The sequence below is a fragment of the Cupressus sempervirens genome, chromosome 3, assembly GCF_028749045.1.
Source record: "Cupressus sempervirens isolate cs-2001-9-10 chromosome 3, ASM2874904v1, whole genome shotgun sequence".
Taxonomy (NCBI): domain Eukaryota; kingdom Viridiplantae; phylum Streptophyta; class Pinopsida; order Cupressales; family Cupressaceae; genus Cupressus; species Cupressus sempervirens.
In genome coordinates, this window is record NC_143120.1 from 682533014 (window position 1) to 682677192 (window position 144179).

Consider the following 144179-nt stretch of genomic DNA (forward strand, 5'->3'; position numbering starts at 1 on the left):
CTCCTAGGGCGTGGTATTCTAGTATTGGTAGTTACTTCAGTGCAAGCTTCATCAAAAGTGAGGCAAATTTGAACTTGTATTATGTTCAAGTGAAGGGCGAACTTCTCATATTGTTGTTGTATAGTGACCTTCTCATACTTCTCTCACAAGGGCAGAGGAACTCATAACACACTGTAAACAAGATCTTGCATGAGAGTTTGAAATGAAGGATTTGGGGTTGATGCACTACTTTTTGGGATCAAAGTTGTGGCAGAAAGAGGGAGAGATCTTCCTTGGATAGGGGAAATACTTAATTGATATCTTGAAGTGATTTAGGATGGAGAACTGTAAGTGATCTAGGGCCTACTGCCTTTGATTTAGGGTCTAGTGTTTGACCAATTAGAAGAAGATTGATACTTCCAAATCAAAGGCAGTAGACCCTACTTTAAACAAATAGTTGATAGGCTCTCTTACGTATCTGGTCAAACACTAGGCTAGATATTTGTTTTGCAATAAACTATCTCAAAGAGTTTATGATGGAACCTAAACGTGTGCACTAGATAGTTGCAAAGCATGTTTTCACATGTCTTTAAGGCACAGTTGATTATGGATTGAAATATGTTCAACGAGATGGAGTGAAGCTTGAGGGGTTTGCTTATGCAGATTGTGCAAGCAGTATAGTTGATAGGAAGAGCGCTTTAGGGTGTAGTTTCACTTTCGGATTGAGAGTTGTCTCTTGGTACAACAGAAAGAAGAAGTTTGTTGCACAAAGTTTTGCAGAGGCTAAGCATATGGCAGCTAACATGGCTACATGTAAAGCTATCTATCTTCGTAAACGTCTCGTTGGGTTCTTTGATCAAAAGCTAGATCCTACAATCATTTACATGTTAATCAGAGTGGTATCAAACTTTCTAAGAATTCAGTGTTTCATGAAATGTCCAAGCACATTGAGATCAAGTACCACTTCATCAGAGATTGTGTAGAGAAGGGGATAGTGAAATTCTAGTGCAATCCTACAGACGAATAGATAGTAGACATCCTAACAAAGGATTTGGTGAAGATTAATTTTGTATTCTCTAGGGATAAGTTGTGTTTTATACAAAACAACTTCCTTGCTAAGAGAGAGTGTTGATTTTTGTTTATCTAACTTAGAAGGTGGAGTTGTTTTAAAGCAACTCAAGTTGGATGTTTAGCAACAACTCTTAAAAAAATTCTTTACTAGGATTAATTTGTGAGGTTACATAAAGTAAGAGTGGTTTTATGTGATTTTAGAGCCAAAGAAGCAAGGAAAGTTTATTTTCTTGCAAGCTAAGTAAAGCAGCTAGACTTTATATGTGTAAAATTGTTGTGGCGAACACCATTGTATTCTTGAAGAGAGTTTATTGTAATGTTGAATAGAAGATCCAACATAGGAAAAGTTTTCATCCAAACTAAGTTTCGTGGGTATATATGTGTTATTGTCTATGTATTTGACTATTATTATTTTGTTTCCCTAGAGTAATAATTGTTATATATCATATAGGATTCTTTCTCTGAAGTTTTTGTGCAATTACTCTTTAATTAGGTTAAGAGAAATTAACAAGTGTTATTTGTTTATATTGATGCACTGACAACGCAACATTTAGAATAAGGTGACATTAATGATGGAAAAAAAATATGGGAATGTTAACCCTCCACCCCCTAGGAGGTCCAAGGGTAGAAATATGTGATGATTATTAACATCATCAGTCTCCTACATATGTCTAGTGTCTCTACGAGTTTGTAGAGTATATTATGATAGTGAACTTCTATCATCCAATGTTCATACCTATTTGTTGGCATTGTCATTTTGTATCTTTGTACTCACTAATTTTCTTAAGCGATTGCTGGTGTTTATCTCCTTGGCACAGTGAGGTTGACCTCAAGATTCCATGCTGTCAAGTGGTAGTAATTTTTTTAACCATTGAAATGTGACATTCACGTTCATATGCTTGGATGATACTAGATTTTGCCTATCTTTGTTTGTTGGAGACGTTCTCATTATTATCATGAAATTTATAGTTATATCCTATCATTACATTAGTTGACATCCATTTAGGAGATGTTATGTATTATGACTGATTATTGTGATCGTTGTGACTTGTGCAATGGAAGATGTTTTATTGTGTACCATATTATATGGTAGTATTCTTGTTTATGTTCATATGGTGTACCTTGTGGTTGTTCTTAGTAGATTAATTAACAAATACGTAACTTGTTATGGAACACTTGGAAGTTGAAAACTATAGTTGTGTTTAATTAAGTGCATTTTTTAACTTATATCTGCATGTTTGTTGTTTGAACATTTCAGAAAAAAATTATTCCATCGCCTTAGTATTATGTTGAGTTGAGTTATTTTTCTCATGGATTCTCTAACTGAGTGTTACAAGAAACTTGATGGTTCTGCTAATAATTTTTGAAAATAAATAAATAAATTCACTACTACAATCACTTTGTTGGAAAAATCATTTGAATTGTTACCAAACCCCATAGGCGAATATATCCAACCATTTGTGAAAATTCATTAAAATTATTGCACGCATATTCAGAAATGCTAGATAGGTCCTCATATCAATACAATGATATGCTCGTTAAAGGCTCACTTGTTGCCCAGTATGAGAATATGCTTCAGAGATGAACTTTTTCTTTAGTAACCTGACGCAAACAACTAGTTTGATTTGAATCAAATTTAGAAAATGAAACCTCAGTAGGTGATTCTTGTGCAGGCTACAAACATTTCTATTGGAACTTGCTAATTAGAATCTGCTCATGTATCTTATCTACATAGTTTCACATTCTCATAGACACAATAACGTGATTATACATTTTGTGTTCCAATTCGAAGAACAGTCATTATATACAAGGGACCTTTGCCAACTAGGATCAATTTAATGATTTACACATCTCCAAAACTAGTTATATCCTTTGTAATCTCAAAGCCGAAGAATTATCACTTTGCCAACAATTTACTTCTGGCCAAAAACAATTGTCACAATTTTATCTTTCCAAATAATAAGCAACCTTGTCACAAAAAGTCCTCCGACAGGGACTTCTCTATCACAGACAATCATCCGTACATGCAGACTTACAATCATAATTTGTAATATTTTACAGGCAAAAATCAGTCTCTATCATTGAAACGGAACAAATCTAGAATTCTTTAATACTGGTGTAGAAAGAATATCTGCCAATCAAAATGACATTCAACATCACTCATCGCATGTAAATCCTCAACCTTCTTCCCAATCGATGTCATCTTCTTCTTCTTCCACAGGTACATTATCCTCTGTAAATGCACCACCTTGGGAACTGGTGTCATCCAAACTGTCCTTAGCATTTCCAATTTTACTTCCTTCATGAATGGTACCTACAATTCCAAGAGACACATTAATCAAGTCTTGAACTATTAAACTAAATATTACAAAAACTGCACTTTTTTATCTGACTTTAGGTCTATTTTCCAGTGAATGATTTTCCCTATGTTTGTCCTAGTTTTGGTGATGGAGAATTAACATAAGTATATTGATAGCTTTCCAATTGTATTATTCAACTGCTAAACACCATTAACGATCAGACTGTCTTAAGAGCGGGCAAGGTTTTAGAATATTTTGACATAACTTCCCTTCTCAAGATTTGAGGAAACAGATTCTTCCGAGATGTCCCTAAATGATTGAAGAGGGAGATGAATGTGAAAGAAAGGCCAGCTGCCACAGGCAATACAGTGAACCCCAGCAGAGCTCATTCCAACCCATCACTAGAGTCTTGTATTTGTGCTACAAATTACATATTCATATTTTTATGTTTCACTCAATTTCTGATTTCAATTTTCAATGGCAAAATTTATTGTTCATTATCAGTGCTCAGTGTACAAAATTCAAAACTCCAATGTCAGAGATCAAACAGTCTAAAGCAGGGGTTCCTAAAGAACAACTGAGAAACCAAATTATTAACATCACCCGCACCAAGGCACTCATTTAATCTTGCTCTTCTTTTCTATCCGACTCAGATTTTCAGCTGATAATGGTTTTTTAAACGCTATCAGATTTCCACAATACATGTCAAAGTATAATCTTTTTTTCTGGGTTTGACTGTGTAATAAATTTTTAAGCATCAACATTTCGGATCACACTACATGATCCATCATCAGGATGCAAGAGAACAAGGAAAATAAAAATGACAGATTGCAGATTGCCTCCTCTCTCCCTCCCTCTGTCCCCTCTCTTTTTATTCCCTTCTAAGCCTGCAATCTCCCTTTTTTTTTCCTCCTTCTCTTGCATCCTGATGATGGATCATGTGGTGATGTACGAAATGTTGATGCTTAAAATTTTATTACACAATCAAACCCAGAAAAAAGATTATACAATGCTTTTTTTTTAAAGAAGAAAAACTTTCCAGTCAACACATTAGGCATTGCATCTTCTTCGAGACTCTGGAAAGTTCAATGCATTCTGCCCTCTTGTAGCTCTGTTCTGTTTAGCTACAGTTTAATTTTTCTTCAATGCAAATTATTAAAAATGGAGTATCTGCTTAAAGATTGAGATTTCAAATCACATCCTAACAGTGTGTACCCTTACATTTTTTAGTGACTGCCACCGGACAAGAAAGTATATCAACTAATGAAAATAGTCCCTCTACATTTACTCAAATTGGTAAATCAATTGGATTGATTCATTATGATCCAGATGCATACCTGGATTTGTGTTCCCGTGTGTGTATCAAGAAAGAAAGACTACTAATTAGCACAGATACTGAAAGTAGATTAAGGATAGTCATGAGTGCAAATAGCTCTTTTATCTAATCAGGACAGCTAAAAGGACTATGACTAATACTATCAACCAAATCTAAATAAATAACACACAATTCTTAAGCTAAGTCTAAGAAGCAAAAGAACCAAGACAACGGGTGGAGTTACCCTCAAAGTGCTAAAGTCTATATCACTGTACAAAATTACCATAATAAAACAAATAAATCCTGCAAAAAAACTCACAATAGAAAAAAAAACATACACGTCCCTGTTAATCATCAGAAAAGGGATAAAAAGTCTGCAGATTCATCAAGAGAAGTATACCCATATTTTCAAAAGATATACCACATCTTGCAGCAAACACCATCTTTTTGCTTGGCAGATGGGGACCCCTTCTCTTTTTTTTCTGGAACTTTTGTTCCTTGTTTTCTCTTGTTTTTGGGTTGTGATCCTCTTGGGATCTTTAGTTTGTTTGTTTTCGGTTTTGTGTCATTTCCCTGAATTTTTTTCTACCTTTTCAAAGTTTCGAAGATATCACTTTTTAAAGAAATTGGAACTAGTTCTTTTGAATTCCCATCCCCCACGACAATCTTTCTGAAAGTTCAGATTTCTGGGCCTCTAACTCGGAAAATTGGTTCCGCTAATGGGCCCTTCCACTTAGCACTTTTCTGCATGTGTTTTATGATTCCTTTTTCTCCTTTGCTTTTCAGACTTCCAAAATTTTGAGTACCTTGGAACTCGGTTCTACATTCCAAGGTTCTCTTGACACTTGGAGTGCAACCAAACCTGTTTCACTAATGGCTTATGTATGGAGTAGCTGTGCCTCTATATTAGGATTTTTGGCATTATTTCCTCACTTTACATTTGAAGTTGCGATCTTGATCTTGGCGAGAGAAAAAGAATGTTTTTTATATCCTTCAGTAAATTCGAGCTAGTTTTATTACGATATTAGATAGTTTCTATTTTCTCTCTTCCGTATTTTTTTAACGGTCACTCTTTTTGTAATGTTTCCATAAGCTCCTTATGTTTGTTGTGGAAACTTTCTTTTCACTTTACAAGAATGTTTCTATTTCCTCTCCCTTGTTCGTTATAGAAACATTCTCTTGTATTTTGTATATATAGATCATTCATGATCTTTATTTAATAACACATTCATTATTTTACCATAATATGGTATCAAACTCAAAGTCTAACTTGACTTTACCTTCACATTAAAATCGAGCAAATACACATGTAGCTTTCTTCTATTTATTCTATTAATTCCATAGCACATATGAAATATTTCTATCATGTCTTTGACAACTTTTCTTACATTTGCAGGCTAACTAGGCTGTAGGCTCTGATACCATGTTGTTTTTCTTGACGATTGTTGCAAATGTAATAGCACTGCCATTATTCAATATGTGTGTTCCAAATGCAACATCCTCTTGGTTTATATAAATTTAATCGTGTGTGTGTGTGTGTGTGTGTGTGTGTGTGTATTACGTCTTTGACAACTTTTCTTACATTTGCAGGCTAACTAGGCTCTAGGCTTTGATACCATGTTGTTTTTCTTGATGATTGTTGCAAATGTAATAGCACTGCCATTGTTCAATATGTGTGTTCCAAATGCAACATCCTCTTGGTTTATATAAATTTAATCGTTCGTGTGTGTGTGTGCGCGCGTGCATGTGGGTGTGCGCGTGTGTGTGAGCGTGCATGTTTGCGCGCGCGCGCGCGTGTTTCAAATTTCTCATATAACAATAACCTTATATCTCAAATATAAAGACCACACACACACACACACACACACACATAAATTATATCTTATATATAATAGGTTTATCCAATTGAAGCTATCAAGCATCAACAAGTACATTAGTCCTCTTAGTCCTTGTGAGAGGACTAGACCTGGTTGGACATCTCAACCCTATTAGGTGTTGTATTACAATGGGAGCTCACAGCTCTATAATGATATATAATCTATACAATAAGTGATAGATACAACACCAAAACTGACTACCGATATCTGCAATATCTGATTAGTCCTTGTATATCTCACATCTGATTTTGGCCATACAACAAAATCTTGCATCTGATTATCAAAACAGCATCACAGCATCATCCAAAAAGCTTGCATATCATTAGCATATTCATTCCTTACTTCGCATAGGAAAATTGATCCCTAAATATACCTTTCCAAATACTTTATCCAGTCAACCTTAATAACAAAATGTGTAGCACATTTCCAAAACTAACCATTAAGACTTGCTAACTACGGGTTAACATTGAGGATGTCATCCCTACATTGCCAAGTAATTGAGTAGACAAGGCAAATTCAATTCCTTAGGCTAAAATGCTCGATCTTTGTCACATGTCCTATATACTGCGATATAAACCTATCTACATATTCTTTAGCCAAAACATGTGCCAACTACCATATTGACTTAATCGAGCATACTACGATTTCATATTGATACATCATAATCACTATATCCAAAATTGTGGCCCATAAAATTTACTGAGTTAAGCTCGCTAATCAAAACAATATAACTGCCAATAGTTTTCATGCTCTATACTAGTCATTTGTCATGCTCAACCAAAACCAAAACTGATCATTCTATAAGCGACTTTACCAAATGAATATGTTATCATCAATGACAACATTCATGCCCTTATATATGATCACTTGCCAACAATCTCCCCCTTTGGCATTGATGGCAACACTTAGTGAAGAATTAACTGTGTCAATGCCAAAACATCCTAATCCAAAACTGGTCCAAAACATATTAAAGTTTAATTTGTACATGCTATGATTGCTTATACTATATTTCCCTTATAACTCATACTTTTATACTTCTATTGTTTCAGTGCTATACTCCCCCTTTGACATCAATGGCAAAGGTGTAAACAAAAGTTACTACGTACAAGTCAAAATCTTGGTTCTCTCCCAAAAACTTCTACACAAATCTTTAAACATCTACAAAATTTCTCTTCAATGCTGCAAAATTAACATCTCATACCTTCTTCGTATATTATGCTACTTGAATCTCACCACAGATAGCATATGTTGCTATCTTTGTTGCATGAAGCTCTGTTGGCTTGAAGATTTTATAGATCTTCTTTGAAGTCTCCAGCAAATCCAATTGTTTCTGCATAAGCTCTAATTTGGGTGTTAACAAACTTCGCAACAAGGAGAATCTCTGTAAAACTCTTTCTTTTTCTTTTTGAAGTACATTGATCACATCAAATAACTTACTGATTCATCAGTCTCTGTAACATCTGATTCATTTGAAGTACATTGACCACATCAAATAACTTACTGATTCATCAAATAACTTACTGATTCATCAGTCTCTGTAACATCTGATTCTTTTGAAGTACATTGATCACATCAAATAACTTACTGATTTATCAGTCTCTGTAACACCCTGGCTCTGGCAGATTCTTCAAGCGAAGTGAAATGAGTATCAAAATCATCGAGTACAACACACAAGTTCTCTACAACATCATTTACTTAAACTGACCTCTTAGTAAGCAATGCTTTATACAATCCTTTTTTCTCCACGATCATTCTTTGCATCTTCTGTGACTTCTTTCTTTGCTGCCTTTGTTTTGTCCTTATTCTTCTTTGTGTTCTTGCTTGTATTTGTAATGTTTTGTTTGGCGATGTTTGGCGATCTTGGCCTTCTTAGGACTAGGCCCTTGTGCCATTTCTTTTTTCCTAGTAGATCTTGCTACTGCTGGTTGCACTGGTTTTTCAACTTTAACAATAGGAGGGGTACTTGCGGATCTCCTAGAGGCCCTGCGAGGTTGAGGTGTGACGTCTACCTCTGAAATCTCAACAGTAGGTGTATCATGCACATCTATATTCTCTGATATAACTTCCTTCGCTGGTACTACACTACCACTGCCAATCTATGACTTAGTATCATCATCGCTACCTTTCTGAAGTGTTGTCCACTGTTCTTTAGGTATTCCTTGCTTTTCCACAATCTTCTCAACAAATTTCTCAACCTTTCTCTTCCTAGATCCCCTGTATAACTCTTCCCTCACCTGACTGAACTCATCGTTGTAAGTGCCCCTTCTTTGTGCACTTTTGTCTCTTGGTGAAGCCAACATACCTTCTGCACATTGCTCAATCATCTCTAGAATGACCTCATATCCAAGTGGTTGTATGAAGATTTTTCTAGGCTCAATTGCCTCAAGACATGTGTTATAAGTTTCTACCATAAAAACATTCAGTTTTAGCATACTTTTCTACTATTGATCTTGGAATTCGAACTCTTTGTTTCATCTCCTCCTGAAATCCCTTAAACAATCGAAATAAGCCGCTTGTGATATTACCTCTATAATGCATGTGATATTGCTCTATGATTAACTCCATTGTAGGTTTGGCATATGTCCAAGCATGAGAATGCATGTTTGGAAACTTGTGGATAATGTCAAAGAACATATGCAATATTAGTGATCCAAATCTAAAAGGTTGTGATATGTCATATTTGATTCTCTTTAAGTTTTTCATCAATTGTTATTTCAAAATCTCAAATATGTCAAAATGTTCATTTTCTACTACCATCTTGTCATGTCCCTTTTTAAGCTTTGTCTAGCAGTGACATGAGAGTTAGCCTATTATGGAGTCTCGTAGGCTGGTACTGGTGATCAGGGACTCAGTCATGGTTTTCAGCATCCGGATTTGGTATTACAAGCAATAGTAGATCAGTTGAGAACAGTTCCTTGATTTTAAGAGGCAATTCCTTGATTGTAGGAGGAGATTCCTACCTTTTTACGAGGTGGTGACGTTTCCAGAGTTGAGGTTCTATGAGATCAACCCTTGGTCTCAATTTCAGGAGATTTGGATTTGTTCCCTATATTTTAGCAGTATCCCTAGATATGAAGGTGTGACTGCCAATTGGCCTAGGTTGTCCGGCATCAGTCACAAGCAGGTGACAAACTCAGTTTCATGTTTTAGAGGTGTTTGGGTTGTTCCTTGGATACTTGGGAAATATTTTAATATATTTAAATATTCTCCTAAGTTAGCATTTTAATAATTTAAATAAGGTTAACTGTTTAACCATTTTGGAGTAATAAGGAGTTTTCTAGCTCCATTTGGATCAATTTGCCTATGTGTGATAGCTCGTTGGAAAGAGCTCAGTATCTAGTATTTGATTATCACTTGTCAGGACTTATTTGATGCTTGGAGCTATTTGTCATTAACAAAGTAACGATTTCCTTCTATTTGAACACTTTTATTAGGAAAATAATGTTATATTATAAAGTTCAAATGCAATCCACTTTAGGGTTCAAATTGCCTTGGAGAGGGGATATAAGGAGAAGGCAACCTAAAGAGGAGTATCTTTTATCATTTTATCATCCTATTTTGGATGCCATTGCTTTGGAAGAGCATTCCTCACCTGGGACGCAAACACCAGTGCTAAGAGCAGATTTGTTGGGACGTAGCCATCAACAAGATCAGATTCGAAGGTTCCTATGCATACAGTTTGATCAAGGTAGTGGATCAATTTCTAGTATTGCAGTTACACTTTGCAGGCAGTGGATTTTTAGGTAAGGCGGCCACTTTGGTTCAGCCTGGCGTTTATTACAGCAGCTCATCTAGATCCCATTTTCAGCTGGCATCCATCTTGTTTGAAGCACATCTGTATTGGTAGTATTCTAGAATAAATCAGACTTTGCTGATACGGTTTTAAAATCATTTCCGGATTAATATGTATTGCTGCATATTACTTCTATCACTTTTATTGATCAGTTGTTATTTATTCATTGTAATACCTATAGTCTCAAAAATACAAAAAAAGACAACATTCTTCTGCAACTTCTATCTAGCTCTATAAGATCAAAGAAAATCTATAAGAAAATATAATTTATATAATTAAATATTATAGCAGCAGCAGAGTAAATATCCATTTGGGATATTTCACATCTAGTAGGTTGTCTAAATAACCCCTACTAATACTAATTCTACCTGTTGCTATATTGCATTTTATATCTCAATATCTTCGCAGTAATTCTAACATTTTTCTATCTAATGTCAAATAGATCATAGCACATTTGTTCCATTTAGTTCCAATGTTTGTTTCTACTTCCTACTCGACCATTTTGGTCGCAATTGGCACTAACCCTACATTAGACAAACCTATGACTAGAGGAATCAACTCTTTAGTGATCATAACTAGTTTGCCTCCAATTCAAAAAACCTTGTCATGAATCCTACTTAACACTATCTTAATCCATTATGATTTGTCAAATTCTTCATAATCATTGTATTGTAATGTGTTCAAGTTCTTCAAATGTTGAAATTCACTCTTGACGGTTTTATCATCGTTGTATTGTTAAAAACAATTATTCAATTGTATATTGTCATTGGTGCTACACAAATGTCAAGCTTTAACCGAGCACAATGTAAGCCAAGCTCAGTGGGGCACGAAAGGAGATTCCAGTATCAGCCAAGTTGAAGTCAAGCTTAACCGAGCTTGGTCGATCAGTAAAGAAGTCAATGTTAACCGAGCTTGGTTAACATCGAAGCTTTGGTCAGTCATCAAAGGAAGTTATGTATTTATCGAGTGTTTAGTCCAGTGTTAGCCGACTAACAATAGATTACTTTTGTTAATTATTTGGTTAATACAAGCCGACTAAATAGATGTTAACTGTTTATATAGAAGGTTATTCAAGCCGACTTGACATTGAGTATCATATATATGCAAGGTCAAGTTGTGGATTGAATGTAGTAATTATTAAAAGATGAAAGAAGCGAAATGAAAAGGATATATGATTAAGGACCGAACATCCGAGTTTGAAGATTGAGCTGCAAAGAATATTCTAATCAAGAAGGATCCAGAGGTCAAGCCAGAACAGTGATCTGAATCTACAAAGTTTGTTGCTTTAACTATCAAGTCAGTCATTATCACTCTCTAACAATTGTAGCAGTGAAGAAATCTCTTAATAGAGTTGGCTTAATAGTCATTTTGTAAATCTTCTAACAAGGTGGCATTTCTAGATTGAAGTGTCTAAAGACCTTTAACAAGGCCACTCCTAATAGGGTGATTCAAATCCTCTAACAGGATTACACTTAACTGTGTTTTGTAACCTTTAGTAGGGTTGGCTCCTAACAGGGCTCACTTCAGAAGAGTGAAAAATTGTAACTAGTTGCATTGGTGGTTTTCTCAAATTGGGTTTCCACATTAAATCTTGGTGTCTTATGTGTTCATGTTATTTGCTTTATGGTTTATGTTTCTGCAACTAAGTTACTAAAAGTTAATACGCATTAATATATCAAAATTGTTTTGTTAACTGAGTTACAATGAATATCTAGTTCTAACCGAGCAGAGCAAGAATTTGGTTTGTTAAGTAAAAGTTTGTGTTGACATCTAAGGGACTTGAATTTGTTTTGTGGTAATTGATTCACCCCTTCCCTCTAAGTTACTCCTCTTACATTTCCAACAATTGGTATCAGAGCAATTGGTGCTTGCAGGAAAAGGTTTTAAGGACCTAAGGCAAAGATCAGGATGTCTTACAGAAGGGAGATTCCTAAACTTAATAGAGAAAACTTTTCAACATGGCAGGAGCTGACGCCGCTTTACATATCAAGCATCATCAATTGGTGTATTCTACATCGAGAACAAATATGTGCCACCACCCAAGCCTATGATAGTAGAGCAAATAAAAGAAGCAAAAGATCACAATATCAAGATGATTGATATTGCATCTGCTTTGAACTACTCAGAATTTAATGAAGTCAAGGATTGTCCTACTGCATTCAACATGTGGCCAAAGCTAAAGAAAGTCTTTGAAGGTGATAAAAATGTGCAGAGAGCTAAGGCAGAAAGTTTGAGAGGAAAGTTTGACCAATTAAAAATGAAAGAAGGTGAGAACATCATCCATACAATGAAAGGGTCGAGGAAAGTGTAAGAGCAGTCAAAGTTGCACAAGGTTAGATTGATGATGAGACAGTAATCAGCAAGGTACTAAGAACTCTTCTTCCTATCTATGCAATTAGAGTTTCAGCTATTCAAGAGATGAGATGGAATCCAGCACATGATTTAACCCTAGATACTCTTATGGGAAGATTGACTGGGTTTGAGTTGGATAACTTTGATAATTATGCTCCTAAAAATCTTGAATCTACATTCAAAGCAGAGTAACGAGAATCGCGCTGAAATCGCGTGAATCGCCGATTCAGCGATCAGATTCATACACCACGATTTTTTTGGAGTCAGAAATCGTGATCGGCGATTTCATCGGGTGAATCGCATGTATCGGCGATTCACTCAAAAAATCGCCTAAATCGCCATTAGAAATCGGCTGGCAACAGCATGCATGTTTAGTTGGAAATAATAAAAAAATCACTTATGTTTTTTGCTTTCTTTTTTACCTTTCCTCTTTGTTATAACCCTAAAGGGCCTTCTAATTGTTAAGCATGACTAGAAGAGAAAAGAACCATAGGTTATAAAAAAAAAAAAAAAAAAAAGACGACGACAAATAAAAAATGTTTAGAATGCATAACGGATGATGCCCAAGGCAAGGGAAAGACATAATCAGGTAGTAAAACATCAGCGGTTCCCAGAAAGAGTGTGGGATCAAAAGAAAATCACAAAAACATTGTGGTCCATATAGTTTTGTGTGGGTTTCACCCCGGGACCCCGCGAGGGCGCTGCCCCTCGACCTCGCTGGGGGCGTTGCCCCCTAGACCCCCAGTCGCTGCGGTTATTAGTCGTGGGAAGTCTCACCAGTTGATGAGACCTGAAGCTGTTGCAGGCATGGAGTGTCTGTGGTGAAGAGAACAATAGAGCAAGCCTTTCAAGAGGTGTGATATGCTTTGAAGCACTTGGAGTAGGTGTTGGATGTGAAGCTGTCTTATAAAAACTCTTTACCCCATGTGGTAAACACAAACTTCCATGTTTATATATGTTAAGTTTCAACTTCTATTTGATGATGTTATAGTGTGTTTAAGTTATATTCAATAAAGGGTGCATGAAATAAGTCTTAAATTGTTAAAATCTCTACATTTAAAGGGTTTTTTCAAATTTGCCGATTCATCGCCGATTCACCGGCGATTCACCCCCGATTCACGATTCGATTCGGCCGTGCCGATTCCGATACGATTTCGATTCTCGTTACTTTGATTCAAAATAAAACTAACCCTTGGTAGAAAAGGAGGAAATCAAAAGATAAACAAGTTGACAGTGAAGATGAAGATGATTCAGAGGAAAGACTCCATTGATTTTTTTCTCATGTGAGGAAGTTGGCCACATTGCAGCAAGGTGTCCAAACAAGGAAGATAAAGAAGAAAAGATGTTCAACAAGTTCAAAGGCAAGAAAGACTTCAAAAGCTACAAGAACTTCAAAGGCAAAGGTAAGAAATCATGTTACATTGCAAAAGATTCTTAGTGATGATGATGAAGATGAATCTAATGATGAAGAAAATGAACAGATGGCAATTATCTCTGATGTTAGCAAAAATGATACATGGATCATAGATAGTGGCTATTCTCATCACATGACTGGTGATAAAACTAAATTTGAACTTAGAACACTATGATGGTGGAAATGTTAGATTCGAAAACAATGAACCATGTTATGTTAAAGGAAAAGGAATCATAGCATTAACTGATGAAATCAAATGTGAGAATGCCTATTGGGTTGAAAGATTAAGACATAATCTCCTCAGTGTACCATAGTTGAACAATATAGGATACAAGGTTTGCAAAACGAAGTGAAGAACAAAGCAGCAAAGAGCCTAAAGATGACCGAAGATTTATCTATTATGAAGAACCTAAAACCTTACCTCAGAAGGTTGAAGCCAATCAGCAACCAAGTGCACCTAGCAATTCACTAACAGTTCAGCCCAAGTCATAGACAAAGGCACCTGAGTGTCAACTAGTTCAACCCAAGTTGAAGTCCCAGACGATGCAACCTGAGTCCCAGGCAATACAACCCGAGTTACAGCCAAATCAGCTAGAGGAACCCAAGCAAGAGGATGAAGATCTTGAAGAACCAAGTGAACCAAGTTCATAATCAAGTAAGAAAGATCCAAGGCTTGCAAAATTTGTCAAAAGGCATCAAACAACTGACCAAATAATTGGAGGAGAAACAAATGGCATATTGACAAGGAACAAATTAAAAGATACATGTTTACTTAGTGAAGTTGAGCCTAGATCTATAAAAGATGCTTTAGAAGATGAAAGTTGGATAGAAGCTATGAATGAAAAAATTGAGTAAATAGAAAAGAATAAAACCTGGTCTCTTGTTCCTACACCCAAGGATAAAAATGTGATTGGTACAAAATGGATTTTCAGAAATAAGATGAATGAGAAAGGAAAAGTAACAAGAAACAAGGCAAGACTTGTATGCAAAGGTTATGCTCAAGAAGAAGTTATTGATTATGAGGAAACATTTGCCCCTGTTGCAAGACTTGAAGGAGTCAAAACACTTCTAGCATATGCAGCACAAAAGGAATTCAAAGTATATCAAATGGATGTTAAATCAGCTTTCTTAAATGGAATCTTGGAGGAAGAAGTCTACATTTAATAACCTGGAGGTTTCATTGATCCAAGCCAAACAAATATGGTATGTAAACTTCATAAAGCCTTATATGGGTTAAAGCAAGCTCCTAGAGCATGGTATGAAAGACTCCATGGATATTTAGTAAAATTTGGTTTTGAAAAGACAAATGATAATAGCAATTTGTATATCAAGGAAAGACCAAAAGATAAGATATTGCTTGCAAATATATTTGTAGATTATTAACTTATTTTTAGCATATAATAACTTGTGTAAATCATTCTCTCAATGAAATGAGGAAAGAACTTGAAATGTCTATGTTTGGAGAAATCAATTTTTTTGTAGGTCTACAAGTTAATCAGATGAAGGATGGGATATTAATTACTCGATCAAAATACATCAAGGTAACATGAAAAGTATTTGGAATGGAAGATCTCAAACCAGTTGGGACACCTATGTCTACTGGACACAAGCTCTCAAAGAATGATGATTCAAAGGAGGTAAACCAGACTACTTATAAATCAATGATTGGGAAACTTCAGTATGTGGTTCACACAAGACCTGATATTGCATTGGCAGTGGGCACAGTTGCAAGGTTTTCTACTAATCCTAAAGAAAATCACATGACAGCAGTCAAAATAATTATGAGATATCTGAAAGGAAATGAAGACTATGGACTATGATACAAGAAAGGATTAAACCTTGAGTTAAGCACATTTACTGATGCAGATTGGAAGCACATTTACTGATGCAGATTGGGTAGGAAGCATTGATGACAGAAAAAGTACTAGTGGAGCATGCTTTCTTAGAAAGAGGCTAATATCTTGGACAAGCAAAAAGCAGAATTATATTTCTAAATCCACAACAGAAGCAGAGTATGTTGTTGCAGTAGTTAATTGTTCTAACATAATATGAATCAAGCATTTGATGTCAAGAATGAAGGAAGAAATCAAGGAACCAGTGGTTATCTATTGTGATAACACAAGTGCAATCAATATATCCAAAGATCTAGTGATGCACTCAAAGACAACACATTGCAATCAAATATCATTTCCTAAGGGAATTGGTTCAGGACAAAGAGGTGAGATTGGAATATGTGAACACCAAGGAACAAATAGCAAATATATTTACCAAGCCATTACCTAAGGATGCATTTTTGTATCCAAGAGGTAAGCTAGGGGTCATTTCCCTATCTGAGGCTCGCTAGAGTACAGATTAGTGGTGCATCAACCGAGCTTCATTGAAGAACTATCCAATTGATGCAAGATTGTCATAGCACATTGCCTATGAATCAATTTGAAATTTCATTGTATAAAGTCTTTGGCATTTGATGTCAAAGAAGGGAGAGATTGATGTCATGTCAAAGAAGAAAATACGAGAGAAAGTTGTATAAAAGCAAGAGGGAGTTCTCATGGATAAACAATTTTGAAGATAGAGAGAGAATCTTAGAGGTAACTCTCATAGATGAAGAGTCAAAATCAAACTAAGGATATTATAAAATCTTATAAATCATTTTGTTGCTCTATACTTTCTTTGCAAAATGATGTGTTGCCATCAATGCTAAAGAGGGAGATTGTTGAAAGCAATTATTCAATTGTATATTGTCATTGATGCTACACAAATGTCAAGCTTTAACCGAACACAGTGTAAGCCAAGCTCAGTCGGGCACCAAAGGAGATTCCGGTATCAACCAAGCTGAAGTCAGGCTTAACCAAGCTTGGTCGGTCATCAAAGGAAGTTTTGTATTAACCGAGTGTTCAGTCCAGTGTTAGCCGACTGACAACAGATTACTTTTGTTAATTATGTGGTTAATACAAGCCAACTAAATAGATGTTAAATGTTTATATGGAAGGGTATTCAAGCCGACTTGACATTGACTATCGTATATATATATGCAAGTTCAAGTTGTAGATTGAATGTAGTAATTATTAAAAGATGAGAGAAGAGAAATGAGAAGGGTATCTGATTAAGGACAGAGCATCCGAGTTTGAAGATAGAGTTGCAAAGAATATTTTGATCAGGAAGGATCCAGAGGTCAAGCCAGAACAATGATCTGAATCCGCAAAGTCAGTTGCTTCAACTACCAGGTCAATCATTATTACTCTAACAATTGTAGCAGAGAAGAAATCTCTTAACAGAGTTGGCTTAACAATCATTTTGTAAATCCTCTAACAAGGTGGCATTTCTAGATTGAAGTATCTAAAGCCCTCTAACAAGGCCACTCCTAACAGGGTGATTCAAATCCTCTAATAGTGTCACACTTAACCTTGTGGTTTGTAACCTTTAACAGGGTTGGCTCCTAACAAGGCTCACTTCAAAAGGGTAAAAAATTATAACTAGTTGCATTGGTGGTTTTCCCAAATTGGGTTTCCACGTTAAATCTTGGTGTCTTATGTGTTCATGTTATTTTCTTTATGGTTTATGTTTCTGCAACTAAGTTACTAAAGGTTAATACACATTAATATATCATAATTGTTCTATTAACAGAGTTACAGCAAATATCTAGTTCTAACCGAGCAGAGCAAGAATTTAGTTTGTTAAGTAAAAGTTGGTGTTGACATCTAAGGGACTTGGATTTGTTTTTAAAGTAATTGATTCACCCCTCCCCTCTCAGGTACTCCTCTTACATTTCCAACATCTATATCTCACTTAAGTTTTCCCAAATGTGCTCATTACCTATTGACTCAAATTTACAGTGTATATAGGCCCTAATATCCTCAAACATGAAGTACGCCCTCTGGGGTTTGCAAGACCACACCCTTAACATCTTCTTCTATGAATTCAAAAGGATTCTTTTTGATCTAATACCTAGGTTTATCCTTAACATCACATACTTGTGGATTATACATGACTTCACATCTTCACAACTGAAAATACTTTGAATTGAAAGCTCACAGTAGGGCTTGCATGAATTGCTTTGAAAACCTTTCCCAAACTCTTTGATCTCCTTCTCCAAGCTCTCTGAAGTCTCTGATAGCTCAAATGGTGAAGATTGAACTGATTTTGCACTTCAAATTCTTAACAATTTATTATGCCATAAATGTGTTAGGTTGCATATTACAAAAGCTGATATGATTAATAGTATGGGCCCAAATGTATTTCAATCACCCAGAACATCACATAAACATCTGCGAACATAGATACATGATCTGTAATGCTTTTAATACCTCATACTAAGATTGCATAGCTTAGTACTGCAATTTTGAAGTCTAATGATTTACTGGCGAAGTGCTCCCCCTAAGGCTACAATATCCAATTAGGTTGATGATTAGAGCTCAATGCTTGGCACTATTTCCCCTTTGTTATTGATATGTTCTTTTTCCTTCCATACCTTGTCAATTCCTACATTGTTTTCCTTTATAAATGTCTCATTTATGTTTTCATATTGAGTTGTATTGACATTGTTATTCTTTTTTTCCAACATAATTGATTATTCTAACATTAGGTGTTCTAAAATTGTTCACAAATCCATTGAATCTGCAATATCTAGTTGTGTCCCAAATTATTGCAATTATAACATGTTACAACAAAGTTTCCATACCTTGGTCCATTCCGATTTACTTGAAATCTGCAATCTCTGGCTATGTGTCCAATGTTATTACACCTGGAGTATGTGACACCATTGATTATGACATTGTTGATTCCCAAAGGTCTTCTTTCAATCATTTTTGATCTTTCATTTGTTCTTACTTTAGATCGCTGATTAGGTCTCTTGCTTTCATGTGATTTATGTTCATAAATCCAATGATTGAAACAATATCCAATAAATGGTCTAGTATTTGTATTACCTTTGCAATCTTTCTTTATATGTCCATATTTGTTGCAAGCATAGCATCTTTCTTTAAATCATCTCTTTTGTTCTTTTGGTTCATGTTGTCTAATAAGGATCTTGTATAACTATGTTTTCTGACTCCTTAAAACATTCACCTTCAACACATCCAATCCCTGTTATGTCTCCTTTAGCTTTTTGTTGTATCAGTTGCTCATCAAGTTTGTCAATACTTGAATATAACTTCTCAAGATGTAACTTAGTTTCAACAAGCTCTCCTTTGACAATATTAGTGTATTTCTCAAATTCCTTGTATTTAAGCTTTAAATCATCAAGTTCAGATTTTACTTGTCCGAGTTGAGCATTCAAATCTTTGCATTCATTGGTTTTACCTTTTAGATCTGCTTCAAGTTTCTCTTTTTGAGATTTGCCTTCTTCAGCTACATTAGCCAACTGAAGTGATGTAACTTCAAGTTCAAGTTTGAGTGTCTGATTTTCCTTCTTGAGTTTAGCGATCAAATCCGATTTAGGCTTCTTAATCTGTTTAGTTGGTTCTTTTCTTTTTATCCTTGAAATATCAATTTGATCCTTGAGCTTCTTAATGTAGTCCATTGCATCTTTGAGCTTCATTTTTAATCTCTTTTTCTTCATAAGCTTTGTCTAAATCTTCAAGTGTTTCTTCAAAGTTGCCTCGCAAATCATCTATATCCACCAGGATTCTCCTCAAGCTAAGAAACTTTTTCTGAGTATCTTGGCTCTAATACAAATTGTTAGAAATAGGCAATACTGAGAGAGTGAGTGAATCAGTATTGCAACACTTTTACTCCAATTATATATTTCAAAAGCTAACCATGCACATCCATTTACACTTTTACTCCAATTATATATTTCAAAAGCTAACCATGCACATCCATAAATAACTAAACTGAAAAGTAAAGCACATAACAATAAAAAACTCATGACACCATGATGTGTTCTCAAGAAAACCCTGGCCAAGGGAAAACCGTGGCTGGGATGGTACCCACAACAATGTACTAATCTGAAAGTTATCTGCTGGGAGTTTTGACCCTGGTAGGAGTCATTACGTACATTTAGTACATTAGTCCTTGTGAGAGGACTAGACTTTGTTAGAGGTCTCAACCCTGTTAAGAGTTGTGTTACAAATGGGAGCTCATTAATCTACAATGATATATAATCTATACAATGAGTAATAGATACAAATACCAAAAGTGACTGTACCGATATCTACAATATCTGATTAGTCCTTTGTATATCTGACATTTGATTCTGGCCATGCAACAAAATCTTGCATCTGATTATCAAAACAGCATCATAGCATCATCCAAAAAGCTTGCATATCATAAGCATATTCATTCCTTACTTCGCATGGGAGCTCAATGCTCTACAATGATATATAATCTATACAAATAAGTAATAGAAACAACATCAAAACTGACTATACTGATATCTGCAATATCTGATTAGTCCTTTGTATATCTCACATTTGATTTTGGCCATACAACAAATCTTGCATCTGATTATCAAAACAGCATCATAGCATCATCTAAAAAGCTCGCATATCATTAGAATTTTCATTCCTTACTTCGCACGGAAAAATTGATCCCTTAATATACCTTTCCTAATATTTTATCCAGTTGCCTTTAATAACAAAACGTGTAGCAAATTTCCAAAACTAACCATTAAGACTTGCTAACTGAGGATTAAAATCTAGGATGTTATCCCTACATTGCCAAGTAATTGAATTGACAAGGCAATTCAATTCCTTAGGCCAAAATGCCTGATCTTCGTCATTTGTCCTGTATACTATGATATAAACTTGTCTATATATTCTTTATAGCCAAAACATGTGCCAACTGCCATATTAACTCAGGCAAACATACTACCATCATATCCAGACATCATAATCACTATATCCAAGATTGTGGCCAATAAAACTTACTGTGTTAAGCTTGCTGATTGAGACAATGTAACTGTTGACAATTTTCCTCCTCTATATCATTTTTCATGCTCAAACAAAATCAAAACTGATCATTACTCTAAGCGACCTTACCAGATGAATATGTTGCCATCAATAACAACATTCATGTCCTTATATCCGGTCACTTGCCAACAACTTAAAATAATATAGTAAGTTCTATAGACAAAAAAAATGTGAAAAAGGTGTTTTAAGCAGCATTTTACCTGCATTTGCAAAAAAAATCAGTACGTGGTTGAAGCCTTGATGTATTTTTATTGTAAAAAATAAAAAAACAACTCTGTTTGACAAAGGCACTAGAGGGACAATGGAGTAAGATGCCTCTAGTATAGCCCTGAGATGCTTTAACCAAACTACCCTGTTTAGTATTTACAAATAATGTGAAAGGAATCTGCCAAATTTTATTGACTGAATATGCTGTCCATACAATTAAATAAAATGAGGGTGGAAGAAGCAATTGTACCAGCCTCTAAAGGATTCTTGTCAGTGTCTTCAGTTCACGAACTGATCTTATGTCTTTCTTATATAATTTACCTTTGCAGAAATAAAACTCTAACTAAACCTTTCTTTGAAATGATGTTAGTAGGAGATGAAGGAGGTCTGCTTGTTAGTGATAGATTTAGTCTATAACATATCTAATTTAGTTGTTAATTTTCTTCTTCCAAGTAGAAAACATGATACACTTTTCATCTATATTTCAAGAGAGATTTCATACTATTAGATATGAAAAAATCATTAATACTGAAATTCTGTTGGATTTATGAATAAACAGCATCTCATTTCCTGCTTTTTTCATTAATTAGACAATATGCAGACCTTATAATGGAGAGTATTCAGTACATAGATTTAGGGTTAACGATTTGTAGTGGTTTCTTCAGTCCAATTCTGTGGTATTTAGTCTGTTTCAATTTACCCTATTATTAATCCATAGATGAGTTCGGTCTTATTATAATTAAACCCTGATTTGAGATTATTAGTTTACCATCTTATTGCTTTAAAGGATTCATGAAATTACAGTTATTAAGATAGAAAAGCTTATTGTTATGCTAAGAACCATATCTATTCCTAGATTTAAACGATTGAAGCTTACTACATGAAAAACCGAGAGCTATACATAAAACAACAGGAGACGAAGTGGAACAAGGTGCAGAAAAGTGTCTTCATATTTTTTTTAATAAAATTCATATTAATAAAGCTATCCTTCTAGGCCGTTGGAAGTATTAATACTCCATTCTATCAAAACCTAGTCAATCTAAAGGCATACCCTAGGGAGAGAGTGTCCTTTCAGATTCCAAGTGATCATCAGGCTCACTCAGAGTTGGTTCCAGTACTTCCAAATCAATCGTTCCTTCGTTCTCCTAGGACCCCACTCTGTCTGCTAGGATGTATCTGTCAATCCAATCTACTGAAGGAGGGAATTTGGCATGTAAAAAACACATCAAAAAGTCCCAATTCCTCTTTACAATTGTAAGCCATTCTAAAAGCCTGTGAGAATTCAATGAAGAGAGGATGGGATATAATGGAACATCTTGGCCACCATTTGGGAAAATATCATAACAACAGGGCCCAGGGATAGGGATATCATCGGTAATGTTAGAGATGACTTTCTCCAGGTCGCCCAGATATTCCAGTTTAAAGAGAGCTCTACACAAAGTGCTGATAAGGAACTTATGAATTTCCACCATATTGGCCATAGCTAGGAACGTCGAGGAGATTTCGCTATTGACCCAATATCTATTTCAAAAGAGAATGAATTCCGTTTCAAGAATTCTGTAGACAGATCTTATCACTAAAAAATGGGTGGAGAGCAGAACCTCTTTCAGTCTTTCTCCCCGAAATTGGACCGTCAAAAGCAATTTGGGAATTGTGTCCCCTCAGTTTAGTGAGTGTTTCCATCTTGAGGACCTTATCGAAAAATACAGACAGCATTCCAATTTCTAAGATACAAACTTCCAAGAAACTTTAGAGCCACCGATGAAATCAATTCAATGCCAGAGCACAGTAAGTTCTAGCCCAAAAAAAAATGTTTAAACAGTGTTTTAAGCAGCATTTTACCTGCATTTGCATTTTAACCTATGTACTAACTATCTCTATAAAAACTTGCAACATAAACTTACAAAAACTTGCCGAGCTAAAAACAATAGAGAGCAATTGGCAACTCGAAGAGTACTTGCAGAGTTTGCAAACTATGGTGCCACATATTGCATTGATCTCCTACTTGATAATTACCATTTGGTGCATAACTTAATAAGAAAGCATGACAGTGTAGAGGAGCTTGTGCAATCATGAACGCATGACTCATCACCGAATCTATTACATTGCAGCTTTCTTAAAATTTCATAAGCATAAATATATGAGCACTGACCTTGGAAAATAATCATTAAAAACTCTTTTTGAGTATGTGTTTGACAAGAATGTGTACAAGATCCTCAAGGGAGCTTCAGAACTTCTGATTACAAGCATACATATGTCACAGAGAAAAGAGTCATAAAAACTCTATTTGAGTATGTGATAGCCAAGAATGTGCACAAGATACTCAAGGGAGCTTCAAAACCTATGATTATAAGGATACGTAAGTCTTAGTATACATTTTAATTCTTACATTTACCATTTAGTTATTATATTTGTTATTGTGCAAATATTTATTAGCTTTAAATACTATATTTATAATTTTTGTGTTGGGTGACAAAAACTTTTACCAATATTATACTCTTGGCGGATGGCCTAAATACAAAATGGATTATCTATATGATGCCATGGGCAAGGCCAAGAAAACATTTTACATTATTACTTGAAAATGAAAGCAAATATGAACCCATTTACCTCGTAACTGAGTAGAGATAGAACAAGCAGCTCCACCAACACATTGCAAAAGCTTATTTCCTTGAACCCAGACTTTTCTTGTCTGACTCTTTCAAGATCAGTGAAAAGAATATGAATGGCCTCAACATATGTGAAGAAAATTTTATACCCAACAAAAAACTTCTATGCATTCAAAGGGGAATGACCCAGAAACAGGGGAAATTTTCAAAATAAATTAGTCCTCCAATCACACTCATAGATACTAGAAGTATTTTAAAAGCTACAATTCTTCAAATTTGTCATGGGATGATTATGGTGCAAAAATATATTAGAAACTGGACATCTTTATATTATGCCAGCTCTGCAGTCCTGAGTGGGAGACAATTTGCATGGAATAGCACTATAGGTTGATCCAGAAGTGCTTGATGGCCTTGTTTTGTATGGTCAATCTTTATCTCAGCATCCAAAAAATGGAAAGGAAGAAGATATGTGATCAAAGGAAATTGGAAGAAACTGATCCTCATTTTGATTGGAGTGTTGATAGTGTTCCTCTGTTTACCAAGGAGATCACTGGTTTTAAGAAATAATTAAAAGGAACAGCAGCTACAAAGGGTGCACAAACAAAAGAATCAAGAGAAGTTGGAAAGCATGATGACAATCCCAAGGAAAAAACTAGCCAATAACAAGCTTGATGGGGAGGAGAAATTTGTAAAATATTGTGGATTTTTAATTCTGTATCAAGACTGCATTATACTAATTTTAGGTGTAGAACTAATAGAAAATGTTTAATATGCCCATGCATTTTCAATATTCATTCTATATGCATTGAACAAAATATTGAATTTTGCTTAAGCTTATTCTAATAATTTATTAAAAAAAGTATGTCCAGTTTTTGCTGAGTTTCCAATCTAAGCCATAATTTTGGTTTACAGCATTTTACCAACACTGAGTTTTCAAAATATGCTTTCAATGTTGTGCACATCTACAACATACAAAACTAACTTGATAAAAAATGAATATTTGGAACACACACTTGTTATTGGAGCATCTTCCCATTCAACTGCTTCCTCATCTTCCTCTTCACGTTTGGCTTTCATTCCAACTCGACGCTCAGAGGGAGCTGCTTCTTCTGTAGAAGCAGTCATTACTTCTGCTTGCTGCTGCTGCTTAAACATTGCTGCATAATATGCCTTAATGTACTCTTCCTGTAACAATCAATAAAGTATCACATTATAAATCATCTGTATTCTCGTACAGGGACCAAGCAACCATTAAGGAGTCGAATGTAAAATCAGATATTACATATCGGTAGCTGGAATAATTAATAACAAAGGCATATATGAAAAGAAATCAATTCCGTAATTATTGTACTCCTCCAACAGTGCATACTTGTATATTCTGATCAATAGATCCTTTATCATCTCCAGGCTTCCTATCTACAGTAGGACCTGCAAAAGAGGAACCGCTGTCCAACTTTAACTCATGTTTCACATCACCACGCTGTTCATCAGTTATATTCATTCCCTGTTTAATCATCCAAGGGGGGAGGACTTTGACAGATATATTATCTTTAGAATCCTCTGCTTTGACCTCCATTCCAGAAAGAGCTACCTCAACCTGCAAATAGTATGTGCAAACAGAAACACTTAGATTTGATGATAGAATGTATAGGTCATTCAGCAACAGATTTCCTGAAGCAAATGATGGCCGATAATAGAAGTGTTCAAGAAATTATTATTTATTAACTATGATATATCCTCTAAAGTTTGGCAATTCATTTTATTTGTGTTTCCCTCCAAAAACTACAAGAGTCAAGAATGAAATAATAAACCTATTTGGTCATAGTCATCACCATGCCACCCAAAAGAAATGAATGATATCATCATTCAACATCTAAAAAGTTGTCTGTGAAACTGAACAGCAATACTCTGACTCATCAATCTAAACCTATGTATAGATATAGTTTCCCTAGACATTTATAAATTCAAATAATTATCTAGCTCCTCCCTTAGGTAACTTCATACAGATTTTTGTACAGATATATGAGGATATATTTACTAGTTTTGCAGATAAATATTCTGAATTACTCTTGGTTAGTGTACAACTCTCCCTTCCTAATCATTAGCCTCTTTTTTTCAGATAGCTTCATGTGAATCCATACGAAGCGTCATTTTTATTGTAAAACACAGGATATCAAATATTATGATTCTGTGCTCTGTTTAGGATAAACTTTGGAACGTAGATGTTTGATAGCCAGAGTATAGTAGACATTTCTTTTATTTGATATTTCTGCCAAAAAGGAATGAATCATTTTATCTATATGAGGCTTGGGTGTAATACAAGATTGTTTGCCATATTTAGATCAGTCTGAACTAGACAGATAACTATTTTAATTCTTGATTAGCTGGGGACTATTCGGTATTGTGTATGACGAGGTTTAAAGATAGCAGTAGAACTAATAAGAGGGGCTGAAAGGATTAGCTATTAATGGTCTTAATTTCTCTAAGCTTATTTGTTTACCATGTAGTTCTTTGATTCTTTCTACTAGTTGATATGCCAACAAGTGGATGCATATACACTGTATGTTAGTACTCAGAGGGTTTTTTAAGTTTGTCTTCTCCGTTTATTGTTTTTCTGCTATATGGGTTTAATTTCAGATGATGTGGAGGTGTATTGTAAGTAGGTTTTGGATTAAATAACCTAGTACCCTTGTGGTTTCTCAGATTATAATCAGTAATTCTTCTTGCTCCACATGGGTTAATATAAGAAAAGGTTATCAGCTGATTAATCTATAAACTATATGAGCAATACTAATGTTTGGTGATGCAGGATGCCTTTCCTACTAACAATTGGCAAAATAGATGTATTGCTTACTTTGGCAAGAAGCACTCGGGGGACAGGTTTACTCTCAAAATATATGAACATCATTGGTGAATATGGCCTGGTCTCGAGTATACTAGTTTTGTATAAATGGCATGTGTAAAACCTAGTTGTAAAGCATAAAGGCAATGGGAATATTAGTAAAATGTAAGAGTTTATGTAATTGAGTACTCTAAAATTTGGGATGTGTAAATGAGGCTCTTTGAACCTCATCAAACTACTGCTAGTCTAGGGTGGGTTTTCCAACTTGTAATTTGTATTCTGGACTAAATTAAGTCTCGGGCAAGACCAGAGGCTTTCTTTCCTCTGTTCTTTCCTACTAGTGCCTGCATTGAATGGCGACTGAACTTTTTTGTAATGTATTTTAAAAAATAATATTATAATATTCTGGCTTCAGCCTTTTACTGATCAAGAAAAAGGAAATAATCCTCTAGGATTAAAAAAACATCCAATATGCATTCTTTTTGCACCAAGGTTACCAGAATACTTAAAATTTAACAACCAAAACATCAGCAGTAACAGGAAACATACAACATCCACACGAGAGAAAACCAGATTCACATTAAAATACTTCCTAAGAAATCAAGGGTGGAGGATTGCTTCAATATACTCTCCAAATCTAGCCTCAAAAAATTACAAAATAATCTTACAATATTTGCAAGCACCAATCTACTAGAGACACCAATTCCCCCAATTGAACAACAACTCAATACCATCTAATGGAGTACAAGACTGGGTGTACCCCCCCATGGAGATGACCTAGCCCCAAGCATAATACCACAGTAAATTTAACAATAACATAGATATTCAGATCCAAAACAACACTTATTCTCATAATAGAATCACAAGATTTACACCCAACATGTCGGGCTGTAAGGCCTTCCCGATTACAGCCATTACAAAGAAGAAAACAACCCAATCCTCATATACGAAGTCTAAAGCAGTGCAAGGTAGGTGTACCTCCAAAGGAGATGACCAAACCTCCAGCAAATACAACACAGCAAAAGTATAACAAGATGCAAATGCAAATAACACACTTTATTGACAACAGATCTTAATATACACAACTAAATACCTAAGTTGCCGATTCCGGTTCAATGACAGATTCCGGTTCATGGGTTCGGGCAAAAAAATTCCCCATTTGGGTTCATGGGTGGGTTCGTGAGTGTGTGTGTGTGTGTGTGTGTGTGTGTGTGTGTGTGTGTGTGTGTGTGTGTACACTCACAAATAGTTACGAGTTGGCTGAATAGAGATTCAATTCATTTTCATTTTCAGATTCCATCACTTTCCTCCATGTATTTGCGTTCCTCTTTCCCCCTTCGTTTTTCTCCATCCATTTCTCACTCAACTTCCTAGGGCAGAATTTGGAGAATTGGGGTGGTACAAACCATTGCACCAAAACCCCAAGGTGCTAGTGAAAGCCGCCCACTAGGATCATAACATCCCACCATGCTCCACAGTCCAAACTCTAGGCTGGATGTGCACCCATACAATGGGCCCTCCCTTGGCCGTATAAGCCCCGGACAAACACTGCAATGTCGGCATTGTCACCCGCTCTGAGACTCAAACCTGGGTGGAGGCTCCGATACCACATGGTACGAACCATTACACCAAAACCCTGAGGTGCAAGTGAAGGCCGCCCACCAGGATCATAACATGGGGACTAGCAATCCCAAGTGCTGAGAAATTCCACCCAAAAGGAGTTATGGTATAGATTTTAAGTTGCAAGGATTTTTCTTGGGTAGATCTCCCAAGATCTTGGGGACTCCAACTTAATTTTGCATGTTCAAACTCCCAACTTGTCTACTCAATTTCTTCAGCTTCGAGGGCGAAATGATTTATATAAAATATAACTTCTTATACTTCATTATATTTATCTATTTATCGGTTACTTCAAATTCTATTTATATAAATATTGTCACAATGTTTAATAGTGGTTTTAGGTGCAGAGGAGTTATAATAAAGATTTATTGATTTATGGAGTTTCGAAAAAATTCCTGACTTAGCCAAATTTCAGGGTTCAGCACACCTCCATCAGTGTAATCTCTCATAACCTTTCCAAACTTTCTAAGATGGATTGAAACTGCAACAAAAATATCAAAAGATTCTAACTCATTCATCACAAATCCTTTAATTTCAACTTCACCTCCTTGACTAACTTAAGCTCAGCTCAGCTCTCACTCATATCCCTGACTGACCTGACTACCAATGAGCCAAAGTTGCTCAAACTCATCTCCTGAACTAGGAGACTTGAAAAATGCTAACAACTAAGACCACTACTCCTGTAGCCAAAGCAAAAAGAGGGTTCCCCATTTGAAACGGGGAGATGGTGTGAAAATCTCACAACAATCCCACTCATACATAATCATAAACTAACCCTTTCAAGCAACTAAATGATCTGAAATTTGCAACTTACATTCTGCTTTTTTTTTAAATCATCTCCCTTAAAGAACAGCAATTGCAGTAAAACAGAATATCCTAAACCAAAATGAAAGATGTAATCATTCTATTAGCTGAAAACATCCTTCCATAAAATCAATTTTATAAAGTGCTGATAGAACGAGTAAATGCATATAAAACTGAAAAAATCACTTCTCCACCATGCCCAAAAACATTAAACAAATTCTCAACTGAAACAACAATGGTATATCCTGAATGCAAGGTAATATAGGTTGCAAAGAAAGTCTGAACTTAAAACTACTGTTTCAGGAGCAAAACAGAACATAATGCTCAGAAATCACTTACCCCGCATACTAGTCCACTCGTAATGGTATCGATGATGACCATCAACACCAAATACAATGAACTACACTCGCCACACTCTCAAACATCGAGATACACAAGTACAGGTCTACAAGTCATGACATATGCTGCTGTAATAAATGTAAGAGGTCTAAATTAAATGGTTTTTTTGTTTTTTGATGAGGATTCCAGCAAAAAAATCACTCGATGCAGGTATTTTTTTGTTATTTGTTGAGGATTTCAGTGAAAAATGTGCATACTTTCTTCTGCATAAAGAAAAGTTGTTCAGCATATTTCCAGAGTTCAAGGCCTTAATGGAAAAAGAGTCGAGTTGTCTTAAACTCTTTAATCTGCCAATGCTTGGGAATATTTTTCTTCTGATTTCTCCAAGTTCTGTGTATCACATGGTAGTAACTTTTAACCATCAACTTACCACATCTTACAACCCTCAGCAGAACAATGTTGTTGAGTACAAGAACATGGCTCAATCTATGTTGGAACATAGAAAAGCTCTAAAGGTTTTGGGCGGAACCAATCTATACTACAATTTATCTTCTGAACCAAGCTCCCACACAGACCGTCAAGATGACGACCACAGAGTAAGCTTAGTCTACACAAAAGATCAAAATCAATCCTCTAAAGGTGCTTGGCTCTACAAGTTATGTTTGGATTCCAGATGCCAATTGCACCAAAATGGATTCCAAAACTCGAAAATTGATTCTCGCATGCAACAATGATAATCATAAGGCTTATTGGTCAATTGATGTCAATGCTGATTGTCTCATATTTATTCGAGATGTGGTGTTAGATGAAGAACAAGGATCACTTCATCCTTCTCCTATTTTGAAACCTGAGGATCAGTCTCCAAAGGCTATAGCATTGATGGAGAACTCTCACTTGGCAAAAACTTGTCAAGCCAAAAAAGAATAATTCAGGGAAAACTTGGCCAACTTTTAAAAAACCTCGGAACCTAAAAAACAACTTAAGTTTTATTAAGAAAATATTTTGTTTGCAAAATTCAATGAGAAGATGCATCCCATGACTTAATTAATGAGAACACAAGAGAAACAAGCAAAGTTTAAATATATATAAATGCAAAGTAGGTACAAAATCACATTCTCATGTAGAATGTTGATGGTGAGAAGCAAAATAGTAAATAGTTTCTATAAAACTAGAAGTAAATACATCATAGAGAAATAGTCCAAGCATGAGTTTAAGCAATTTCAACCTGCTGGAAAGTAATGCTTGTCTTAGGTGTGAGCAAGTGGTTGAGCTGAGTCTATCAGGACTCAAGCATATAGAATTGAAAAAAATGATATCTAAGAAAATGAGTTAGAATCGTTAGAAAATCCTTGTTCCGGCTTCAAGGTAACCTCAAATAGATAGGACAGATTGTGGAGATAACACTGTTGAAGGCATGTTGAATCCTCAAATATGGCTAAGCATGGAATTTTTTGAAAAACCCCAAAATCTAGAATCTATATTTGAACTCCAATGAAATTGAAACCTATCTCAAACATCTTGACAGTATTTATACAAATATAACTTAAAGTACAACTTATACTTAAATGTTATATTTGTATAAATCCTCTTCCCAACTCTAGTAAAAACTAAGGGAGGGATAGAAGTAGAGGGTCTAGCCTTATTAGTCTATAATGGACATGACTGTGTGTCCTCTCTCAATATGTCTAAGTCAGTTTGTGGCTTGTCCTCCATCTTGGATGTAGCCCTGACTCTAGCTTCTCCTAGCATTAGCAATGACTACTAATTCAACTCTATGTTATCCAATGTGAAACTAAATCCATCGCCCTCCTCCATAGCCTGCCTCTCCAAATGATTGATGTCATCTTCAAAAACCACCACAAATCCAACTTAAATCTGCCTCAAATCCATATAAATTAGTTAGCAAGTGTTTAGAGCACAAGGGTTTCAAAGACTATTTTCCCCCTCCAAGCAAAATACAACTGAAGAAATGAGAAATAAAATTTATTTGGATCGTTTTTTGCCTTTAAGTGTTTTTATAAAACTACAACCAAATTTTTAACAATGGCAAAATCTAAGCGAGTACTTGACTAGTTTTACCAAACATTCGGAGAGTTTTTGGTGCTAGTAGAAATCTTAAAAACTAGCTAGGCCAGAAAACTCAACCAGTTTTTGCAACTCGGCCAGCACTCTGCCTATCATCTATGGGCTATAGATTTAGATGTTAGACTTCCATTCGGCTCACCTAATGAGAGGGATTTAGGTGACATTATGCCAACCAATTTTCTTCAAGACATTCAAGATCTACATCCAGAGATCCTAGGTGATATTGTTCCTCCTAAAGTGGATGCTGGTTCTTCTTATCTCTAGCCTAAGAAGTGGGCCAAGACCATTAGTGATCTTCATGATGATAAGCTTAATTGAGAGTATTTATAAGCCTTAGACATATTCAGAGGCTAAAGGTATACCTTAGTGGGAACAAGCTATGGCAATTGAACATCAAAGTCTCTCACAAAACAACAATTAAATGTTATAAGATCTTCATGGAGGAAAGAAGTCCATTAGTTGCAAATAGGCATATAAAGTCAAGAATCAGTATGGCAGAACTCTTGTTAAGTACAAGCCTCAGTAAGTAGCTAAAGGTTGTTTATAGAAGGAGGGCATCGACTATGAGGAGATATTTTCTCCCACAACAAGAATGAGTACCATTTGGTTTATCCTCTTAGCTCCCACCCTTTAGTGATTTTATGGTCCATTCAATTGTCTTTGCACAGTTTTTGAGACCTCGTGATTATCTCTCCTTGGAATAATCCCAATATAGGTCAACCCACTCAGCTTGCTTTGTTTTCGATCCTGAAAACTAGTATTTAAGGAATCTTGGGCACTTCATTTTCATACATGTAGACATCAAGAAGCAACTACAAGCACACCTAACGACACCAAGCAAACAGATTTAAAAGATATTCAAGGCACTTCATCAAGCATTCAAGTTGTTCTCAAGATTCGAGGATCCTTTGTAACCATTTCATCCTCAAGATCTAGCATTTTGTTGGCCATCAAGGGAGGAGATCTACATCGTAGCATTCATCTTCTTCTTCCTTTGTGTACATCTACATCCATGGCTCCATGATTTAGTGGCAATTAGATTCATTCCATTTGGGCAGATTTCCTACGTTCCTAATCAAGATTCTACATCAACATCTACAAACAACGAAACTTTTCCTAACAACGGTTCATCAAGTAAGGTGAATCATTGCATTTGTCTTATTGTCTTAAATGTTTTTCCAAAGTTGCACCTTTCAAGGTTAGTTCCTAAACGAGGGCATGACATCCCCCCCCCCCCCCCCCCCCCAAAAAAAAAGAAATCAATTTTTCTTGTGTGCAAGAACAACCAATCAGAATTGTGAATTCGAATTCGGAAAATTTCAGTCTGCGGCTTCTCGGAGATTCAGGGTCGATTATGTTTCTACCCTCTGAGAACATGGTCATCATGTCATAAACATACCTATATAGGTCGACATGTACCTAGCGACCTGTGTTTTTTACGATTTTCTACATTTTTTGTTTTGATTCCAAATCCTCAATCACAATTTCTATCACAGATTCCAAATAGTAGTTTTCTGAGAAAAAGGCGCTTTCCCTTACACATTTTTGAGGTCAGATTTCTTTATTCTTTTTATTTCATGTCATAGATCTAGTTTCCTACTTTACTAGGACTGCTTGTAAAGTTTTTGCTAATTCTTTGTTCTTTGGATCAGACTTTTAGTTCAGTCTTGAATTGCTGACAATGGTTTTCTAAATATTATGAATATTCAGATTGTTGAGGAAGTTAACACTTATCTTAAATGCAGATCCCCAATACTCTATAATCAATCTTGATTGAATTAGAATATCTCTGATTTAGAATTCGCTGGATGTAAAATGCTTAGAGGAGCAGACTGCTGTAACTGTGTGTCCTTTAATCTGCATTTACAACCTATTAATATATCCTTCCTAAAGGGTATGTCCCTCTAAGGGACATACCCTTTCTAAATGAGCACTAATCAAACTCCTTCCTAGTCAGCGATTCATGAAGACATAATTAATAGCACTTAACAAACTAATTGTTAGTTTGGTTAAACAATATAATCTTGTTTCCTGTTAAGTCACCGGCCCTTAGAGTCATATATAAAATGCTAATTTAGAGATATATTATATTGAGAAGAACATTTACGGTCTGTACTATCAGACCTGTAGGTGATCAGGTTAACATTATTAACACTGATTGCATGCATATTGATCCCTATTAATCCATGTCTTAATCCATCTTTGTCATTTAATCAATTGGATCAATTTATTTCACATTGCACATCTAAGGTTAAAGAACATTGCATGGAAAAGGACTTGCTTGCGTACTTCCTTAGTATAATTAGGGTTTGGTATCGGCATCCCATCATCCTATTTGGGTTTTGCTAACCTAACTTGAGTTATATTGATAGTTATGTTTGGAAGCCCCTCTTTCTCTTGTATTTAAAAGCTTAGGGCCAATATGTTTAACTAATGAACTCATATCATCTAGTTTACATTGTTTGCCTTAGGGTGAAGATGTTTGTTTTCTCTTGTATTCCAATTTCCCCCTAAATTTGGGTTTGGTACCGGCATCCCTTCATCCTGTTTGGGTTTTGCTAGCTTAACTTGAGTTATATTGAGAATTATGTTTGGAAGCCCCTCTTTCTCTTGTTTTCAATATCTTAGGGTGAAGATGTTTAACTAATGAACTCACCTCATCAAGTTTACATTATTTGGCTTAGGGTGAAGATGTTTGTTTTCTCTTGTAGTCCATTTTCCCCCTAAACAGACATAAAGCCTATTTCTAGGTATGTTTTCAAATTGGGCACAAGTGCAATCACATGGCCCAGCAAGAAGCAATGAGCAGCACCTCTCTTCCACTCAACCTGAATACCAGGGGACGTTAAGGTAGTCTGTAAGGCAATTTGGCTCCATCAAATGCTTGCTAACATACACATGTCACAAGCAAGACCTACTCCCTTGTTCTATGATAATCAAGAGGTCCTAAAGCTTGCCAAGATCCAGTCTTCCATGAATAGGCCAAGCATTTTGACCTTCATTGTCATTTCATCCATGAGCTTGTTCAAGATGGATCAGTGATGTTGCAATATGTCACCGCTAAGGATCATACTACAGATATCCAAACCAAGTCTCTCAATCCAGAAAAGTTTGTAAAGTTTAAGAGGGCAATTTCGATGTACTTGATTGAATGATCATTAAAGGAGGTATGATAATATTTTATACTCTTTTAATATTTTAGTATCTTTCGCTAATTTTAGCTAGCTTTTTAGAATCTTGTGCTAATGGTCATTTAGGAGTTTTGTTTATTATTTTATTTGTCTTCTATTTTTTTCTTGTAAATTGCTATATGTGCTTGGCCTTTCTCCTAATTCAAGTATGCGATTTCGAGTTCCAAACATTGCCTAACAATCTCAAAATTATGAGGAAATGACAATAAGCTGATTCCATTTTCAGTCAGAAACATTAATGAATATGGCAAGACAAGGGCTGGTATAAATAACCAAAATATTCTGAAATTTTCAATTTGCTCAAAGAAAAAACACCTGGAAATGAAAATTATATAAAAGTTACCACCCAGGATGATGGAGTAGACCTCATAAAGTAGTTATTTCAACCTTCAACCAGTTCTCCAAGAAGCCTATATGGCTAGCATTAGCAATGGTCTTGCCTCCAAATATTGACCAATCTGTCAAAAATCCTCTACATGGCCAGCAAATATAGAAAGATGTACAAATGTGTACTCACACTTCACCAAATGTTTGCACTATTCTCAATGAACACTACATCAAACAGTGGGCATGCATGTAGATAATGAAATAATTTTGTTATAAACTTCAATCTGCAATACTGTTTGTACCTCAAGATTAATAAAATTATTTGACACTGATAACAATGATCGAGCATCAAGTAACAATAGAACTCTTTTAAGTGATGACCCTATTTTAAGATAGAAATTTAACATAGTTACACCACCCTGGGGGACGGGGGGACGGCGAAACGGGGGGACAAGTTTCCGGGACGGGGGGACAGAGGGGCCTTAATTTGGGGACAGCGGGGGGACGGTGGGGGGACGGCGGCAGGGGACAAGAGGGGTGTATATATCTATGCATATGGTATTTAAAAATGTTAGTTATGAAAATATGTATTGCAATATAGGATGTAAAGATGTAAAAGAGTGAATACTTGAAACATTGCATTGAATTGGAGCATCGAACATTAAACATAAATAGTTGAATTTGCAAATAGTGAATAGCAGGATGTCTCCCATCCTCGGTGGAGGTGGTGGAATCTAGTGGCACCGCTGGGGACGGGGAGACGAAGTCCCAAAGTCTCCGGTGCGTTGAAGTCTCCGAGACGTCGAGCAAAAAGGGGGGGGACGCGTCCCCGTGTTACTATGAAATTTAATAATAATTAGATAATACAATATTACTAAATAAATAATAATAATTAAATTATATATTGAAATATAATAAATAAGGAATAATAATAAAATATTATTATTCTAATATAAATAATAACATATATGATCTACTATCAATAAATAAGATTTAAAATAAGATTAAATATGATTAAATAACAATAAATTAATATTCAATGAATAAATTAATTAAATTAAATACAAGAGAGAATATTGTAGAAAGTGTGTTACCTTTCTAAATAGCATTTAATAATTATTAATAAATAATAATAAACAGAAAATAAATAAGTAAATAAACAATATAATATAAAATAATAGAAATTAACTAAATCTAATGAAAAGTCAAGAGATATGTAATAAAAAGATGTGACTCCTTCAAATTAAGATAAGAAATGGAGGAGAGTTGATTTGAAAAAGAAAAGAAGAGGAGGAAATGAAAGTAGTTGAAAAAGGATTACAAGAAGTGGAAAAGAATGTGAACAAGAAGGAAATAAACTTTCTTAAAAGATAGCAAAGACGAAAGGATGTGACTTTTTGATTGGGTTGTGATCATGAAGGGTTGTGCCTTTTTGAATGCATTATGATTATAAAGAAGAATACAAATACAATGGGCTTTCTTCAAAAGGAGAAGGAAATAAAGAATCTTATATGATTCTAAGATATTTTATATCTATATGATATACATATTTTTATATATGAATATTGATAAAATATCAATAACTATTGTAGTATTAATATCACTTACAATAATGAGATTGTAATATCAATTATAATAGCAAAATCAGAAATATATATCCACATTTCAATCCTAGTGTTATTTGGCTAAGAAGGGAAGACTAAAGTGTTTCCAAGAAAGGGCTTCTGTAAATTCCAAGCAAGTTGGTTAACACCCACTTTTATCATGAGTTAGAGTAACTAATATGGTTAGACATTAACGTTAAAGATAACTTTAGGAATATGGAGCTATCAATGACGTTCTTGCATAAATCCAAGCTAATGGATCATATCCCAATAAAGGGAAGAGGTTGGTGATCCATAAACCTTCGAGATGTGGACTTGGACCTGTAAACTTTTAGGGGCTCCATAGCCGGCGTCCAAGCAACTTGGATAGCATCAATACCATCATCCATAAACAAAATAACAATATGATTGATTATTGGTATTATTACTATGGATATATTCTTAAGACTAATATACATTACAATTGACTGAATAAGTATCAATCATGACCGACCCCAAAAAGGGGACAAATTATATTGAATTGCAAGGAACTTTTTGCTTATTGTCCACAATAAAGGACTTTTGACCTTTTTTTGCATAAATAACTCACAATTGTCACAAACACAATCTTCCACATGCACAGGTAGTATTAGAATCCTAAGTGAACCTCATGACCCTCTCCAAACTGTTGAGAATTGCCTCATGTATCCCTTCCTTATGCCATTCAAACAAATTTGAATATGTTCCATACCCTACTATATCTCATGTCTAGCCCTTCAAGAGGTCTGATTGTCCTGAAAAATCTCACGTGTAATTACCCAAGGTCATGGCTAGCAAATAACTTCAATCGCCCCTCTCATGATTGTTTTAGTCTGCAACCTAGTTGCCTATTGATGCATCCAAAAATATGATGGAAACTCATGACAACCAATAGGTTTAATTCAATCAGCAATTGTATCTTGAGTCATCTTCAACACCTTTTTCTTTTTATTTCCAATGATCAAACTAATAACCTAATGTTTGGCTTCCATGACTAGCCAAAAGGTAGCACCATCTATCAAAGATAAAGATGTTAAATGCCTCCAAGATTTAAAAAGTTATCACCCATCTAAAATGAGTAAACGTCCAGATATGGCAACTGTTGACATTTTTTGTCACCCTTTAGCCCATTGCAGATAACCAATCAGAGACGTTCTTCATGGGCTAAATTCTGGTTTTTTTTCGGCTAGGAAAAGTTGGGTATTTTTGGGCATTCTCACATGCAAAAGCATTGTGCATTTTCGAGCATCAAAGGAGTTGGTCAAATGTGTTTGCTTATCGTATGAGTCCTTTTCTGATCATTCAACATTCGCAGGTCAAAAATGCAATGCATTTTCATGCCTGCATAGGATCGCAAGACAAATTGAAGAGAAGAGGTTGCAACCTACGATCTTGCGCCAGTGCATTTTCGTGTTTTCGCACCATTGCAAGGACAATCTAAAGGATGAGAAAGCAAGTTACGATCTTGCACCAGTGCATTTTTTTGCGTGCACATGATTGCGAATCTTTTGTGCAAGAAATTGTTTCATGCCTGCGATGGTGCGCAGACCAAAAATATGGTGCGTTTTTGTGTCTACGCTATTTTTTCTGGTGACTTTGATGTGACCTGAGAGCTCAATATTTATTGCTAAACTGTTTTTTTTGGGCTTTTTCACACGACATAAGTGGTTGGCTTTCCTATGTTGCCACTTGCAAAGAGTATGGGCATGATTTTATAGATTGGGAAAGCATTTATTGGCACATTTTCTGTCACTTCATCAGCAGAGTTTTGTATAGAATCATATTTTTTCTTGTTCTTTCTTGATTTACACTCTGTAACTTAACTCTAATGTAGTTGGATTTTGAACTCAGTTGTTGTAATCTAAGTTATGCATGATTTCTTTAAAAGGCAGCTTTGTACAAATTTTCTAGGCTCTCCTCTGTTGTATATTAGCATCAGCATTATGCTCTACAATTGTATTACTTTGCCTTTCATTAAAGAAATATCTTTGTTCTTACCTCTTCTTATCATTCATTGATTTGTGCATGTTTATTGCCTTCTCTAGAATGTTTCTTTCCATTTTCTTAGACTTGCAATGTGTGTTAATTTGCTAGTGGTTGCTGCATAAGTGAAAAATCCATTTCCTTTCAACATTTGATTAGTTCTAACCTTCATACAAGTTCTTAGAAAGTAAATTAGAGTTGAGACTAGTGTATACTTGGGTGTTTCATTGATTTTAAGTGCATTATTGGCAGAGGTAACCAAATTTCGATCCAGTGCATCACCTTTCCCTTTCAGCATTTTAATTTCATCCAATCCTTCTCCCTTTTCCTCAAAAGTTGTTGTTTCGGTGCCTCGAAGCGCAAGTCCCGCACTTGGAGGTTGTTTCCATGTTACACAAGGTCATTTGAGGGTCATACCTCAAGAAAGGGTGCAGACTTTTGTGTCAACAGCAACCAATATGATAAAATCAACAACCACCATTCAAGCAAAAAAAATTGTGCTTTAATTTCTACCATGGTCTTCAAATATGGCACCCAATATCTACTGATAATCTTTAGCAAATACTCCAATTTATCTTCCAATATGTGTCATTCAAAGAATGATCAAACGATTTTGCCAAAAAAAACCATTCCAAACAAATATAAAAATCATAGCAACAAAGCACCAACAAACTCAGTATGATCTATCAGCAATTAACTAGAGAAGATCTTTCACCACCGTATATGATATTCTTGAATAAAGTTTTCATCCTTGGGAAATTTGAGATGAACCAAGTTCAATCTCACAGAGCCACAGGGTTTCACAAAGGGAAATAAAATAATTAATGTACCAAATGAGCTCTCTAAATATCCTTTATACATTTTCCACTCAACCTTCCTGAAGATATATTTTCAAATTCACTTCTTAATTTACAAAATAATAATTATGTTTGATATGCTAGGTAGGCCCATGTATCCACCATTTAAAACTTTTAATTCCCTTTCCAATGAACTGTAATAATAAGTTGCTTTTCTATATACTGTTTTCTAATAAAAAAATAAACAACCTTGGTAAAATAATTGAGTTAAAGCTTAATGATTCAACAGTGATCTGATACCAATGATGAACAATAAAATTAGAGGTTGACCAAGTAACTTCTATTAATCAGCGCTCTCCAAGAATTTTGAGAAAGACACCAGAAGCCAAAAATCACTTGGAACAGTATCATAAGAGTCCTCAAGACCAAGCTCTCTGTGAACAACAAACCTTGTAAAACATAACCTGCATCCTCCAAGAACCTTGGAGTTCCCTCAACAAACACCAAGTTCTTCTCATCAAAACAAAAGCTTGGCAACAAAACAGCTATAAAAATAGAGACATTAGAAAAGATTGGAGTAAACAAAGAACAAGAAACAACAAAATCCTTAAACTTGTCCAAAAGTACTCTCTCATGCCTAGGAATGAAAGATAAGGACATCTTGAATGAAACCACAACCTCTCACTAGGGATTATCTTTCAAATCTGAAACTACAAATCAAATGACAATGTTCATTCTCAAATGATTTTGGAAGTGCTGATGAGTTCAATCAAAATACATTTCAGTATAAGAACTTCAAAATATGAACAGATGAGACCACTTAGCCTTATTTTATAACTTCGAAGGAAAAGCAATTTTATTTTATTTAAAATACTTCATTTTCCCACCAAAAACCCTTTTCAGTTATAAAACCACTTTTCATGTGCAAGTCACCCTCACTTTTCCCTAGGCATTCACTTTTGAAGGGACATAAGTAACCTTAATAAAATATAACATTTAAACAAATATTTAATATTTAACATAAAACATTAGAAACTTAAGAGCGTATTGTATATACTTACCCAAGTTGTAAAAATCATTAACAACCCATCAGAAACAGATTTTGATCATACCGTAATGTTACTAAAGCAATGAAATGACAACAGGTGCAAACATTGAGACTTACTAAACATAGATGTGCTCACAGAGAAGTTTGGAGAAAATATTAGGAGTCCAAAAATGATTCTAAAAGCATCATCATAATCCATAATGCCAATTGCGCTCAATGCCACAAATAGAAATCCTAAAATACTAAACTTGCATCCTCCAATAATTATGAAGTTCTCCCCAACAAGCTTGGAAGCCTTAATTACCAATTCAGAAGCAAGTACGAGAACCTAATATATGGATGCATGGAAATAAAAATTGGATTTTGGATGCATTTGGGCATGTGAATATAGATTCTATGAACAACAAAATAGAGAAAAATACCATATCTATATATATCTATATATGTATGTATGTATGTACGTATATATATATATATATATATATATATATATATATATATATATGCGTGTGTATCGTATATGAAAAGAAAAGATCAATGAGAAATATTAAAGATAAACGTTAAATGCCAACTAGTAGTTCAAAAACATTCAAATAAGCTATGTCAATGAATATCAATCTACGGTCACAATTCCAATGAAAACTATTACAATTGCAAAATGTAGTTCATGATTCATCAAAAAGGATTATCAAAAAAATCATCTACTGGATTTTAATTTTCAGCTATTGCAAGTTCAAGACCATTTGAAACCAAAGCGATTCCCATACTAGATACACTATTTGTAGATATGTCATCGTCATCATCATCACCACCATCCATAATGGCTCTAACAAGATCCCCAATTGTTGCATCCAAGTCAATACACTCAAGTGCTACATTCCAAAGCTTTGGTTCCCCTTCCTTGTATTGGGGATCCTTATGTGATAGAATATGCAAATTGGAATGAATATATACCAAGTCTTCAACTCTTTTTGCAAACAACTAGTTACACTTCACTGAGTGGATAAAGGAAAAACAAAAGAACTTGCAACCTCGAAAGAAAACCAACCAAATTAAGGAAAAAAATTGTCAAATAAATTAAAGAATGTTAGCCACTAAATTCTATAATACAAGTGATAAACAAAAAACCAAAAAAACAAACTTACTTGTGAAGGATCTTGATTGCAAGAGGTTGGAGGTACATATCTTAACCATGGAGCTACCACCATGTAGTGGCATCTAGTTTGGAAAGGCTATTAAGACTACAAGAAGTATGATTTCTTCCTAAGGCAAATAAGCCGAATTCTTTCTTAACATTTTTTCTCCACTTTTGGATCTTGGAAGAGACAAGTGGAGGTTTGCTTGTACCCATCAGCAACTCCACAATTTCTCAAGTACAACATTGCACTCTCCCTAGGATAAAAAGTACAGAATTGTTATAGTACCTTGGAGATAAGGAACATGCAAGGAGATGCAATGGTGTGGTCATCTTGTTCCAAAGATGAAAAAATGATGGTTCCCTCCCTTTTGAAAAAGGTTTCTTCAAGATCATCTTCTTTTTTTTTGTATCGCCACTCTTACTTTCTCCAACATCGTGTCCATGCTATAATAGGCATCCCCAAGCATGGTTCATCTATATTAGCATATTGCATAACCATGATAGAGTCAATGAATTCCGATACATATTCCACACAAGCCCAACAATCGTCATCCAAGATCAATGACTTCAACTTTTGGGCCCTCCATGTTGGTTGCTAAAAACCATTTGACCCAATGCCTCTTGTACCTTCACAAATTGTCTCGTAACAATTGTGTGAGGTGCAAACCGGGTCTCCATAACCTAGGACGATGTTAATTAAAGATATGTAAATAACACTTTAATAATATATTTATATCAGTAATTGAAACATGGCATAAATGAGAATAAATAAATTAAATTTACCTTCAATAATTCTGTCCTCGAGAAAGTTCTAAAAATTGCTAGTGACATATGGTGATTTGTCACAAACATCTAGATTTCCTCATCCTCTTGGGATATTGCTTGCATCACCAAGTTGCATGAACGTATAGTGCATGATGTCCAAAAGATGTGCTCGTATTTTGCCTCAACCAAAACACCTACAGCGCTACAATTTTTTGCATTATCTATAATTACTTGAACCACATTCTCATTAACCATCATCCCTCACTCAACTCAATGAAGAATCTGGAAATAAACTATCCATCTTTGAATTCCTCTTCTTCACAAACAACCACCCTCAAAAACATTGCTCTTGTTAGGGACAACACAATAAAAAATATCAAAGAAAATTTTTTGTGATCTTTCCATCCATCAAAAACAATAGAAACGCCTCAGTCAACCAAAGAATCTCTAATTGGTTTCAATAAGGCCTCTATAGATTTCTTCTCTCTTTATGCACCTTTTCATACTCAATACTTATAAACTAGGAGGTGCACTATTGATTATTGCTACCATATCCCCTCAATATGGTGATCTCACCAAGTTGAATGGAAGACCATTAGCATAGAGGCAGGAACGTCTTATACAATGTACCTCTCTTGCAGGTGGGAATTTCTACTTAATCTTCATCTTCTGTAGAGGGTATAGTCAAGAAGGGATGTTTGGAGCCCACTATTATATTAGAGGATAAATTCATTGTTATTTTCTTTCTGGAGCTATAAGAACTTTGTTTTCATTTTGCAAACAATTTGTCAGCATCCTCTTGTTGGTGCAGCAGTAGCTACCCTCCACTCTCTAGAGCATCCATCTTATGTAACTCTTCACGAGTTCTACTCAAGGGCATTTGTGCCTAAGAGACATTTTTAATAGCTAGAAATAGTTACTTAAGGAAATTAGCCTATTTTTAAGACCTAGTCCCCATTTGGTGGTTTATAAACCATGGGTTTTGACTATGGTCAAAGGGCACATCTCAAACCTAGCATAGGTTAGGAGTGTTAAGAGGATTTCTAATATGTTTTAGGCCCCTAGGGCACAAGGGGAAGGTCCTAGTTGGGTTAGATTGCGCAATTTACAAGAATTGCCAAAAGTTGCATTTTGCAAGAAAAGTTGCTTGACTACTTTTACAAAAAGTTGTCAACTTTTACATAATTGCTCCCCAACGGTCACAACCTTCGAAAATCGGTTGGATTGGTTGGGGGAAGTCTTCAAATAGTCCTTTTAGGTGGGTGGAAGTCAAAGAATGTAATTTTGCATTTTGAATCAATAAAAGATATTATTTTTCCTTGTAAAACGCTACATTTCATGAATGTACGAACTGATACGAATTCGTACATGCAAATGAATGGTTGATTTGGAATCCTGAACATCTTAGTAGAAGAATGCAAGTGATTTGAGGTTTTGAAGTGCTCCGCAACAAAATTTATCTAAGTTTCTTTCTCGGGTGCACCAAAACCCTCCACTCAGTGACCAATTTTAGCAAAAATGTCCTAACTTGCATTCCCACCATCGGAACTTCATTCCACTTGGTAAAATACAAGTTAGGAGGATGTACTATAGGACCCTTGAAGGATGGGAGATGGAAAGCAAGGCACCTAATTTTGCTAGCAAGCTCTAGGCCAAGCATCTCTATGTGTTTGGTGGACAACGGGTATTGAAGTGTTGCAGGCACTTGGGGAATGGATGAAACCATTCTAAGGGTGGAATATGATCTCTAGTAGATCCATACGTGTTTCCTAATTGGTAGCTTATCCTGGTCAATCACCTAATTCATACTTCCTTCACAACCCCTAGCAATTAGGCCTAACAAGGGTAATTGTAGCATTTTTGGTAAGGGAATCACTTGACCAGTTGGGCGTCCAAAAGCTTGGAATCTTAAGCTTCTTCCAAAAGGGTATCCATATATGAACTTTGTATTCCGAGTCCTTTGGAACAAGTTCAAACTAAACCTTAATTTCCTCGTTGATAGGGCTAATTGGGGGCTCCTAGGCCTAAAAGACAGTTTTGCTATCTATAGCCTTTGGGAACAATATAGGCCATTCAAGCCCACCAGTTTGAGTTTGTTGAATGTTTAGGAACCTTTCCATTCCTCTATGAACTCATAGGTTCCCTTTGCAAGCATAAACCTAGTATCTTGTGATTTTATGCTTTTAGACCTAGTTGTAGTCTTCTGGGTGCCCAGGCCAAGTTTTTGAGTAACTTTATTCCAAAGGTGTAGAGCACTCTCTTGACTCCATTTTGGGGTATTTGAAATAGTCTAAGGCCACACCGCATCATAATTGCCTATATAAGGGAGAGCTCTACATCAAGTGGTATTAGAGCAAACTAAGATCCCTTAGGGTAAAGGGATTTGACGACAACATAGAAGAAGAAGGAGGAGGTTTATCTTCAAGGATGACCAATGCAGAGATTGTGAAATACTTGAGAGGCCAAAAACTAAGGCAAGATGAACAAAGAGACAAGGAGATGCAGTTGATGAGGCAAGAGATGAATAAGCTTAAAGAAGAGCTTCGTAATAGTAGTGAAAACTCTAAAGAAGTCAAACAAGGGAGTGATGAAGAACCCCTTGAGCAGGAGGAAGTAGAATGTCTTGCTGACCAAAGGCTGCTTGTGAGGACTCAAAAATCTATGGAGAGGAGAACCATGGATGCTAAGCTTGACTTGCCCACATACAATGGGAAGATGGACCCAAAGGCTGCAATGGATTGGGTAGATGCCCTAACCAGTTTCCTTGATCATGAAGACATCCCTGAGAACCAAAGGGTTAAAATTGCCAAGTCTAGACTCAAGGGCTCTGCACTCACATGGTGGAACTTCACTCAAGATGACATAGTGAAGAATGAAAAGAATCCAACCACCACATGGAAGAACATGGTGGCTCCACTCAAAGAGACCTACGTCCCTAAGGATTATGAAGTTCAACTTCATAAGAAGAGAATGAGTTTGAGGCAGAAAGAGATGGACATCTCTACCTACACTGAAGAATTTCAAAAGTTGGTGATGAAATCCAAACTTGTTGAACCTTAAAGTGTGAAGCTTGTTAGATATATGCAAGGACTAAGGATTGCCATTCAAGATGAACTAAGTCTAACAAGCCCTACCACTGTAAACCAGTGCTATCAATTGGCACTCAAGGTTGAGGAGAAGTTCAAAAGAAGGAATGAACAGAGTGCTAGAAATAAAGGAAAGAATGATAAAGGAAGAGGAAACTATGGGGGTAAAGGAACACAAAGCAATAGACCTCAATGAGATTCTAACAAAGAAAATACCCAAGGAGAAAGTAGTTCAAGAGGTGGATACAGAGGAAGGAGAGGTAATGGAAAAGGCAAAAATGGTGAAAGAAACAATGGGCAGATCAAATGCTACAATTGTAACCAGATGGGCCTCTATACAAGCAAATGTCCTGAGAAGCAGAATAACCAAGGAGAGAGAAGAACTAATCTTGTCCAAGATCATGATGATGAAAGTGCCAGAGACTGTGCTGCTTAAGAAGGGGCTACTCTTATGATGAAGAGGACACTGATTCAAGCACCCATGCCAATAGAGCCTCCACAAAGAAAGACTCTCTTCAGGACCAACAACAAAAGCTATGGAAAGGTATGTAAGGTAGCTATTGATTCTGGTTCTACTGAAAATCTTGCGTCTCAAGAAATGGTAGGCAAATTGAACCTAGAGAAAATACCCCACCCTAATCCCTCTCATGAATCTTGGTTAATAAAAGGGCAACAAACATTAATAAATGAACAGGCTTGGGTAGATTTTTCCATAAAAGATTATAAGGATAGAGTCCTTTGTGACATTGTAGACATGGACATTTATCACCTCTTGCTAGGTCGTCCATGACAGTATGACCTTAAGGCAAAACATGATGGTATCACAAACAAATACCAAATTACTAAAGATGGTCACAGATATAATCTTCTTCCCAATCTTGACCCTTACCGAGAGAAACCCAAAGAACAGTTAGTTATCATGGCAGGTGAACAAGAGATGATGAATACCATCCAAGACTCTCAAATAGGGTATGCCATAGCCCTCAAACATAAGATTAAAGCAATCACTCAAGAAGTGCCCAAAGAAGTAAACAATCTACTACAGAAGTATAAAGGAATACTTGCAGGAGACACTCTAGATGAACTCCCACCATTGAGGGGCATCTCAAACCAGATTGACTTCATACCAGGTGCTTCTCTTCCCAACAAGGTTGCATACAAACTCACCCCTGATCAAAATGCAGAGGTATCAAGACAAATCAGTGATCTGTTGGCTAAAGGACTTTTTCAAAAGAGTCTCAGCCCTTGGCAGTCCCTAGTGTATTGGCCCCTAAAAAGGATGGCAAATGGAGACTTTGCACTGACTCTAAGGCTATCAACAAAATAACTATAAGGTATAGGTTCCCTATACCTAGGATTGAAGATCTACTAGACCAACTTGGAGGAGTATGCTACTTTTCTAAAATAGACCTTAAATCAGGCTATAATTAGATAAGGATTAGGCCTGGAGATGAGTGGAAAGTGGCATTTAAAACCACTGAAGGGTTATATGAATGGCTTGTCATGCCCTTTGGTCTAAGCAATGCCCCTAGCTCCTTCGTGAGGCTAATGAATGAAGTGCTTGATGACTTCATAGGTAAGTTTGTAGTGGTCTATCTTGATGACATATTGATCTTCAGCAGGACTAAAGAAGAGCATATGAAGCATTTGTAACAAGTTCTCCAAAGACTATATGAAAAGAAGTTGGAAATCAACCTTGAAAAGTATACATTCGTGCAAACATAATTAAGATTCTTGGGGTTTGTCATCTCAGAGAGCACCTTGAAGATGGATCTTGAAAAGGTAGAAGCCATCATTAACTGGCCAACAACTAAGACAGCACGAGAAGTCAGGAGCTTCATTGGCAACTTTCTATAGGAAATTTGTCAAAAGCTTCAGGCACATATGTGCACCTCTATTGGATACCATCAAAGGAGGTAAGAAGACAAAATTCCGATGGACAACTCAAGCAGATGAATCATTTGAATACTTGAAGGGTGGGGTAGCACAATATCCAATCTTGAAACTACCTCCCTTCAACAAATTGTTCACAATGGAAACTGATGCTAGCAACCTTGCCATAGGTGCAGTTTTCAATCAAGAGGGAAGACCGGTGGCTTTCTTCTCTGAAAAAACTTAATAATGCCAAGAAGAAATACGGCACATATGACCTAGAACTATATGCTATGGTTCAGGCTCTCAAGAAATGGAGGCACTACTTGCTTCCTAAGGAATTCATTCTCTACAGACAATCATGCACTAAGCTTCCTAAATAGCCAAGACAAATTGAGTTGCAAGCACATGAAGTGGGTTGAGCAACTCCAAGCCTTCACATTCTATCAAACACAAGAAAGGCATTGCAAACAAAGTAGTAGATGCTCTCAGCAAGAGAGTCACCTTGGTAGAAGAAGTTCAAGTGCAAAGTATGGGGATTGATGCCCTTAAACACCTATATAAAGATGATCCATACTTTGGGGAAATCCATAAGGTTTGTTCTACATTATCTGATGCATATAACACAACTTATTCAGAGTATTTGTTGCAGAATGGTCTATTGTACAAAGGAGGACAACTTTGCATTCCAAGATGCTCCATGAGGGAAAATATGGTCAAAGAGAAGCATTGTGGCAACATTAGGAGGCCACTTTGGGATTGATAAAACTCTAGAACTCATAAAGAGAAACTATCATTTGCCAAAGTTAACTACTGATGTTAGAAAGTTTGTAGAAAATTGCACAATATGTCAAAGAGCCAAGGGAGTGAGGACAAATCAAGGTCTTTATCAGCCCTTACCTATTCCAACAAAGCCATGGGGCAGTGTAAGCATAGATTTTGTCTTCGGTCGTCCAAGGACAAGACAAGGTTTTGATAGCATTTTTGTTATTGTAGAGGGATTTAGTAAAATGGCTCATTTTGTTCCTTGTAAGAGCTCTAATGATGCTTCTCACATTGCTAACCTGTTTTTCAAAGAAGTGGACAAGATTCATGGATTACCAACATCCACTATCTCAGACAAAGACATGAAATTTCAAGGTCATTTTTGGAGGACCTTATGGAAGAAGTTGGGCACAAAATTTATCTTTCAATTCTGCCTACCATCCACAAACAGATGGGCAGACTAAAGTTGTAAACAGATCATTAAGCAACCTTCTGAGGTGTCTAACAAAGCAACATGAGCAGACATGGGATATGATCCTCTCTCAAGCAGAACTTGCATTCAATGACTCAATAAACAGGTCAACAGGGAAGACACCATTCCAAGTGAACTATGGACTTCATCCTAGAGGAGTCATGGAACTCAAAGATTGACCAAGTGACTTCAAAGTCAGTGCACAAGGTGAAGAGTTCTCAGCATGGATCAAAAAAATCATGGTTAGGTCAGAGACACTTTGAATTAGAATGCTGCAAAGTACAAACAGTGTACAGACAAGACAAAAGACGTGTTTCATTCAAAGGAGATCAAGTATGGGCTTATCTGAACAGAGCAAGACTACCAAAGGGACACACAAAATTGCAAATGAGGAAGATTGGACCCTATCCGTTATTGAAAAAATATGGGGAAAATGCATATGAAATTTCATTGCTCCCAACCATATCAACTTCCCCTCTTTTTCTAGTTTGTGATCTCAACCCTTTTAAAGATGATGCAGGAACTAATGATGTAATGAAGGATGCTAATGAACAAGCAGAATGGATCAAGGATTTGCCACCTAGCCAACCACTTCAATTGAAGAAGATTTTGGATTCCAAGGTGATCAAGAAGACAGGAAAGAAGATCTACACAAACTATTTGGTCAAGTGGAAGGGTCTTCCAATCATAGATGCTACATGAATGAGTGAAGAATGCATTGCCAAACATGGAACTTCTGTTCAGCAACTATCCTCAAGTGGGATTTGAGTTTTTCAACCAAGGGAGTATGGTGCCAAAGCACCTACCCCTCCACTCTCCACAGCATCCATCTTATGTAACTCTTCATGAATTCTGCTCAAGGGCATTTGTGCCTAAGAGACATTTTTAATAGCTAGAAATAGTTACTTAAGGAATTAAGCCTATTTGTAAGACCAAGTCCCCTTTTGGTGTTTTATAAACGATGGGTTTTGACTATGGTCAAAGGGCACATCTTAGACCTAGCATACGTTAGGAGTGTTTAGAGGTTTTGTAATATGTTTTAGGCCCTTGGGGCACAAGGGGAAGGTCCTAATTGGGTTAGATTGCAATATTTGCAAAAATTGCCAAAAGTTGCATTTTGCAAGAAAAGTCGCTTAACTTCTGCAAAAAGTTGTCAACTTTTACATAATTGCTCCCCATCGGTCAAAACATTTGAAAATGGGTTGGATTCATTAGGGGAAGTCTTCAAATACCCCTTCTAGGCGGGTCGAAAATAGAGAATGTAATTTTGCATTTTGAATCAATAAAAGATCTCATTTTTCCTTGTAAAATGCTGCATTTTGTAAGTGTACGGACTGGTACGGATTGGTACATGCAAATGAATGGTTCATTTGGAATCCTGAACCTCTTAGTAGAAGAATGCAAGTGGTTTGAGGTTTTGAAGTGCTCTGCAACAAAAGTTATCTAAGTTTCTTTCTCGGGTGCACCAAAACCCTCCATTCAATGACCAGTTATAGCAAAAATATCCCAACTTGCATTCCCATCGCGGGAACTTCATTCCACTTGGTAAAATGCAAGTTATGAGGATGTACTATAGGACCACTAAAGGATGGGAGATGGAAAGAAAGGCATCTAATTTGCTAGCAAGCCCTAGGCCAAATATCTCTACAGCAAGTATTGAAGTGTTGCAGGCACTTGGGAAATGGATGAAACCATTCTAAGGGTGGAATATGATCTCTAGTAGATCCATACATGTTTCCCAGTTGATAGCTTATCCTAGCCAATCACCTAATTCATACTTACTTTACAAACCCTAGCAATTAGGCCTAACAAGGGTAATTGTTGCATTTTTGGTAAGGGAATCACTTGACCAGTTGGGAGTTCGAAAGTTTGGAATCTTAAGCTTCTTCCAAAAGGGTATCCATATATGAACTTTGTTTTCTGACTCCTTCAAAACAATTTCAAACTAAACCCTAATTTCCTCGTTGATAGGGCTAATTGGGGGCTTCTAGGCCTAAAAGGCAATTTTGCTATCTATAGCCTTTGGGAACAATCTAGGCTATTCAAACCCACCAATTTGAGTTTGTTGAATGTTTAGGAACCTTTTCATTGCCCTATGAACTCATAGGTTCCCTTTGCAAGCATAAACCTAGTATCTTGTGATTTTATGCTTTTAGACCTAGTTGAACTGTTTTGGGTGCCTAGGCCAAATTTTTTAGTAACTTTACTCCAAAGGTGTAGAGCAGTCCCTTGACTCCATTTTGGGGTATTTGAAGTAGTCTAAGGCCACACCACATCATAACTGCCTATATAGGGGAGAGCTCTGCATCACTTGTTCTCTTATAAATCTTGTTATTTGTAAAGGAGGCAATTCCTTCTTATTTGGGACCTCAAACATTAATCCCTTTACCAACAGGGCCCATAAAGCGAAGTTTCACTCGACAATAGGAGTTATCATATTGTATATTATATAAAATACACTTCCAAATATATTCCCCACCACCTACAACTTGTATAATCCTTGTGGTATGTCTCCATAAAGGAGATCCATAAGCAATTTTGAATTTTTGGTTTCCCTCAGCTCCCACTTAACTTTGACTACTGATCATTGTTGCGATCTATTAAAAAAACTTTGAAAAAAATCTTAACTAGAAAAACTCATCAAAAGACTAAATAATAGGATTTAAATGCTTATCTTAAATGCTTAAATCTCCTTTGTGGAAGTTATTTTGGCACTACACGAACGATCTCCTTCGAAAAAAATACTTGCCCTTCAAAATACAAAAATGGAGACAAAATGAATTTGATGACAAAACAAGAAGCAAAATGATATGTTTTTGAGTTGAAAAGCCTCATAAGGGATTGTTTTATGGTTTTGATTCTTGAAGAAAAATATCAAAAACAACTTTTTCAATGTTTCTTGGTTCGCTTTTGCTAAAGTGGGCTAGTCAGTTTGTCTGGATGCGGGTTGGGTGCACATTCTATGAACCTCCAGCCCACATCCAGATGCAACACCGGTGCTGGCATACAAGAGGCACATTTTGCAACTAAGCTAGAAGCTTATGGGAAAACTCAAAGACTGGTCAAAAGATCACAAAATGACATTGCAAGAAATGGGGACATTACAGAAGCCATCTATACAAAAGTAAGTATTAACAAAGGTGAAAAATTGAAATAAGAGCTTTATGGCAGATGATCTATTATGTCTAGAGTATATTCTTCAAAACAAATAGACAACAACTAAGAAAGCCAGTCCATCTAGAACACTTTAATTTAAAGTGAATGGTAGGAATTTGATTGGCAAGCTGAAATGATTACAGCTAAAGACATTGTACTTAATTATGTAACCAACAATTACATAAGAATAGTAGCAACTATTTTGTTGGTTATATGACTATGAACTAGTTACAGAAAAGCCATAAAAAAAATTCTAATTTCTTTGCACAGATCAGTGTAGATACTGGCACAGCAGTTTATCAAAAGCACTAAGTAATAGAACTTATTTTCTGGCGACAATATAACCTTTATTTACAATGTATTGATAAGTAGATGTCCTTCACATTGAACTAGATAAACGAATTCATAAGTATAGTTCATCATGCCAGTTCCAAAGAAGCATACCTCTAAATCAGAAAATACAAAATAGAAAATGTCATTAGTAATTTTTTAAAAAGAAGCACACTGGTCCACATTGAAAAGAGTGATCTTCACTTCATAGCGATTTTAAGCATTTTCCTTCCGTTTTAGAACCTAGACCATCCACCAGTTTTTTCTCCCATTCAGTATGCAACAAAAATTTGAAAAAGCTTACCTTTGTCTCACCAAGGTAGGGCATTGGAGTTCCACCATATCCTTGCCCTTGAGAAGACTTGGATGATTCATTTGCATTATGATCCCCACCAACAGCACGCCCAGCAGCAATTGCTCTAGCTTCCCACTGAAGAAGACTGCCATACTCAGGTACAGTCAAATCTTTCACTCTTACTATCTGTTCCATCAGTGGCTTAAGCTGTTCCTGTATTCAATTTTTTTATTTTCTATTAGAAACAAACATGTTACCACAAAGATCACTTAAGAAATTGTAATCTCATGGTCATATTAGTCACCAAAGAATAAACTTAAATTTCCATTACAAATGTTTGAGCTTAGCCTAAAACCAAAAAATATCTTATTCTTTGCTAATTATGAAGACTGCACCAATGTTCAACTCTCAAGACATTCATAAATAAGGAAAAAGCCTTAGACTATTCCATATAGAACATGCTAACCAACTTATTCACTTCAAACCACTGTTTCTTTGAGTTTCAAGGATGCATCTTACTCACTTCAAACCAGTGTTTCTTGGAGTTCTAGGGGTGGATGGATAGATTTCTGAGATTACAAAAATATTCCAGATTTTGGGACATCAGGGGATAGCCATTAAAATAAAATAAAAATTAATATTTGAATTTAACAAAACACAAATAAATTAAAAGTATCTAAAAATAAATTGACAAACACTAAAAGAAACTAAAATTTAACAAATGTTAACATATGAATATTCTAGTCAAAATATCTAAGTTTTGGACAGGTATGGGATTGGGGTTTGGATATTCTTGTATGACATTTCTTTCCCTTGTGTATATATATGGATTCTAAAAACATATATAATTAAGGAAAATACTCATAAATCAAGGAACATGCACCGAGCCCAAAACCCAGGAGTACCTAGCATGGGGACATCCTCGGGACAATAACTAGGCGCACCCAAGAACCCCCACTGTTGCAACATCACAGCCACACTTGTCACCGCACTGCTTGGGTACTTGGGTGCTTGGGTACTAGTGTACTTTCATCCACTATGTTAAGAGGAACAAACTTATCTTGAATTGTGTGCTTGGGTGCTACATCAACACTATTAAAAGGAACAAACTTACCTCTAAGAGAACGGGAAGCTAGTAGTTGTACACACTGTCTTGCATATAGTAGATAGCAAGACACGTGTACAAAAGCATAGAAGCATGATGAGATGTAGAGTCAGAGGCTATGTCTCATATTGACGAGGATGAGATTGCAGCAAAAACAAATGTAGGGATAGTTCCTTTTGCGGAAATGAGTATGAGTTCAATAGTTCCAGCGATGAGGACTTTGGCTTGGGAGATGATTAAAGGCTTCCCATCACTACATTTTGTTATTTTGACATGATTTTGTGTTCATTTTGATATTGATCATGATTCATATCAAGCATTATGCTACTCATTGTAATCCACTTTATCATTATGATAAATTCATATTTGATATAACTAATATAAATCATATTTTTTGATAATTTGGATTTCTATTTAAGTCTTAACTTATGAATGTTACTATTAGGTATGTACTATCTTACTATGTTGAATGTTCAATAGTTTTGATCCGTGATACTTTTGCAATGTGCAAGTATTTCAATTCAGTATGTTATACTGAAACATCATTTCACAGCTAACATTTCATGTTTTATATGTATAATATGAAACACCCCCAACCCCAAGCCCCCCTGTCGCCATCCCCAAAATTGAGGCCCTTTTTTCTTGTCCCAAAAACTCGTCACTTCCTCCCAACGTCCCCCTCCATCGGTGTTACACTATTATTAAATTCACAATATCATAATCAACTGCAATGCGGCTGCCATTAGTCATGTCATATGGAGAAGTTGACTCTTCTATAGACACTTCAGCATCTTGTGCAATTATAACATCCAAGTCTAAAAACTTAAAAGTTGGACCCGAGGTCCTCATCACCCCCCCCCTCCCCGTTGTAATCAAGTCTTTTGTCGAGCAAGGGTCACTACTTTGCACAAAGACCAAATCCTAGATTTTTTCGCACTTAATCAAAGTAGATAGAGTATGTATTCCAATTCCAGTCAGTTGAAAGAACTTACCACTCATTGAATTTGCATACAATGTTAATGATTGTCAATTACAATACATAAACTACTAGGTTATTTATCTAACCCCTGCACAACCCATGCCCCAATCTGGCCCGACCCGAATGTAACCAATTCATAAACTACTATGTTATTTATCTAGCAACTACGTATCCCATGTCCCAATCTAGTCAACCCAAATGTAACCAATTCTAGCTTCGTGAGCTAACCTTGTCTCAAAAAGGACTCAAATTCTCCCCTTTGGATGTTGAAATGGTATAACATTTCCAAATGGTGGGTTATGTTTGGATTTGTAGTGAATGTAAAGTTAGATATTTGAGCTCATATAAATGAGTGAAAGGCCATTTGTGCAAGATCCCTAGACAAGGCATCAATTTTTGTCCACTCAAAGATAGTAATAGCATTCCAAATCCACAAGCCTTGACATATGTTGAAAGGAAAGGAAATCAAATCAAGCACCAAGTCGTAAAAGAAATCATCCTTTGTTATAGGAAGAATCTCCAACGATGAAGCTCCATCCACTGTCTTCTTATTTTCAACCTTTGGTGAGCAACCCATTTTTGTCCACAACTAAAGAAAAGCATGTGGTCTCTACATAGAAAAGATCAAAGGAAACATTGGAATGACAATTCATAACGAATCTGGAGAGCTTGCTGATCAACTCATTGAAAAATGTTTCTATGTGAATAGATTGGCATTCATTGTAATTTATCTAGAGAGTTTGTTGATCAACTCATAGAAAGACATCTCTATGTGAATAGATTGGCATTCATTGTTGCTCACTCACCATATTGGCAACAAGTGACAAAAGCAAATAGTGTCTCCTAAAGGGCACAAGGATTTGAGTTTTGAGAATGTGCATAGCACCTTATTGGAAAAAACGGATGAGTTTTGAAGAGAAGCCCGTAGGGGATTTGTGGGTTAGAAAAGGGGTATCCATCATGAAAAGATTAAAAAATTGGTCATTAATCAAAGTTATTGCACTATTCCCTAATGGAGCAATGGTTTTGAGAGTAGCAAATTGCAAGGGAAAGTGAAGGATGGTAAATTTATTGCTAACATTCTTCATCAAGCCATTATGAAAGTGAACCCTCGAAATATTGTGCACATTATAAAAAGCAATACCAAAATTTGTAGGGTGGTTGGGTAAGCGATTGAGAGTTTTTCATGAATTTTTTGGACACCTTATGTGGCTCACTCCCTCAACCTTATGCTACAAAAAATAGTCAACAAAATTGCTTGGATCAAATACATGTATACTAAAGCAATGTTTTTGAGAGTAGTTAATTGCAAGGCAAAGTGAAGGATGGTACATTTATTGCTAGCATTCTTTGTCAGGCCATTGAGCAAATGGACCGTCAAAATGTTGTGCAAGTTATAACAAGCAATACCAAAATTTGTAAGGTGGTTGGGTTACTGATTGAGAGTTTTTCATGAAATTTTGAATACCATGTGTTGCCCACTCCCTCAACCTTATGCTTCGAGAAATAGCCAATAAATTTATTGGATCAAATATGTGTATGTTGGAGGTGAACAGATCCAAATATTCATCACCAACCACCATATGCATTTCATCTTAACCATAGTAACGTGACTCGGACCCAGCTAGGACTCGACAAGGGTAACTTGACTCGTGACCCGGCTCGGACTTAGCAGTGACTCGGCAAAGTGAAAAAAACCTCGAAATTTTGAAATTTTTTAGGATTTAAAGAACATTCCATGCACCCATTATTGAATAGAGCTTTAAGACACAATAACATCATGAAATAGAAAGTAATTTGATCACATAACATACATCGATTTCATCGTTTGAGGAGTCAACTAGACAACAAACTTTTAGTGAGTACAAATGACAAATGACAAAGAGTCAAGACCCATATGAAGTTCCATGCTGCTATTTGTAATTCAACATTGAACTATGAATACCTATCATGACATTCAAGTTTGAAATATTTACAATAAAGTACAATTTTGACTTTTAAGTTGATTTAGTTTTTTATATGCATCCTAGGTGGCTATCTGAACCTAACTCTTGTTTTCAAGCTACAAATATGTATATGTTCAAGATTTTTATTTAAATTTCTACGGATGTTCATTTGGTCTCATCTAGAGTTGAGATGTAAAAGTTAAATCTGATGGAAATAACCATTCAAATCTGATGGAAATAACCATTCAAAAACAGTCAATGGTTGAGTAAAGGATTAAAAACTTCCTAGGAACCAATTAATTAAGAACCAGAACCAAACACACATGATTCAAGCCTTTAAATTCAAGACTCTTCACACATTAAATTTTAATTAATCTAGTCAAGGAAAGGAAACCAAGGTATTTTTTAGTGCCTAATATTTGTCAATTGGCTAATTTTAGAAATTTTTGGCTTGTAATTTGGCTTATAATTTAAAGATGTAATGCAACCTAAATCGCAACATTTTTATAAAATTTAGTTCTAAAATATTTAGAATCACTAAATAATTTATTTTATAAAAAAAATTTAATTCAAAGATTCGCCACAATATCTTATACATGGTTAGATTTGACTCTCCTAAATATTATATATTATTGGGGAAATTATAATTAATTCACCAATAATTATTCTTATTATTAGTTACTTTAGGGATATATGACCAATATTTAGTTTTCGCTATTGATTTAAAATATAATGTAATGATCCTCATAATATTCTATTAGGTAAAAAAAGTTCAATTTTGATTTATAAAATACCATAGTGATTAATGAGCTTTCTATTATTGTTGAGATTCATAAATATTTTCTACAAAAAAAATATTATTCCAAAATAATCGCCACTATAAATAATATTTGAAATTAAAAAAATTGATAGATTTGCCAATAGAAATAATTATGCTTTTAAAAATTGTGAAAGATTCGCCAATATTTTACATCTTTTTTTCGAGGGGGGTTTCTTTAAAGTTTACCCAAAAGGAAACTGAAAACATTATTACAAAAATTGCAAGAAATCCTAAGAACTGGACTAATCTTGATTCCTGTCATTCCAGGCAATTGAATAAGCAATGGATAAGAATCCAAATCCCAAACTTTGAAGAGACCATTTCAGTGTTATCAGCATTTAAAATATTATTTTTAGCCTTAGATAATAGGCTAAATTGAAAATTTGAGTCAATTCTTATAAGTTATTCATTCTCAATCAGTAGGAAATTATGAATAGACACAATAAAAGAGAAAACTTTTGTAATCTTGACACTATTCATACCAACCTCTACAAACTTATTAAGAAAAAAAATTTAAATTTTAAATTTTTAAAAAAAAAGTTGGCTGGGTCAAATCAGTGTTGACCCGCAAGTCAGGCGAGTCACCTCACCTAACTCGCCGAGCCAGGGCCACGGGTCAATTTGACCCAACAAGCCATGTGAAACTCGCCGACTTGGGAGACTCACCCGATTCATGGCGAGTCTCATTACTCTGATCTTAACATATGACTATGGCCCAATTCCAAGCATTAAGAAAAAGGAATTATGGTTAGATTTTCATTTGGTGCATTTTATGAAAGCATGTCCATCAAATTTGCATATTCTTGGGACTGATTTAAATACCATTCTTTATAATTATAAAAAATGTGCAGGTGTTATCAAAAAACATCAGTCACAGTTGGACTTCACAAACTTTGAAAACTCAAACCATTTATTAGACAACCCAATGAAAAATGGAATGCACATTTGCACCAATAGAAGGTTAGGATTTACAAACATTGCAGAGAAATTAGACAGGTTTATTTGCAGTAGAGGTTTAAGCTTCTTTCCTTACTCCTTTGAGAGTAGTATTATCACCTGTTTCAATTCTGGCCACTATACAATCCAGCTACATATTATTGGTGACAACGGGAATTCCCAAATGCCCATTCAGATTTGAAAATATGTGACAGAAAGACGAGAACATTTTGAAAAATATTTGAAACACAACTCGCTGGAGCTAAGATGTTCAGATTGATTTCCCAGATTAAATATATCAAGATTCAGTGAAAACTTCAGCTTCGAGAATATATTTAGTGCAGAGACTTCAATTGAGAAACAACTGCAGCAGCTAAATGTGGATGTTTATTCTTTTTGAAATGGATTAAGCAAGATTTTGGCATTTAAGAGTTATTAGAGGAGAAGAGGTCTACTAGAAGCAAAAGTCATGGGAATCTTTCCACACCAAAACCTAAGTACGCTAAGGTCTCAACCAAATTTCTAAACACTAGATACAAGATGGAAGATCCTAAAACAACGAAATATCATACAATGGATTCCTTTACTGATTAACAGTTTAACATAATAACTGGGAAGGATCAAACTTGAATGCACAATCATCAATATTACTTCACATTCCACAATTAATTCAAGAAGAACAGAAAAAGATGCTCTTTACTCCATTCACTTCTTCAAAATTAAAAACTAGCTCTATTCCAGCTCCATCTGAATACATCTCCTGATCCACATGCTTTCGAACAAGATTCTACCAAAAATGTTGGCAAATTATAGAGTCTAATGTTTGGAAGCTATTGAGGATTCCAGGGCCAAGTCCACTTTGCTTCAAAAGTCAATAATACATTCGTTCTCATAACTGAAAAAGAGAATGCACTTTCTCAAGAGGATTTTCACCCCATCTCTCTCAGCAAGACCCATATAAGATCATCTCTAAAACTATGGCCACTCGCCTTAAAAACACCTTGGCATCTATTATCTCCGAGGAGCAGAGTTATTTCTAATAGCATTATTCTAGATGCTGCTATCATTGCTCAAGAAATCTCACTCTACTCATCCCACTGCTACACCGAGTATGTTGGTGAAGCTAGATATCAAGAAGGTTTCAACTATGTGTATTGGAGGTTTTTGCTAAAAGTGTTAGAAGCCTTGGGTTTTCTAAGAAATGGATTCAGGATGTCTTCACCTACATTTCTACAAAACGGTTTTCAGTTATCTTCAATGGTTCGCCAAAGGATTTTTTTCAATCTCCCATGACCTTTGCCAAGGAGACCAATTATCCTTGTTCCTCTTTATCATCATGGCTGATGCCCTTGGTACCCTCTTCTCTAGGTCAGCTCGTAGGTATCCAAGTTGCAAGTCAGCTTCCTATGATTACTCAATGACAGTTTGCTGATGATACGAATATTTTTGGGAAATCAATCAAACAGGAAGTACATGTATTTGCTGACATCTTCAAGCTTTATTCAAGAGCTTTGGGGCTGGCAGTGTGCAGCCAAATACATGATATTGAGAGCATTTGAGTGCTTCAATTTCGCAAAGGCCCCCTGATGAGAGCAAGTTATGTCCCAAATTATGCTATATTTTAGCCTTCATGCTCATTTCAATACCCATTTTAATATTCCATTCTCTCCTTCTATGCTGCATATGATCTAATATATGTAAGTCATATTTAATTTAGTTATTAGATAAAGTATGTGAATAAATATATGTGATTTTCTTTATCTAGCATGTTGATCTTCCTGTCACTATTTCACCAATACAAAGCTCTATCAACTTTGAAATCATAGAGACACATTTGCTGCAAGTATCATCCACAATACAATCATACAAGGAGATGAAACAACTAGATTTATGTGGATACATGCTAAAAAAACTCATGGTGCCATAAGATCCCCGTTTATTCAATTACTACAGAAGTATTTTATTATATTCTCACTAACTAAAGATGGAGGTTCAGTTTGAACCACAAGCTCTCAATAGCCAGGTTGCTGCTAAAATAAAAATCATTCTGTTCAAAACCATATCATTTGGAGATTCACAGTGGAAGATGCATAGACTTCAACAACACTATATCATTTGATGACTGCACTCTGAAATGGTTTGCGTGATTGGTTGTTTGGAACCTTAATCTCCTAACTTTTCTCCTTATTATAACAAAGAGGCAAAACAAATCCATTTGGTATAAATAATCTGTATTTTATTTGCAACTACTTACAGCCTGTAAGTAAGGCTGTACGTTAGCTATTATTTTGTCTATTATAAGTTATTTCTATTCTGTGTTGTAAGCTGTGTATATATAAACAGCATAATTCATAATCAAAGGTACCACACTTTAATCGTGTACCATTTCTTTAAGAAATAAAGACTATCTATTGTGCTGATCAGCACCGTGCTCAAATGTTTTCTATCTCACCACCCGAAAGACTGAGGAGGGTGCCCACTTCTTGGGATGTCTGGTGTGTTCTATGCTTTTTATTTCAGTGTGGTATATTTGTGTTTCATTAATATAGAGTTTTGTTTGAACGAGTAATTGATTCAATTGTTGTTTCTGTATCAGTTGGTAATCCGATTTGTATTGGTATGATATGCTTGTTGTTTTTGTATTAGTGTGTAAAATGATTTGCGTTGATATAATATGATTATTGCTTCCTTATCATTTGAATTACTAATGTTTTATCATAGTTTTGATTTACTGAATAGAAGTAATTGTATTGTTATTGCTGCTAGAAAGAGGTTTTCATTTCTCTTATTTTTATTGTCTAAATTATTTCAGTAGGTTTCAATCAAGTTCTTGTCGCAGTTTTATTTCAGTTTTCCATAGGTTCATTTTCGTGTGTTTTAGTTGCATCCATAATCGCTCAAATCACAACTATCATCCCTTGATAGCATATTGCTCGGACACCTTGCGCAAGCTTACGCTCTTGGATTGACACGTATAGACCAGCCAAACTTCATCATCAATTGTTAATTCCTTTCTATTATTCGCCCCAGTGTTGGCCTATCACCCCTCTCATGCACCTACCTGGGACTAGCCTTACCAAAAGGACTCTGCACTACACAATTATGGGACCCTCTTGGGGATAAATGTCCAATAGCATGGCCTCGTAGCAAGGCCAATGGCTTCCTTCGGCTAGACGGATCACCACGTTAAAAGTGGTTTTTTTGCATTTCCAATATATCTTATGTCTTGTCTTCCTCTCTCAACATCTATGAACAATCACTACAACAAAAAAGTGTTGAAGTTTTATTGGCAGGAAAATGTTGATAAGGGGATAAAATATGTAGACCTAAAGCAACTAGTGGAGTGGGCTTGAAATAGTTGTCAACTAAAAACAAAGCCTTGGGTGCAAAGATCTAGCAGATATTCTCTAAACAAGAATTAAAATGGGCTTGCATCCCTCCACACAAATATTTAGGAAACACCATCTCTTCGAGAGTTCTCACTCCTAAAGGTTTGCCTTCATGTTCCTGTATTTGGAATTCATGGTAAAGTCTCGCCCAAGGATTCCAAGTTTCTTAACTAAGACATTCACGCTGGTTACTTGGCACCTTTCTAGGAGGATTCATGAAATGGCTATCAACCTATTGATAAGTTAGCTCTCACTCCCGTGCTCAAAGCCACCACATAGAAATTCTAGGGAGGCCACTTGTGGAATTATGTCCAAGAAAGGGACATTTCAATTTATCTCTCAGACTGTAAAGAGTCAACCCTCCAAGATATCTTTCAAGACAAGCACACCACCTTTCAACCTAGTTCTGATCAAATCATTTAGACCAGTTCCAAAACTATAGGAAAACTATACTAAAACCTCTAAGATTCTTGACCACCTGTATTGCAACTAATGTCTTCCCAAGGAGGTCTCTTTGCATGAGCAACCTTGCAAAAAAGAATATTCCTTGCTGATAAATATCTTCGAATAGGTTGTCATGGTCCCTACAAATGTAATTTGTGTAAATTTGCAACAGAGATTGCTGATCATTTATTGTTAGGTTGTCTATTTGTCCAACAATGTTGACAATGAATTTGTGCTAAACTAGGTGGGTGTGGAACCCTACCACAAGATCTTTTGGGCCTTTTTTCAAAGTTGGTTGGTTCTCAAGCATTTTTTTGTACATCACTATCTTCAAATTATTAGCTGTTATATTATGATTTGGCAATTGTGGAAGGAATCCAACAGGAGTATTTTCCAAACTGAGGAAATGTGTCTTTCATCCTTCTTAAGTAAAGTGGAAGATTCCATTGTAGAGGTGACTAATAGTCAACTCCTTCATTCAACTAGCAGTGCCACAATGTCTTCTTGGGATGTTCGTACCCATGGGAATTGGTTTGGTCTCTTCCTTCAACCCATTAATGCGGTTTGTGGAGTCCATTTTGAGCCCTTGAAAGTTGGCAACTTCCACTATCTCGGTGCATGAAGCTCCACTTTGATGGTGCCTCTGACAAAAAGCATGGCCAATTAGAAGGTTGCATTCTCTTGGATTCACAAGGCATAACCATTTTGACATCTTCCTTTCCACTGCTTCAAGGTACCAATAATAAAGTCAAGTTTCAAGCTCTCCTTCACAGGCTCTCACTTGGAAATCAAAGGTGGATATCTAATAGTAGTCAACACAATTAGAAGACAGCCCACTCCCACTTGGTGTCTCCAAGACCTCTTAGATTAGGAGAAGGTTACATTCTTAGCGGCTCACAAGGCATTACCATTTTCACATCTTCCTTTCCACTAATTCAAGGTACCAATAATGAAGTCAAGTTTCAAGCTCTCCTCCATTGGCTCAAACTCTATGAGGCTTAGCATGTCACTCACTTGGAAATTTGAAACCCGCTATCTAATGGTATCAACGCAATTAGAAGACGACCCACTCCCACTTGGTGTCTCCACACCCTCTTAGATGAGGTTCTTGTAGTGGTCGGTCAGATACCTAACATCATGGAAAATCACGTTTACCGTGAAGCCAACTCAAGTACAAATGTTCTCTCCAACTGAGTGGCAGATGGTGTAGCCTCCCTTGCATAGGTTCCTTCAGTATATTTGGGTACATATTGTGGCATTGTACCTTGACACTATCTTTCATTTCTATAGTTACCCGGCACAATCTCAATGTGGAAGCTCGAGTTTCTTTTCTTTCAACCTTCCAATAAATCACATCTACATCAATTTTCTCTACCTTTGTCACGCCAATCTTCCTCTTATACAGCCAGGTGGTTCTTTGCATCAAAGCTAGTTCCACTCATGTACTGTCACTTGTTTCCTTACTGTTAGTATTTGCGTCTCATTATAAACATTTATTTTGTAATGTCCCTTTTTTGGGACATTAGGAAATTTAAATACATTCATATATTATCAAAATTGACTAGGAGAGCGTGAATTAAAATTATAACGGGTCGATTTAATATTATAAAGTGGGCTAAAGGTGATAAGGAGGGATAGGACGAAAGGACAGAAAGGTTGTCAAAGAGTCACGGCATCAAGGATTAAAAGAGAGAAACTCATTCATTCGTAGTATGCTTGGTTTATGATTCAGATTTCAGTTTTTCTCAAACATTACTTGTAAAACCTACAATGGACAAAGTGTAGTAGACTGTCATTTGTTCCCCAAACTACATCTCAAAGATATTGGAGTTTGAGATAGAGGACTATCCAATTGGGCTAAACTTAGACAATAATCTAATCTCACTCAAGCTGGCCGCTCACATATAAAATCAGCAAAGCGATCAACATATCTACAAAGTAAGAAAAGGCCCTCAGCCAAGTAGGATCCTAATGACTAAGGAGAATCAAGAAATCTTCAGAAATTCTCTCCATAGGATATCCAATAATCAGCAAAAGAACTCACGTGTTTCCAACCAGCACCAAATGAACAAAGAGAAACTTGTTCCCATTATTAGCAAGGCACTTGAGGAATGCGAAAGATCTAAACCCAAAAGAGATAATAAGAACACATTCCTGGCTAACCCATGGTTTGATGAGGAATGCAAGAAGGCAAAAAATAATACGAGAGGGCAAAAGAACAATGAAAAAAGTAAGGAGTATCTCAAGCTGCTAAAACGGAAGAAGGAACAATATATGATCCTAAGAAGACTTGAGCTGATAAATCTCGGAAAAAACAGCCCCAAAAAGTTTTGAACTCAAGTATAAAAAGAAACAAATCAAGAATAACATAATCGAAACTCAATGGTTGGAATATGCCAAAATGCTCTATGAGCGTGAGCTAGGCAAGCATGATACTCAGATAACTAAGCACATAGAGGAGTTATTTGATATTGAAAATATTACCCAAGGCATAAGGAGGTTAGCATCAAGAAAGGCACAAGATATTGATGGGCTACAAGCTGAATACCTAAAATGGGGTGTTGATCTTCTTACCCCTCACATTCAGTATATCTTTAACAGCACCAACGTGGAAGGCTTTCCCAAAAACTGGACGACTAGTGTAGTAGTCCCGATTCACAAAAGTGGAGACACAAGCAACCCGTCTAACTATCGAACCATCATGATCAATCCCCTTCTTGGCAAACTATTTGGAAGCATGGTAGAACGGAAATCAGTAAATGGGCTGAAACAAAGGAGAAGAGAGCAAAGGGACAAGCAGGCTTTAGAACGAAACACTCCACTATTGATCACTGTAGCATACAGTTTTTCATAACAAATAAGATGACCGATAAGGAGTTTTTCCCCAACAAATTATTGAACAAAATACCTAAACTCCTTTTCATGGAACATTAATTGCTTTTAACTACCAATGATTAACTGAAATAATTATAATAATGATTAACTACAATAACTGTATCTATGATCAACTGTAATAACTATAATAATGATTAACTGAAATAACTGTAATAATGATCAACTGAAATATCTATAATAATGATTAACTAAAATAATTGTATCAATGATCAACTGTAATAATTGGAATAACAATTAACTAGATTAACTGTAACAATGATCAACTGACTATCTTTCGTTCAAGCAATGTAAATGCTTAACATGAAAAGAAGGAAAACAAACAATTAATATCCAGCGAGTCTTTAGTTGGTTGTGCAAACCTCGGCTTTCAAGAAGAGAGAAGCATTAACTTAGGCTTAACCTCCGACCATACTTATCCCCACACAATCTATTGAATTAGAAAGGCCCTCCCTATCCCAAGATCAGGTTTGGGATACTTTTAGTCCAGCCACTTGAGCATTACGATGTTTAGAATGTTCGCACAGTTATGAATGGACATGTCTAAATAACTGGCACCATTGACATCAAGTGATCATAGATGGCAAACATGCCTTAAAATGACTTTGGCCAAGGTTTTCTGATTGGTTCAATGACCCAATCACCATCGCTCGACTTGACAACAGGGGAACAATAAAATGGACGGGCATGAGCTATTAAATGAAATTATTTAAGATTTATTGTATGGTATCTAACTTTTATTTTTATGTCAATGCAGATTCCATCTCACCTCTTCACATTTTCCATAGCTATACAACCGGTGAGTCCTAGGTGCTCAGATCTCCGAGCAATCGGCTATGTCTGTTGATTCATGAACATTATATATTTCCAACTTATCACAATCTGTGATTTGAAAAATGTGCTCAAGACTTGCAGAAAATATCATTTGATTCTAATTCCAGTGGCATAAATAAATCATGATTTCATAACATGGTTTTTTGGCTTTTATTTGCCATAAACATACTAACTTAGAGAAGGTCAATCCTATGATGTTAAGTAAAATGATTTGCATCATGCTGTAAACTGTAGCTTACTACCATATAATTAGAATGCAGTAACAACTGCTAAAGAAAACATATTGCAATACTTAGGTTTTGGTTTACCACACAACCTGATATAATATGGAAGGAAAGATGATGTCTTGTTGGATGCTTAATCAATCTGCCTCACTCTTTGCAAGAAAGGTCTTGAACACAAATACCAATATGAAGATTGCTCACGATTTAAAACAGAGCATCAGTATAAACTAAGAAATCGTGGAAGGAACAATGCAATGGTTACTAATGATAACAGCAGAGATATCGGGGCTAAGATAAACGTGGTCAGAATTTTGGAAGAAGATGGGTGATAAACATGGGAATCGGGTGCTTGAAAATGAATGTCTTCCGCCTCTCTCGACTTCATACAATAAAGAGATAATAAGTCTCTTTGACTTCCAAGAAGCCATAACCTAAAAGAAATATCTTGGCTCTTGGACAACAAATAACTGTGCCAAGTGTTCAATCCGTTTAAAGCAAGAAAAAGAATTAAAAGATGGAAGAAGATTTGAAGGTTATAAATCGAAAATAATTATGGTTTATATCTATCAACATGCATGTAGATATATTTGTGAGGTGGCATCATTTTATTATAAAGAAAATAATATTATGGTGTCACTTTATTTTATATCTATGTGTACGTACATAGGTATTTATTATAGTATGATGAAAGATCAATCAAAACCTTTGAGGTACACATTATATTTTAATTAAGTTAATTTACATTTTAAATTGTTTGTTTAATAGCTCATGCGGGTCCTTCAATTGTATCCTAAAGTTCAAGTCGCTAGGTCCTTACCAAGGCAATTTAAGGTCATACCTGTCAACCTGATGATTGGACTAAGCTAGTATCCCATTCCGTTGATCCTATTTAGCAATGCTTCCCCCCTTCATCTTCTCTTGCAATCACCCGTGCAATACTTTCACGATATTAACAAGTTCCATAATAATTTTCATATGAACATTTAGAAGAATTTAATTATTAACCATAATTCCAAAATCAAGCAACTAATAAACATCAGATGACAAATAATGGATAACGACCATCTTCATTAACAATTAATACAACCGATATAAATAACTACCTACTTCACATATTATGAAAGAAAAATCCATTCATTCTAACGGCTATCAATAAATTTAAAATTAAGTCAAAATTTGGGATGTAACAATCACGGGATAACTCTCAAATACTTAGTTGAGAAAATTTGAGACTTCAAGAGGAGAGGTTTTTTGCTGCTTTGTGGATTTCAAAAAAACCTTTGACACAATACCACGTGACAAACTTTGGAAAAGAATGGAAGAGCTGGAAATCCCTATGGCGCTAAGGGCAGCTGTGTATAGACTTTATGAACAGGTCACAGCCAAAATCAGAACTACGGATGGGTTATCGGAATGTTTTAGCAGCAATATAGGGGTCAAAAAAGATTGCCCACTATATCCAACCTTGTTCGGGCTCTACATGACAAATTAAAAGCATGGTTGAAGAGAGACAATAGGAAGGGAATTTAGTTGGCTGGATATGTGATAAAATTATTACTATATGCGGATAACCTTATTATTATTGCCAAGACAGCGGATGGGCTGCGAGAACACTTGAATGCGTTAGAAAGCTTTTGTCAGGAGGTGGGGATGGAAGTCAACACCAGCAAAACCAAAGTTATGATCTTCTCGCAAAGGAGAAACAAGAGAATCCTGGACACTTTTCTCTTTGAGGGTAACCCTCTTGAGATTGTGAGCGAATACAAGTAATTGGAAATTGACTTTTAGAACAAACTCAGTTGGGAAACGTGCAGATCTAAAAGGATTCAAGGGGGCTGGAAGGCACTATATTTATTACAGAATAAGTGTAGGAATGCTGAATTATAGGAATGGAAGAAAAGAAAATGTTTTTTGGGATGCTTGTCACCCCTATAGTTCTTTATGGGTATGAAATTTGGGGCAGCAGCTTGTCGAATCAGAAATGGAGACAAGTTGAAAGGATATAAAAACACATTATTACTAGCAGCCTGAGAATGAAAACCACAGCGCCTTATGAGATATTATTAGCTAAAATCGGTGTCTTTCCCCTAGAAACGGATGCAATGGTCCGGCTGATATGTTACTTAAAGAAAACCCAAGGAATGGGAAACCACCGTTGGCCAGAGCTAATCACGGAGGAAAGACTCACAAGGACAAAAAGAACATGGATGAAAGAAAACAACAAACGGATGCAAAAGGGGGAGATCAACATCCATAGCTGTCCGGATAACACTAAAGAAATCAAGAAGTTTGTCCGTGAGAGATTTCGTAACATCATGTGGACAAGGCACATGGGGAGAAAAATGTTCCACCATGTTAAAGAATTTAAACCCAATACTTGTCATGGGGAAAAAGCATATTTACGCGCGAACATCAAGTGTAAGGCCAAAATGCTCATAGCCCAGCTTAAGGCTAGCTCTCACCATTTGATATGCGAGACGGAGAGATGGAGAGTGCCAAAAAAGGAGTTGGAAGTTAGGATCTGCTTATTATGTGACATGGGAGCCATTGAAACGGAACATCACTTTGTCGTGGAATGCCTGGCGTACAATGACATCAGGTCTAGGTATTCAGAGATATTAGAAAACAGCAAGTTAAGCCACCTCTTCAAGGAAAAACAATTGTACAAGATTGCAAACTTGATCATCAACATGCACCAAAGAAGAGAAGAGTTAGTCAAAGAGTTACAGCTAGATTAGGTTGTAGTTAGCAGGTGGGTCTGTTAGGCTGCTTTGGCCTCGTGGACATTATTAAAATCCTTCATATCATATCATATCATCTCTTGTGAGAGTTATTCAGAAAGCTTCAGCTTTCATCCAGTGTGAGGACATCAACTCACGTGTCATTAGTTAGTGGAGGCAAACCCATTGTCTGCAAAGATGTCACATTAGGTGTCTCGCATGTGCTTACAAGTTATTTCCTCGTATTCTAATTTGACAGTAAAACTATGTTTAAGATTGGACCTTTGAATGCAAGTTATTATATTGTTGTTGTATAATGCAATAACATACTTTAAGGTATTTTATGAGGATCTATTAATTTATATTGTTGGTTTTATAATGCACCGTCATATGTTTATTTTCTGAGAATTACCTTGAGGTAAAAAGCGAGTAAATATCTATTGGGGATATTTCAGTGATATAAAAGCTGGTTTTTCTTGCCAGCCTGAGAAGTTTCATGAGTAGCAATTTGCAGTTCTGAAGTTTTAATCAGATTTGGAGCAAATTTACAAAATAGTACAAAAGTTCAATCTATATTCATAAACTTTGGGAAAGAATTTTGGTTTTGAAATTCAAATTAGCTAGTGAAAAAACAAATGGTTAGGGACCATTGATCTTTTTTTCCAACCCGGTTCTAAGTTTGTAGGGGCGATGGCAAAAGTTTGAGGAAGAAAAAAAAATTGATGTCGTTAAAGTTCAATATAAGTTGAGAAAATAGTCTTGTTATTTTTATTTTTTCTGGAAAGCATGCTAGGGCAAAAATACTGAAAATATGTGATGCCTTTGAAGCAAATCGCTATCCCTTCCCTGAAGAATTCAGTAAACAAAGCAAATATTATGTGGGGACCGCCGGGTATAAAAGCAACGCATTGTATTTTGGGGGGCTATTGAAATGTTTTGAAACTTTAGCCAACATTATTCCTCACAATTAAAATTGCGCGTCATTTTTGTCCAAGGAAGACTCTTATTACTTCTTCGAGGCCCGTTTATCATCTTTGTGACTATAGTTCTCGTTCTAATATATGAGCATAGGACTATATGCCATAAAAATCATTCTTGGCAAAATACGAGAATAGCGAAGGAAGATTTGAGAAACTCTAGCATTTTGTCTCAAATACTAAGATTTTGAATGAATTGTAAGGATTGGAAATCGTCCACCAATAGCAAGTCGATACCGAAGAATTCAAACGAGAGAAAGGAAACATTATGTGGTAGGAAGTTCCGCATGATTATCGAGTCTACCAAGCATCGATGATTTGATACGTTTTCCTTGAAGACTGTTGCCCAAATCACAAGCTCTATAGCAATTATTTCGAAACAAGGGATCACTTCCGGGATACTACAGTGGTTATATTTGTTAAGCAATGGTAAGGAGCAAGATTCGATCAGGAAATTATCATTACTCCAAGCTGGTTGTGCCAAGAATGGACAGTGATGACTAATTAAAGGCAAGGCTCTACGTGGATGTTTCACAGAGCATATTCTCCTATGTGTGTAGAAAATGCTTATCAAGCATTCTGCATTTGCAAGCACTAGAGATCATTATATGTTGAAACAAAGCCAAGTGGAACGAACTAGAGGATCATCTTGCGTACGTTACAGGGAAAGGAGAAAACCAACAAGCATGAATGATTTAATATATAGGTGTCGTGGAAGGTAATGGCTCTCACACCTGGACATCATGCCAAGCAATAGTCGACTCAACCTAGGCAATTACGAGTGTAGGAGATAAAGATTGTATTGAGGTAGTAAACGCTCAGCAATATAGTTATTAGTGTTTACATTTTTCAAGCGAATTCTCTAACCTGGCTTTGATGGGTTCAAGTTTCAAATAGTTTAAGCACCAACTGTTGAGTATCATACTCCAGCTAGAAACAACGGACCACTTGGCGAATCTCATCATTAATGTCTAGAGTCTCTGTCAGAACCATTGGCAATTACTAGTGTTGAGTGAAAAGAACTTTTACATGGAGAAGGGTTGTGAGCACATTTTTTTGAGCACCTGATTTTGTCAAAAGAAAAAGTGTCATAGAATTGCGAGAACAATATTTTCACTATTGTCGCTTTGGAAAGCCAGTTGCTTACAGATGACATAGCACCATCGATGATATGAATTGAACAACTTGGATTAATCATGGGTTGAATTACAATGTCAGTGGATCTAGAGATTGTCAACCGCTTATGATACAGATTCTATCAATACCTTTGTGGGTGTCATCAGTTCTTGTAACTGTCGTCTCTTGCCATTCTGTAGGAACCTTTTCATTGGTAATGACAGTTCTATGAAGGTGTGACATTTTATTCATGGGATTTCATTATTCTTGTATGATTGGAGGTATAGGTGTATATATGGTTGTGCAGGAAGTTTGTCAATTCTTATTACCGGAAAATATATTTTTTGGCTGTAATAAGTGTTGTAGATTTTTGTTATTGTATTATACGATCTGTGAACAAAAGTATTAGGTGAAGTAGATGTAACAATCTTGGAGCCTACGTGGAGCATCACAACATTTGTTTATTTCACCAAGTGTGAACTTTGGATGATACTATTCAATTAGAATCACACAAGTCTAGCGCATGCATAAAATATTATTTCGAATGATCCGAGCATGATTTATTTATTGTATTTAATCAGTTCATTATTGTAAAAAGAGAAATAATGGCCACAACAACAATGGCTACGGTGGTAGGAGCGGTGACGCTTTTGTATCACTCTTTGAATGCAGGTCATCTATAGCTCAAGACAAGATTTCGTAGGAGAATGAGTATTGAGGATTATCTTTTGAGCCAATTGGAGAAAAAAAAACTCTAGGCAACAACAGTTCATAAATGGAGTGTTGAGGGTTTACTTGAGATTGAATTTTTCACAATCTGCTACAACTCAAACTCTATTACAGCAGATCAGACTCTTAAGCCAAAAATCATAATATCAATTGCTAGCGGGCCAGTATAACATTTTGGGATAAAATTGAAGCAAAAAGTATTAAACGGTAGGGTTATTAGAATAATTAGCACATGAAATACTGGAACAGGAGTAAGTGTAATTTACCGTAGTTAGAATTTCCAGTGAACAGGGGTTAATAATGATGCAACCATTTCTGAAAGAAACTAGAAACAAAACAATGGAAGATTTGAAAAACAATTTCTTTTCAAATGAATTTAATAATACTTTCAATGGCTCTCAGCTAAGAAACTTACAGAAAGAAAAACAATTGGGTCAACTATATGTACTTGGGTTGCAATTAGAACAAATGGAATCTTCAAATGACGTTCTCTCCAAATTGGAAGAGATGGAAACTTATTTGACCAAAGTAGAGCAGGCACATTGTAGACTCTTAAATTGGGCTATACAACCTTCAATGGTGATCTTGGTCCAGCCCAATTTTATGGAGCATCCAGATAAATGGATTAACCTTTTCGTTGATTCTTGTCTCAATGAGATTATACGAATATCATCTCCTACAATAGCCTATAGTGATGTGGTGTTGAAGAAAGTTTTGCAGTTGATAGTGAAGAACTTGAAGGATTTACCAGTTAAAGGAATCCCTGTGAGGTAGGAACAAATTTGCTCGACATGTGAGGACACTAGTACACCCAATCCTGTTTGTGGAAATCATAATAACAAAGAGGAGGCACAAGAAATACAAACCAGCGCAGGGAAAAATGTAGATAAGATGATTTCAATTGTGGATAAGGAACATACAAGTTTCTACATTGATGATTGGGAGGTTAGTTTTGACAAACATGTTGATGAGGCCGGTTGTACTCGAAGTAATAGTATGTTGGAGTCTTTGTGTGATGAACCATATGTTTGTTATACACATGATATAAATCTAGAGGAACAATCCAAGATGACACTACAAGACGATGAGTCGCTTCAACATGACAATAATGAGATGCATGTCTTAAAGAACCAGCTGAAGGTTAGTGAAGACATGATTGTGGCATCTTTGATACGTTATGACAACACTCACAGGATGGTGGGAGGATCTCCATAGGAAGGCTCAAAAGGGAGTGAAAGGAGATCTGTTTGTTGCTGATTTGCAGGTAGTCAAAACAGCCCTTGAATCTATGAAATCAGATTATTTATGTTTGTTTTTCGATAGAGATTATATTCTTAAGGTTGCTGGAATATATGTTGATCAGTTGAATAAAGGAAGGAATGAGATTATGGAGCTCAATAGGGAGCTTAAGTAAGCTCATGAGACATTGGATGATACTCGGATTTCTCTTGAGGAAGCAGAAAAACAGGTTAGGATCACAAGTTATTTTCGTGTGCATGAGGGTAAAGAGAGGCAAGAGTTTTTCCAAGAAGTAATTGATGAATTTAATAGCATCTAGCAAACTTATGACTTGGATAGTTGTCCCAAAAGACTAAGTACCAAAATTTCAGATCGCATTCAGTTTGTAGACAAACCCATGTTTGAAGTAGATGTTGATTGGCCTTCCGATAATCCCCATTTTGAGATAAATGTGGGAACTCTTTTTTATTGTCATGAAGATAATGATCTTGACTTAAGAATATTGGATCTAGATACAATTCCTAGTGGTGGATCTTGGTCACGGGATTGGTGTGGTGAATTGACTACAGTCGCTCATCCTTTGATCAGTCCAAATATGGTTCCTGATTTCAACCCATATAGGAGTTGGATGGATTTCATACATCAGCCATTGAATAGATCTTGGTGGAGTATTGATGAGAGTTATGTTTCAATCATAGGGAATGGTTTTTCAGCTTCATTCTTACTCATAGTACCTATGTACTTAGGAGTTCTCCAGATTGATGACGACAATATGGAATTTGATGTGCCCATGGTTGTTTTCAGCTTTTGAGCAACTTGTTTCTTACATCAACTACTTAGATTAGGTCGTCACCATCTACTAGGTTATACATGGCTCCTTGACACATTTCTACCTCATCATATCAATTGGTCATGACAACAAGGTTTGGGATCCAAGTGTTGACCACATGTATCTATGTTATTTTGAGGGTTTTGTCGTAGTTCTACACAATTTGAGACTGGATGCAATGATAATCAAAGTTGTACGGCCTACATATGCAGCGATACTTCATAGTTTAACATGGGATCCAGGGATCTAGTTAATGGAAAGGTTGCATTTTGACACCTTCCTTTGCAATGTGGCAAGATTTGTTTTTAGATTGGGCTACAGAGCTACCTGCAGATTCATATAGGATCTTGGTATTGATTGCTTGAGGGCAAGCAATCTCAAGGAGGAAAGATTTCTAATGTCTCCTTTTTGGGGACATTAGGAAATTTAAAGACATATTCATATAATATTAAAATTGACTATGAGAGCGTGAATTAAAATTATAAAAGGTTAATTTAATATTATAAAGTGGACTAAAGGTGACAAGGAGGGATAAGAGGAAAGGACAAAATGGTAGTCGAAGAGTCACAACTTTGAGGATTAAAGGGGAGAGACTCATTCATTCGGAGTATGCTTGGTTTATGATTCATATTTTAGTTTCTCTCTTGTGAGAGTTATTCGGAAAGCTTCAGCTTTCATCCAACATAAGGACATCAACTCTCGTGCCATTTGACAATGGACACGAACCCATTGTTCGTGGAGACGTCACATTAGGTATCTCACATGTGCTTACAAGTTCTTTCCTAGTATTTCAATCTGACTGTAAAACTGTGTTTAAGATTGGACCTTTGAATGCAAGTTATTGTATTGCTGTTGTATAATGCAATAACATACTTTAAGGTATTTTATGAGGATCTACTGGTTTATATTGTTGGTTTTATAATGCACCGTCATATGTTTATGTTCTGAGAATTACCTTGAGGTAAAAATTGGGTAAATATCTATTAGGGATATTTCAGATTTCTGTATTATTGAAGAGCCGAATTAAATGAGCATATAACTATGGTTGTTCATTTTCTTCTCATTTATGGCATCTGCTGGTTCTATCAGCTCATGTTGGATGGAATCACATTTGTCTATAAAGGGCCAAGGTGGTCTGTTTTAGGGCATTCAGCTTCTTGCTTCAGACAAAACTAGTCACAGTGCAGAAATGGACACTCTAATTCAGTTGGCAAACACTCACAAACAAAATAGCATACCTTGATCAAATTACTGACCAACGTCTAAACGTGGTCTTCCTGCCTTCCAAACAATCTTGTGCTGGAGGCGATCAAATTGGTGTTGGGAGAGAAATGTACGGTTATCAGTATAATCTCAAGCACAAACATTTCATCCCAGTTAGTGGCTTTCCTTTTGATTTGGGATAGCCCAAGGGTCAGGTGCTGCAGCTGGCCTATATGTTTGTTTAAACTGATTTTCTTGGGGAAGCTCATGCTTGCAGTTGCCCATTTATATGTGGGAATCAACACTTTGGCAGATACCCCATGTTTTCTCAATCATGGAGCTCCTGTGGCCAGGCATTCTTTTCTGGGTGATTTCAAGGCAGTTACTATTCTCCAGCATTGAAGCAGAGAAACAAATGGTCACTCATTCTAAAAGAAAACTACAGATAGTGGCTTTCCTTTTGATTTGGGATAGCCCAAGGGTCGGGTGCTGTGGCTGGCCTATATGTTTGTTTAAACTGATTTTCTTGGGCAAGCTCATGCTTGCAGTTGCCCATTTATATGTGGGAATCAACACTTTGGCAGATATCCCATGTTTTCTCAATCATGGAGCTCCTGTGGCCAGGCATTCTTTTCTGGGTGATTTCAAGGCAATTACTATTCTCCAGCATTGAAGCGGAGAAACAAATGGTCACTCATTCTAAAAGAAAACTACAGATATTGGACTGACTACAGGCACTGAATGGATGACCACCTTCATGCACAAGGTCGTGAAGGAGCAATAACCTGTGAAACCATCTAGTGAGCAGGCTTCTGAAGAAGAAGATTAATTATCCCCTCTAATAAGCTCTGGTTCTATTTTGTCATGGTCTTGGATGTTATCAGTTGACTAGTTTGCATAGTATAGGTTTATGTCAGAAAAAAATTGTTCTATTTCAGCTTTGTCGAGCTTTTTTGCTCATCAAATGAGCTTTTATTTTGATATGGTCTACCTTAGCACTGTATAGTCTTTCTGCTTGACTCAAGAGCCTTTGTTTAGGGAATGGCTTATCAGTCATTATAACTATCAGCATGTACAAATCCTTTTATTTTTTATATAAATATACTGTGCATCAATCAAAATTAATAATTCAGAAAAACATTTGAAAAAACAAGCTATATTCTCCATATGCAATATATTATGAATATGGACAAGTACTCATTTACCATTCACATCAGCTGACAATGTCTTTCCTCATAAAGAAGATAATGCTAAAAATTAGCTGAAGATAATCTATTTAAAAATGGAAGGAAAGAGATCTATTACTCCAATCTTGCCAAGATTCTTTGTAAGGAAAAAGTTAAACAAACTACAGGAATAAAAGCACCAACCTCCATTTTTTCAAGTAGTTCTCTCAACTTCTCACGTCGTCGACGCCTACCATTGTCTTCTCCATCTCCCTTTTCTTCTGCAGCCAACTTGTCACTCTCGGCAATAAGTTCAGAATTGCAGTTTTCACAATGAAAACCATCCGAACTCATACTAACCAGTTGAAGTGCATCCAAGGCTGAATACCTAAAAACATCAGAAGGGAAAATACAAAATAACATGGAAAATTTAGCCAGAAACCTTAAAATTACTTAATATAATTATATACATTGGGCCACATTATAATTTCCTGGAACGGCATTCAATGAAAATACAGAGTTGTCAAACCACCCTTGTTAACCACTTTACATGTCATGCACCTGACAAACCACCCACCTTCGATGACAATTAGGACAGACATATTCCTGAAGTGTATTCCTGTCCTCTAGCTCATCTTTCAATCGTTTCTTCATCCTGTGTATTCTGTACCTTACAACATCATATATCTGAAGGCAAAACCATTAGTTATTTCTTCCAGATAAATTAGCTTAAGTTGTCAAAATGTATTAAAGAAAAATATAACTTTATCAGATTATGGGTCCTCAGATTACTTTGTCAACATGTGGAGATGAAAGTTAAGAGAATACAGGCAATCGAAGTCTAACAAACAACAGAAGATAAGAAAAGAGGACAACTTCCACATCCAGTACCAAGAATTAAATAGTATTCAAGAAAAAGATTGAGGTTGCTAAAATACTCCCAAAGAAAGTGAAAACACATCAATATACAGAAAATGAGACGGTAAGCAGTGAATGGAAACCTACCAATAATGAAAGAAATGATACATAATTCGCAAAAACAGGATGCTAAGAGCTTTTAATTTTTGTTTATCCTGTAAACTTGTTATTTCAAATCCCTAAAATAAGATGCCCAGTCAAAAATGCTTAACTTGACAAGAATAAATTGTTTATCCTGGTAAATTGCACTTTCAAATCCCTAATAAAATGCATAGATAAACTTATTTCAGATTATTATCATTATGTAATAGTTTGAAATAATATTTTAGGCAGGCATTCACCTGTGCATAATCCAGACAACAGTAAGAATGGGTATGAAGCTTCATCTTTTCTTCCCCTTCTTTTCCATTTTGTTGACCATCTGCTGTAGCCGCTACAGCAGCATTAAAAACTTTTGCTCCCTTTGCAGTCTGAAATATTATAAACATCAAATATAACTACCTCAAACAGATATACAAACTTCAAGGAGAAAAGTAAAAAGAACATGTTTTGAACTCCCCAATGCATGTCACACTTATATATCAATCATGGATATACAGTTCAATCATGAAGCTTTGTATTAGAAGTAAGACTAAAGAAAATAATAAATGGCTGAACAGAATACACTCATCACTAAACAATTAGATTGAAACAATTCTGGGCAGAAGGAATACAAATAAAAAGCCGTGTAATGCATCGCATTATTGAAAGTACTACATTTTAGTGTTTACAGCTTTACATATATGAAATGCTTGCACTTATGTTTGCAACTTTAAATCATAGATGAAATGCCATACTATATGTGAAATGCTTACACTTATGTTTACAACATTACATCCAAGATGAAAAAACCTCCAAAATACTCGAAAATACTCCCCCACAAGTACTTGCAAGAATTGCTGCAACCACTTGCCAACAAAATATTCAAACGAATTATTCCATATATAAGTCAGCTGAATTTTTTTTAAAACACCAAAAACTTTTTCAAAAAAATAACATGAATTGCAGGAAACTCACCGAAACTTTCATTTTAAGAAAAGCTTGGCAGGTGTTTAAAGCAGAAGTGGCAATTCTCATTTTAGTCAGTTCATGAATGAACTCTTTAGGCAATAGCTAGGTTTTCCCAGCCAGTCTGAACAGATTTAGGGCATGATTTAAGCATTTTCTAGAAGCTACATGTACAACAGTGACTATAGCCTCCCACTGTCATTTTTCACATGCATCTTAACCCGTCCCAGTTCAAGCTTCTAAGTTCCACCTTTCACCTTTTGCTTTCAGGGTTTACGGTTCATGCGTGTACATTTCTGAATTTCTTAAAAATTTGATGACTGCCACAGCCTATTAGTGACAACTTTTTAGCTAGGGTATTAAACTTTCAATTCTTTTCTATTTGTCTTTTGCTAGGCTTTATTTCAAATTTTTATTCCCATAAATATGTGGAATCTGCATCTAGGAGACTTAGCAAGCCTAAGGACGCTTGCTAGAAACATGTTAAAGAAGGTATAAAACAAGGAATGGTTATCTTAAACCACTATACTAAGGATATGAGAGAAAGATAAATCATTTAAAATACTACTTTGCATGAATTCAATGCCATGATGTAAAGCTATGTACACAAGCATGTTGAGGGGTTCATAATGAGGCAAGAACTTTGCTTGAAGCATATGAACAAAAGAATGCAAAGAAAAAGAGGATGGTAAATGCAATGGAGGCCCCATCCTCATTTATAAATTCTATGGAGCCAAAAGCTCAGGGACAGTATAGCAGCTCAAGGGCCTTCGAGGCCAAGTCTCTTACAGTGGCCTTGGAGTCTAGGAGAGGCTTCTCAATTACCATGTGAGCATCTAGCACTTAGTCAATTTGCTTGAGTGGGATAAAAATTAGGAGTCGAGAGTCTGAACTAGAATCTAAATTCTCATCTTAGGGAGATAGTAAAGAGAGGTTCAAGCTAGAGTAAGGCAACATAAAATGCCATGTCTAGATCAAGACAAGGGAAGGAAGACTTTAGAGCCTAAGCAATTTTTTATTTGATATTTGTCTTGCAATTCATGAGTAAGCCTGACTTCAAAGATGATGAGTTTGTAATCAACAAAGTGAACAAGTATGGAGAACAAATATGAAATACATGGATTGAAAGTATGCCATAAAGATCAAGGTTAGAATGAACAAATCTGAGCATGAAGTGGAAAAGGAGAATTACAACATTCAGATCTGAGAAAAACACCATAGAAAATCAGAAAATGGGGCGATGAAGAAGGGAATTTTATGAATAACCAAAAGGAAAAGTTGGATTTATCAAAGATATGAGACCAACACTTCAGTTTTCTTTAAAAACTTGGAAAATTTCCAACACACAGTCAGAATCCAACCATGAGCTGGAAATTGAATTCCAGCTCTAGGTCGGAATCTGACCATGAGTTGGAATTCAATTTCCAACTACTCACCAATGCCCACCCTAGTTTGGAGGCCTGCCAAGGTGTTAGATGATGAAGTTGGTCTTAAAACCAATCAGACAACTAGTGTGAGTGGAGAAGAAGGTGAATTAACCAAGTTTTTTGGATGATAATCAGATTTCAAAATGAAACGAAAATCAGACTAGGTGAAATTACCCATCAGCAATCAGCGGATATTACATTCAAAATATGCGAATTGGAGACCAAAAATGAAGGCCAAAATCATTAATTCCAAGCGGGCGCCCGAGTGAACAAACTTGGTAGTCTAAGTGCTTGAATTTGAGGATTTCCAACTCATGTTCCGAATCCAACCATGAACTGGAAATTGGATTCCAGCTCTAGGTCCTAAACAGACCATGAGTTGGAGTGCAATTTCCAACTGACACCCAAATCCCGCCCAACCATTGAGGTCAAACAATCTGACCTAGGGGGTAGAATATGTAATGTCCCCTTTTTCTGGGACATTATATTTCTATGTGCTGGCTCACTTCGCCTAGGTTTCAAGGGTGGAAAGATTCTTTATAGGGTTCAATTTGAGGTTTGGCCTAGGCATTTCCAATTTCAGACCCATCGGAGCAATTTTAGTAGGTTGTCTGAATACTTACTATTTTTAGTAAGTAAACAGAGCACAGTATTTTCAGTTACCTTAGTGTTGGTTTGGAAGTGTCTCGCCGAAAGCTTTCCAACGAGCTATTGCATGTGATTATCTAAGTTCATTTGGTCAGTTATTTTAATGCCTGATGATTATATGGTTTCCTAACTAAGTGACTATTAAAGTCATTTAATTTGTCACTTTATTTTAAAAAGTCACTATGTTCACTTAAGTGACTAAAGGACCAAAAAAAGTACTTTATCCCACATTGCTTAAAAGAGCGTGCATCACATTGGGCCAAGTGATAAAGGTACAACAAGCTCCACATGAGAGGATATATGAAGATTATAATATTCAAGCAAATATTAATCTGGGAGCTGGAAACGGTTGCTGGTTGTTTTTTTTAGGACGCAAACCCTTGAAGAAGCATTTGAAGGTTGGACGAAAACCTAGCCTTCTTACAAGTTTCATCTACATTGCCAATCTGACTATCATTTCTGATTATAAGATTGGTTTACTTGGATTATTGCATGTTATTATATCGCTGTTGTATAATACAGTAACGCATTTGTGGTTATTTGTTGTAATTCCTGGTTTATATAAGTATTTCTAAATATTGGAGGAAATCAACGAACTTTTATGAATTTTCTTGTGTTGTAATCTGTTGGTTATAAATCTATTAAGTTTTGGAAATTGTATCAAGTGTTGGTTTTCTGTTCGGTTTTATATCTGCACTTATATCACGGGTTTTTGGGAAAATATCCAATAGGGGATATTACAGTGGTATCAGAGCTGGTGTATTCTGCCAGCCTCTAGGGTTATCAATTTACAAGTTATGCAGTTTGAAGAAATCCTCAACCTTTCAGTCACAATATTTTACAGATAAATTTTGCGGATTCCATGAGAGGGATTCTAAAAATTATATACATAAGAATCGTCGAAATTCTGGAAGCTTGATAAATTATTTACAAACATCTTTATAGGAAGGACATAGTTCAGCAAAATGAAACTACAGATGTCCATCAGGAGATTGAAATTATAAATCAGTTCATAATAGAAAAGGCAAGAGTTTGAAGATTGTGGTGTTCACATGAATCAGTGAGTTCTGTTTTGTTTACTAACGTGAGCAGATTGGGCAATAAATCGGCAAGTCTGAAAAAAGTACAGTGGAACAAGTTTGTGGAGGTAAGGAGGTCTGTGTTATTTGATTATTTTTCCAAACTGTGGTTTCTTTTGGCAAAATCGAACTTCCTCTTTACTATTTCATTGAAGAACTAATCTAGGCATGATACCAAAGAGGGGATTCAAAGGAAGTCTCTAGTATCAGTATTTCTTATTGGTCATTATTCTGGAAGCCACCATACCGTAGCTCTAACAAGACGGTTTGATATTGTTGGACGCATTGAAGACTATATACAAGCGGAAATACTAGATTTGTGGACATTTTCATTCACAGGCGGTTGGAAATGATAATCGTGGTTAAGATGTGAATAACGTGGAGTTCTGAAACGACAGCAGGATTATTATTTCTGGGCGTCAACAGTAGACCAGGCTATGCTCGAGTTGATTGTTCACAACCTGTGCCATATACTTGCGCTAGAGGGAGGAGCTAGTTACTTTATTCCGCCAACAGCTAACTAATCTGAATTTACATTCTATCCACGAGATTTCCAGGAGGTCGGGTGTGCATCTTCCGCGGGTTTAAATCCATAGCAGGGATACAAACATTCAAACCTAGCACGATTAAAGGCAGTTCCATCACGATTTGTTCAAGAGTTCGTGGAAGCTCTGAGATAGGTTGGGAACGTGAAGTGGCTTGTGACATTGCTTATTCAGCTATAGGGAGCAGTCCACGTTGTGGATTCCACACGACAGTCACCTTGAACGTAGATCGAGTTTGGAAATCGTGTGGAGAAGACAGTTTACCATGGGAGGAGTATAGTTACAGCAAAATGACCTTCCAAGCTACCATTCACAGTTAAAGGCAGTCGGGTCGGGATTGGATATCTATTCTCCTAGTTGCGAGTGACTACCAAATTCTTTCAGCCCCGAACTCTTCTTCCAACTCGAAGACAAGGGCAATATGGGTCGAGTCCTCTCAGTGGTGATAACCCTACACCTACACCGGCAAGAATATACGACGGGCTATAATTTGGATAAGTTTTTAGACTCTTACGGCTTGACTCCAACATATGTCCAACAGTTCCGACAGTATCCACTTCGGTCGCGGCTTGATACATGCACAGTGGTGTACATTTTCACTCCACGTTGGGGTTCCACCATTCACGTGTTAGGAAGGAATACAAGAGTTAGCGACAACTGATACTATCAATCTTGGGCCATGGCAAAATTACAGAGACCAGGTTTTAGCGCAAAAATTTCCATTAACCACATCCGGTAGGGTGAAGATATTCTGAGTTTGAATTCTCAGTGTGCTCTATTTGCAATTGCAACAAGGGAATATTATCGTTGGATTACAAATTATGATAAGAACCGTGGAATTGATTGTTGGCAAAGATATATTTGGTGAAATTTTTAGGGAATCGTAAAAACATATAATGTTGGGTGCTTAATGCTCATTGCAATATGCTTCTTGTCATTGGCATAATTATTTTGAAAGAATCTGGCTTTGGAGTGAGACTAAAAGTGCGTCCCAAATTTGGGATTATTCAAAAATGGTGAACTGTTAACATTCCTTTCATTTTCAAGAGAACAGCTGATTCAGTTTCATAAGGTTGTCTTCTCCTCATTAACATCAAGGTGTCAGTTGAGGTGAGAGTGTGGACAGAAAATGGAGGGTACAAAAGAGGATCTCAATCTTTAAGCTGCAATAGATACATTGCATGACTTATCAATTGAATGTGGTCTTTCATTGTAGCACTTCCAATAATTGCTGCTATAAAAAGGTCAGATTTTATATTGCACTCAAACAAATGAATTCTATTTTTCCATATGCATTCTTGCACGTACTACATGATTGTCCTTCATGTAATCTGCAATCTCCATGAAATGTGAACCCTCTACAAGGAAACAAACTTCTTACAAGCAATACACCTTCCTATATGCAATCAGTGCAAAACATGTTCTACAAATCAGTACAAAACGAAAGTGTTTGACATGATGCCTAAACAATAACTCTTCGAGAAGTAGATAACAAAAGTGCAAAGAATCTGGAGTAGAACAGTGGTGGCGCTTTCTGTGTTATTATATTTTTCTTATTTGGGTATTGCTAGTTGATTTGGTCAACTTTTGAACCTATATTCAAGAACAATTTGTATGTTGACAATTAGAGTAAACAGAACTTGGACGGATGGGAGTTACTGCAAAGACATCTTAGCAGTCCAAACAGCAACATACATTATCACTGCACAAACTGAAACATCATAGCAGCAAGCTTGCAAACTGCTTAACAAAATTGCAAATGGGGAAATTATATGGCTACAAAAAGGTCAAGAAAGACATTGTTAAATCGCAACAGCAGTTAGGCCAAAATTTTCAATCTGATATGAGGACTGAAATAATGAACATATATGATGAGCACAACAAATTCCCTCCACCGATTCAAAAAGAATTACCCTTCATGGCATATGTGGACTTTCCGCTAGAGTTGGAAAACAAGACAGATATGATAAGAAACAAATATTATGAATTGGCTCGAGATCTCCTTGCACAAGACAGTTACAAAAATTTGCATAAGGAAGACATTAATTAGCTTGATAGTAGTACTAGAAAAGAAGAGCAATCTTTGCATGATGATATGCAAAACAATAATAATAGCACAAGTATACTACTAGAAAATTGAGAGACAAAAGTATCTTATGGAGCTGTTTACACTAGTCCTAATAAGCATGTTGATGGCAAAGGTAGTAGAGTTGACCAAACCGCCAACGTTGGCAACTCCAGCATCTTTTTTGGTGACATGGAAATTAACTTGGACGAATTTTATGATGATACCAGGCTAGAAATTATATCAAATTTTGAAAAGCAAATGGACAACGATGCTGGCAGAACAGATGATCTAGCACACGTTGAGTTAGAGGATATCTCTAAAAATGTTGTTTCCCAAGGTGCTGAAAAATCAGAAAATTCTATGGAGAGCAGCCCACTTGTGTTTGAAGGAAATGGTCAAAAACCATTTTCGCTTCTTGACTTATTGGATATGCTTTTGGTCAAAGAGGACAAGATCGTCCAAGTGTTGACAAGAATGGATGATTCTTCCAAATTAGTTGAAGATCTCATGTGGAAGGTTGTGATAGAGGAGAAGCATGGGAATGTAAGTGGTGTCACAAGTACTTTTTTATATACTATTTTTGAAACTTTGAAAATGATAAAATATGAGTACTTGCAACTATTAATGGATAGAGATCTAGCAATAAAATTTGGAAGAGATAAGGAGGATGAGGTAGATGAGCTATGCCTTCAATTAAGCTTAACACATTTTTCCATCCACAAAGCTGAAAATCAAACGAGTGGAGCAGCCACTTATGAAGAAGATGACAGTGGTTCAAAAGGCACAAGAAATCAAGCAATTCATTGAAGGAATTCATAAAGTGGGTAGATGTGAAGGCAAGCAATGTGATTCAATCACGTATTTCCCGTTTGAGACTATCTATGGTGAGACAAATTCTATGGATCAACAAGTTGATAAGTCTGAAAAATCTCATTTTTATGACAGCAGTTGTGCATCTTCACATGAGCACATGGTCAGTGATACAACAAGTGAGGATAATTCAGGAATTTCAATTAATGGTGAACCATCCTCTTGTGAAGATTTAAACATAAGCAAGAATACTTATGGTGGGGTAGGAAGTTCAGATTTATCCTTCGCATGCACTGAGGGATTTTTCAGCTTACCCTGAGTTTTATGACCTAGTTCTTATAAGATGGTCACGGGTTATTTGTTGATTGGTGATTTTACTTGTTGGTATATTCTAGCTATTAGTGGTTTGCCTCTGTATGATGGTAGTATATTCGCTGATTCTATTTGGCTTTCAGGGGTCAATGAGTTAATTACAGCTAAGTGGGGAGAGCATACATTATCCTACGTACCACATGAGGTGTCTACATTTATTACTCAGCAATATACTGGAGACAGTGTTAGCATTCATGATGTTAGTGATTCACCAACCACTCTTTCCTTTACCCAGGATCATGTTGATTGAGTGATCGGGGATCCAAGTGCAAATAATATCTTACATCTAGTGGTTTATGCTGTGTTGTTACACAGTCACAGGGTTAAGATCCGTGTTTCAGTCTGTTGACATATCAGAGGTCCAGAGATCAGGATTACTTCGTTTTCACCTAGGTGATATAGTGATTGAGTTAGATTGGCTGGATCTATCATTATCATCGATACAGATATTGCAGGAGTGGTACAGTGGTACAGTGGTGTAGATATTACTGGTGTTGGTTAGAGGTATCTCAGATAGCGCGCGAGGTCTTACTTGGGATCCAAGGGGAGCATCCTTATGTATTGACTTTCATCGGGAAGTTAGGAGGAGAGTTTGGATGTTATCATCTTGTGGTGGATATTGGCATATTGCCGAGCTCCCATTTTCACTTGACAGTAGAGACTCGTAGGGTCACTCATGGAGTGAGACATTCATTCTGAATGAGGGTATTAGTACACAGGGCAGCAGTAGATGGCAGTTGGAAACCCTTAATGGTGAGCCTTGGGATCCTGGCATTCAGTTATTTGGCACATTGATTCCTCCTGTACTGTTTCGCCATTCGGGATTTGGGATGATGCATGCCGAGTTACATCGACTAAGGAGTAGAATCTCCTTGTTAAGGCGAGTGTAGGATCCTGGCATTTGGTTTCTGCAGGTATGAGCGGATTGCTTGAGGGCAAGCAATCTTTGAGAAGGGGGGCTTTGTAATCTCCCCTTTTTCTGAGACATTATATTTCTGTGTGCTGGCTCGCTTCGCCTAGGTTTCAGGGGCGGAAAGATTCTTTGCAGGGTTCAGTTCAAGGTTTGGCCTAGGCATTTTCAATTTCAGACCCATCGAAGCAGTTTTGGCAAGTTGTCTGGATACTTACTATTTTTAGTAAGTAAATAGAGCACAGTTATTTTGGTACCTCAGTGTTGTTTTGGAAGTGTCTTGCTGAGAGCTTTCCAAAAAGCTATTGCATGTGATTATCTGAGTTCATTTGGTCAGTTATTTTAATGCCTGATGATTATATAGTTTCCTGACTAAGTGACTATTAAAGTCATTCAATTTGTCACTTTATTTTAAAAAGTTACTATGTTCACTTAAGTGACTAAAGGACCAAAAAAGGTGCTTTATCCCACATTGCTTAAAAGAGTGTGCTTCACATTGGGAAAAGTGATAAAGGTACAACAAGCTCCACATGAGAGGATATATGAAGATTATAATATTCAAGCAAATATTAATCTAGGAGCTGGAAACAGATGTTGGTTATTTCTTCTAGGACGCAAACCCTTGAAGAAGCATTTGAAGGTTGGACGAAAACCTAGCCTTCTTACAAGTTTCATCTACATTGCCAATTTGACTATCACTTCTGTTTATAAGATTGGTTTACTTGGATTATTGCACGTTATTGTATTGCTGTTGTATAATACAGTAACGCATTTGTGGTTATTTGTTGTAATTCCTGGTTTATTTAAGTATTTCTGAATATTGGAGGAAATAAACGAACCTTTCTGAATTTTCTTGTGTTGTAATCTGCTGATTATAAATCTATTAAGTTCTAGAAATTGTATCAAGTGTTGGTTTTCTATTCGGTTTTAATCTGCACTTTATATCACAGGTTTTTGGGAAAATATCCGGTAGGGGATATTACAGAACACTCTTTTCAAATCAATGAAGTTGCAACTCAAATGGAATTAAATTCAAAATCAGACTTAAAGAAACATCAAATTTGGACAAATTTAGAGCTTTGGACTCAATTTAGAAAAGTGTCAAATTGCAAATCCATTGACATTCGTTGCCATGAATTTAATACAAGTTCCTTCTTGTTTTGCTAGGAGAAATCGAGAACGGAGGGGCTAGCAAACAAGAAAGACTATGGCAAGATGCAAACAAAATTCAAAGGGCAAGGAGGTGGCAAAGAGGATTTTCATCCAAATTCAAGTTTGAGATACTAGGATAGAATTCAAGAGCAATATCAAGCTCAAGGGATCAAGACTTCAAGTACAGGTGAGTTTGAAATCATGGCAATGAGAAGATTTCTAGATAAAAGAAGATGGAGAAGATCTGTGAAGACAAAGCAAGTTGGAAATATGTCATCATAATTTATTGAAGGCTTGATAATGTTGAGTATCAAGCGACATTTTCTCATCCCCAAGGAATTAATCAAGTGCACAAGATAAGCATTGTGATATTGCTATCAGGATTTAACTGTGTAGTTTTTGGCTTTGACTTAAAAACTACACGGTTAAATCCTAATAGCAATATCACAATTTGACTTGCTATGGAAATTATCTCCTACTTATCAAGATAAGCATTGTTGAGGTGATGACCACTCATCTTCAACCAATTGAACATGCCCAAGTATATCTAACCAGGTCATGCCAAGTGTACACATGAGGTCCACCTAATATCTCTAGCAAACAAGTTTTCTAATTGCTCAATCAAAGCATTATAATTTTCCCATTGTCCCACAATGTGCTGCTTCATTGTTGTTGGTCAAGCATTCAATACTTGCAGCTAGTAGTTATCATAGGGCTTGGTTGGCCAAGTCTGAGTCCTTTAAAATCAACAATAGCCCTCCTTTATATTTGAACAACCATAAAAAGCAAGGCCTTATCATTTGCAAAGGAGGACACGTGGAGAGATTGTTGCTATACTATTGCCAAAATTGGTCATTACTTATATCATTTTTGTAATATTGCCTGGTTTCTACATTTCCTCACTTAGAATAGGATTTTCATTTATGTTGAATACAAGTAAAAGTAGATGAAGGGAAGATAATATTGTTACTAAATTTTGTTAATATTTTGAGCCAGAATTGCATAAAATAAAACGCAGAAAAGTACAGTAACATCAGAGATACCATGGGAAAAACCCTTTTACTCAAGGGAAAAGCCAGCCACACCAAAAGCTCTTTTTATTGAATAATCAATGGAACTGGATACAAAGCTCACAAGCTTTATCAGAAGAATCACTTCTTCATGGAGCCTCACCCAGATACTCAAGACAAAATGATCGTGCACAAATCATTCACAAAATGATATTTGTGATAAACATGGTTATAGTTGTGCTTCGCACTGATGAATATCAATCAGAATTCCCCTACAATCTCGCAATACAAGAAAACTGCAGAAGTCAAGTCATTGCCAAGAGAATGTCTTCAGGCAGTTCTGATGTTACACCACAGAACAGTCACCCGCAAGAAACACAGTATCTCTGAACAATGCAAATATCTTTCCCAGATGCTAAGAAGCAGAAAACTCAAGCATGACCCTGCAGAATATATAATTTTCACAAGACAATGAATCTTTGTTGAATTTAGTGACTCAACAGCTATGTCCACAGCAGTTACAAAATAACTCTTTAATAGGCATAAACCACGTACACATAGAATATATGATCAATTGGAATGCTGACAAAAATGTTACTCTTCAAAGCATAGGCCACAGGCCACATACACAGTAGTTAAAATGCCAGAAGAACCAAAGCAAATCATAAACGCAAGCCACATGGAATAGGAACGGACCACAATGCCATGTCATCCTAGACCCAAATAAAGAAGGAACACAATACAAGTAACAACTCACAGTAATCACATATTTGGTTTCCAGCTCTTTACACATTGATACCATAAAGCTGAACAGAGACTGATATTAAATGAAGCTGTTTCATCCCACACAAAAACGCGTAGCCTCAAAAATAAAGACCAAAGAATAGTGATAGCAGATACAAAAAAATCCAGCAGGCCAAAATTGCTCAAACTCACTCTTGGACTATTTTGCTATGTTGTATTTACTTCTAGTTTTATAGAAACTGTTTACTATGATGTATTTATTTCCAGTTTTCTAGAAGCTATTTATTGTGATGTATTTACTTCTAGTTTTATAGAAACTTACTACAATGATATATTTACTTCTAGTTTAATAAAAAACAATTTACTTATTTGTCTCTCGCTGTCAGCATTCAACACGAGAATGTGATTTTGTACCCACTTCGCATTTATATATATCTAAACTCTGCTTATTTCTTTTGTGTTCTCATTAATTAACTCATCGGATGCATCTTCTAATTGAATTTCACAAAAAAAAAAAATTAATCTTAATTTAGCTGTTTTTTTAGGTTCCTGAGCTTTTCCCCTTAGTTTTTTTAAAAACTGACCAAATTTTTCCTTAGTTTTTGGGGAGGCTTGGCAAGTTTTTGTCGAGTGAGAGTTTTCCATCTATGCTCTCATTTATATCTATAGATGCACACACAAAAAAAAAAAAGTTTCCCCAAGAGAACTAGAAAGCAACAATTTTATTTTAACAGCCCATGTCTTATAGAATTTACACGAAAACCATATGACTATTGAGCTCATTTATTATTTGCAAGGCAAATTAACATTGTGGGGTATTAATCAAAGCCCACGATTACATTCAAAAAATGGAGACCAAAGTGTGCAATCATAGCAAGAAAGAGGAAATTTCTGATGAAAACAGGGATGTCACAAAAATATTGAAGACTGCAGCCAGCCCCCCAGGGTCCCCTGACTGGAAATGTCCAAGGGAACATCCCCCACCTTCAGAAACATGCCAAGTGTGTACCATTTTCTTTTCCAGTAAATAAGGGACAGGACAACTCTGTCCTCATGCCCCATGGAACACCAATTAAATGGGAAAAATAAACTCATAAGAAATCAAGTAGGAAGTACGACAAAATTAATATGAAATAAAGCATGGTGAAAATCTTATGTTTATGTAGTATTTTATTAAATATTATATAAAAGTCAGCAAATAGAAAGTATAAAACACTCTAAATTAAGACACAACCTCACGACGATGATCCCTGGTAATTAGCCTCTCTTCTTCAAAAAATCGTAAAGTACGTCTAAGTTGTTTTGAATGTAGCTTTAGGTCCTTAGCCAAATCATCCTCTTTGACCCATTGTCGCCTGCGATACAATGAGGATGTAAAAGCCAAGAATCGGTATAAGTATCTTTCTAATGCATTAAAATTGTGAAATCCTACATTTCAAATTTCAAAACACACTTAGCAACTGGAAAAAAATAACACGAACTACATTTGAACTTTTACCAGCTGAAAATCAAAGCATGCATACAATTTCAACAGTAAAAAAGTAAAGGTCACCACCAAACCAGACACCATTGTTTGCATGAGACCCCCTTATGCATTCATTCTACTCAAGAATTGTTTTTGTTTTTTCATTTACAAAATATTTATTGTTTTTGAGGCTGGGATACCAGGTCTGGGTCCACATCCAGTCCCCTATGGATCGGGACAGAGTCAGGCACACAGAATGTGGGCTTGGCCCTATTGAACCCAAAAAGAATTTGATGCATTTATTTTTCACTTGTTTTAATGTTTCTTTTGCCTAAAAGGATCGAATCAACCCACCAGCATTAATTTTGACCACTAAAAAATCTAAAATTAAAAAAGGTGAAACCTATTTCATTTATGCATTTGTCAAAGAAATATAGAACTTTGTCTCCATCGCTTAACTTTCTTTCTTCATTGCCATGGGTCAAGGAGAGTTGAATATTAATTGTTGCATGCCCTTAGCTGGTTTGCTTGTTATTACTTATTACCACATTGCCGCAAGTGTTGAGAACTTCTCAAAGACATTGAAGAGGAAGATTTTAACAAAAGAGATAGTTTTTTGTTGATTTTTGTTTGTTTTTTATTTTCCTAAAAAAATTAACATAATGAAATGGAAATGAACTCTCTAGTTTTGTTTTAGTTTTCCAATTTGGTTTGTGGCTTTGTATGTTGTTTATAAAATGACATGTGCTAGCTCTGGGAATCCCAATTCAAAACAAACCCCAACTCTCCCCTATAAAATATGCGAAAATGGTACAACTACTACTAGGTGGAGAAGGTTACGTTTGGATTTGTAGCCATTGCAAAGAGCAATACAACTGCTCATATAGTCAAGTATAAGCACATTTGTGCTTTATCCCACAAATTGGCATCAACTTTGGTCCACCAATGCCAAGAGTTAATGGAAAGCCTCAAGGTATAAAGCCTTCTTACTGCGTCTATTGCAATGAAATATATTGAAGAGCAAGAAAAAGAAGGCAAAGCAACAAAGAAAGTAGGTTCTTGTCCTTTGAAAATTTCTAAGAAAGGATCCAAAGCCTCTCCATCAATTTCCAGTCTTGAACCTGAAAATGGCCATCCATTCTTGCATATTCCTCAAGAACAACCAATGTCAAACAAGGAGTATAGGGACACTTAGAAACAGCTTTTCGCAATGAGTAAAGAGATCGTCAAGCAAGACATAGCTACACGTATCTATGCTAATGGATTAGCATTTAATGTTGTTTGCTAACCTTATTGTCACTAGAACTATAACCTATATAATGGGAACTTTAGGCAATGGTGTGGTGAGATAAGTCTCTCCTCTCAGCAGTAGGGCAGGCTCCCTTCTTACCGTAGGTGGCTACAACAGAAACCTAACTGGAATTGACAAATGGGCGGTTATCTAAATCGATTACTCTTTTGTCAAGAATAATTTTGTGCTAATTACTACTCTTTGCAAATTTAAAAAAGGAATCTACTACTACAATAATACCAGTGGCTTAGAAGTTGACATAAGAACAACTTTAAGACAGCAGTCTACAACTCAATTTACTTGATTGATAATAAGAATCCAAAGTCGCCTACAATCAATCCTTTTTTGAATTAATGGCAAATAACTAACAAGGCACAAAGTCTCTTATCAACTATTCAATTTGAAATGATATACTGGGAATTAAAACACAAAGTCTTTAACTCTTAGTACTTGCAGCCACTACTAAACCATAGCAATCTTGTTTCCAGAAACTTAAAGTTTTCAAGAACAAAATCAAAAGCTCAAATGCTTCACAAATGATTATAAAATAGAACAAAGATAAATTGATCGATGCAGCATAAGAAAACAATGATCAATTCCAAGTATCACATCACAAAGTTTGGGAAAACTTACTTCTTTATTCAATTCAGAAATTTGTATCAAGAAACATACAGTTTTCAAGTTACAAGTCTAACCTTCTTGTATAAAGCAAAAGATGATTTTTTTAATGAGCTCTCTCCTTTATATAGGAAAATGGGAGAGAGAAAGGTGGAGGGAAAAGGGGAAATTCTCAACCACCTTAACTTATTCTCTAAGAAACTTCTAACAAACTAATTTGACTTATTCAAGACCAGCAAATTAGCTTTGAGATGTTCGACACTATCTCCCAGAAAATTCAAACATGTAATCTCCATTGTAAGGATACATTCATTCACTATTAAGCCAAGTCAAGTTGTGCATCAATGGATGGATAGAAGATGTGTTGGTATGTGTGTGCAACTGCATACTATTACAGCTATTCTTCACAAAAATACATCTAACAAAAAGCTATTGAGTGTTTCACCTTAAGTGCTTAAACATTAATTTATACATAAATACAGACATTCAACTATGGATATTACGATAAGAACATGTAAAGAAAACAAACTAATTCATTGTCGCCATTATAAACACAGCATCAATTTAAGAAGGCAATTAACAGCATAAAAAAATATGTCCAAGTAAAATTGTTGTATCCATCTTCCTTTTGTAGTTAATTAGAAAAAAAATGCTCAATTACAAATTTGGCAAAAGAATCCACTTCAAAACAATAAAGATATTGAGGTCAAATTTAAGACGTCATATATCTAGGAGCTTTTCTGAATTTTGTTTTTATTTTGAAGCTCAACTCAAATCAGACAACCTGTCAATGGGCCCTTGGTCTACTGGTGAACTTGAATGGCTCCAAATTATCCCACTAGGGATCAAATCTTGTTCAGTGCAAAGCTCCAACAACATAATGGATGAGGTTGGGATCGTGCCCCATGCAAATTTGGCGGAATGGATACCCCTCAGTCCTTGGCTCTTACCCGAAGAAGTTTCAACCTATAGGCTCGTGCTCCCGTATTGGGTAGCAAAAAATGCTCTGTGGTGGCCCTCATTGGGGCTAGGCTGTTCATAGGCTTCATGCCTCCGCTGAGCAGCCCTGCTTGCAGGTCTGAAACTCCGTCAACATAAAAATCAGACAACCTGTTTTATTACACCCATGTCTAGTTTTTGAATTAGGATTAGTCTAATAGCAATATTTGATATTTCTAATTGTCATTTTCTGGATTCAATCCTAGATGTTAACTGTAATTGTTATGATAGGTATGAGCTCTGCCCCTCAATATTATATAAACCAAAGTAACAAGAATCGGAATCGGATCGAAATCAGCAAGGCCGAATCAAATCGTGAATCGGCCATGAATCGGAATCGAATCGGCCATGAATCGGAAAATTAAAAAAACCCTTGAAATTTAGTGAGTAACTTATTTCATAAACCCTTTATCGCTGATTCGATTCACCGATTCACAAAAAATCGTTTGGCTTGAATCGAATCGCTGAATCGCGTGAATCGCATGAATCGCCGTGATTCTTGGAACTATGATATAAACTTCATGTTTATCAAAAAACACATGAAAGTTCTGTTTCATGTGTTGTCAATTAACATCCCACAAGAAACCTTGAAGATATGTATCTCATTCAAGCTACTTTATTCCAGAATCAATTGTGTATTCATAATTTCCTTCTCAACATTAACAAAGTCCCTGGAAAATAGAGCTTCACTAACAAACTTTGGATTCTTTTTAAAGTAGCTCAAATATGTGAATCAAAACCCCTGTACAGCACATTATAACTTAAAATAAGATCCAAGCATTCACTAAAAGAAAAACTGGCAACAAATCACCATGAATCCACTCAAACTAGTAACAAAAAATAGTTTTCTACTAAACAAAATTTGGTGATGCAATGGATTTTAGTTTGATAAAATAGAACCATTCTTCCAAAAGGAGATGAGCACATCTATGGGCTGAATAAGGCTTTTCCACACAAATGAAGACATCAATTCAAATATTCAGATAATTAAGATATAGAGTATTTATCCACAAATAAAGCAAGATAAATGCAAAAGACTAAATACAATTCAGAAAAGAAATATTAGAATCATAGAACTTCTACTGGCAGAGTACTCTCTGAGATGAAAAAACTGGCCGAGTTTTCAGGCCTGGTGAGTTTTTCCAACCTTTATTAGCACCAAAAATTGTTGAGTTTTTGTTAAAAACTTGGTTGTGGTTTAATATTAACAAAAATTTGCCAATCGTTGAGTTTTTGTTAAAGGCAGAAAACAGCCCAAATTAATTTCGTTTCTCATTTCTTAGCTTGTATTTTGCTGAGAGAAGGAAAATAGATTTCCCAACACTTGTATACCCAACACTCGCAAACTGATTTCTAGCAATTTGAGGTGATCCTTAAAAAGGATGACATCAATGATTTAGAGAGGCAGGCTATGGAGGAGGGGGTGGATTTGGTTTCACACTAGATGACATTGAGTTGAATGAGTAATCATTGTTAATGCCAGGAGAAGCTAGAGGGAAAGTTACATCCAAGACAAAGGATGCACAACAATTTGGATCAAACATACGATCAAGGAGGCATAGTCATGCTAGTGCAGACTTCTAGGACTAGACCCTTTAGTTCTACCTCTCCCTTAGGCCCCGTTTGCTTGCAAGAATTGGACGAGAATAGGAAAATCTAAATACCCACATTCGCCAATTAGACGTTTGTTTGCAAAATAGAAAATTGGCATTAGAATTCGCCTATCTTAATTTGACCCCAAAATGAGCATAGCGGAATTCTTAAAAAAGGTGGAATAAGAATAGCTTATTCTTATTCCTATTTTTAATAAACCCAATTTGATGGGTTGTCGAGTTCGCGACTTTGCCGTTTGATTGTATTTTGCCATTCATGCATTTTTGGACTATTTTCTCTGCTCATCATAAGATATAAATTAGGTCAACATTATTTAACGTTTAACATGTGTTATTTTTAAAATGACAAAAAAGACTAATATAGGTTTAATATCTTTTCTAAACTTTCATAAAATTATCTTTACAAATAAATCTTGTGTTTAGTCTTATAATTAAAACTATGTTAAAAGATCATTTAAATATCATATTAATGATCTCGACTTATTTGTATTTTTTATTTTCTTTAATATATTTAAAAATAAAATTATTTTAGTTTTGATCTTATACTCATGAAAATAATTTGATTTAATTTAGAATTAAATTTATAATATACAATATATTATGTCCTTATATCTTTCACTTATAAAGTCAATTTAAAAACTAAAATAAAGGCTAATTAAAATAATATGGCTTTTAAAACATTAATAAAAAAGCCAGATTTTATAAATAAATAATCTTGTTTATGTAAAGTATTACGAAACAAAAAAAATTAATTTAATTATTAAAATTCTAAAACAAAACTTATTCCAATTCCTATTTCAATTGTTGCAACCAAACATAGAATATGCATATTTCAACTCCTCTTCCAAGTCAACCAAACAGATCAAAATGATATTCCATAACTTATTTTAAGAATGCACAAATACCAAAAGAGAACTTATTCCAACATAGGTGAATGTCGCATTCGGCAATTCTTGTAGCCAAACAGGCCCTTAGTTTTTACTAGAGCTAGGAAGAGGAAGATGTAATTGAAATGATGCATTTACTTTCAGTTTTACATAAATCATTTACTATTTTGCTTCCACCCATCAACATTCCTCATGAGAATGCAATTTTCTACCTACTTTGTTTAAATATATCTAGACTAAGCTTGTTTTGTTTATGTTCTCATTTATTGTCTCATTGGATGCATCCTTTCATTGAATATTGAAAAACAATGCATTTCTAATTAAACTCGAACAATTAAGTTCCCGAGTTTTTGCCAAAAATTGGCCGAGCTTTTCCCAAATATTATTTTCAAGCCTTGGCAAGTTTTTGGCTTTAGCAAGTTTTCCTACTATGATTAGAATAATATCTTTGAATTTCCTATTATTTGTTCTTTTAATGGTCAATATTTTATATTTTTTTGATATGTAATCGGTTGAAGCCTAGATTATTTATTATTCATCTATTACTATTGTTAAGATTAATTTTATGTGTCAATCTCAAGTAGATTCGAACCCAAGACATCTCCAATGAGAGGCCCACAATTTACCGTTGCGTTGTAGGCTCTTGCCTCTTTTAATTGTCAATATTGTGTATTTGTAAATATTATAATGTTCCTAGTACTCTTTTATTCTTTCATTATTAAAAATGTTTCTAATAACGTCTCTTTTGTAATCTATATAATGAGCATCTTGCTCATTCAATAATAAATCCACAAGTTTACCAATTACTTGTGTATTTGTCATAAGTTATTAGAGCAATAATGTTTTTTATTTTCAAAAAAAATTATAATTTCCTTTCAAAATTATCTGTTTCTAAAGTTTTTGGAAAATTCTTGGCTCACAAATAGGGTTTCTCCTAATTCATTGTTTCCTTCATTCAAATCCTAAAGATGGTCATTTTTTTCTAAAATGCAACCTCAAGAAATCAAATTTTCTTGTTTTGTTCATGCCATTTTTTTGGTCAAGATTTCTAGGCTTGTTTGTTGTTACTTCAAGGCATCATTTTTTCCTACAAAAAACAACTAGTGTTCAGTCGTTTTCTAACCTACTTGGTGGTTTTTTCTCTCCAAAACAATTTATTTCTTTAGGACGCATCGTTCTTCTCCCAATGATTTTGACTATAAATCATTTTCGCAGCTCCTTTTCTACTCTTTTTCAGGGTTGACAACTATTCTTGTGGTTGTTTTGTTCTTCCGATAGGCGATACCATTCAAAACCACAGCTCCTACTCTAATCTTTTTCAAATTTGAGGTGGTATTTCCTCATTACAAACAACCATTCTCATTTGGCAAAGGTTTTCTCACAACCTTTTGATAGATTGATCGGGTTGCAACTCTGATTATAGACACATGATGGGGTTTTCAAAAGCTCAACTAGGTTGTCTTTGAATTTTTTGGGGTGTTCCATTTTTCATGCCTCAAATTATGTGCTAGTCAAAATTTTATTTAAAGATTCTTGGGGGGGTTTTCATGACCTCAATTGGGAATTGTCTTTGGACTTTCTTGGGTGTCTTTCTTTCTATGCCTCAATTTTTTAGTAAGCGGATTCACATTGTAATATGTGCATGTAACTGCCTTTGTATTTGGCATATTCAAATCTGCACATTCATCTATCTAAATTTCTTGTTTTTTGTGCCTTAGAAAGCATGCATTGTTGACCAACATTTTGTTGGAAGGTAGTCAAAATTCAATAGCAAGAACTACAATACTTGGAAATAGCGTATGATGACAATTTTTTAATACTGACACCTTGACAACTATGTTCTGGGCAAGATGAGTTGTCCAGAGGAAAAGGCAAAGAGCGGGATAAATTTGATGAGCAAAATCAAGAAGTCGTTATGCTCATCAAACTTTCATCACTACTAATCAACTCAAGGAGTTTCAAGTAAAACAATTGAAGAAACCTAGAGGCATCAAAAAGGTTTGCATGAAACCTAGGATAAGAGCCATGCATTCTTGCTAAAGAATATGCTCTTCTCGATCATGATGGATGATCAAGATTCTCTGCAAGATCATATCAATAAAATCAAGGATATCCAAGATTAGTTGGGAGCCATTGGACACATGGAAGAAGAAGACATGGTGGTAATCACCCTGAAGAATCTTTTGTCTTGCTATGAGCACTTTGTTAAAACTCTTAGCATTGCTTCCACTAATTTTGATGTTTCATTTTTTGATCTCTGCATAATGCTTCTACAACATCGCTAGAAACAACGATTCATTAGTACCATCTCATCTTTACTCGCACAAGCTTTCTCAGCTAACTCCATTGATAAGTACACATGCAGTCTTCCTAGCAAACTCCCAAGTAGTGTATGATGACAATTTTTTAATACCGACGCCTTGACAACTATGTTCTGGGCAAGATGAGTTGTCCTGAGGAAAAGGCAAAGAACGGGATAAATTTGATGAGCAAAATCAAGAAGTTGTTATGCTCATCAAACTTTCATCACTACTAATCAACTCAAGGACGTTCAAGTAAAACAATTGAAGAAACCTAGAGGCATCAAAAAGGTTTGCATGAAACCTAGGATAAGAGCCATGCATTCTTGCTAAAGAATATGCTCTTCTCGATCATGATGGATGATTAGGATTCTCTGCAAGATCGTCTCAATAAAATCAAGGATATCCAAGATTAGTTGGGAGCCATTGGACACATCGAAGAAGAAGACATGGTGGTAATCACCCTGAAGAATATTTTGTCTTGCTATGAGCACTTTGTTAAAACTCTTAGCATTGCTTCCACTAATTTTGATGTTTCATTTTTTGATCTCTGCATAATGCTTCTACAACATCGCTAGAAACAACGATTTGTTAGTACCATCTCATCTTTACTCACACAAGCTTTCTCAACTAACTCCATTAATAAGTACACATGAAACTATCAATTCTCTCAGTCTTTCCAGCAACCTCCCTCTGCTCAGTCATCAGAAGGCCCGCGAAAGAAAAACATTCAGTAAAACTACTGCGATAAGCTTGGTCATGAAGTTGGAGTGTTGTGAGCACTTAATTGCTCAAGCCAAGCAATCTAGTTCACAGCCTAATGTGCATCCTCCAACACACATTGAGCAAGGTGTCTGCCTTTTACGCCTTTATACTAGAGACATGTAAATCATGTCAAATCCTATGCCTGGTACATTGATTCAGGGGCCTCCCACCACTTCATTCATCGTTGAGATTGGTTAACAAACTTTCAACTAATCTCAAATTCAAACATTTTTTAAAGAGGAGAAGAGTACATAATTGTCGAAAAAGGCAATATACATATACAGTCTAGCGGAAGGAATTGATTCCTTAATGTGTACTATGTTCTAGGAAAGGAACTCAACCTTCTCTTAGTCAATCAAATCCTGAGCCATTATCCTCAGCTAGACGTGAACTTCATTTCACATCAGTGCAATATCATTGATTGGGAAACTCACTCCGCAGTTGTTGTAGGTGTTGAGGATCATGGTCTTTTCAGACTTGTTAACTCTAGGGATTCTCAAGAGATTGCTATGGTTGCCCACACTCCTCTATTAGTACACTCTAGCATCAACAATATGGTCACTTGAATGTGTACTATCTTACTCAACTTGTTCAAGAAGATCTTGTCATTGGACTATTGGAGATTCAAACCCATAATCTTGGAGTTTGTAGAGCACGTAAGCAAAGTAAACTTTAAGAAACCCCCTCTAGAAAAAGATATAAAATATTGGCAAATCTTTCATTATTTTGAAAAACCAAATTATTTTTATCAATGAATCTCTCAGTTTTTTAATTTTAAATATTATTTACATTGGCGATTATTTTGGAATCATAATTTTTGAGTAGAAAATATTTGTGAATCTCAATAATAATAGGAAGTCCGCTAATCATTATAAAATATTACAAATCAAAATTGAACATGTTTCATCTCATGGAAATTATGAGGATATTTACATTATATTTTAAATCAATAGTGAAAACTAAATATTGGTGATATATCCCTAAAGTAACTAATAATTATGATAATTATTGGTGAATTAATTTTAATGTCTTTGATAATATATAATATTTAGGTGAATCAAATATAATCATGTATCAAATATTGTGGCGAATCTTTGAGTTTAAATTTTTGAATAAAATAAATTATTCAGTGATTTTAAATATTTTAGAACTAAATATAGTAAAACTGTGGCGATTTAAGTTGCATTAAATCTTAAATTATTAGACAAATTACTAGCAAAAAATTTCTAAAATTAGTCAATTTATGAATATTAGCCACTAAAAAATACCTTGCATGTAAGGTTGGGAAGCAAAATGGCAATTCCTATAGAGCTTCTAAGGTATTATAAATGGTCCATATTGATGTCTTTAGACCTATGACTATTCCTTCTTTTACTAGGTCCAAGCATTTTGTATTGTTTTTTGATGATGCATAAATGTGGGTGCATTTCCTTCTGTCAAGGACCAAAGGTGTTTGTTATATTTCAAGAGTTCAAATCATTTGTAGAAGAGTTTGGTCAACATATTATTACTCTTAGAACTAAAGAATGGGAGAGTTTTTTCCCCTCTGCCTTCTCCCATTTATGTGATCAACATGACATAAAGCACCAATTAACAACACCCTACACCCCTCAGCAAAACAATATTTTTGAGCATTGAAATTACACGATCACCAAAATGGCCCAGTCTATGCTTGAACACATGCATATTCCACAGAAATTATGGGTTGAAGCTTTCCACACCACCTAATTTCCCTCAGGATTCGTTTAACCATGATGATGATCCCATTGCACTTCATGCTTCTAATGTTGGCACACTCCTACTCTCTGGCCTAAATGGTGGGCTAAGACTACTGGCGTTCTTCATTAACGTGAGCTTATCAAGGGTCAAAGTACTCGAAAGAAAAACAAACCTTCAGACTCAGGAAATTTGGCTCTCATGACCAACATTCGCAATGTGCATGAGCCTCAAACATACACTAAGGCAAAAGAGATCCTGAATGAGAAGAAGCTATGAAAATTGAGCATCATTCTCTATTGAAAAATGACACTTGGGTTTTGTAAGATCTTCATGCAATGGAAAAAAAACATCGAATGCCAATGGTCTACAAAGTCAAACACAAGGTTGATGGCACTTTAGATAATTACAAGGCTCGTCTTGTTGCCAAAGTTTCATGCACACCACCTGATTCATCCAATCTTTTGTTTCATAAGGATGATCCCATTGCACCCCATGCTTCTAATGTTGGCACTTCTACTCTTCGACCTAAATGGTGGGCTAAGATGATTGGCAATTTTCATGATGGTGAGCTCATCAAGGGAGCTTATCAAGGGTCGAAGTGCTCGAAAGAAGAACAAACCTTCCGATCAATAAATTTGGCTCTCATAGCCAACATTCACAATGTGCATGAGCCTCTGAAAACTAAGCATCATTGTCTATAAAAAATTAACACTTGGGTTTTGTAAGATCTTCATTCATGGAAAAAAAACATCAGAGGCAAATGGTCTACAAATTCAAACACAAGGTTGATGGCACTTTAGATGTTTATAAGGCTTGTCTTGTTGCCGAAGGCTTCTCTTAGCATGAAGGAATTGATTATGAGGAGACCTTTGCCCCACTAGCAAAGATAAGCAGCATTAGATTAATCCTTGCCAATGCATCTCAGTGTACCTGGAAGGTCCATCGAATGGATGTCAAAAGTGCCCTTCTCAATGGTGATTTACTAGAAAAGGTGTACATGACGCAACCTCCTAGATACAAGGTTGTCGGTAAAGAACACTAAGTACTCAAACTGGTAAAAGCACTTTATGGCCTCAAGCAAGCATAAAAGTTTGTCGATAAAGAACACTAAGTACTCAAACTGGTAAAAGCACTTTATGGCCTCAAGCAGGCTCCTTGGGCATGGTACATGTGAATTGATAAGTACCTCACACATCAAGGTTTCCAAAGAAGCCCTTATGACTCTATCTATATGTCAAGACCACTAGCAACAACAGCATCCGTTTGGTTATTTATGTTGATCCGATCATCATTGGCAGCTCAGCATCTTTGATTTAAGAAATCAAACATAATTTATATCAGTCTTTTGACTTGACTGACCTTGGGCTACTACACTATTGCCTAGGGGGTGAGTTTTGGCAGCAAGCACATGGCATCTTTATCTTTCACTCTGAGTAAATTCGAGCTCTACTTGACAAATTCAAAATGCACGAATTCAAACCTACATCTACACCTATGGAATTCGGTCTAAAGTTGTAAGCGCAATTTGGGTCTCCTATTGAGAATGGAACTTTATTCAAGCATCTAGTAGGTAGTTTGATCTAGCTCACCGCCACTAGACCTGCTATCAGCTTTTTTCAGAAGTTGCATATCTTGCTTCGTGGTAGCTCCTACTTCAGATCACTGGCTGCAGCGAAGCGCATCCTGCACTATGTCATAGGCACACCAAACTTTGGAATCATCTATGGTCAAACCAGCGACCCCCAATGCATCAATTACATAAACTTGGATTGGGTAGGCTTTGTTGATGACCGGTGCTATTAGTCAAACTAGTAAGAAGCAACAGACACTATTTCTTTCCTCAATGGAAGTTAAATATCAAAGAACAATCAAAGCTAGTTGTGATAGAATCCAGCTTCATAATATGCTTTTTTATATCCATATGTCTTACACAGGACCGTCACCCCTCTTTTGTGATAGTCAAGGTGTGCTTAAACTTGCCAAAAATCAAGTCTTCCATGTGCAAACCAACCATATTGACATTCATTGCCACTTCATCCAACAGCTGGTTGAAGATGGACCTGTAAATTTGCAGTATGTTCCTTTAGAAGACCAGACTGTCAATATTCTCACCGAGTCATTTCTTCCAATTAAATTTGTAAAGTTCAAGGGGCTCCTTGATGTAGTTGACAGATTAACCATTAAGAGAGGGTATTAGAATAATATCTTATTAAAACAAAAAATTCGGGTTTTGTAAGTAGTGAATATTCGTAATTTTGCGAATTTTTAAAAAAAATTGCTAGTAATTTGGCTAATAATTTAAGATTTAATGCAATCTAAATCGCCACATTTTTATTAAATTTAGTTCTAAAATATTTAAAATCGCTCAATAATTTATTTTATTAAAAAAATTAAACTCAAAGATTTGCCACAATATTCAATACATGATTAGATTTGATTCACCTAAATATTATATATTATCAAAGAAATTAAAATTAATTCACCAATAATTATCATAATTATCAATTACTTTAAGGATATATTACCAATATTTAGTTTTTGCTATTGCTTTAAAATATAATGTAATTATCCTCATAATTTTCATGAGATAAAACATGTTCAATTTTGATTTTTAATATTCCATGACGATTAGCGAACTTCCTATTATTATTGAGATTCACCAATATTTTCTACTCAAAAATTATGATTCCAAAATAATCGCCAATGTAAATAATATTTAAAATAAAAAAATTGCGAGATTCACCAATAAAAATAATTTGGTTTTTCATCATAATGAAAGATTCGCCAATAATTTATATCTTTTTTCTGGAGGGGGTTTCTTAAAGTTTACCCTAATTAATTTCTTTTGATGGTCAAATTGTGTATCTTGTAAATAAACAAGGTTGAGGTCATCTACTAGACAAAAAACTGCCAGCTAGATTTTCAGATTGTTAATTTTTAGGCAAGCTTGCCCCTGTAAATGTTGTAAGGGAGTAGATTTTTTATGAGGATTAATTCACAATTTTTGTGAATAAATGGGTCTGACTATGATGTAAAGAATTCAAAATGCAGGGAATGTTAGTGAAATGAGTCGAGATAAAGAGCATCGTTCTGGTAAAAGCACCATAAGCAAAGGTAGCTAGAACAAAGCAAGCATTCGTCCAGTTGCTTGAGTGAGAGCATAAGATCCAAATCCATCGGTAGCAAGTTTGGAGGGCCCCTGTTTCTAATAATCTTGTTGTGTATTAAGCTTCATTTTATCAGGCTGTTTTTATTGTTGGATAGGGAATTTGATATAGAATTGTGCAGGTCTGTGATTGTGTCCTTCATTTTGATGCTACAAAATGAGAAATCAATCTTTGTTTTCCTTTCAAGGAATCATAGTATCAGGACTTGCCATAAGAATCACTTTTGCATGACATATCTGATTAAATAGTGAGTGATTTAGTGTTTTTAGAGGGTAACTCTATGAGTTTATTCAGCTGCAAGTCACGTTATTACATCACTGCATTGCGCATGCAGTTCTAGTCTTCTGTTTCAAGTAATTTCATTCTTACCATTTCCTTGTTCAAATTTAGTATAAGTGGGTACCAATAAGGAACCGGCCCTGTAATTCCGGAGATTCACTCTCCCACAGCCTAAGAGTGTTTCCATGTTTCAACTGGATAGCTAGATTTGCACATCTTGCTATTGGCGCAAAACTGATTGACAACAGTTATTTTATTCTTCTGTTATTAGAATGTTTCTAATAATCTCTCTTTTGAAATCTATATAATGGGCATCTTGCTCATTCAATAATCAATCAGCTAGTACCAATTACTTGTGTATTTGTAATAAGGAAAATAATATGTCATGTAGCCTTTGCAGCATGAATCCATATAGATACTAGAGAATACAATTCTCAAGCATGGTTCATCCTTTACCAAACATCAAACTCAAGGCCACAAGAATAAGATATTTTTCTCTAGTATACATCATCCTTTCCCAGTTCCAGGCTTCCAAATTTATATTTATTATTTAAAATTTTCAAATAGGACAATATTGTGTACAAAAAAAAACCGAATCTAATAATCTGGAGAACATGATCGATGCTAAAGAGGAAGTGTTAGCATGACAAAAGATGCAGGTTCAAATGTCACCCTGGGTACCACTGAGCTTGCTCTCACATAATTGCACCAAAAATAAAGTGGGCAAATAATACCGCCACACCCCACCCCCCGCCGAGGAGAGGAATTTGGGCAAATAATAATCCCCATAGACAAATCATATAGAAAATTGTTTCTAATTTTGGATTTGAAGTGTTCCATGAAGAGTCAGAAAAGATAAAATGATTAGTTGATGTCACCAATACTGAAAACAGCAAATGACCGATAAGAGTCCTAAACTGACAATTCATGAAACTATTTTATAGGCAAACAACTGGACATTTTTTAACAAAAACGCAATCTTGAAATTTATTTTACTAAAAAGGATACCCCTATATCATGAATTAATAGGACTGGACATGATTAGTCACGAGTACTAGTAACATTGCGTTTAGTCAAAGGAGAATATTTCACCTTGTTAAAGCATCAAGGACAACAACTGCCATTCCTCTGTTATCACTTCTTCCAGATTTTGGTTGATTCTCTGTTCTTGTAGGGATATCATCATAAAAGGCCCTTGCCACAAGCTTCACCAACCTGCTAAATATGAAAGTTTAGTGAATAAGGAAAAAGATATCGAATCTACAGCTGGCGTGATCAGCTTTGTAAACCTACAAACTAAACAAGCAAACATTTTTTGTAAGTGTCGTTCGACAGTTAAGCACGATAACTAAAATATCTCATAGAGCCTGAATGAGGTCGTATGAGGTAGCATTAAACATACCGCCTGAAGGGTTCTGTACTCATGATGTTCAACTCACTAAAATGCCAGAATCCCTCAACCTTTCTGAAACCAGCACACGTTATAGTCAAGGTCCATTTAAAAAGAAGCTCATTTCAGAGGAATAAATAAATTGAAAGCTTTAGCATAAACCCGCACTTTTATGATAGACAAGATCCTAAATGTTTCATGAAAATAAATCGCGGAAGCTACATACCGAACGGACAATTTGCAGTCATCTTAAAAAGGAATAAGAAAAAGGTTACCTGAGTGAACCATCAGGTAACTTAAGGTAATCTGTAGATTTTCTTTGTTCTACACTCCGCTGTAAAAAGCAAAATATGAATTAGAATTCTGTCTCACTTCATATGTCAAATGATATGTACAGAGGAGTCACACCCCCGCCAATCTTGGAAACTGCAACCTCTATATATGATATTCACAGCCTTGCTTAAAAACAGATTGCAGCAATTCATCGAAGAAGGTCGACCAAGTTTGAAACCAGGAGTATCATTGAACAGCAATTATTTAAGAAGCCGATTAAAGAATGCACTAAGGAATATCTAGGGCTGCGGGTTCTTGGAATTAAAAGGATATTTACTAAAAATTAAATTACGGTTCCAGGCCAGAGAACAAGAAGAATGGTTTTGAGAAATGTTAAAAAATTGTCTCCCTCAAATGTAAAGATATATGAGGCAATAACAAATCACTTTTGGGGAATCATCAAGTCTGGGTCACGAAAATAAATCAGAAAGAGAAGTTTAAAAACAGAAATAAATAATTATTATTATCAGAAAATAGATCAGAAGTTCAGTGTTTATGTTTGTACGTGTGTGCGCTATGTCAAGGGTTCGCAGAACTTCAAGCATGAAGTTCGAAATTCGGTACAAAAATATTAATGGCAGGAAAAATCGTTAAAATTCGCAAATGGATTCGTACTGAAAGGCTTTTGGATTTGTGTTGATTTTCAGCTCTTTGTTGACTGATGAGGACCGACTATCTCCTAACAGCGTCTAGGGCACACTATATTTTATTTGTAGCCCAGGTTTTGCAATCGCAAACAGAGGTCAACGGTTCGAATTTCAACAAATGTTTTGAGGAGGATTTGACGATTTGGACAACTCACCGCCCTCCATTTCACTTCTCAACTTCTGCACTCTCTAGATCGGCCGCCGCGACGTTTCGACTGTAGTTTCGCAGTATAAAGGGCTTTTTCCTGTATTTTCATAAAAACTAGCACAAGGAGGTGCAGGGATAGCCGATAGGTGTTTGATTTAAGGGTCCGTTTGGTTCGTGGAATTTAAAAAATTCGGATTTCTACAAACTTTGGTTTAGCCAAATCAAGGTTTTGTATATCTTCATTCTAATTTTTGGATTTTTACTAAATCGTTTGTTTTATTCGGAAAATGTGTGTGAAGACACATTTTTATGCGTAGGCTTGGAGTTGAAGGCAAATTTCTAAAAGTAGTCCAATCTATTGTTTTTACACTCATTAAAAAACAAAACCAAGTTTTGATTTTCAATTCTTACTTTTTTGAGGAAGTTGGAAAACCTGGTTTTGAGGCAAAATTGGAAGTCCCATATGCCAATTCCATTATGCAAATTTTGAAACAAACACACAAATTTTCAAATCCAGATTTTGAAAAAACCAATCCCTGTCATCTTCTAGGAACCAAACGGACCCTAAAAGTATAAATAAAGATTTACATAATAAAAATAATTTCCTCTCTAAATTTCAAAAAGTGATTCTTGTACGATTTTTTAAAGAGCTAAAGCTCTAGCAGTGTTTTATTGTGCTTTGTGTGTGTCTTCTTAGGAAAACTTATCATTCAAATGTATGGAAAGACATAAAAAACCTATTATATTTTAAATTCTATCTTGTTTTATCTTCTCGATCATTAGGTGTGGACCTACAGAAAATAAAATGTTATAATTGATAAGTAACAAAAAAAAATTATGAATTAAAGAAAATGGATAATTAAGTTTGTAGTGCTTTGAAAGTGGATGCACTTGTAACTTCACATACCTAGAATTATTGATGTAGGAGCATTCAGTGGTGTAAGAGCAATCTTGTATCATTCAAAGGAATTGTTGTATTTTATGTTTTAGTGGCAGGAAGATCAGAGGAGGATGGTTGATGAAAGGAAGAAGAAGCAAAAATTAACGTCAAGCAAGGTTGGGGAAAGGGATGCAGGGGAGATCCCAAAGGTAGTGTTGTTGCTTGTGCTAGGTCGCAAGGAGAGCAAGATGAACATGGTAGGAGATGTGATGGTGAATGAATCTAGGGACGCGATGATGAGTCGCTGGGGACACCATGCATGGTATTTTGCTCAGTCTGGAGTTTATTGGTCACCCATTTTCCTTAGTAGGGCCTAGTCATCTCTGCATGCAATTTGTTATTGTATTTGTGTTTGTGGTCGAAGGGGGAGTTGTATTTTACTGCAATGTATGGGTGGAAAGGATAAATTCAGGCTTCCCAACCTTTTTGATGTAAATGTAAAACTTTTTATTATGCAATAAAACTGTCACTTATCACTCTGAGTATAAATTGTAAACTGATTAGGTAACAAGATGAGATTCTAGATAAAGATTCACATAATGCATATTATAAAATCTTTTGATTAACTCTATTGGTACAATTTAGGAATCTTATTGTATGCAGAGTCTCTCAATATGTTGATTGGTCTCTTTACTTCTCCCATTTTTATGATCACATTGAATTGGTACTAATCTCATATTGGAAGATGGTTGTATTTTGTCATGCAGATGGTAGATGGATTAATTCTTCATAGCAAGATCCTTGCTAAATTTTGTTTGGAACCTTGCCTCTCTCCAATTTTATGTTCCCTTTTCAAAGGATATGTATATGTTATTACTTCATCAAATTTTGTATTAACCTGTTTGAAGTTTTATATAAACTAGGGTATGCCCCTTTTAAACTATATAATATAGGACTTCGGTCTCGGGCAAGTCTAAAGGTTTTCCTGCTCCGTTCTTTCCTACCAACGCCCACTTGAACGAAGAATTCTATAAATTTAATTTAATTTATTCGATATAATACAAGGCTTTAGTCATTTACTAATAATAATAAAAGTCACTTATTAAAAAAAAAACTTACATACTATTTGGGTACTAATGAATGCATCTTATTGTACAATAAGTGTCCTAAAAAAGTGGGGAAGGACGATTAGAAAGTTATTGTCATCTATTTGTAAATTTGTGTAGTACACAACATTAATTGGTAAGCTAGTTGGGAAATGATAACATGTAACAAAGCCCTCAATGGAAAAGTGATAGCTTCAAATCAAATGCACATTCATTGTAAATATAAAACCTTTTGTATTTTTGTACATTATAAGCACCTTATGTGTACAATTTCATGATTATTTATCACTCACATTCGTATGTTTCCAATTTAACATGCATAATAGAACTTTTTCTAGTACTTAATGAATGCCTAAATCCACATATGAACTTTGTCTTACCAAAAATTGATGTGAGTCATTTATTTCCAAGTCTACTCCTTTGTTATTTCTCTCTTTTTCTCACTTATTTCTCAACATATATTGCCATTTGTGGCTTTAATTCTTCTTCTCGGTCCTAAGATTAGTTGTACCTCATAATTTGGCACCCCCTCCCAATGTGGGATCTATTGTCCTAATTTTGTGCTTGGTTGACAGGAAGAAGATGTCCAAGGTGTAGTGATGCAGGAGCATCTTGCAAGAGAAAATTTATTTATTTATTTAAAAAAAATAAAAAAATTCTCTAGGAGAGAGAAAGTGACGAAAATTAGAGGAGAAATAATAAAAAAATAAAAAAGGGGAAAAAGGAGAAAAGAAAGGAAAAGAGGATTTTTTTTTTCGAGATGCATAGGTGGCATAATAGAAAAAATAAAATAAGAATGGTTGTAATTCCATTTATCGAGGTGTATGGGTAGAATTCTAGAAAGTTATGAATATTGTAGAAAGTTGTGCATATTGTAGAAGGTTATGGAAGTTGTAGAAGGTTGTGGATTTTATGCAGGAGGAATTCTAGAAGGTTGTGGATAAGTCATGTATGCGGTGGTAAGTGCCTATTTAAGCAAGGCATATGAGCATTTCTAATCAAGCTCAAGGAGAAGCTTGAGAAGCTCGAGAAGGAGAAGCTTGAGAAGTAGAAGTTGTGGAAAGTGAAGTTTGGAAAGCTTTGGAAGGTGTGAAGGCTTCAAGGTGTGAAAGAGAAGGAGTAAGTGAAGAGTGAGTTTTCCTAAGTCTGTGGATAGAGCGCCGAATGTGAGGCAGTTTATAGCAGGATTGTGATGGAGTTGTGAGTGTGTAGATAGAGCGCCGAATGTGAGGCAGTTTACACTTGGATCTTGGATAAAGTTAGAGAAGAGCTAGTGGCTGCGGTTTAGAAACAAGGAGGTTGCTTGGTGGCTTGCGAGCACAAGTTGAGATCTTGGAGGTTTCTACCAAAGTGTGGATCTGGACTAGCTTGGGTTTGGATTAGATCTTGAGAGATCTTACAGAAATGTTATTGTAATTGCTAAGGATTTTCAAATTTAATAAAATTTCTTGGGAAGCATTTATTCTCTCTTTGTCTTCATATTGTTGCATTCTTGGTTATGAGTTGGTAGGGTGGTGTGGCCCTACATCAAGTGGTATCAAAGCATACCTTTGTCAGTGGTATCAAAGCATATTTCATCAAGTGGTATCAGAGCGTACCTTCATTATGTAGTCGCCTATAAATGGTCTAGTCTTATCAAAAAGCCTAAATTGCTCTAAATGTTCACAATAAAAAAATCTCATGGTTAAGACTAATCTAAAAAAAACTCATGGTTAAGGAAATTAATAAATTAAATAATGTTAATTGTCCTATTATCCAATCATCTCACAAAAGGACAAAGAACTTTATTCTAACCGATCAAGGTCAAGTGCAAGGATCACTCAACTTGCAATCTCAACCATTTTTAAGGATCAATCACAACCATTGAATTCAAATTCAAACATTTCCCACCAAGAGGAAATATATAAAATCAACATTCATTGAGTTATTTGATATCTAGCTCTCTTATCATTTTATCATGTTGTCAAAGTGAATCTAGATCATTATTCCCATCAATTCTTGTAGTTGGATTTATCTAGTTCTTGAATCAATTCTTCTACTTGTATCATTGTATGAATTGCATATTCATCGTGTATCATGGCTCATCAATAATATCTTGTGCATTCATGTAGATGCATGATTTGAATATTTCATTTCATAGTATTCTAGCCATTGTTCTAATGCTTAAATTTTATAGAAAGCTCATAATTAAATTAAAATAACTATGAATAGGAAGTTATAAATCGGTTTCAATTGTTATATTTTGATTACTTATTATGTACTAATAATTGAACTAATGAATTATAGAAGTGTTGTGTTTGCAGATTTGCAAGCTAGACAAGGGACATAGTTGTATACATGAAAATCTAATCTACTGGGAGCACATGTAAAAAAGGCAAACATTAGTAGCACATGTATGTCAAGATTAAAATAAGATCAAAAGCTCACTAACTAGCTTGAGTCTTACTACACTTAATGTAACCAATAAAATAGAATCCCCGCACAATCTCGAAGCAACTCAACAAGGGCACCCAAATAGACCTTTTTGGTGTGCTCAAGATTGAGGGATGTGGATGTGCTCTCCTCAAACACAAATATTGAATCCCCAAGTGATTAAAATATCATGAAACTATGCTAAATGAGTGAAGAACACCTCAAGAAATGGTTATGGAAGCACCCATTTTTTAGAGCATTCAAAGGCAATGAAGATGGTATGCAACAATAAAAAACTAACAATACAAAGCTAGCATGAATATGCAAGATCTAAGATTAAAATTCAAACAACTACTAAACGTTAGCACTAAGCATAGAAATATCTAAAAGAAAACTAGCATGATAACAATGCAAATGGAGGAGAGGAAAGATGCTTGAGACAAGGGCTTTATTTATAGGCTTGAGGGAGACTCTAAGGAGGTGGAATCTATATGGCATCCACATAAGTACCAGGAGGGAGACACATGGGCTAAGGAAAACCCATGTAAACATCAAAAAGAGTCTTTAAGGTTTGAGTGGCTCAAGGTATGCTCACACGTGTGAGCAACCCTAGGAAAAGGAGTGGGGGGACAAAGGTGTAAGAGTACCTTTTGGAGAAGTTAATGAAAGGGGAGCTCCTTAGGATTGAGTTGCTCACACATGTGTGAGCAACTAATTAGGAGCTAAAAGGGGTTAAAAGGGTACTTAAGATAAATAAGTGAGATTAACTAGTGGGTAGGCTTAGAAGGATGAGAGTGATCAGTGGTAGGTTGAGCTTCAGGTAGGATTTAGGATTAAATTAAATAGGATTTAATTTGATAGTGGGTTTAGAGAATTTAATAAAGTGGAGGGAATTTAAATAAATAAAATGTATTTAAAAAGGGATTTATGGAGCATCATACATTAAATAATATTAATACATGAGAGGGATGTATTTGAATTAAATTTGAATACTTTGGGGAAGTGAACCTATTTAATTAAATAAGTAGAAGAATATGACAAAAAAAATTAATTAAAACATCATAGGAATATTAAATAAATTAATATAGTGTTTGGGATGATTTAAAGCGTCTACATTTTGCCCCTCTTTGATGTAGCATTGAAATGGCATTGCATCAAAGAAAGAAAAATACAAGTTACCCCAGAGAAGAGGGATATCCTAAAAGTCATGTTGTAGTGGTGACAAGGGAGGAAGGTGCCCCCTCAAAAATTGAGGGCAAAAATGACCTATCTTGCATAGTTTTCTTGAAAAAGGCACAAGCAGAGAAAAAGGGTAAAAAGACATAAATTTTGCATGACTTGTGGGATAGATAGGACCGACTGAGACAACAAATAGGGACCTAGACGAAAAATGGGAGTCGAGACCAAAATGTGCCTATATAAGGCCTTGAAGGGCCCAAAGGATGTTCATTTGCACACCTACGAGTAGAGAACAAGGGCAAAGGATGTGTTGGAAATATTCAATATATAACAGGTTACTGAGAGGGGAGGGGTGAATCAGTAACAATACACCTTTTAATCAATTCAACATAAACCAGTAAAGTATTCATTCACCTAATCTGTAGCATGTAAGAGATAAATAAACATCCAAAACATATATACACAAAGATTTTGGTGACCCAGAAACCTTCCAAAATAGAAAGTAAAACTGGGGTGGGGATGAAACCCACAAATCTTCTTTACTGCAGTAGGAAGTTAGCCGGTTAAGGCATACAATGATCACTTCTGGTGATCTGCCCTGTTAAGAGCATGAAGGATTGCTAGATCCACCTTGTTAAAGGATTTGAAACACACTTTATAAGTATGCACTCTGTTAGGAGATTTTATACAAAGACTGTTAAGTCTACCTAGTTAGAGGATTTACAAGATGATTCACCTGTTAGGATGAACCAATCAGATCTATATATATAACTTGATTAGATCTTTTACAATTGATCACCTCTTGTGATTGATGAAGTCTTTGCTGCACCTTGTAGACCTTGCTAATATACTGTTCTGCTGCTATATTCGCATCACACATCCTTTCATTGTTATTATTATTATTGTTTTCTCCTTTTTACAAAATGTAAAGCATTATTTATACCATTCCAGTAATAATAGATGCAAGGTCGGCTGAACACAAGTAAACAAAATACAACTGAGTCGGCCAAATGGTAAAATAAACTCGGGTTCTTCAGACAGACATGATGACCTTCTGATACACGGCAACCACCACGTTACACGGCATCGTCATGCACTAGGTAGAGGTAGGGGCGCGGTTCATACTAGTCATACAACGTTGCCTGGAACTCGGTAACCATTGGTGACTCGGTAGATATAGTGTCACTCGGCAGAAACTAACTTCTTTGCTTATCGACTGAGCTCAGTTTACGTTGAGTCCTTCTTTACTCGGTTAATACTGCTTTCGTCTTCACTCGGTTAATACTACACTCGGTTAACACTGCTTCCGTCTTCACTTGGTTAATACTACACTCGGTTAACACTAAGTGCAACTTTACTCAGTTAACACTAAGTGCAACTTCACTCGGTTTGAACTATGTCTTCAATGCTCGGTTTGGACTGTGAGAAAAGTGTTGTCACTAATGGCAAATAACTTTATGCCAACAATCTCCCCCTTTGGCATTAGTGACAAAAACAATTATGAATCAAAGTTTATGTACAGAAATTGACATACAGTTCAAAAGTTTTCAAAAATGCAAATCTTATTAGATGTGTCTACATATATGTCTCCCCCATATAATATGCACAGTATTTACAAGTCAATACATATGTCTTTGCACAGTTAGCTCTTGAAGTTCTATCTCCCCCTTTTTGACAATAATGCCAAACAATTTACACAGAGATTCCAAAATGAGAGATAAATCCTAAATGTACCTTTAGAATAAGAGCCAAAGTCTTATCCCAATTTTCTTGCAAAATTTTGCTGGTGGAGAGTGCTATTTGAATTTCTGCAGAAAGTTCAATCATATGATCTGCAATTGAGAAGTTGTTGTCATGGATCAATGTTTTGGAATGGGCAATATGCTTCTGCATTGTATCCATGATAGGAAGAATCATATTTTGGATATTAATCAGAGTAGACCTGATTCTTGCTTCCTCTCTTAGCAATTCTGCCTGTTTCTCTGACAAAAATCTTATTTTATGATGATGGGATGAACTTGCATTGTGGTCAGATTGCAGCATTTGGGCACTAACCTTCATGTCCTCATCAATTTTATTCAACTTTTCTTTGATTTCTTTGGTATACTTGGTAACATCACAAAGTTTGCAAAAAAGTGAAGTTACATTATTAAAAGAATTCTCAAAATTACTTAGAATTGTAGACAATTCTACCTGTTTTAATGCAATATGCTGAGCAATGTGCTCAAGCACCTTATTGTCAAATTTCTTCTCTGCCTTTTCAATCATTTTTTCTTGGCCGGAGGTATCCTCATTGAATTTATATACAACCTCTTCCAACTGAATCAAAATGTGTTGAGTAGAATCTACTTCAACACCTATAGCCTTTGTTATTATATTTTTAGCACTTTCAATAATGCTATATTCCTGGTCTCTTTCATGCCTGAGCTGTTTTTGCCTAGCCTTCTACTCTAATAGCTGACTGAGCATTCTCATTTCATCAATAGATGTTGTATCTAGATCTATTTTAGGAATGACAATGTCCTTATCCAAGTCAATTTCCTCATCCATTGTCTTGCTGGAAAACATGTATCTTTTTGCTTTTCCTGCAAAGACTTCACCTTGACCCTTGGAAACTGAGATTATAGTTGATGAGGCAGGGTTGGCTGACAAAATTGGAATAGGACTAAGTAGAGGAAGACTGAGAGATGTGCTAATAGTATCAAAAATTGATGTTACTCCCAAAATTGCTATACAGGATGGAGTGGGAGAACTAACAGTTGCCAAAATTGGAGTAGAAGAAGTCAAAATTGTAGTACCTGTAGGTACACTTACTATACACTCTGTAGTAGAAGTTGATGTGCTTGATGATCTTACTGCTGTGACTGAGGAAGACTCGGTCAATGAAGGTGGCTGCAGCTCGGTTGATGAAGTGGTTGACACTTGCATAGATGGTACCCGGAGCTGAGAGGAGACAGGTGAAGATTGATCAATTGATGAGGTCAATGAGCTCACAATCTCACCAGTAGAAGCTGTAACTGTTTTAGGTGGAGAGTGTGGAAGAGATGCAATGACTTCAGCTGCAATTTTTACTGGATCTTCTTCCTCTTTGTCTTGTTCATCTTCTTCTTCCTCCATTTATTTTTCAGCTTCTTCTTCCTCAATTTCTTTTCTAGCTTCTTCTTCAACTTCTAACATTATTGAATGGAGATCCCCTGGAATATCTTCAATATCATCATCATCATCACTATTGTCAATGTCCTTGATTTCAACAGTATCATCACTGGATTTGTGTAGATGATAGATGTTTTTCCACATGTTTTTTGCATCATTTACCACATGCTCAATATCTTTGACAAGTATCAAACAGGTGTGGAATCTAATCATCATGTTACCTTCGTGGTCTTTCAGTGATGTCTTCACTTCAGCATTAGTGAGACTCGGCAGGAGATTCCTCAGGGTCTGCTCATAGATGTCTTTGATAGTCTTGGTTGCAGCTTCCCATCTTGATTGCAACCTCTCCAATAGTTCTTTGGAGATCTGAGAGGCTATCTGATATGGTGAGTATTTCCATTTACCCATCTTGTTCAGTACCAGTTCCTCAATCTGCATCTTTTCCTGTTCTGTTCTGGTTTCAAACTTCAATGCTTTGAAGTTTGTGAAGCTAGCACCTGCTTCTAATTGCTTCAATCTTGCCTCAAATGTGAGTGGAGGCTTAACGAGTACAGGTTCCTTCTTCCCCTGTCTTGTTCTCGTGGAGAAAACTACAGAAGTTTCCCTTTTAGGTTTGGTGATGATCACCTTACCTTTCTTTCGTTGAGGCTCTTTTTCTTTTTCTGACTCGGTTTCCTCTTCTTCTTCATCATCTTCTCCTTTGCCTTCTGTTATCATAAGAGAACCAACTTCTATTTTTAGTTGGGCTACCCTTCTCTTTCCTTTGCTAATGGCCTGAGGGATTTTAATTTGAAGCTTAATTCTAGCCTTAGCTTGATCATATGTTCCAAAAACTAGTTGCCTTGGGTCTACTGGTTCATTCACCAGTGCTTCTATGATGTCCCTGGTTTCATCAATATTTACCTCATAGGGAAGAGGTTTCACCCATGCTACCCAAGGCCTGACTGCCTGTATGTATACCTTGTCGCAGTCTACCATGAAGCATACTTCTTCCTTGTATTCTTCAACAAGTCGGGATGGAATTCGGAACCTATGGCTCATTCTTTCCTTAAAATCTTCAAAATAGTTATCCAAAACACTGTCAAAATTTTTGCCTAATTCTGCAATGAACTCATTTATCTGATAAAGAATTGGAATATCTTTACTCCATACTACTGACCCCTTTGATGGAAAAGACTTTTGAATATAGAAAAATAAACAAATCAAAAGCGAACCGAATTTGTAGGGATTGTTTTTGGAGGTTCTTATGCTTTCCATATTCTTATTGAATTGGGACAAAAGCAATTCCGATAAATCAAATTCTACATTCTTCTTTACTATTTTGTATGCCAAATCCACAACTTCATAGGATACACTGTTTGGATGGCTTGAACTGTAGATTTTGTGAGCAATGACGTGAATACCAAATCTCAATTCAACGTCAGCTACTGTACTGAGCTTAAGTCCCCTACCATCCCATTCTTCTTGGGTTAGTCTCTGCAATTCTTCCCGACCTAGGGTTTTGGTAGTCTTGGCTTTGCTCAACATAGGGAGTCCAGTAATTTTGCTAATCATTTTCTTTGTGATGGGCACTGGTTGCTCTAACCACAATTGGCCATTGTGAACCCGACTGAGTACATACCTAACCCATTTTACATGAAATTTCCTTGGCAAGTGCGAAATGTGGGTTAACCCTTTTGTTTCAAGATGTTTATGTTCGGGTTTTAGGTTTCTATTTATGCTCATTTCACCTAGGGCATTATTAATTTCTAGGTTTCCAAGTTCTTGAATGGAGCATTTGAAATGAGAGCGGATATCATTAATAAGAAGTACCTTTGTAGGGATTTGAGATTGAGCACCGTTAGGGTCCAATGATTCTGCAATAGTTGGTGCCAATTTGAAGTTCGACGCCTTCCATTCTTCTCCTTTAACCAGCATTTCTGAACCTTTCTTGGTCTTGGAGCTGCCACTTCCGGATGCCATTGCTACTCGGTAGGTGTAGAAGAATTCTGAACTGATTCTTTCTCCCTTTTGAAAAATTCGCTCGAGAATGTTTTAAGCTCGCTCTGAAATCGCAGAAGATAACTTAGCTCTTTGTTCGCAATAAAAATTAAGATTAAATTTTGCCCCTTTTGATAACAAATTTGCCATAAATGTTTTGGTACGATGGTAGATGAAATGACAGGTTATCATCCACTAGCTCGGTAGATATTATCAACTCGGCGATCGAATGAAAATATTGAAGTACCGACCTAACTCGGTTAGGTCACGAACCGACCTCGCTCGGTTGACACAACTTGGTTGATGAAACTTTGTTGCGTCCGACCGAACTCGGTAAAGTCTCTTACCGACTCAACTCGGTAACTGCTACTCGGTTAATGAAGCTTTGTTACAACCGACCAAACTCGGTAAAGTGTTGAACAAACCTGGAATCAAAGTGTATCTGAAATACTGATTTGATCATTCTTCTTCCTTTGGAGTTGCTTAGGATAAATCTTGGAGGATGCAGTTCTAATATTTCTTATATGAATATTAATTGGAAATGGTGGAGTCACCCATTTCTTGAGTGACATTTCTATCTGACTTATCTTGCTCGGTAGATTTTGGAATCCATTGCTGTTTCATTTGCTTTCGAATGTTGTCTACTTTGATTTTCTTCTCATCTTCAATTCTTTTGATATTCATGCAATTTTTAGCTATATGACCAAGTTCTGTACATGTATAGCACCTTACAGTAGTGTCCTTCTTCCTTAGGTGATGTCTAGCACAATTTATGCCAGTATGTCCATATTCTCCACAATAGTGACATCTGCACCAGGTGTTGTAGTCCCATCTGAATATAGCTTTGACAAGTTGTTTAGCTGGATTGAATGATTTGGATTTGCACTGGAATGCCTTATGACCATGCTTTTTGCATTTGTGACAATTGCCCTCAAATTTTGGTTTTTCTTTACACTCATTTGCCTTGTGACCATGCTGATTGCAGTTGAAGCATTTACCATTGAATTTTGCTTTCCCATTGCTCCAGCATTTGTTTGATGTATGACCTAGCTTGCCACAGTGATTACAAGTGAGTCTTTTATTCCTTTGTTCACCTTGTTTGGAGGATTCACTAGCTTCCTTGTATCCAAGACTAGCTTTGCCTGTTTGTCTGTGAAGATTCTGCTCATTTAATTGATTCACATCTGCCTCAGATTTCATCATCCTTTCATTGACTTGCCTTTCAGAGATTAGGTCATTTTCCAAGCTTTCGTTGATTTGTCTCTCAGATCTTAAGTCACTCTGTAGACTTTCATTGATTTGCTTTTGAGTGTTAAAATAATTCCTTATTCTTTCATTTTGTGCTCTTAGAATCCTGATTTCTTCATTTGCATTGGCAAGTTGGTCTATAAGATCATCATGCTGATGAGATTGATTGTAGATTTCATGACTTCTATCTTCCAGTTCTTCTTGTGCTTTGTTTCTTTGATCCAAAACTTCACATAGCCTGATTGACTGTATTTCTTGTTCTCTCTTAAGCTTTCTTACCTCTTCTTGCAGAGATCCATTCTTTCCTAGAAGTTCTTTGATTGCTTTGTCAGATTCTTTTGAATTGCTTGATGGTAACAGATCTTCAATCCTTTCTTCAACATAAAGATGGTCATTCATTTGTTTTGCAAGTTCCTTTCTTCTTTTTAGGGATTGAGAAAGATGTTCCTTTGCTTCTTTGAGTTGAACCATGGCCATTTCTAGATCTAACTTTTCATTTTCTATAACTTTCTCCAGTCTGAATATCTCCATTGACTTTGATCTTTGCTCAAGCTGTCAAGCTTTGTCCTGAGAACCAAAAAAGCTCTGATACCAATTGTTGGAAATATTCAAGATATAACAGGTTACTGAGAGGGGAGGGGTGAATCATTAACAATACACCTTTTAATCAATTCAACATAAACCAGTAAAGTATTCATTCACCTAGTCTGTAGCATGTAAGAGATAAATAAACATCCAAAACATATATACATAAAGATTTTGGTGACCCAGAAACCTTCCAAAATAGAAAGTAAAACTGGGGTGGGGATGAAACCCACAAATCTTCTTTACTGCAGTAGGAAGTTAGCCGGTTAAGGCATACAATGATCACTTTTGGTGATCTGCCCTGTTAAGAGCATGAAGGATTGCTAGATCCACCTTGTTAAAGGATTTGAAACACACTTTATAAGTATGCACTCTGTTAGGAGATTTTATACAAAGACTGTTAAGTCTACCTAGTTAGAGGATTTACAAGATGATTCACCTGTTAGGATGAACCAATCAGATCTATATATATAACTTGATTAGATCTTTTACAATTGATCACCTCTTGTGATTGATGAAGTCTTTGCTACACCTTGTAGACCTTGCTAATATACTGATTTGCTGCTATATTTGCATCACACATCCTTTCATTGTTATTATTATTATTGTTTTCTCCTTTTTACAAAATGTAAAGCATTATTTATACCATTCCAGTAATAATAGATGCAAGGTCGGTTGAACACAAGTAAACAAAATACAACTGAGTCGGCCAAATGGTAAAATAAACTCGGGTTCTTCAGACAGACATGATGACCTTCTGATACACGGCAACCACCACGTTACACGGCATCGTCATGCACTAGGTAGAGGTAGGGGCACGGTTCATACTAGTCATACAACGTTTCCTGGAACTTGATAACAATTGGTGACTCAGTAGATATAGTGTCACTCAGCAGAAACTAACTTCTTTGCTTACCGACTGAGCTCGGTTAACGTTGAGTCCTTCTTTACTCGGTTAATACTGCTTCCGTCTTCACTCGGTTAATACTACACTCGGTTAACACTGCTTCCGTCTTCACTTGGTTAATACTACACTCGGTTAACACTAAGTTCAACTTTACTCGGTTAACACTAAGTGCAACTTCACTCGGTTTGAACTGAGTCTTCAACACTCGGTTTGAACTGTGTCTTCGATGCTCGGTTTGGACTGTGAGAAAAGTGTTGTCGCTAATGGAAAATAACTTTATGCCAACAGGATGGACCCTATTGAGTGACTAAAACTTGGTGAGCTCATCCAAGTACAATAGAGACCAACCGAAATGGGACCACCTGTAAGTTGACCATCTCAACTTGTCAATTTTTTACTTTTGGTTTCAAAATTGCCAAATTTGGGGGCAGGAACTAGGGAACACTTGGGTTGGGCAATGATGACAATTCTCTAGATAGTCATCTTCAAAGATGAGAAATGATGGCACTATCCTTCTGTTAGAGTAATTGGATATTTTTTAATTAACTATAGTTTACTTAAGCTAAACTTTAGGCATATAATAATTAATCCTTTTATTAATTATTATTATACAACCTAGGTTAGACCTTTTTAGAGTTTTGATCTCCTTTATAAGGACTATCTCTCTTTTTAATTATAGGACAATTCTTTATTGATTATAGCAATCTCTCTTTTTGTTCATCAAGAATGTCTCATCTATGGATTTGGCAATTTCAGCCTCCATAGCTTTTGCTTCTCTCTTTCTATGACAGGTGTTTGCATGAAAGTGATTCTTAGGATATGTGGGGTTGATCTTTCATCAACTTCAACATGGTATCAAAGCTCCAAATCTTCATGCCCCTATTATGTTCTTGAGAGATTTGACATCATTTTTCAAATCTAAGTTTTCTTTTTTAGAGGGTTTCAGTTTTTAGAGGTGTTTTGTATTGGATCTGGGGGGACATATTTTTCATAGTACTTTGAGCCCAAATGAACATCACCTTTGAGCTCAAAGCATTTGAAAACCCTCATTTCCATATAAAATATATCTCATTTGGATGCTATTGAAATTTGAAGCAAAAAAAATTGCACCTGGGTCCTTTTGACCTGGACACACAAAATGAGGTAATGCTTTTTTATTTCTTTTTATTTTCTATCAAAAAAATAATTTTTGCAATTTTTTTTTTGCAAAAATGGAAAGTGCTATTTGAAAGTACATGAGTATTTGGAAAGTTGAAAAATGTCTTTGGGAAGTGCCCTTCATTTGGTGATGTTTGGCACTGATGGTGGAATTGTTGAGGAGTGGAGTGTTAAAGCCTCCATCATTGGATTTTGGTCACGAGACCTCTCACAGATCAAATTCAATTTTTGGAGATTCTCACGCACATCTTGTTGTCTAGCAAATTCTTATTTTCGTGACCTACTTCCTCGCCGACACATTATTCTCGGGTGTCATCCTTATTTGCCAATCAATGACATGATCTTTTGGTCTGGTTTTGATTGAAGTCACCCCGCATCATCTTAAGTTTGCAGTCATTCATAGTGCATTTTTCATGCACTCTTAGAGATTATCACCCTACGGTTCTAAAATTTTCAAGCCATTTGGGAGAAGGCATCTTTTCTTGGTACCTGCTGATAGTGCCACCTTGGCACTCTATATCTTGTGCCAAAAATTGGAGAGCACATGTGGACCTCTGTTTGGAGCTCTCTTTTTTAGGTGATTGAGCTGATGGAGTGAAGACCCGTGCTACTTTTTTGGCTCAAACCTTGGTGATTGCGAGTTTTTTGGCATTTTTTTGTGGGAAGAATATTGATTTGTAGTGTTTTGCATAATGGTGTGTGTGTTTCCATGTGATCTGCCAGCCTTTATTAACTGGTGCTCCATTAATACCTATGTTGATATGTTGGTGAATAGATTTTTCTTCACATAGTAAACCATAAAAATAACTCTTATTTGCCCAAAAATGAAGATGCAAAAAAATACCAACAATTGAGTCGCTTTTAAATTGAAATAAGCAAGTGCCCTCTAAATTTTACAAGGTACAACTCCCCGATTGGATTTACAAAGAATAAGATTTAAGAAATGCTTTTAACTTGAAAGCAAAGGCTACCTACAATATTCTTGAATAGGGGGCAAATTATTACAACTGAAATAGAAAGGAAAGAATTAACATACAGTAATGGAAGCATACAATCTTCACACTCAAATATGCACTAAAAAAGAAAGAGAAAGATTTAAACAAATAGGAACAATGCCTGCAATAAATGAATATAATAGAAGATTTTGATTCCATTATTTAGTCTTGATTCACACCTAAACCAAGAGTGAGAACAATCTGAAGTGCACAATCTTCAAAATGATGAAATCCTCATTCTACTAAAAAATAATACTATTTTTGAATACTACTGACAATCAAATTATTTCAGAAAACTAAAGAAGGAAAGTAAATTGAACAATTCTGAATACAATCTAAAATTGCCCCCTTTTACACAATCTGAATTTTCCCCAAATACACAACACATAGTTTGCATAAACAGTAGAATCTTTAGGACTCTCCACACCTAGAAAGGAGAAACACACTATCTCCCCTTCTTTCAAAAAAAGAAGAACCTCTATTCTTTCCTCTGTTGGCATATTTATTTCTTCCCCGATGATGATTTCAATTGAGTTCAAGCAATTGATTCTTAGAAATGTGTACCCTACCATTTTCCTAATATCATTATCCCCAGGCTACATAACGTCTATCTCCTTCATAATAAGCAAAAATTGAACTTATAACATAATTAAAATTGTAATTCAATCGAACTTGAGCTCTAATTTAATTTCCTTTTCTATGCATGAGGAGAAGTTAGGGGAAATGGCAAAATCCACTTTGGGTGTATCGATGTGGTAATCACACCTATGCCATCAACTAGGCCCATTTTGAGTCATTGGTGTCATAACATACCACTTCATTTGAAAATCATCCTTTATAAATCAAATGATTTAGATGCAATGTCTCATAGCACTACCCGCCATTGTATATTTCTTATGCTATGTGGAATTTCCATATTAGCTCTAGGCATCTGACATGTCTAGGCATTGGAACCTTCATAAGCATATGTTCCAAATTCGGGCTATACCATGTACTTTAAATTATAATTCTTCCTTACCAAGAAGTATGTATGAATATTGATAGCTACTACAACCATTATATCCCCTTTTTATTTCTTGGGCATTTTGTCAAATGATCATCATGCACTATTGATTCCCCCAAGTTCGACACGTGACTCTACAAGCTCATCTTTTATGGTTGCGTGGCCATGGTCTCTTAGTTTGGTGTGAAACTAAAATATAATTCTTATCCTCCAACCAATCACCTCCTCATCATTGAGCAATCTGCATCCATTCTTCATTCATCAAGAGTGTTGAGACATGAATTGACAGACCTCCTTGTTAATATTTATGCATTTTTTTCCTACATCTCCATATGCCATCTTTGATTAATGATTGTGCAATCATAACTACATGTGGCTGAAAATTCCTTAATCTGCAATCCTTGCGATTATGGATGAAAGAAACTTTGCCTTATCTCTAGCATGTCCCGATAGAATCTTCATGTTTGGGATCCTACCCATGCTATACCTTGCACATAATGTCAAACAGTTCAAATACATTCAAAGAAGCATAAGTTGGCACCCATATCCTCAAAATTTTAATTTTGGTAGTGCCATTGTCGATGACTTGATATTATGGGCACTTAAGAAACCTTTGGTTTTGACCCCTTTCTCTGCATTGGCATTTAGCCAAACCGTTAATGTACATCCTCCATGCCTTTACATGCATTTAGTTCATGACTCAAAGCTATTGAATTTGAGCATTTTGGCAAATGGTTCACATGCACTCATGTGCTTTTGCATATCAGGTTCCATGTTGGAAATATGAACCTTGACTTTTAGATTCAATTTCATAAATGAGAAATGAGAGAAGTCAATCACCAAGCAGGTGATACAAGATGCGACTAAGAGAGAATACATGGAAGCTCTGCAGTCATACTTCTGTCAGAGGCTTAGGTTATTGTGATGCCATGTCATTAGATCTTGAAACTCCAAGGAAATCACATGCCCTCACAAGAAATGTCAACTGAGTGATATGTAACATTGTTTTATGCATCACAACAAACCATTGTCGAATGTCTCCATGTGTTGAATTTGGATGTAAAAGGCGTCAAATATTTCCTATCTGTCATTTACACCTTACGGGTTTGCTGTCTCATAGAAGAAATTTCAGAGTTGAACTATGAGTTCAGTAGAAACATGAAGATCAACAACAATGTAGATTCTTATCTCCTCGTCCTTGGCAATATGTTCAAATAATTGTACCATAAGAGATAAACACTCTCCACTATTGGTTATGAGGAATTAATAATTTCCTTTGGCCATTTTCTTTTGCTGCTAGTGCTCGATGCAGGAAATCGCACCATCTTATGCTCAAAATTTGCTATTCTTGACTACAATTCGGATTTCACCTCTAAAATCTATGCTCTAATTTTATCATCACAAGAAGGGGATGTCACTGCTTCCATTGAACTATCCAACTGTTCCACTAAACTGATCATATATCTTAGTATGCAGAGAGCCTTCAATTATGTTAGATGAATACATGAAGGCAAATCTCCTCATTTGATAATACTTAATAGTTTCTTGTTTACATATATGATAAGTGTTGGTGTAAATAAGCATTTACTATTTACACTTACTTAAGTTTACTTAGGTTAATGCATTATTTAATTATTTTACATTATTTATTTAGGTGAGACACTTAAGAGTTTGCGCACCTTTTTGAGTTGTCATGTTGAGAAACACAAAAGTACACAACTCTAATTCAGCACATGGTGTCTACAACACTGGAGTTTGCATCATTCACTAAGTTTTCATGTAGACAACACAGTTATTCGCACTCCTAATTTAGCACATGTTGTCTACACCACTGATTTGCATGATACACCATTATAGGCTTATCCTCACATCATCAAACTAACTTTCATGCTTAATGGAGGATAACCCATATCTAGTGGACATGTGCCTGGTTGTATGACTTATCATGATGCTAACTTCTATGCATTCTAGAAGCTCTCTAGAGGCCTTTATATACAAGCACTCCTAGTGTACTCTTGACATGATATATTGAATGAATGTCGTCATTTTGATCATACTCTCTTTGGTCTATTGTTGTGTTTGTGTTTGAGCTCCTTGGTCTTGGGTGAATTCTGGCCTAAGCCAAATTCTTACATGGTATTAGAGCTTGGAGAGATTCTCATCACATAATCATTCGAGACTGTTCACGCTTCAACACCTCAAACTGAATCTGAAGAATTTGCATAAATTGGGGCATCTAGAGCCAAATCTGACCTCGTTGTTACATTCAAAACGTTGATTCAATGAAGATCAACTATAAATTTGCCTATGTTGGACAAAAGTTGATCGTGAGGCAAAATTTTTTTGCAAATCAAAACTTGAAGGCCTTGATTTGCAATTTGAGTATGATCATTTAATTGATCTAATTATTTAATTTTTGGATCTACATTATTTTTATCTCTGCAATTTCTTTGTATTTTTTGGAATTGTTTTTTCCAATTATTTGCCTAGTCAGGTGTTCAGGCAGAGAAATTTTTTTTCTTACAAAACCAGGCTGTCAGATCCTAGCTCTGCAATTTTGGAGGTTTAATTATTTTGCAAGTTTCATTTATTATTCTATGGGCATCTAAAATTTATGTACACCTCTGCAAAATCTTGCTAATTCTAGTCCTAATCCTCCAAACACTGACAGCAACCACATTCGGCTGGACCCATCTTCATAACCTAGCGGCTTCCTTTGGAATAATCTATGCATGGGTTTCTATTCAAAACCTAGCTCATCTCTTATCCCCACATATGTGGGACTAATAAGAGACCTTTGATGAAAGTTTATTCAAAACTCGGTGAACAGAAAAATCACAGTCCAATGATAGCAACACGAAATCTGATGCCTGCAAGTTGAAAAATTCAGCGAGAATCTAAATATTCTGATGTAGCATTTTGAATTCCTTCGGTGATTGCTGCTCCCTTCCCGACTGTCGTAAAAGAAACTCTGGCGAGTGTAGAGTAGTTCAAACCCGTACTTTTGACCTCCGGCGACGCCACACATCAGTCCTGTGTGAGCCACGTGGCATCTGCTCACCTGTAGACTTTATTCCACGCAGACACCTCCCAATTGTGCCACGTAGAGGTCTTTGCATAGTCAGCATACTTGTTAATATAGTCACTTGCACACGTGGATATTCGCCACGTCAACATTTTGCATCGTCAGCAGTGCCACGTAAGACAACTGAGTCAGTGCCAAATTAGCAGACTGTACTTGTGATTAGGCAGACATGCCATTTTTCTACCACCTATCTGTACATTCTACATAGTATGGATGTACGGTTTCGTACACTAACATCATCATTCATACTATTGATGTCATCATAGGCCTGGAGTATGCTAACATCATCATTTCATGAGACTAAATTTGGCAGCTTTTTGATTGTCATTTTAGAGCCAATTTGAATTGCTGTGATGATCATATGACCGTCAAATTTAACCCCGTCTTTTGCTAATGCAACCTCTCTCTAAATTGATTTTTGATTTTGCAATTTGACTTTGGGAGGCCATAACTTTGACATCTAAACTCCAAATCAGGTGCAATTTTTTTTTGAAATTGGGTAGAGTTTCCTAAATTTTTCATTGGTGTAGCTTTTTTCATGTTTTGGTGCATAGATTTGTTAGAATTTGCATTTTTTGGCGACTATACTTGCATAATCCTTCATTTTGCAACTTCAAATGCTCCATACGGGCACATCTAGAGTCAAAAGTAGGTTATATATATTTTTTAAATGCATTATTTTCATCTCCTTTCCAGATCTACTATCAGATTGTAGGGTTGTGTGGACAAAAGTGTCACTTTTGGAAATAGGGCATTTCTTTGCTTTGTATTGCTTCATAATTGTAGCACATTGTAATGTTCCAGATTTGTATTGTATTAAGAGGTTGCAATAATCAAAATTAGAAGTATATGAAGGCCTAAATTTGCAAGTGGCCATTGTAATCACACTACTGATAAAGAGCCAAAAGATATTTTTGGAGGGGGGGGGGGGATTCTTGATTTAGTGAAAAGGGGGGGGTGTTCTTGGTGTTGTGTTCTCTCTTTTCTGCACTTTTCTTTCATTTTCTGCATTATGGGCAACTTTAAGTTTCCAAAATTAACTCCTCGCAACTATGCTACATGGTCCATTAAAATGTGGTATCACTTAATGCATAATGGAGTTTCACAATATGTAGATGGTACTCTTCCTAAACCAGCAGGTGATAAAGTATCATCAAGTGATATTTCAACTTGGGTAGCAATGGATAGGAAAGCCCTAGGTGATATATGTTTGGGGGTTGATGATAAGATCATGTATCAAATTAAGAAGTATTTTACACCCAAGGAAGCTTGGGATACCCTCGAAAACCTATATGGTAAAGTTTCTGAAGAGGATATGTTCAAAATTGAAGATGAGCTTGTGTCCTTAGATCCTAAGTCATTTGATTCTATACAAGATTTCATCATTAAGGTGAATGAACTAAGGAAAAAGCTTACTGATTGTGGGAGTTCTATAAAAGATGACAGATTGATCTATATCATACACAAGCTGCCATCAGAGTATTCCACATTTGTTTCTTCTTTTAACACCTCAAAGACTACCTTAGGGTCTGCCTATAAGAAAGTCACTTTTGATGAATATGCTGATTTGTTGGATACTGAAGAAAAGAAGTTGAAATCAATGGGATTCTTAAATCACCTAAGTTTAAAGCATTAGTGGCCAACAATGAGGGTTCTCAAAATTCAGCTGGATAATCTTCAAATAAAGGAAAGGGTAAGAATAAGAAGTGGAAGAACAAATCAAAGGATGCAAAAAAGACAACACCACAATCCAATCAACAAGGCAAGTCTTCCTCAAATTCCAACAAGAAGGGGGACAACAATAAGAAGAAGAAAAAGTGTGCCTATTGCAAGAAAATGGGTCATAAAGAACATGAGAGTTATCTTAAAAAGATTGATGAGTTGACCAACATCATGAAGAATTATTATGTTGCAATGCCTAATGCTTATAAGGAGAAAGGGTCTTCTTCAGATTCAAAGGGTAAAGGGCAAGCACTCATGGAAAATTCAAACTCTTCAAAGGAATGGATATTTGACTTAGGTGCCTCCTATCATATGGGTTCTTCAAAGGAGGATTTTTCTTCAATGAAGCAATCAAAGGTACCACACATCTTTGTAGGAGATGATGCCAAAATGGAAGTTAAAGGGAAAGGAAACATGGAGATGGAAAATTGAGAGTTTCAAAATGTTCTCTATGTTCCAAACCTAAGTTCAAATCTCCTCTCAATTTACCAAATCACTCACCTTAGAGATGGACATAGAGTTGAGTTCCTTCCAAACTCAGTACATGTTTACAGTCTAAAAGACAACTCATTGGTTGCATTGGGGATAGTGAATTATAACAAAATGGTGTACTCTTTCTCCCATTTTGTGCCCAAGTCTCCTTCAAAGTCCTTGTTATCTCAATCAAATTCAATAATTCAATTATGGCATCAATGGTTTGGACATCTTCCCTTCCTCTATCTTCAACAACTTTCCACATACAAAATGGTTAAAGGTCTACCTCAAATCAACTTTTCCCATGGTGAATGTTCAACATATTCAGTGGATATGCATCCAGAGGGGAAGTTACAGAAAGGGAAGTCTTCAAGAGCACCATTTGTTCTACAAATGGTTCACATGGTATTAACAGGTCCTTTTGCAGTCAGCCAAGGTTACTACATACTAACCTTCATTGATGACTTTTCAAGGTACACTTGGGTCTATTTTCTTCATAATAAGAATGAAGTGTTGGACAAGTTTCTAGCCTTGAAGACTCATATAGAACATAAATCAAAGAAAGCCATCAAAGTTCTAAGAATGGACAATGGAAGCATGTATGTGAACAGAAGACTAAAAGACTTTTGCAGACTTGAGGGAATTGATCTTCAAACTCTGCCAGCATTTGGTCCACATAAGACAGATGTTGCAGCATTGAGGATTCAAACTCTTAAGTCCATGGCAAGTTGCATGATACAAGCCAAGTCTCTAGATCCATCATTAGAAGTCGAAGCAATCAGTAGTGCCACTTACATTCTTAACAGGTCTCCTCATTCGGCCTTAGATGGAAAGACTCCTTTTGAGGCATGGTGCGGTAGAAAACCTATTATGACACACTTCAAAGTCTTTAGTTGTTTTGCATGGGCAAAGATATCTTCCAAGGGATGGAAGCCACAATCACCTCGGTCTTGTGCTTTCATTGGTTATAAAGACAGTGTGAAGGCATACAGACTATTGGATCCTGAGACACATCAATTTTTTGTGGAAAAGGATGTACACTTTGAGGAAAGATCACCAAGCTTGTCCTCTAATCCTATTCACACATCATATCATTTGGAAATTGATAGTGACACCAGTGATAGTTCTTCAATAGACTCAGACACGTGGGGTTCTATCGACAGTTGCAACAAGAGGTCACTACATCAGTTTAGTCAACATGCATTTATCACCATAGTGATAGGTCTAGCTCAACATGATACATTCAGTCTTCCAGGTCCAACTTTAGTGACAGATTTGGAAGATAGTATTAATGATCTGCCTCTTCTTCTTGATGTAGTTGCACCTTCTTTAGTTATCACGAGGGCTCCATCTGAATCTCTTGTTCATTCTCTACATGATCGATCATTACAGGTTGAAGTGATTATGGATACTTATGACCAATAGTTGCATAAGGGTTCTTCATCAGTTGAGTAGCCAGACAGTTCTTTGAAACAGGTTCTTCAGCCAGTTGAGCAAGTTTTAGAGACATCACTTATCCATGGGATTCTTTCCACACATAACGGAAGTGTCTCATTTATACCTTTGGCATTGTTTCTTACTAAGGGGAGGAACACCATTCTGCAGTCTTGGATCAACTTCTTCGTCAGAGCAGTTACTGGCAGGCATTCTTCTTTTTTTTGGGGGGGGGGGGGGGGGGGGAGCCTATCCCATCTCTCTTCCTCTTCTCATTATTCTCTTATGTATATATACTGGATGTATGTCATAATGGGGGGGTCTTCATTACTCCATCCATTCATATATCAGATCATCTCTCTCTTTGGGGGAGGGTTTTTCCCATGCAGTTTTCCCTCTCTCTCTATTTTATGAGAGATTGCATCTCATTATGTACATGGGTACCTAACATGGCCTAGTAGCTGGGACCCATCATGTACCGCATCCTAGAATTCTTAAGCTTAAGGGCATTCCCCTAAGTTGCACTTAAGGGGGGGTGTTGGTGTGAATAAGTATTTAATATTTACACTTACTTAAGTTTACTTAGGTTAATGTATTATTTAATTATTTTGCATTATTTATTTAGGTGAGACACTTAAGAGTTTGCGCACCTTTTTGAGTTGTCATATTGACAACACAGAAGTACGCAATTCTAACTCAACACATGGTGTCTACAACAGTAGAGTTTACATCATTCACTAATTTGTCATGTAGACAACACAATTATTCACACTCCTAATTTAGTACATGTTGTCTACACCATTGATTTGTGTGATACACCATTGTAGGCTTATCCTCACATCATCGCACTTATTTTCGTGCTTAATGGAGGATAACCCATATCCGGTGGACATGTTCTTGGTTGTATGACTTATCATAATGTTGATTTCTATGCATTCTAGAAGCTCTCCAGTGGCCTTTATATACAAGCACTCCTAGTGTACTCTTGACATGGCATATTGAATGAATATCGTCATTCTGATCATACTCTCTTTGGTCTACTATTGTGCTTGTGTTTGAGCTCCTTGGTCTTGGGTGAATTTTGGCCTAAGCCAAATTCTTGCAATAAGGATATGACACTTCTTCATAACCATCTATGGTAGCATCTTGAATTCACACTTCCAGTTTGATAATGGTGTGCATCTGAAAATGAAGTTGGAACTGGGGCTCTGCAAGCTCAAACTGTGAACCATTGAATCACTAAACCTTGTTCAACAAGTATCAAGTGGTTTAGAACCACTTCATACCATCTGAACTTGTTTTCTCAATCTCAAGTTTTGGCACATGTGTCACTTTATTCACTATTATAACAATTAATCTGAATATTGTCTTCTTGAAACAAGACTCTATAAAGCATTTTTCAGCACGAATTAGGGGAGACTGAGGGGCAAAATATGGAAAAGTTATCAGGGGGACCAAGTTACCAAGTTTTAAAATTGGGGTTAAAACACCACCTAACATTGGCTCTGACTAGGGAGTACGTGCATGAAAAGTGCATAAAGAATCCAACATCTCTAGTCAAAAGATTAGTGCCTAGTCCATTGGACAATAGAGTCGAAGCACATGACAATAAAGAGGAGCTACTTGTAGGGAGGGCAGGGCAACAATAAGACAAGATGAAAAGCAAAACAACCTACTCTAAGCTAACAACAAAACACTAGGCAACAATAAATAGAAACAAGGAAAACTAAACTACACACAACCAAAAACTTTATTTACATAATACAAGGCTGAGAGCCCATTACTTCAAAGGATCATTCGGCTACTCATGTGAAACCATCGACTAGCTATGAGAAGTATCTTCTAGTGCAGAAGAGAGATTAGTACTTGAGGTGTGTCATTCCAAACCAACATTTAGCAATTGCTGCAATAAGGTATCCAACTACCATATGCTGAAATGTTTTAAAAAAAATTAGATCCAAAAACCCAATTCTCATCATAAATAACTAGTTGTAGTACCTCTACATCATTTTGAATAAAAAAATGTATATTGCAGATAGCCATGTCCTTGTCTTGAGAAAAGCAAGCTAAACCATGGATAAGGGAGGCATTGGGGAAGACCTTAGTAGGAGCATGTGAATCAAATTTTGGATCTAAGCCTATTGAAAGTCTACTTTCCATAAGCCCATCAATAACTTCATTCTTAAAACGGAATGGCTCCAACACTTTAGGCTGAGACCACTTCTCTTGAGTTGTAGTAAGATCAATCAAGAAAACCTCATATTCAAAATTTTCATCAAATTTAGAGATTTTAAATTATAATTCATCAATCACCACATCATGGACAACATGGGACTTGACAAAGAAGGCACCGAGATCCTTATATTTGGAAATTAAAAGCATCAAGTTTAAGATATCATTTACCTCAACCGTACATAAGTCATCTTTGCCATGCATCTCAATGATCCTTTTGACATCACTCACCAAGTCATCTCCAGTGGTCTCGAGAAGTTCTGTATCATTCGTTGAAGGAGCTTTTAACTGGCTATCATGGTTTGGATTGGTTGTAGCCTCCTTGCTTTGACAGTGTATATCCATACTACTGAAAATTCCAATATGATCTTCTTCTTCTTCATTAATATCACAAAGATCATAAGGGATGAAGAGAGGATTATCCCTAATTTCAAAGTCCTCCACATGTTCAATAGGAGAAAATAATACATTCATGCTGCTCCAAGTAATCTCATTATCAAGATTTTTTGTTTGATTCTCTATTGTTGTTATATTAGCCACATTCTTGCTTTGACATGCAAAATAAAAATCATAATTCACAGTTTCCTCATGCATGTTACAAATTGAATTATCCTCATGATATATAGTTAAAAGCAAGGGTTTTTCAAAACTACTTTCAATGAACATAGGATCAAACTCAGTATAAGAAACTTCCTCTCTTGAAATGGAATAAAAATCTTCATTAGGCAAAGACATAAGTTGGGAGTTCACTTCTAGATTTCTTTCTTCAAAAAGATTTTCAGCATGTAAACAAACTTGGTCAAGAAATATCTTTTGTTTGAAACATTCATCAAAATGAAAAGATTCCTCCATGGGTTGGTCATGAATCTTTGTTTCTAGAGAATCCTCTTTATTTATATTTTTAGCATGGACTAAACTTTCAACTTGTAACTGGATGTTGTTCTGTAATTCTTTACCATAAAAATGTTCTAATGTGCAACAATTATCATCATTTCTAGAATTTTCCATATTAGAAGATGCTAAAGTTTTAGGTAAACTTTTATCCTCTTTATTCAAAGCTTCTTGGGGGTGGGTTTGATCATCAAAAATTGAGTAGATGTGAGAGATGGTTATGATTGGAGGTTTTTTGTCATCAACCATCAATTCTTTTTTCAACTTTACCACCCTTTTTACACATTCTTGTGAATCCTTTAATTTATGAAATCTCACACAAAGACTTTTCAACAACAACCAAGATGTGGAGTCCTCTTCCAAGCTTATGTTGTTCTTTACAACTTAAGAAACACTTTCTTTGTAGCTATCCATGAATTCACGCAACACTTTATCATCCATGTGATAAAGTTCCATGAGAGAAGGATTTGGCGTTGACCTTCTCATGGCTTTCATATTCGACATGGTCTTTACATAGAGTCGCCAATCTCCTACAAATGGAGATAATAATTTTCACCGAGGAAAGAAAAACATTGGTCTATCAATTTTGAACTTCCCTAGTGGAGTCACCAAAAATTTGTTGGTGAACGGATTTGTCTTCACACAATAAACCATCAAAATAACTCTTATTTGCCCAAAAATGAAGTCACAAAAAGATAACAACAATTGGGTCACTTTTCCATTGAAAGCACCCTTTGAATTTTACAAGGTACAACTCCTCGATTGGATTTACAATGAATAAGATTTAAGAAATGCTTTTAACCTGAAAGCGAAGGCTACCCACACTATTCTTGGATAGGGGTCAAATTATTACAACTGAAATAGAAAGTAAAGACTTAGCATACAATAATGGAAGCATACAATCTTCACACCCAAATATGCACTCAAAAAGAAAGAGAAAGATTTAAACAAATAGGAACAACACCGAGAATAAATGAATACAGTACTAGAATTCGATTCCATTATTTAGTCCTGATTCACACCTAAATCAAGAATGAGAACAATCTAAAGCACACAATCTTCAAAATGATGAAATTTTCATTCAACTCAAAAACAACACTATTGACAATCAAATTATTTTAGAAAACTAAAGAAGGAAACTAAAATGAACAGTTCTGAATACAATCTAAAATTGCCCCCTTCTAACAATCTGAATTTTCCCCAAATATGCAACACACAGTCTACAAAAACAATAGAATCTTTAGGAATCTCCACACTCAAAAAGGAGAAGCACACTGTCTCCCCTTCTTTCAAAAAAGAACCTATATTCTTTCCTCTGTTGGCATATTTATTTATTCCCTAATGATGGTTTCAATTCAGCTTGGGCAATTGATTCTTGGAAATGTGTACCTTACCATTTTCCTAATATCATAATCCCCTGGCAACATAACATATATCTCCTTTATAATATGCAAAAACCAAACTTATAACATTATTAAAGTTGCAATTCAATCGGACTTGATGGGCTTATTTAATTTCCTTTTCTATGCATGAGGAGAAAATAGGGGGAAATGGCAAGATCCACTTTGGGTGTATTGATGTGGTAATCACATCGATCCCATCAACCGACCCCATTTTGACTCATTGATGTCATAACATATCACTTCATTTGAAAATCATCCTTTATAGATCAAATGATTTAGATGCAATATCTCATAGCACTACCTACTATTGTATATTTCTTATGCTATGTGGAATTTCCATATTGGCTCTGGGTATTCAACATGTCTAGGTAGTGAAAGTCGGGCTATACCATGTAGTTTAGAATTATAATTCTTCCTTGCCAAGAAGTGTGTATGAATATTTCTAGCTATTGCAACCATTATATCCCCTTTCTATTTCGTGGGCATTTTGTTAAATGATCATCATGCACTGTCAATTCCCCCAAGTTCGATACGGGACTCTACGGGCTCATCTTTTATGGTTGTGTGGCCACGGTCTCTTGGGTTTGGTGTGAAACTAAAATATAATTTGTATCCTCCAACCAATCACCTCCTCATCATCGAGTAATATGCATCCATTCTTCATTCATCAAGAGTGTTGAAACATGAATCGACAGACCTCCTTGTTAATATTTATGCATTTGTTGCCTACATCTCCATATGTCATTTTTTATTATTGATTGTGCAATCATAACTACATGGGGCTCAAAATTCCTTGTTCTAAAATCCTTGCGATTATGGATGAAAGAAACTTCGCCTTATCTCCAACGTGTCCCGATAGCATCATCATGTTTAGGATCCTGCACACATGATACCTCACACATAATTTCAAATAGTTTAGATACATTCGAAGAAGCATAAATTGGCGCTCATATCCTTAGACTTTTAATTTTGGTAGTACCACTATCGATGACTTGATATTATGGGTGCTTAAGAAACCTTCAGTCTTGACCCCTTTCTCTGCATTGGCATTTAGTCAAACTATTAATGTATGTCCTCCATGCCTTTTCATGCATTCAGTTCATGACTTGGATCTATTGAATTCAAGCATTTTGATAAATGGTTCACATGCATTCACATGCTTTTGCATATTAGGTTCCATGTTAGAAATATGAACTTGACTTTTGGATTAAATTTCATAGATGATAAATGAGAGAATTCAATCACCAAGCAGGTGGTATGAGATGCAACTAAGAGAGAATACATGGAAGCTCTGCGGTCATACTTCTATCAGAGGCTTAGGTTATTGCGATGCCATGTCATTAGATCTTGAAACTCCAAGGAAATCACGTACCCTCACAAGAAATGTAAACCAAGTGATATGTAATGGTGTTTGATGCATTACAACAAACCATTGTCAAATGTATCCATGTCTCAACTTTGGATGTAAAAGGCATTAGAGATTTCCCATATGTCATTTACACCTTACGAGTTTTCCATCTTATAGAAGAAAGGCTAGAGTTTTCAAACTATGAGCTCGATAGAAATATGAAGATCAACACTAATGTAGATTCTTGGCTCCTCACCCTCGGTGCTATATTCAAATAATTGTACCATAAGAGATAAACACCCCCCACTATTGGTTATGATGAATTAACAATTTCCTTTGGCCATTTTCTTTTGCTACTAGTGCTTGAGGCAGGAAATCTCACCATCTTATGCTCAAAATTCACTATTCTTGACTGCAACTCGGATTCCACCCCTAAAATCTATACTCTAATTTATCATCACAAGAAGGGGAAGTCACCACTTCTATTGAACTGCCCATCTGTTCTACTAAATTGATCATATATTTTAGTATGTGGGGAGCCTTCAATTATGTTAGATGAATACATGAAGGAAAATCTCCCCATTTGATAATATTTAATAGTTTCTTGTTTATATATATGATAAGGATATGTCACTTATTCATAACCATCTATGGTAGCATCTTGAATTCACATTCCTAGTTCAAAAATGGTGTGCATCTGAAAATGAAGTTGGAACTTGTGCTCTGCAAACTCAAACTTTGAGCCATTGAATCATTGAACCTTGTTCAACAGGTACGAAGTGGTTCATAACCGCTTCATACCATCTAAACCTATTTTCTCAATCTCAAGTTTTGACACATGTGTCACTTGGTTGTTTATTATAACAATTGATATGAATATTGCCTTCTTGAAACAAGACTCCATAAAGCATTTTTCAACATGGATTAGGGGAGACTGAGGGGCAAAATATGGAAAAGTTATTAGGGGGACCAAGTTTCCAAGTTTTAAAATTGGGGTTAAAACACCAACTAACATGATCTATACTTTATGGCATGTTTTTTGGTGGTTATAACATGTTTTTTTTCAAATATTAGATTCTATTGGCCCCCAGAATTTTAGAATTTTCTTTCGGCACTGGCTCTTTTATCAGTGACACTGATTTTTTGATATCTCTGTATTGTTTCTGACTGCTAGATTTTATTTTTTTCCAGCAGGGGTCTTTTTCTGTCTTTTTTTTTTTGCCTCAACAGTCATTTACCCATCAAATTTGGGCTCGTCACTTGCTGGTGTTAGCGCCACATTAGCATTGCATCAGTGTTCATGTCACCTCCTTGGGTTCTATTTAGACCTACCTTCATTTTTTTGCTCATATCTTGGGCATATAGACTTCCTTTTTTGCAAACAAGATATCATCAGAAAGCTAGTTTTGAGGCCTTCACAGTGGTATAGTTATTTTTCAGTTTTGATGCTTTTTTTATAGCTTTTTCTGCTATCAAATTCAGGGGTACAATTTTGCACTCTGAGAGACATATCTTGAGCATCTGATCTCTGATTTGGGAATTCTTTGTATCATTGGAAAGGTCTTTCCAAACTCTTTCCAATGATGCTAGTTGTTTTTCAAGATTATGATCCAAACACATTCTATTTAATCTTTTGCATTTTTGCATTTTAGTGGATATCTTGGTTGTCTCAGGTCTGAGAATTGGTTTCGTTACTTCAGATGATTTGTCATGACTTGTGCTATCTATTGCTTTAGTCTTATGTCTCTTTTGGTCTATTTAGACATCATTTGTATACATTCTTGCAAACACACTAAGATAAAGTGCCATATTGCATCTATATTTTTGTTTTAGTTGTTTTGCCTTGTTTTTCTTTTTTATTCTAGTAGTGTCATCTGAGAACACTCTTGCAGATTATTGTATTCTTGGGATTCACCATATCTTGTGCCTTATTGTACATGCACTACTTTAATTAAGTGCCATGGGGGGTTGATGTTTTTCGTTTGTTTTCCATCTTCCTTTGTCTAGTGAGTGTCCCTTCCATGATATTAGCCTCATGACGTGTCTAAGATTGATCACCTCAGTACACACATGTGTGCTCTTTTGTGCATCTTGATCATGGTTTCTTGACATGCAATTCTTTTGACCCACTTTTCTAGTTGCCTGTCACCTCACTTTTGTATGAATTGGGGAGGGGGGGGGGGGGGGGGGGGGTTCTTTTGTTGTTTCTCATGCTTCCTTAGTTCAATTGATCATCTCTCTAGGCTTTGGTGTTTCATGCCATCTATATTTTTGAGTTCAATTATTTTCCTTTGTGTGCCTCCTGATTCGATGTAGATTACAGTCTTCTCTACCTAGTTGGGTTCTATTTTAGTCTAGGTTCTTTAGATCAACACTTACTTTTGACATATCTTTGCAACTTCTACATGCTTCAGTGGCATTCTTAATGATCATGTTTTATTCCTATCTTTTGGAACATTCTCTAGTTTGGAGGATTCTTTAGTCATTCACTAGTTTCTTTTCAACATTATTTCCATCTCTTTTTGGAGTAGGGTTTTCCCATGTGGTTTTCTCTATTTCTCCTCTTTTCAAAGATTTGGTTGTGCTTGGGTACCTCATCAGGCCTTGTTTGTCAGGACCCAAATCTACTTTCAATAGTAGTTTCTAGAATTAGATATTTTCTAATTAACTCTAGTCTACTTAAGCAAAACTTTAGGCATATGATAATTAATTCTTTTACTAATTATTATTATGCAACCTAGGTTAGACCTTTCTAGGGTTTCAATCTCCTTTATAAGGATGATCTCTCTTTTTAATTATAAAACAATTCATTGTTGTTTATAGGAATCTCTCTTTTTGCTCATCAAGAATGTCTCAGCTATGAATTTGGCAATTTCAGCCTCCATAGCTTTTGCTTCTCTCTTTCTATGATAGGTGTTTGCATGCAGGTGATTCTTAGGAGCTGTGGGGTTGATCTTTCATCAACTTCAACACCTCCATGTAGATGACAGTCATCAGACCATCGTCTACAAGGATGAAAAATATCGTGTGGTCATCGATGAAGACAACAAGATTTTCTCTATTGTCATCGAAGATGAAAATCTTTGGATTATTGTCTTAGAGTGAAACAAGGGATAATAACATTTGTGCAAACAACTTTCATCTGTGTAGCCAACAAATTGATGTCTACATAGATCAACGTCTTCACCAATTTGATAAATGTAGGCTAGACCAAATAAGGGAGTGGGGCAAGGGTGTCTTGGACTGGGAGACGAGGGGTCGTTGATGCCCCATACAGGGATGGGGATAACTATGATTACCATCTAACTATTGACTGATGACTACATGTCTATATTTTAGGAGTCGATGGTGATGTTTCAGTCATGAGAGCACTGCCCAACAACTATGGCACTAGGAGATTGACTGATAGAGGTAGAGTGAGGACATGTTTAGTTGTGCAGGATTGAGCACGTATACAAGTGGCTAGATCTATGGGCTCACTCGGCACAAATTCAACATTGTTTGAGAGGTGGCACATGCCAACCTCGAGCTTCCACTTGCTAAAAAGAGAGGCAACAATGACACATCTAGATGTCTTGTGGATTCTATGGGTCTTGATATAGGGGACATACCTAAAGTACATCTTAGAGGGTGCATATCCTCATCTACATGAGTGCTTCAGATGAAAGAGACACTGACTACCAATCCAATGGACTTGGCTATCCTAGAGGGAGGTGATAGATTAGGGGCTACCACAACTAGCCTTGTACCTAGCCAAGTTGATATGGAGGATGGTACCAGACCATGCAGGCCATGGCTTTCCCATTGGTTGAATTTGAGTGTTGTAATGTTCCCATATAAAACTTAAATTTAAAACTAAATAATAATAGTTATCACATACAATGATGGAGATTATTGAATGAATCTATTATTCGAAAATCTGTAATCATGGTTTCATATTTATAATAAAAATAAGAATTCATAATGTTCTATATATATATATATATATATATATATATATATGTATGTATGTATGTATGTATGTATGTATGTATGTATGTATGTATGTATGTATGTATGTATGTATGTATGTATATATATTAACAATATATTTATATTAAAGTAAATAATAAGTGGTTTTATATTTAATTATCTTATTTGTTCTGATCATAAAGAAATACACCAATAATATCTTAAATATGTTTATTTATATTGTCCTTTTAATATTAGATGTATAAACATAAAATTGTATATAGCTTCCAATATATTTATGGTATTGAAGGATTTCATTTAATTATGGCTTCCCATGTATGAGCAAAATATTTTTTTTAAGGACATTTGTTGGTTCACTCTCTTCTATTTATTTATTTTTAAATCCAAGCCTTTTCTTGTCCAAGGGTGTCTTCTATCCACTCACCAACCATGAATTTATATGCCAATATGAAGTTAGAAATGTTGTGACTTTTGGCATGTGCCATTTCCATAAGTTGTAGCTGAATGCTATTTTTTATAAAGTTATTATTTGCTTAGGATATGGTTATATTTGTTTGTTGCTTTAATTACTAATTGTTCATGTTTCATTATTGATAATTAATCAATATCCATTTTTATTTAATATTATCTGTACTATGTAATTATTGTCTAATTATAACATACACACATAAATATATTAATTTATTTATTATTAAAGATTATCTAATATTCAATTAGCTATTACTTACATATCTTTATAATTTGTACTATCCATTATGATTTAATATTCAATTATTAGAGGGGATATTATAGTCATACCCTCCTAAAATTGCTTGTCCTCAAGCAACTATAATTTTCATTTCTTACGATAGATTTTAACCAATCCTTAACTTTTCTACACAATTCCATCTTAGTTTGATCCAAGTAGAAGTTGTATTATAAATTGATAAGTTTGTATGTATGCTATGAGAACTTTGATGGATTAGATACTAATGAGATTGGAGAATGTAAGACTGAGCATGATTGATGATTGATAAAATAGAGATACGATATGATTAATCTTCATAATTTCAATGCCTTTTTTGTCATAGTTGATAACTTATTTAATAGTTTCTTTGAGGATTATTTAGATTTAGTATTTAAGATATTTAGTTTAATCAATTTTTTTTCTTACATTACCTCTTAGACAATGAAATTTTCATTATCGCAAGGTGCTAGACACTCATCTACAAGTAGGCTCCCACAAGGTATTTAGACTACATGTACATACCTATCTTGGACTCTTTCCTCAAGGATTTTGGAATAACATTCTTCCCCATCTTGGACTCTTTCCTCAGGGAATTCAAAACCATGTCCTTACCCATCCTCAAGGCATTGGAAACCATGTCCTTATTATCTTGGAATCAACCTAAGTCGTGAGAATTTACTCTACCTCTCCCTTCTTGAAAATAAATTACTGTATTCATAAACTCATATTTATCATTATGTAATCATGTCTTTGATCTCCTATATTCATAGTTTGATCTTTTATTGATTGAAATGCTTATAATTTTATTCACCCCCCACGATGGCAAGATCATGGTGTGATACCACTATAATGTTCCCATATAGAACTTAAATTTAAAATTAAATAATAATAGTAATCACAGATAATGATGGAAATTATTGAATGAATCTATTATTTGATGATTTATAATCATGATTTCATATTTATAATAAAAAAGAGAATTGATAATGTTCTAAATAAATATAATTAAAATATATTTAAATTCAAGTAAATCATAAATAGTTTTATACTTAATTATCTTATTTTTTCTAATCATAAAGAAATATACCAATTATATATTAAATACATGCTCATTTATATTATCTTTTTAATGTTAAACATATAAAACACTAAAAAAAATAGCTTCCAATACCTCTATGATATTAAAGGATTTCATTTAATTACGACTTCTTACTTATAAGCATAATAAATAGATTTCAAAGGACATTTGTTGATTTGCCCTCTTCTATTTAATTATTTTTAAATCCAAGCCTTTGTCCCTCCAAGGGTATCTTCTATCGACTCACCAACCATGGATTTATATGTCGATATGAAGTTAGAAATGTCGTGACTTTAGCATGTGCCATTTCCATAAGTTGTAGCTGAATGCCATTTTTTATAAAGTTTTGGATTACAATAAAAATAGGTTTTGAGGGGCCTCGAAACCCATATAACGACAAACGCTAGATAAATGAGTTAAGAATCTCACTATGTTTTACAAGGACTTGAAACATACAAAAGAAAAAATAGCCAAAAAATAAAGTTTTACAAGGACTTAGAACCTAAATACAGTCAAACATACAATATAAAAGATGGAAAAGAAAAACTGCAAAACATCCAGCAAAAACAACCAAGACCAAAACCCCCGTCCAACAACTAGAAGTTGCAAAAAAAAATAGAGCAAATGTACACCAGCTCCTTTGTTGCCTTAGTCAATTCTTTACCAATATTAACAATCTCCTGCAAGAGGTCTTTGACATTCAAACTAGGAGTAGCTTCAATGGCCCTTTTCATGTTTCACATTTTCCTCTTGGTTGGGTCACCAATAAACTGGGCAACCACAGGGGAGATGATTTCCTCATTACTTCTCCTTCCAATACTCCTCATTGCCGCACATAGACTAGAGATAACCATGTCCATTTGTTTTCCAATGTCCTTAACCAGTTGCCTTAACCTTGCTTCATAGGCCATGAGTTTCTTTGGTATATTCCCAACTTTACTTTCCAACTCAATTCTTTTGGTTTTCTCATTTTCTGGGTTGTCCTGCAATTCTCTAACATTTTTCTTTAGGGAGATGATCTCATTATAAAGCCAATAATCAACTTGAAGGGAGGCATCTGCCTTTGATTTGGATTTGTGGAGGAACATAATTCTTCCACTGATCTTCACCTCCCCATTATCCTCATCAACAATATTATCCTCGAGATAATCAATGCCATTGAGGACATCTTTAGGCATTAACTCCCTCTCCACAGCCAAAGCCCCTTTCTCATTCTCAACCTTCTGATCAACATCATCAATTTTTGGCTCATGAATAATAGGAGAAGAATTCATATCAATTTTGTCAATGTTAATTTCTATAGAGTGCCCCTTCTCCTAACCAACTTTAGCAGTCGGCAGGTTCTCTTTAAGAGTCGTGTCTTTGTCCTTAGAGGAGTTCAAAGACACAATTTTTTCCTTCATTCTTGAATTTGGAGTACCCACATTGCTTCCTATACCACTAGATTTAATCAAAAAGTCACCTTGACTACTAGAATATCCTTCATTATTTGAACTATAATATCCACTTTTTGTTAAGTTATTAGTTGCTTAGGATATAGTTATATTTGTTTGTTGCTTTAATTACTAATTGTTCATTTCATTATTGATAATTAATCAATATTATTTTTATTTAACATTATCCATACTATGTAATTATTGTTTAATTATGACATACACACATACATATATTGAATTTTTTAAAAAAAGATGATCTAATATTCAATTAACTATTACTTACATATATTTATAATTTGGACTATCCATTATGATTTAATATTCAATTATCAAAGGGGATATTACAAGTGTTGATCACTTTCTTATAAGATGACAAAATAGTCTTTTGCTTGGGGCACACCATCTTGGCACAATTGTACTATGACTTACACATGTTCATGTATCAAATGCAAAGGACAATGGGGCTAGGACTGACACTGTTGATGGTATGGGCATGGGAGCATATAGGCATCACAAGGCCTATCACATGACGAGAGATTCAACATCCTAGAGAACCATTTGTATGTTGTTACAAGCCTTTGATCTAGTACACATATACTGAGTCTATAAGATTATGGTGATAATTTTAAGATGATATTATCATGTTTGATTGGATGTTGTATGCGGGTTGCAAGCACCAGGGAGATACATTTGCAGTAGGTGGGGAGGATGACTCAGAGGACCAACTATACCTCTAGCAGGTATAATCAAACTATTGGTTGATTGATCAGATGATGCACATCATCATGTGGTACATGTCCTCTAGGGTGTGATGACAATTTGGGAAGATACAAGATGCCTTACTAGATAGATTTTTGTATCCAATGGTATCCTACAAGGTGGGGAGGCTTTGGGGATGAGGGGCTATCATCTAATATGCCAGATTGTCATGGTGGTGCATGTAACCAGTACCATGGGTCCAAGGACAAGATTAGGGAGATGAGGGGGTGACACCTGCATATGTAGAGTGGAGGACAACACACCTTCCCATTAGACTGGCTATGTTAGGGCCACCACCACTTATAGGACATGCACGAGTAGGAGGGGGAGATGAAGGAGATTCCAAAAGGGTCAAAGGGGTAAGAGCAAGCTACGGACAGGGGTGACAAGTTTTCTAGCAAGCAGGTTAGGCATCACTAGTGCCACCACCAGTACTAGGGGCATAGTATTAGCCACAACAAGTATCGCCTCCAGCCTATGAGGTATAAGAGCCACATGTATAACCACTAGCTTAGGCACCTTAGAGACCACAGGGATAACATCCTATTCAATAAGAGGATTATGATACAATGAGGGTTCAATGAGATCGTTTACAAACTAAGGTTTCATAACTACAGTGACAAGTGGTAGCAGACGTTGTTACAACCGGTAGTGCACAAGCAGAGATAGCCAAATTATAGGTAGAGGTATTGGCTAAGAAGGTGAGAATGAAAAGGGCTCAAGATGTCCTACGGTCACTTCAGACCAGGGG

The 144179-nt window shown here is 35.8% G+C and overlaps 1 protein-coding gene across 4 annotated transcripts; it reads right to left on the bottom strand.

Moving 5' to 3' along the window:
- Positions 1–2773: 2773 nt before the first annotated feature.
- LOC149568569 (Transcription factor TFIIE, alpha subunit) lies at positions 2774–106475 on the bottom strand. Of its 4 annotated transcripts, none has more exons than XM_089821461.1 (13): positions 106269–106409; positions 105409–105467; positions 105146–105208; positions 104836–104958; positions 89875–89995; positions 77683–77766; positions 77170–77298; positions 76488–76597; positions 76115–76298; positions 52372–52575; positions 25195–25422; positions 24839–25010; positions 2774–3364 (listed from the first exon to the last, which is right to left on the bottom strand). In XM_089821461.1, the coding sequence occupies exons 3-13, from the start codon at positions 105166–105168 to the stop codon at positions 3228–3230; spliced, it is 1515 nt and encodes a 504-aa protein (XP_089677587.1). In that variant the 5' UTR covers positions 105169–105208; positions 105409–105467; positions 106269–106409; the 3' UTR covers positions 2774–3227. The 4 variants fall into 4 exon arrangements, with proteins under 4 accessions (XP_089677587.1, XP_089677588.1, XP_089677589.1 ...); XM_089821462.1 differs by lacking the exon at positions 106269–106409 and adding an exon at positions 106082–106160; XM_089821463.1 differs by lacking the exon at positions 77683–77766 and having other exon boundaries at positions 106269–106475.
- Positions 106476–144179: the final 37704 nt, after the last annotated feature.

Bases quoted from the DNA above. Each gene is read 5' to 3' on its own strand.
- LOC149568569 (XM_089821461.1), bottom strand. From the start codon at position 105,168: ATGAGTACAGAACCCTTCAGGCG. The intron at 89,996-104,835 runs GTGAAATATTCT...ATTGTATCGCAG, and splicing joins GTCCTTGATGCTTTAACAAG to GCGACAATGGGTCAAAGAGG. The intron at 25,011-25,194 runs GTATGCACTGTT...TGATTGTTACAG, and splicing joins CTATTGATCAGAATATACAA to GAAGAGTACATTAAGGCATA.